This window comes from Hemiscyllium ocellatum, chromosome 19 (genome assembly GCF_020745735.1).
Source record: "Hemiscyllium ocellatum isolate sHemOce1 chromosome 19, sHemOce1.pat.X.cur, whole genome shotgun sequence".
Classification (NCBI taxonomy): Eukaryota; Metazoa; Chordata; class Chondrichthyes; order Orectolobiformes; family Hemiscylliidae; genus Hemiscyllium; species Hemiscyllium ocellatum.
In genome coordinates, this window is record NC_083419.1 from 43,666,996 (window position 1) to 43,800,958 (window position 133,963).

Consider the following 133,963-nt stretch of genomic DNA (forward strand, 5'->3'; position numbering starts at 1 on the left):
GGGAAATAAGGCAAGGCAGGTAACTGAGGTGTCAGTGGGGGAGCACTTTGGGGCCAGTGACCATAATTCTATTAGATTTAAAATAGTGATGGAAAAGGATAGACCAGATCAAAAAGTTGAAGTTCTAAATTGGAGAAAGGCCAATTTTGACGGTATTAGGCAAGAACTTTTGAAAGCTGATTGGGGGCAGATGTTCACAGGTAAAGGAACAGCTGGAAAATGGGAAGCCTTCAGAAATGAGATAACGAGAATCCAGAGAAAGTATCTTCCTGTCAGGGTGAAAGGAAAGGCTGGTAGGTATAGGGAATGCTGGATGACTAAAGAAATTGTGGGTTTGGTTAAGAAACTAAAGGAAGCATATGTCAGGTATAGACAGGATAGACCAAGTGAATCCTTAGAAGAGCATAAAGCCAGTAGGAGTATACTTAAGAGGGAAATCAGGAAGGAAAAAAGATGACATGAGATAACTTTGACAAATAGAATTAAGGAGAATACAAAGGGTTTTTACGAATACATTAAGGACAAAACGGTAACTAGGGAGAGAATAGGGCCCCTCAAACATCTGCAGACCTCACTTTCTCCCCTCAAAGATCAGCAAGGCGGCCTTTGTGTGGAGCCTCAGAAAATGGGGAGATACTAAACGAGTATTTTGCATCAGTGTTTACTGTGGAAAAGGACATAGAAGATATAAAATGTAGGGAAATAGATGGTGACACCTTGCAAAATGTCCACATTACAGAGGAGGAAGTGCTGGATGTCTTGAAATGCATAAAGGTGGATAAGTCCCCAGGACCTGATCAGGTATACCCGAGAACTCTGTGGGAAGTTAGAGAAGTGGTTGCTGGGCCTCTTGCTGAGATATTTGTATCATCAGTAGTCACAGGTGAGGTGCTGGAAGACTGGAGATTGGCTAACGTAGTGCCACTGTTTAAGAAGGGCAGTAAAGACAAGCCAGGGAACTATAGACCAGTGAGCCTGAAGTCGGTGGTGGGCAAATTGTTGGAGGGAATCCTGAGGGACAGGATGTACATGTATTTGGAAAGGCAAGGACTGATTCGGGATAGTCAACATGGCTTTGTGCATGGGAAATCATGTCTCACAAACTTGATTGAGTTTTTTGAAGAAGTAACAAAGGGGATTGATGAGGGCAGAGTGGTAGATGTGATCAATATGGACTTCAGTAAGGCGTTCGACAAGGTTCCCCATGGGAGACTGATTAGCAAGGTTACATCTCATGGAATACAGGGAGAACTAGCCATTTGGATACAGAACTAGCTCAAAGGTAAAAGACAGAGGGTGGTGGTGATGGAGGATTGTTTTTCAGACTGGAGACCAGTGGAGACCCACAAGGATCGGTGCTGGGTCCTCTACTTTTTGTCATTTACATAAATGATTTGGATGCGAGCATAAGAGGTACAGTTAGTAAGTTTGCAGATGACACCAAAATTGGAGGTGTAGTGGACAGCAAAGAAGGTTACCTCAGATTGCAATAGGATCTGGACCAGATGGGTCAATGGGCTGAGAAGTGGCAGATGGAATTTAATTCAGACAAATGCGAGGTGCTGCATTTTGGGAAAGCAAATCTTAGCAGGACTTATACACTTAATGATAAGGTTTTAGGGAATGTTGCTGAACAAAAAGAACTTGGAGTGCAGGTTCATGGCTCCTTGAAAGTGGAGTTGCAGGTAGATAGGAGAGTGAAGAAGGCGTTTGGTATGCTTTCTTTTATTAGTCAGAGTATTGAGTACAGGAGTTGGGAGGTCACGTTGCAGCTGTACAGGACTTTGGTTAGGCCACTATTAAAATATTGTGTGCAATTCTGATCTCCTTCCTATCAGAAAGATGTCGTGAAACTTGAAAGGGTCCAGAAAAGATTTACAAGGATGTCGCCAGGGTTGGAGGATTTGAGCTATAGGGAGAGGCTGAACAGGCTGGGGCTGTTTTCCCTGGAGTGTCGGAGGCTGAGAGGTGACCTTATAGAGGTTTACAAAATGATGAGGTGCATGGATAGGATAAATGGGCAAAGTCTTTTCCCTGGGGTTGGAGAGTCCAGAACTAGAGGGCATAGGTTTAGGGTGAGAAGGGAAAGATATAAAAGAGACCTAAGGGGCAACCTTTTCATACAAAGGGTGATGCGCGTATGGAATGAGCTGCCAGAGGATATGGTGGAGGCTGGTACAATTGCAACATTTAAGAGGCATTTGGGGGACTCGGCAAGATGGCAGCGATTCTGTAGATCTGCTGTGGACAGTTCTGCCTAACAGCCAAGGCATACTGGTGTTTTTTGCTATCCCTGGCCAACTTATGTAGTGGAATTATTAGTTTAAAACCTTACAAACACATATTTGTTAATATTTGGGAGTGGGAAGGATGCCAAAGGGAAAAGGAGCAAGCAAATAACAGCAGGGAGGATACTCTCCTGCAGCACCTACAACACCAGAGACGGCAGCAGCAGCAGCCTCTCCTGAACCCCCCGGGGACCTGACAGACTCACAGGAATTGGCTGCGGCGATGGAGAGACTTACCTTAAAAGTTGCGGCTGCGATTGAGTTAAATCCGTGGGGAGATTTGTGCCCAGATCCAACCAATCGCATCTATGCTGCAGAAGCATGAGCAGGAGATCCAGGGCCTCAGGGAGAGGCTGGAGGAGGTGGATGGTCAAACTAAGGCCTCGGAAGCTGCGATGGAGTCATCCAGTCGGATCCAGGTGCTGGAGCGAGAGGCGCTGGCCTTGCGAGACCATATCGATGACCTCGAAAATTGAGGTTGGAAGATAAATCTCTGAATTGTCGGGCTCCCTGAAGGTGAGGAAGGTGAGCAGCCAGTCAGCTTCTTTGAAAGCTGCCTGCTGAAGTTTTTGGGCCTTCACGTTGAGTCCAGCAAGCTTCAGATTGAAAGGGCTTATCGGGTTACAGTGCATAGGTCAGGGCTGGTGCAGCGTCCTTGCTTGGTCCTAGTGCACTTCCACTCATATAAGGACAAACAATAAGTCATAGAAGCTTCCAGATTCCTTGGAAAAGATCTGCAGGCACTGCTATACAAGGGGTCAAAAATCATGTTTTTCCAGGATTTCTCTGCAGCTGTAATTTGAAAGAGGAAGTCCTTCGATGAAGTTAAAAAGAGGCTGAGGAACCTGGGCATCCAGTACTCCATGAGATATCCCGTAGTGCTCCATTTCAGCCACGAGGACTCGGTTTATACATTTGACTCAGCGGATAAAGCTAAAAACTTTGTGGACACTTTAAAATAGATGGATTGGCCTGAAGAATACGATTCATGTTTGTTCTCTTTTCTATCTTACCCCATCCCTTTTTTAAATTCCTTTCTTTCTCCCTAATAATTTCCTTTTTGGAAATGGGGGAAAAGACTTTGGAATAAATTGTTCCTTTTTTTTAATAACTGGATTTTCTGATGGGAAATTTTGTGGATGTTCTTTGTTGTCTCTCCCCCTTTTTTTTGTTTGTTCTGCTTCTCTTTTAGTCATAAGTTGGGTTGACATGAATATGTTCATCCTGACTTTGTCTTTTTTCTGTTGATTTAAGGATCATCTCCTTGTTTTTTTTTTCTGGCCTAAGGCTGGGGCACAGTCCAGGTTTGAAGGAGCTGTGAAGGAGGGGATGGGTTGGGTGACTGCCCCCTATGGGCAGGGGGAAGAGTCTTCCATTCAGGTTTTATAGTTGGTTTTCTCCGTAGTTTTTTGTAAGTAATAGTTATTTATAGTTATGATAGAATAGTTTTTGTACAAATAGTTTTTCAATTCGATGAGTCTTTATTTACTAAAGCTCAGCGCTTTGTAAGCAGGGTTCTCCCTCCGAGGGGTTCAAGGGTCTCTGAAAGGAGATATGGCTAAGTGTCTGATTAAATGGTGCACCTGGAACATTTCCTGTTAAAAGGAAAAAAGTGCTTTCTAGCCTTAAGAGGGAAAGGGTTGATATCGCTTTGTTGCAGGAAACCCATCTTGATGATGGGGAACACCTGAAATTACAACAGAGGGGTTATGACCAGGTATTCTTCTCATCCTTTACTACTAAAAGTAGGGGAGTGGCGGTACTTATCCAGAAAAATCTTCTGTTCACATTGTTAGAGCAGGTAAAAGATGAGCAGGGACAGTTTATGATACTTAAAGCCCTGATACATGGGGAGGAATATGGCATTTTAAACATCTACTGTCCTCCGGGGCATCCCCTCAGATTTTTGATGAGTGCTTTCTCTAAGTTGAGTGCTTTTGGAACACGGCACATTATTATAGAGGGGGGTATTTTAATTGTCTTTTGGATCCAACAGTGGACAGGATGCCTTGTGGTCCCACAACTATTTCTTCGCAGGCCAACCAGGTGGTTGAATTATGTGAGGAGTTGGGGCTGGTGCATATTTGGAGATGTCTTCACCCTACCGGCAGGGACTTCACCTTTTTTTCAAACCCACATAAATGTCACATGAGGATTGACCTCTTTCAGGCTCCCTCAGCCCTTCTGGGTTCGATGATGGGTTATAAAATTGGGAATATAGCTGTCTCTGATCATGCAGCAGTGTATTTGGAGGTTAAGGCCAAGAGTGAGAGGCTAGGTTTGCAGCACTGGCGTTTGGACCCTTTTCTCCTTAAGGATTCCAAATTTGTGGAATACTTTTTGAAAGAGTTTAAGGAATTCTTGACTATCAACTCAGGCATGGCTAGTAGTGGGAGACTGCTAAGGCCTATGCCAGGGGATTAGCTATTTCCTACTTGGCTAGCTGGAAATGACAGAAGAAGGCACAGCAGCATCTACTTGAGACGCAGTTGAAAGCCGCGGAGGTGGCACATTTTGCGCAGCCTTCGGTGACTAAGCTACAGTGGATCACGCCTTCAGGGCTGCCTTGAATTCAATACTGACACAAAACGCAAAGAGAGAACTTGCTTTTGCTAGACAGAGGCTGTTCGAATATGGGGATAGGCCAGGGAAGTATGTAGCGTACCTGACTAGGAAAAAGCGTGCTTCCCAATCCATTACTGCAATCAGAGACAGCGCCGGGCTCCTTACATACAATGTTAAAAAGATTAATGAGGCTTTTCGGAGTTTTACTCTGAATTGTATCGGTCTGAAGGTTTCGAGGACAGGAGGGCTAAAATGGAGACCTTTTTTCGGAACCTGGACCTCCCAGGGGTAACCTTGGAACAGGCCTCTCTCCTTAATGCCCCCTTGACAGTCTAGGAAATACATGAGGCAGCTAAGCAACTTCAGAGTGGGAAAGCGCCTGGCCCTGATGGTCTCCCGGGTGAGTTTTATAAGGAGTTTATAGGGATTCTGTCAGGGTCGATGTTGGAGATGTACAATCACTCCTATATGCATGAATGCCTTCCACCATCTTTGAGAGAAGCTAATATTTCCTTAATTCTTAAGAAGGGGAAGGTTCCTGAGGATTGTGCCTCATACAGACCCATCTCTCTATTAAATTCAGACTTCAAGATCCTAGCTCTGAGATTGGAAAGGGTGTTGCCCCATATTATTAAAGAGGACCGGCAGACTTTATAAGGGGCATTAGGTCCTCTAATAATATTAGAAAGTTGCTGAATATGGTCCAAGTTTGTCAGCAACAATAGATTCAGGGGTTGGTGATTTCCTAAGATACAGAGAAAGCATTTGACTGGGTGGAATGGCCGTATCTTTTTTATGTCTGAGAACAGTTCGGGTTGGGTGGGGTCTTTGCTAGGTGGGTGGAGGTTTTATATCGCCACCCTCTGGCTGCAGTCATCACCAACGGGGTGAAGTCTGGGAATTTTAGGATTGGTCAGGGTAGTCGGCAAGGCTACCCCCTCTCACCGTTGTTGTTTACGTAGGTGATAGAGCCACTGGCAGAGGCCATTCATCAGAACATCCACATAACCGCTCCGGAAGTGGGATCGAGGGCACACAAGATTACATTGTACCCGGACGATGTCCTTCTGTTTTTATTGAACCCGATGACCTCCGTACTCCATTTGATACAATGTATCAAATCATTTGGGGCTATTTCAGGATATAAGATTAACTTTGCAAAATCGGAGGCTATGCTTTGGATGTGCCAGAAGTTGAAGGTGGCTCTAAGTTCCCTTTTAAGTGGTCACCGGCAGGGTTCCGGTACCTAGGCATTTTTATTACCCCCAAGTTTGATCTGTTATTGCAGACTAACTTTGCTCACTTACTCGACAATATTGGGTGAGATCTCCAGAGATGGGGGGCTCTTCCAATTTCAGGGCTGGGCCGAATATCTCTCATTAAGATGAATGTTTGTCCTCGTTTGCTTTATCCCATGTATATGCATCTATAATGTTTCCCAGGTCAACGCTGCGGATGCTTATGGGGTGGTCTGGTTCCTTTGTCTGGCATCATGGGTGGTCCCTCATTAAACTTACTAAATTGCAGTTGCCTCATGGAGGGGGAGGAGTTCATTTCCCAGACATCAGGAGGTATCAATTGAGTTCCCTGCTGTCCTTTGTCTGCGATTGGGTAGGTAACGATCCAAACTCAATATGGCTGGATATTGAGGCCTCCCAAGCAAAGTGCCCTCTTATTAATCTGTTGTTCATGGATAAGATGAGGACAGTCATGGACCACTGCTGGAACCCCATTGTCATTAGTACAGTCAGGGCTTGGAGGGCGATGTGTCAGAGTGAGGGCTGTTTATCCAAGACTTTGCCACTTACACCCATAATTGGCATGCCAGGGTTCCGACCAGGGATGATGGACTCCGGGTTCAAACTATGGGCAGCGAAACGAGTTTCTAGTTTGGGAGATTTGCTTGAGGTGGAGGGTGTGATGTCTTTAGAGCAACTGAGCCGCAAATACGGGTTACCCAGCAGAGACCGTTTCCGTTTTTTTTCAGGTTAGGGATTTTGTCCAGAAGACTACGTTTCTCACTAAACCCTATAAACCCGATACAGAGAGGTTGTTGCTACGTTCCACGAAGACCCTTTCAGTTAGTGCCCTCTATTGCCTGCTGGGTGGCAGGACCTGGCAGGATATTAACCAGTTATGTGAGGTCTGGGAGCAAGGAGTGGAGCTAGGAGAGCCTGGGAGTGGAGATCTCTTCTGAAACATGGGAGAACATATGAGAGAATACTTGAAAAATCTCAATGTGTAATAGGATATATGCTATGCAGTTAAAAGTTCTGCACAGGGCTCATCTGGCGAAATTTAAAAAAGGGGCATTTTCACTGTGCCCCAAATGTAAAATAAGTGTAGGTACTCTTACCCATTACTTCTGGACATGCCACAGGCTCCATGTTTATTGGAGTGCAGTGGCGGGAGAGTTAGGGAGGGTATTGAAGACTGAAGTCAAAGTAGGCCCGATATCTCTCCTCTTAGGTATACAGAATGTACCATCTTTAGAAGGGCATGGGAAGAAACTATTTAATATTCTTGTATACTGTGCATGGAAGAATATTCTGATGAACTGGGTGTCTGAGAACCCACTGGGCTTGCTGGGATGGCAGAAATTAATTATGGAGCACATTCCCTTGGACTTTTTTACAAACATGGTGCACCACACAACGGACCATGTTTATAAGACATGGCAGCCCTACTTGAGTTATTTGGAAACATTTGTCAGTTGTCTTAACTAGGGCGTTTGTTTAACCAGGATGATTAGATTTGTCAAGCCCTGGGCCTTGGAGGGAGTCTCCTGAGTTAATATGGGTATATATACAATGCTCCCGTTCCTCTGTTTGGGAGCCTTGCGCCGAGCGTAGCTGTGCTGTATTTTATGTTTTTTTTTGGTTTTCTTTCTTTTTTTAGTGTTGCTTTGCACAGTGTTAGGGTTTGTTTTGTATTAGATGGTCGGTTAATTGTTAGGAGACAGTAGTTGTATTATAATGAGTTTTTTTTCTTTTTATTATACTGATATTTGTTATTGATTGTATTTTTCAATAATTTTATATGTTTGTAAAGTTAAAAAAATTTGCTAATAAATATATTTACAAAACAAAAGGCATTTGGATGGGTATATGAATAGAAAGGGTTTGGAGGGATATAGGCCGGGTGCTGGCAGGTAGGACTAGATTGGGTTGGGATATCTGGTCGGCATGGACGGGTTGGACCGAAGGGTCTGTTTCCGTGCTGCACATCTCTATGACTCTATGACATGGAATGGACTGAATTGTTTGAAGACAGACATCTGTACTGCTAGGGACCTGAGGGAAAGGTTGGGATGGATCATCCACTTGATGCTTCCTCTGGTTGAACATGTTAGCCAGTAGCAGTGGTGGACTCTCCCTCTTCATGGGCATTTAAACGGGCATTGGATAGGCATATGGAGGATAGTGGGCTAGTGTAGGTTAGGTGGGCTTGGATCGGCGCAACATCGAGGGTCGAAGGGCCTGTACTGTGCTGTATTTTTCTATGTTCTATGGATGCAAACTTACTTGTACTAATGTAATGGGCTCCCCCATCATTCAAAATGGGGACATTTTGTGGACCATCCTTCTCCAGTGAGTTGTTTAATTGTTCACCATCATTCATGGTTAGATATGCAGGACTGCAGAGCTTAGATTGGAGCTGTTGGTCGTGGGATCATTTCGGTTTGATGTATGTTGCTTGGTACCGAAGCAGTCCTGTGGCTTCAAACAGCTTCAGGTTGAGACGGGCATTTTTAGGTTGGCCTGGTGCTGCCCCTGGCAGCCGCCTGCCCGTTCTTCACTGAACAAGGGTTATCTCCCGATTTAATGTCGTGGTCAAATTTCAGGCCATGAGGTTATAGATTGTAGTTGAATAGAATTCTGCAGCTGATGGCCCACAGCATCTGATGAAAGCCCAGTCTTACTTTGCTAGATCTGTTCAAAGTCTATCCCAAACAGCAAAGTGGTAATGCCACATTGCACAATGGAGGCTTTCTTCAATGTGAAGACAAGACTCCATCTCTACAAGGACTGGGTGGTGGTCACTCCTACCACTGCTGTCAGGGACGGAGCTACATCCTTTAGGATTTGGTCAGCTTAGTAGTGGTGAGACCAAGCCATTTTTGGTGATGGATATTGAAGACTCCACCCAGAGACTATCCTGTGCTCTTACTACTCAGTGCATCCTCCCAATGAGGAGGAGAACTGGTTGATCAGTTGGGAGTAGGGTCCTGTGGTGACGGGTGATAAACACCAGGTGGTCTCCTGGCCCATGTTTGACCTCATGCTATGACTCTTCATGGGGGTCAGAGTTGATATTGAGGATTTCCACAATAATTTTCTCTCGAATGTATACCATTATGCTGCCACTTCTATTGGGTCTATCCCATTGGTGGGACAGGACGTATCCAGGAATGGTGATACCAGTGTATGGGACATAGTCATTCTCACAAACACAATGCTAGGCTGCTGCTTTAGGAGTCTGTGGCCTAGCTTTCTAATTTGGTGAAGACAAGGTCAAGTCTGACTCCTTCAGGACCAAGCCAGCTTAGTCAGTTTTGGTAATGGACAATTAAGTGTCATACCTTTCATCCACTCGGTGTCTTTGCTACCTTCAGATCAACCACAAATTCAAAAAATGATCATTACTCTACAGATAACAGCATGCCATCTTTGTTCAGTTCAAAAGGACTGTGAGAAAATAATTTTTAATTTTGTACGCAGGACTTTTGATCTTCAGAATTCTGTTTAGTCTGTCTGTATTCTTTTCCCAACTATCATATGTGTCAAGCCTTTTATCTTTTGTCTCTTAATCGTGATTACGCATTTGGGGGTTTGAAGGAATATAGTTTAAGTTATTTAGTTATAGATTAGAAATCCTTTCTTTTCTCTCCGCTTGTCAAAATTAAGTGTTACAATCAGTTATTTTAACTGTTACTGACAATACCTGGTGTGAACTGTTCTTAGTAGCAATCAGTCCAACAAAAATGATCATTTTAGTAGTCTCATTGGGATTTTATACATTTCATGATGGCTTGTGGAACAGTAGGTTACGAATGTCAATGCAAGCTTCTCAGTTAAGTCATGACATAGGCAATTTTGTAGCTACATTGGATAGGATTAAAACATCCTATGCTGGTCTATTACCCGCCCTTGACCTCTTTATTTCCAACTGCCACCAAGACATTGACCGCCTCAACCTGTCCACCCCCCTCCCCCACTCCAACCTTTCACCCTCACAATGCGCAGCCCTCGACTCCCTCTGCTCCAACCCCAACCTCACCATCAAACCAGTGGACAAAGGGGTACAGTGGTAGTTTGGCACATTGATCTCTATACCGCTGAAGCTAGGTGCCAACCCGAAGATACCTCTCCTACTGACCCTTCGACCATGACCTCATCTCCCATCATCTCACCTCAGGGGATTTCCCACCCACAGCTTCCAACCTCATAGTTTGGGAACCCCACTCCTCCCGATATTACCTCCTACGCAAGATCCACAAGCTTGACTACCCTGACCAACCCATCATCTCAGCCTGCTCCTGCCCCACTGAATTCATCTCCACCTACTGTCCTATCCCCCCCGGTCCAGGAACTCCTCATATACGTACGGGACATCGCCCATGCCCTCCCCACTTTCCCAAAGACTTCCGTTTCCCCGGCCCCCAAAGCCTCACCTTCACCATGGACATCCAATCCCTCTATCCCTCCATCCTTCCTGGACTTCTCAATCTCCACAGATGACCGACTTAACACTGACATTATTCACTCACCCACCGACTCCCACAGCTACCTGGATTACACCTCCTCCCACCCTATCTCCTGCAAAAATGCTATCCATTATTCCCAATTCCTCCGTCGCATCTGATTGCAGGAGTATCAGTTTCACCACAGAACATACCAGATGGCCTCCTTCTCTAAAGACTGCAATTTCCCCTCCAACACATCTCATCCATGTCCTGCATCTCTGCCTTCGAACCCCACCCCTTCAACTTAACAAGGACAGAATGCCTCATGTCCTCAGCTTCCATCCATCAACCTCCGTATATACATTGCAGAATCTGCTGACATTTCCATCACCTCCAAATGGACCCGACCATCAGGGATATATTTCCCTCCCCACCCCTACCCGCTTTCCGCAAAGACCGTTCCCTCCGCGATAACCTGATCAAGTCCACACCCTCCAACAACCCACCTCCCCTGCCACCACAGGAACTGCAAAACCTGCGCCCACACCTCCTCCCTCACCTCCGTCCAAAGGAGCCATCCACATCGATCAAAGTTTCACCAATGTAATTTATCGTATCCGTTGCTCCCGATGCCATCTCCTCTACACTGGGGAGACCAGATGCCTTCTCACAGAGCGCTTCAGAGAACATCTCTGGGATACCTACACTAATGAACCCCAACCCATGGCTCAACATTTTAACTCCCCCTCCCATTCTGCCAAAGACATGCAGTTCCTGGGCCTCTTCCATCGCCATTCCCTTACCACCCTACGCCTGGAGGACGAATGCCTCATCTTCTGTCTTGGGACTGTTCAACCCCATGGCATCAATGTGGATTTCACCAGTTTCCACATTTCCCCTCCCCCCACCTTATCTCAGCACCGTCCTCATGACCTGTCCCACCTGTCAATCTTCCTTCCCATCTCTCCACTCCACCCTCATCTCTGACCTATCACCTTCACCCCCACCTCCATCCACCTACTGCACTCTCAGCCTCTTCTCCCCAGCCCCACCCCGCTCCCACTTATCTATCCATCCCTGAGGCTTCCAGCTTCATTCCTGATGAAGGGCTTTTGCCTGAAACATCGATTTTTCCTGCTCCTTGGATGCTGCCTGACCTGCTGTGATTTTCCAGCACCACTCTAATCTCCAGTAACTGCTGTACTCTCCTGCCTAGGATTAAAACAGGGCAAGTGCAGTACCACCCAGCTGGATGAGAGTGGAGTGGAGCTATAGAAGGATTTTGTGATCAACTGTGCTAAAGCTATAAACTCTGTGACCCTGCATTGACAGGCTAAGTGAGTGTGACACTTCGTTGCCCAGGGTGAACTCATGACTTGAGTTAAAATCAGGGGTTCAGCAGAGTTTCAGAGTCAGAAGGGATTGTAATTGGTTGAGCATGTGATATAGAAATGTTTCATTTATATCTAAAATATTGGAAGTAATAACAATATTATTGATCCACAAAATTTTAAGGAAGGCAAAGATTTTGCTTTGTTTTTAAAGAACAAATTAAGATTGTATACATTTAGGTGTTGGAGTCTGGATGATAATTTGCATCAGTCAAAAATGGACAGGGTCAAATAATGGGATCTCTGAAGTGACAAAGTCAAAAACTGTAATTACAATCAAAATGTACAAATACAGAATCAACACGATGCTATAGAATATGACATTCCATGAAAATGGTGCTATCCAATGTAGAGCAATGTCAAAGAAGTACTGAATTATTGGGTTATTTGCCAGGGCTCGTAAATAATATTATTAACTATATCTCACTGGTGGGCTATAACCTTTTCCTTCTGTTAATCATAGTAATGCTCTTCCTTAATCACTAAACAAATTCAAGTGAGGTCAGGTAAAGCAGTTACACTGTGTCCTGAAATACATTTGTGTTCATCAATGTTACGGGTTTCAATATTGGGAAAGGGTACTCTTCCTGACATTGCTCTTTGTGTCAGCACTGTGTTTGTCCATCTGAGTTATGAGTTGAGATTGGTGTAAGATGACAACTCCAATTTGATTTTCAATCTATTAGTTTAAAGAGGACAAAAATCAAATACATTTTTAAATTAGACAAATAATTGCTCCATGCTGCCGAGCTTGAATATTGGCCTTTGGCCTCAATTACTGAGAGCAGTAGAACAGGGCTCCCTCCTGGACATCCCTCCATTCCTGATGTTAACATCGGTAGTAATTCATGCTCAATTACTGTTAAATTCTAGACAGTTTGATAGTGTATTTAGAATAATAATTTATTGGAGGATCCTTTGAACTAACTTTGCAAAGCTTTGATCCTAATTTCTGTTCAATTGTCAACCGTTTCCTCAATATTACATAATTTTTCTGAACAAATTTAAAATCCTGCTATTTTTAATCAATCCCAAAAGAATCAGGTCAGGTCTCTGCGAAGTTATTGTTCACTGTTGGTGGATGCTTTGTTCTCATAATGGTATGTTGGTTGCTGCCATACTCTGTCAATGACCTGCTGTGGATTCACACTGTCTGTGCTGATTTGTATGGAGATGGCTTCTTGAGACTTGAGTGAGTAGCTGGCAGCCAGTAAGCCCATCTGGATGCAAGTGTGAGTCTCCTGTTGTGTCAGAATGCCTGCTATAATTCCAGCAGCAAGGCTGTAAAGAGAAAAAAAATGATGTGATTCATAATAAAGTTCCAGAATATTCCCGAAAACCTTCTGAAACAATCTGAGCAGCTTGGTTGTAGGTTTGCCAATGGACTGTGACATTGCACTTTGTGGGTTATTGGCAGTTGGAGCACTTTACTCATCTGGTAAATGACCATCATTTTGTGAAACAGACAATGAAAGTTTTTCAAATATTAACTCCTTTAGTGTTTGTGTTTTAGAAATTAAATAATACAGCAGGCCAACTGTTAACAGGGAAACCTAGGTGACTCTAAAATGAAAGACAAAGGCTAATCTAGGACAGACGAAGCATGTGACAGATGAAGAGATATGTACAATACTGAACAGAGCCAAAATGGTCAGAAGCACTAAGGAATTGACAAAACGTGGGTGAGGGTGAAACCACAGAAAAGGTATAAACAAGGACATTAGTTTTGTTTGGTGTCTGTATGTCACTTACAAATACTTTACAAGAATCGTAACAAACACTACATTGGACAAACAGGCAGAAGACTAGCCACCAGGATACATGAATATCAACAAGCCACAAAACAACATGACCCTCTCTCACTAACATCCTTGCATACAGATGAGGAAGGACACCAGTTTGACTGGGACATCGATCCTAGGACAAGACAAACAGAGACACGTATGAAAAATCCTAGAAGCATGGCATTCTAACCAGAACGCTATCAATAAACACATTGACTTGGACTCCATTTATCAACCTTTGAGAAAAAAGAACAGGAAATGACATCACCAACCCAAGGAAACCTAAACACATAAATAGAAAGCAGGTCACTAACACCAGTGCTTCACCAGAGGCTCACTGATGACCTTACCGAATATGGTGATGAAACGTCTGAAAATGAACCTTCCAGCTTAGCAAGCAAACTTACATCATGAATGTGCTCATTACTGCTAATATCCTAAGATTCAGTTTTCTTCTGACAGATTAGGAGGGTAGTATCTTGATTTGGGAGGGAGAGAGGAGTCTCAAGACGAACAGAACAACAATCTGATGAGTCACACTTCCCTCATGTTTATTGCTTTGCATTAACTCTTTACAAGGGTCACTTGTACATTAAGAGCTAGCTGTTTGGTGTAAGGAAAGCTAATAGGAGAGAGAAGCAAACTCCGATTCCTCTTCTCCTATCCAGCCATTGCTTTTTTTTTAATGATTCAAAAAAGAATACTGCAGATGCTGGAGATCTGGGAAAAGTAAACACAATGTACTGGTGAAACAGTTGGTCTGGTCGAATCTTTATACAGACAATCAGAATTAATGTGTGAAAATGTATCGAGACCTGGATAATGTGGGAAATGGCAAGAAATGTGGTGGAACTGGTGAAGCTGATCTCAATCTTGATATCAGGAGCAACTCACTGCTACCTTTAACTAAGCTCCACGTGTGGAAGAAAGATTTTTGTGACACAGCAGCGAGTTGTTTACTAATGGGGATTATTACTTGTTCTTGCTTCATTAATATATAGCTTCCTTTCCTACCAGCTGCTGTGAACAAACCAGACACCAGGAATTCTCAATGTGTAAGTCAGAGCGGGTATCTGGCAACTTCAGTTCACCCACTGCCTGTTCCAAAGGACCTCCATATTGGGCACCAGGTAGCTCAGAGCATCGTCCACACACATCCAGCAATGACGGTCACTGGCACCCGACATGTGCCAGCCTCCAAACACCCTCATGCCACATCCTTGATCCACTTATAGGACACTTCAGCATTTTAGTGCTGTATCTCATGGCCTAATGACAACTATTATTGTAACGCTGCAGCAAAGATACTGCGTGTTCTGGGACCCCACCTGTTCTCTTAACAGGGAGCCAGCCTTTACTCAGGGGATCCTGCAGCAGGAAGTCAAGGGCAGCCCGATACCAGTCCAGAGGCTTGGACACAGAAGATAAGCTACTCAGGCAGTCAGAGTCAGACCCCGCGAGACATGAGCAGCTGAATGAGGCAGCACACCGCCAATCTTGACACTTTCTGCTCTGTTTCAGTCCTGAAATGAGAGGCAGGTTTTCAGAGGGTAGAGGTGGAGCTGGGGTGATCTGAGTGACTGAGTTGGCAGTGTTGAGGGCATGCAGATTTGGTGCTGAGGAGTGGGTTAGAACGAGTGAGGGAAGATGTTGCAGATCCCAGACGAAAGAGGACGCCCGATATCTGCACCACCTCATCCAGTAGGACCTCGAAGTCTAAGTCTGCAATGTGTGGTGCCAAGTTTCCTATCACTGCCATGTCTGGGGCAAATGTCAGGAAGTGTATAGGCCAGGTCCACGCAGGAAGTGTATGGCTAGATGTACACATTGGCCTTTTAAAGATGGCACAGATGTCCACGATCCCAGTCAACTGAGGGATATCCCAGCAGTCACTATTTTTTCCTGGGAATGGCACTTGGCAGGATAGGCCCAGAATCTGGTGACAGGGGTGCCAAAGAGGCAAGGCAGATCATTAATGATGAGAGTTTGGTAAGGTACAGTGAGAAATTTCTTTAGGCATTGCAGTGATAAACCCTCCAAAAATAACCTGACGAGACTGACACTTAGCTGAAACAAATCAGAAGATTCAGCCCAATGTTTCAAGACTAACATAAATCCTGAAGAGTCATATTGTACTTGGAAGCTTTTCATTTTCTCTCCATTGATACTGCCAGACCTGCTGAGTTTCTCCAGCACTTTGTTTTGATATTTGAAGATAGGCTGACCTAAAGGCAGCAATGAAAAACTACAACATTACCATCACTAAATTCCCCAACATTCTTGGGGTAACCATTAATCCAGAAACTTAACTGAACCAGCTACATGACCCATCTTCTGACTTCCTGAAGTTTGACCACCATTTACTAGGTATAGATTGGGATTGTGATAAAATATTTTCCTTTTGCCTGCATCTCAACAATCTCAATGACATCCAGGATAAAGCAGTCTGCTTGATCAGCCCCCATCATCATGCATTGAAGTAGCAGTGTGTACCATATACAAGATGTACTGTCATAACTCACTATGGTTTCTCCAACAGCACTATCTAAACCTGCAATCCAATCCAGCAGTCAATGCATAAGAACAGCACCACTTGCAAGTTCCTCTCAAAATTGCACAACGTCCTTACTTGAAATATAGAGTTAATCCTTCATCATAGCAAAGTTCAAATCTCAAACTTTTCTCTCTAATAGCACTGCGGCTTCGCTGCACAGTCTCTAAATGGGAGACAAATTGTTTTTTTTAGGGTGCAGTCAAGGGCAAGCGTGGGATTGAGTGTGAAATTGGAAAGAGAAAATTCAAAAAAACACTATCGTGGCATTGGCACAATTTGTTTATTGGAAATTCATATCCACTGAGAACTAATAGGTGCCTTAATTTCCAAATAAGAGAAAAATGTATCAACATATCTGAACACACAACTTCTATCACAACTAGATTTGATGCATAACCTAATAGGGTGGAGACACAAATAATTGTTGATACTGGTTCCAGTTTTCAGTTAAATGTGATTTCTATTAAATCTGTGACTCATTTTCTCTTTGATATCAAACTAAAAGGACAAGTACTTTGTTCTTAAAATGGCTACGACAATGGAAAATCCTAGCTGCGGGGCATTTCATAGTAATAGGAACAATTTCAGCTGGTGCCATAGGATTAATATCACATGGTGGAAATATGTACTTCTGAAGGTAAAGTACCTTCTGTTTATTCCCCACTGTATTTCTTTCCTTATCCCTTTGGGCCATGCAACTCTGGAGAGTATAAGTCTTTCTATCATTTTTCTCTCCAATACTCCATTTTTTTTAACCCCCAACAGTAATTATGGTAATCCATACTTTCCATTTTGAACCAGTCAGATAAAAATGATAAATCAAACACCATTTGCTATTGTTATTAATGTTGGAGCATGTGTTGTGGCTGCACATGAGAATCTTTGGTCGATCTCGGTTGGCCATTTCCCAGGACCCACGAAGCTGCTGATAGGTGGTGGGAGGACCTTGAACCTATGACCACAGAATAACGACAAGCAGTTAAGTAGCTCTTTTACACCACAGTCAGACAACTTTAGAGCTAATTAAGTACTTTTGGGATGTAGTCACTGTTATAGTGTGGAAGATACAGTAGCCAAAATACTCAGTAAGTTCCTACAAGCAGCAATGTATTAATGAATAGATAATAAGCAGTTAATGTGGGATAAAATATTAACCAGGACACTGGGCAGAATTCCCCTGTTCCTTTTTCAAGTAGAACGTTTACATCCACTTGAACAGGCAGATGGATTCTCTGTTTGAATTCACATCTGAAAGGCTGGACTTCGAGTATCATTCTTGATTTATCTGCTGAGGACTTAGTGTGAGTTGAACCAGGGAGTCCTGTGACTCAGGAGGCAGCAGTGTGATAGACTCAGACACAAAAAGGGCAGTCAGAGCATTGTGTTATTGGGCTGAGCTGAAACCTGAGGCCAGAAAGTAAGCTTATCTAATTGTAATTGCCTAAGTCACGCCAAGTCAAGTCACAATTTCCAAACTCTGTGCATTTAAGACTCCGATAGATTGTGACCTACTTGTTTTTAATTCCAGGGGAGAATGAAAACATTGAATGGAGCCATGTTTTTCTGATGTAAATCATTCCCACTTTCATTAGCTCAGTTATAAAACTGGCTGACATTCAGAGATAGCCCAGATGCTGACACTTGGTTTAGCCTGCAGTCCATTTTAGAGTTCTCTGCTCAAATTTAACCTTTTTGTTTACTGCTAAGTGAACTGAACAAACACTGCAGCTGCTGTGAATTCTAGGTATTCTACTCCTAACTGTAAGAAACGGGGAAACCACATTGAAAACATTGGCAGAAGTGAAAATGCTGATCGGGTGATATTTATTTATCCTGGGGAAACATGCAGAGATGCCTCACAGGAACATAAACAGATAAAAACTGACATCAAATCAAAGAAGGGGGTATTAAGACAGGTGACCAAATGCTGGATGAAAAAAGTCATTTTTACAGAGTGTCTTAAAAAAAGCAAAATAATGTGGTGAGGGAGAGGTTTGGGATGGAATGCTAGAGCTTGCAGCTCAGTCAGCTGTCGGCACAATTTACTGATACAGACTTGTGGATCACTGGATCGAAGCAACAGATAGAGCTGACTAGTTCCATCACAAAATGTTCATGCAGCTACCAAAGGGACACAAAGAATGTGATATAGTTTTCTAACTTGGTTGGCCTGAAGGCAATAGTAGTCATTCCAAGCTGCAGAAGAGGAAACCTGGTGGGGGGTTAGTACCACAACAAACTCTCACCCTGATTCCAAATCTGAGTCAAATCATATATCTTGTTTGCTAGACAGAATATTATTTCACCCAAGATTTAGACAAGATGTCCATGTACAGAAATATGGTGATTAACATCGATATCCAAGAGTCCAGAAAAGTATGAGAAGAAACATTTTGGCCTATACTGTATCAATTATGAACTGGAGAAATCCAGTTATTTTCACAAATTCACTTTTACTTAACCCCACACATCCAAATTGACAGGTGATCATCAAAACATATACACTCTGTGACACTTTTGAAGAACTGGATAGTACTGTAATTGCGTCAGGGATTTAATAGGGTATCTTGGATATTTAAAGTGCAAACATTTGTAAGGATCATTGATAATGGCACAGGAGTGAAACAAACTGATAATGTTTTCAAAGAACCAGCAAAGGTGAGACAACTTCACAGAGGGCACTATCCTGTCACCAAATCACTTTATTTATACTACTTATAATACTGCATATTACTTGATACTGATCTCGCTTCCTCGGAGGGAACAGAACCTCTGACACTCCTGCTCATATCTGTCAGCCAGGGCTCCCTGATCAGACCGGGTCAACAACCCCAGTCAGGGAACTCAAATTTTTTTTTATTCATTCATGGGATGAGGGCATCACTGGCTAGGCAGCATTTGTTGCCCATTCCTAATTGCCCAGAGGGCAGTTAAGAGTCAACCACATTGTTGTGGGTCTGGAGTCACATGTAGGCCAGGTAATGATGACAGTTTCCTTCCCTAAAGGACCTTAGTGAACCAGATGGGCTTTTCTGACAATTGACAATGGGTTCACAGTTATGATTAGATTCTTACTTCCAGATTTTACTGAGTTAAAATTACACCATCTGCTGTGACAGGAATTCGAACTTGGGTCCCCAGAACATTACCTAGGTCTCTGGATTAACAACTGAGCGATAATATCACTAGGCCATTGCCTCCCCTTGTGCGAGGTTCACCTGACTGACCTCAGTGCTATCACTACATTCCCCACTCCTCCCAACAATTCTGGGGATGTAGGCCTATTCTTTTTCTTGTAGCCATTTTTATTAGACTTATTAGATTCCCTACAGTGTGGAAACAGGCCCTTCGGCCCAATAAGTCCACACCGACCCTCTGAAGAGTAATCCACTCAGACCCATTTCCCTCTGACTATTGCATCCAACACTATAGTGCAATTTAGCATGGCCAATTCATCTGAGCTGCACATCTTTGGACTGTGGGAGGAAACCGGAGCACCTGGAGGAAACCCATGTAGGCACGGGGAGAATGTGTAAACTTCACACAGACAGTCACCTAAGGCTGGAATCGAACCTGGGTCCCTGGCGTTGTGAAGCAGCAGTACTAACCACTGAGTCACGGTGCCACCCCATTCCTGGGACATTTTCACACTGGTCCAGTTCCTCTGACTCAGTCTCGGATATGGGTAGTTTACCTGACCACAGACCACCTCCTGTGCCCAGAGCATCTTGGAAGAAGTTCATCCTCTTTTTCAGGAAGTGAATCTGTTGAAGCTGTAACAATTGTTATGTCCATCTCAGACTTCGAGGTCTCTTTGACTTTAGATGGAGAGGGTGAAGCCAGGGGTTCAGATGCCTTTCCGACTGTTCTGAGGGGCCAGGTATGTTTTGCTCCTGCCCTTTTTATGAGTTTGCAGCTTTCATGTGGTCCACGTATTTGTTCAGGACCACCTCACCGACCCAAACGTTGTACGTCACAGGACCTGACCTCATGTCAACCATGTGTCTGACCCATGCAGGGCCATCTCTGTGATTTCAGCACCAACCTTCATCCCCTGAAGAAATCTGTCTCTGTCCCTTACAGGAGTCTTGTGTCTGACACTGGCATTCTTGTTGCCATTTCACCCACCCTCCCAGGTCCAAGGTGGTCAGATTTAACCTGGTCCGGAGTCTTCTCCTCATTAGCAGCTCTTCTGGAGCAATCCCTGCAATAGCATGAGGGCTAGTCCGATAATCAAACAGGAACTGGGACAGGTTGGAATCTAGTGAAACTGTAGGCTGTTTCTTTCAGCTTGCCTTTGAAGTTGGGACTGCTCTTTCTGCCAGACCATGGGACAATGAATGGTATGGAGCTGTCCTTATATGCCAAAAGCTACTCAATTTTAGGAAATACTCAAATTCCCTGCTGGTAAATGATGGCCCGTTGTCTGTGACCAACACTACTGGTTGCCCATGTATTGCAAAAGATGCTCAAAGCTTTTTTATCACCATCCCTGTGTTTGATGAGTGAACTCTGTGCACATTTAACCACATTGAGTGAGCATCCAAAATGACTAATAACGTTGAGCCCATGAAAGGTTCGAATATCCATGTGTAACCAAATCCAGGGTTTAACCAGCCATTCCCACGATTGTGGGGGAGCTGCCGGCATTAAGTTTTGTCCTTGTTGGCACAGCAGGCACTGCCCCACCAGCAGGCTATGTCTGCATCCAATCCTGGCCACCGGGTATAACTTCCCGCCAATATCTTTACTTTGGAAACCCCTGAATGACACTGGTAGTTTTTAGCCAGTATCTGGTGGCAACCTTTACTCTGGACAATCACTCTTGCTCCCCATAATAACATGAGATCCTGTATGGTGATCTGGTCTCAACAGGTCCAGCAAGATTTCAATCCTGATAGTGCTGTCCCTGTTGTTTCCCCATCACCAGCAGCTGTTTCAGTTTTGTCAGGACCGGACTTTTTGTGTCCACGGTCTGATATTGTCAGACGCGGCTGGAAGGGTGGGCAGAAAGTTCAAAACCAAATGGATGCTTCAAGTGGCAGCACCATCGCTGGGATATCTGCTGATGGGAGGTGGGTCAAGGTATCCAAATTTGCTACTTCTTTTCTGGACAGTGTTCCAACTGGTAATTGTACGCACCAGAATGATAGCCCATTGCTGAATGCCATCTGAAGCTGTGGGTGGCATGGCCTTTTGAGTAGCCCTTGCAGGGTGTTGTGGTCTTTATTATTACAAGTCTATGTCTGTAAAGGTATTGATGAACATTCGCACACCAAAGATGGCCGCCAACCTTCCTTCTCTCTCTGAGCATTACGCTCTGCATCAGCCAATGTCCGGGAGGTATACCATATTGGGTATCCCTCTCCATGGGGCAATCCGTGAGCCAACACTACCCCAATACCATATGCGGCAGCATTGTATGTCAGCATGGGATCTCGCTTGGGATCATAGTGTTTTGCCAGGATGGTTTCCAACACCTTAGATGATGATAGCTGCTTCTTCACTTTCCTAAAGGCTATGGTTTGGCTACAATACTATTTCCAAAGCTGACCCTTTTTCTATAGGCGAGATAAGGGTGCCAGGTCCATAATAATTCACCAATCCAAGGAATACTTGGAAGAGGTATTTTTCCCTTCTAAGGTGCATGCCCCCACCCCACTCACCCTCTAGGGAAAAGGTCTATGTCCAAGTTCTCTAAGTGCCTCTTACTGGTCTTCCTTGTTATTACTATGTCATCTAGGTAACTGGTGATCTGGGGTAGACCTTATAAAATGTTCTGCATCATCCGCTGAAAAATGGCACAGACTGATGGTACTCCAAATGACAGTCTCATATATTGGTACAAAGCCTTATGGGAATTAATTGTAGCATACATCTGGGAATCCTCATCTAACCGCAAATGCAAGTACACATGGCTCATGTCCATCTTCATGATAGACTGTCCCTCCTGCCAGTTATGTGTACAAGTTCTCTATGTGAAGGATTGCATATTTATGCAGCTGTAAGGAATGGTTTAGTTTATTTAAAATCCACACAAATGTGTACCAACCCATTGAGTTTCACAATTGGTATGACGGATGCTGCCCATTCCACAAACTAGACCGGTTTGATGATTCCTTTGCTTTCCAGCCTTTGGATTTCTGCCTCTACTTTTGCCCGTCAGGCAAATGGCACCGAGCGGGCCTTGCAGAATCGTGGGATTGCTTCCTGGGCAACATGCACAGTGGCCTTGGCTCCTTTGATAGTCCCGTGACCTTGCTAAAAAATGCCCAGTATTTAATTATGACTCCCCTCAGGCAGTCAATTTCTTATCAAAAATATTGAGCCAATCAAGGCGAATCTTTTTGAACCAATTTCACACCATCAGGCTTGAGCCCAAACGTTTCATTACAATTGGCAAGTGAACCAGCTGCTTCTCATAAGAGACTAGAACCAAAGTTGTCACCTTAATCTGTAAAGGTTGCCTGGCATAAGACCTCGGCTAGACTGAGAACCTATGAAAATTTAAGGTCGGAGTCCAGACTGGTTCTGAAATCACTGATACAGCTGTACCAGTATCACCATTCATTAGAATCAGGTGGCCATTTAACCAGATTATTTTGTTTGGTTCTGATGTGGATGTTCCTAAGCAATTTCACTGTTCCAAGCCAGATGTAGGTGCATCCTACTGGATATCAGCCTACTGCTCAATTCAGGCCTTTTGCTGTCTCGAGTTTGCATACCAGCATTGCTTGCTGGCCGAGTTCCTGAAGAAAATGTTGACCTGTTTGGCTGAGGTTTTGGATTTGTTTTGGTGTTTTGCTGTGGGCTGACCTAGAGTCCCTAGGTCCTGAGTGAGGCTATACAATTGCCTTCACTCAAATGGTGCCCTCTAAGCTCAGTTAGCCTTGCAAGGGTGTTCACTTCCAACAGTATATCCTGAAATTCACATGCTCCACTTGCTGCATTTTCCAATGACAAAGCCAGTTGCAGTGCCTGCTTGAAGTCCATCTGTGCTTTAATCCCAAATACCAATTGGTTTCTCAGCATCTCATTAAGGGTTAAACTAAAAACACATGCCTCTGGCAGCTATCTTAACCTTGTCAAAAATCCCGACAGATTATCCAGGGTTTTGAACTGCTGAGTAAAACCAATAGCATCTCAGAATTAGAGGAAGCTTGGGGTTGTATCTTCCTTAACTAAATCCGTCAACTCTTGAAATGTTTTACTATCTGGTGCCTTAGGAAATGTTAGGCTCCTAATAACCAAAAAAGCTGCGGGTCTACAAGGTGTCAGGAGAGTTACTCGTTGCTTTTCTTCTGCCCCATTCATTGCCTGGAAAAAGTAACGCATTCTTTCTACATACTGGGCCCAGTCTTTGACAGCAGGATTGGATAAGTCAAGCTTAACAAATAACAGCATGATGCCAGAACTGCTTATCCCAACTGAAAGACAATTGTTGAGTGAATTTCTTCAGCAGCATTTTTTTTTTTGCTCATTGCTACTTAAATAACTCCACAGAGGACGGCATCCTGTCATTAAGTCATCTTTTATTTACACATGCATAGTACTTGACATTGTTCTGGCTTCCTCAGAGCCAGCTCTCCAAGTGAACAGAACCTCTGCCAGTCCTGTTTATATCTTTCAGTCAGGACTCCCTGACTGGACCAGATTAACAGCCCCTTTCTGTGAACTCCACCTGCTGACCTCATTGCAATCACTACACAGTACAATGGGCTGAATGGCCTCTTTCTGTGTTGCATCATTTTATGATTCAAGAATGTGTAAGCCTCCTTCTCCCACAAAAAAGTTGCTACTGAAAGGTGTATCTACAAATTGTAGATAATTGGCTATTTGAAATGTTCAAACTTCATTTTCTTTTCGTTTGTTATCCAGCTGATTTCTTGCAGACCCTGTGCAGGTTTTGAGACTGAAAACTATCAGTAACACCTATTGCCTTTCACAGTTATTGCAGTAAGATCCAATCCATCTCAAAGCCTTATCTGTAGATAAAATGTATGTTTTTGCCACTTTAAATGTTAACACGCCAATACAGTTTTTTTAAAAATGGTAAAAATTTCACAAATGGCCTTTGTTTATCTTTAGTAATTTTTCTGATCTTTGCATCACTTAAAGAAATTAGGATTTGTGTATTCATTCATTCATTCAACTAAATGGAAAGGCACAACAAACATACATTCTAAACCAGACAGTAAGAAGGGATTATGGATATCTGATGGTCTGACATGTTATAATATCAATGGTGTAGTACAGCAAGCTTTAATCTCACTTTGACCAAACTTTGAACATCTGGCCTAATGTGCTTCAGTGCAGATTATGGATGATAACACATATAAAGTGCTCATGGACATTCTTTATGCTGAAGCTTCTATAGAAGTCACTATACCTGAGTGGGTCGAGTGATCAAGGCAACACCCTGTGAGATCATATTGAATATAATGCATTGTGCAGCCCTGGAAAATATGGTATCTGACTTTCAAACTGCAGTGCTGTGCAGATGTTTTGAAGATGCTAACAGCTGATCCTTGGAAGGTTACACCAGCAAAGTTCAGGACCACAGTGACTTTGATGGATATTCACAGAGCATGATGAGCAAGGCTGCAAAGTGTGAGACCTGTGGCAATGAAGGCACAAATAGTAGCAACAATTTACCTGGAGAGCTGTAGTCTCCTGCAGTACTGGTTCTCAGCCATCGCCAAATGGCTTCATCACCTGTGGCAGATCCGATGTCGGGACATGGCCTCAGCACCCTTTCTGCCTGTCAATCCTCATCACTGGAACCAAAATTGCCGGTCACTGCCTTACATTGCCAAGGACAGTTGAGAGGCCATCTGGCCAATCTTGTTCCTAGTCTTGCACCCTCCCAATACAAGGAGGGTGCCAACCATCTGCATTTGCCAGTGTAGTTACTGCTCACTCCCTTTGTTAAATATACTCGGCCAAAGGTACTTGACTATCATTGGAGGCAGTCACCTTGGTCTTTGACTTTTATGGGGTACAGCTAAATCCTGGGGGTGCGCGTGACCAGCACCCACCTGCACCCCCATCTCTCCAACTGGTCTGTTCCTGTATGTGCATCCTCTGCTCTCCTGTGTAAATCCTGACATTTTCACATCAGCAAGTTCTTAATGAGCACTTTAATTAGTGTTAATTAGGGACTGGGCAGGATCAAAGGACTGCCCTCTCCCCACCCTCATGAACATGGTCAGCACTGGATAATGCATCAAAAACTATCATATCGAAAATACAATTGCCAATCTCCAGCCACAAATATCCAGGCCAAAGCCAAACATCCATCTCAATGTTTTTAATTTAACTATTCCCAAAGAAGCCGCTTAGGAAATCTGCTTCTTATCCTCTCCTCTCAATGAGGAATTGTAGCTTATTTCTACTTCACTAACTGCTCCTGTTGTTGAAACTAATACTGAGAGAAGCCCAGGTGGTTACTTTGTGAATGTAACCTGTATGCGATTTATGAGGGATAAAGAACACCAATCCTTGCATTCTGTGGCTGAGTATGGTATGGAGTTGAAAGCTTTTGCATCTTGATTCCACCTTCACACAACTGCATGAACAGGACTTTCTCCTTGGTGTCAGAGTTAGCAATAATTCTTCAGCAACTTCAGAGATTTCTGGAGCACCTTCCACCCTCCATTGTTGGAAACAGAAGCTTGGTAATAATTGACGAAATCATTGTGGTTATTATCTGTGGCTTTCAGAGTTCTCCGAAACGCTGACATAGTTTTTTCAACTTCTAGATAACGCATATACTATACAATTTTTAACTTTGATTTGAACAAGTGTTTAAATTATTTAAGACTGCATCCTTCTGTATTACTTAATCGTAAAAACACCCTTATTTCAAACAAAACAAAACATGCCTGAGAGTATAACTGAAGCAGTTATATCTATGTTGTTTCAAAATTATAAAATGGAAATTGCAAAATGAAAGCCAAGAAATGTATTTCTCCCCAGAAGTTTGTAATTTCTTGCTCTAATATTTGGGGGTACGGTGATCTTTGCAAGACTGTACACAGAGCACTAATCGAGCAGAAATTGTAGGAAAATATGACATCAGTGTTTGTACAATGATTATATCAGCTATTACACTGGTAGTTAAGGACATTGTGATGGGGTTTTTCATTTACTATTCTGTATCTAGGCGCTTACCAATACATAAAAGGATCCAATAATCACCAGTGGATGAATGCAGTCTGTTTCCTGAGGCCAGGCAGCATTTGCATCCACTTTGTTAACTTGTCTCCGACACAAAGCAACATCTTTATAGCAGTTAACATTTTAAAAAAATTCATTTCCTCACTGAACAGTATCGAAAGTGTATCCAATCTTATCAATATTTGTTACTCCAATCTCCTGTCATTGACATAGTCCTTGGACATATGATCCACCAGGCTCCTGGCAAGCATTCAATATCTTGCTGAAGGAGCTAATCTTCATGAATCAGGTTAGACAGCAGGAATTTACCGTCGATTTGGCCAGAAAGACAGGACAGGATGTGACAACAACACCTTGCATTTATATTGCACCTTTACAATAATAAAACATCACAACGCACTTCACAGGAATGTTATAAAGCAAAATTTGATGCCAAGCCACACATATTAGGGAAGGTAGCCAAAGCTTAGATCAAAGAGGCAGGTTGCAAGGAGCACCTAAAAGAAGAGAAAAGAGAAAAGAGGAGGCTTAATGAGGGGATTCCAGAACTTAGGCTCCAGGCAGATTAAGGCATGGTCATGAATGCAAAGGGATGCAAGTTGAGGGTGACCAAAAGGTCAGAGTCAAAAGTACAACAGTTGAAGATGATTGTACCTAGGATGCTATCTTGAGGAATTCCTGCAGAGTGGTGTCCTGGAGCTGAACGACTTACTTCTAACAAGCACAAGCATCTTCCTTTGTGCCAGGTATGACTCAAAGCCAGGCTCCTTTAACAGCACTTTCCAAACCCAAGGCCACAACTATCTGAAAGGGCAGAAGATACGTGGGACACCACCATCTGCAAGTTTCCCTCCAAGTCAACATGGTGACTTGGAAATATATCGCTGTTCCTTCATCGTTGCCGGATTAAACTCCTGCAGTTCCTCTGCCAACAGCATTCTGAGTTAATCTGCAGGTCTGCAGCATTTCAAGGAAGCAGCTCATCACCACTTTCTCAAGGGCAATTAGGGACAGGCAATAAATGCTGACCAGTGAAGCCCATGTACCATCACTTAATTTTTCAAACATCTGAGGACTTTCGGAATAGAGGAGGTTACAGAGACAGGAAGCAATAAAGCCAAGTAGAGATTTGAAAAGGAGGCTAATAGTTTTAAAATCAAGATGTTGCTTGATGGGTGAAGTAGACTTAGCGTAATTAAAGGCATAGTTTTTGATGGTCTCATGGTTCTCGATAGTAGATTGTGGGAATATGGCTGGGATGCATTAAATCAAGTCTATGGGGGAAGACCATAGAGATTCCATTTCAGCAAGGAATATTAGATAGCAATAACAATGGGACATTGACCTCGGGATGTTGAAATCAATCTAACATTCTCTCTGGTAGTTCTAATCAGCTACCACTCACACATATTCCTCTAAAAGTAAGTAGGTATGTTTGGAATCTTATTCAAAGGCAGACAGAGTAAATCCTTGGATGAGATAATAGGTGTAATCAAATATTAAAAGACATTTAAATAAGTACATGAATAAGAAATGTTTGGAGGGATATGGGCCAAGTGCAGGCAGGTGGAACTAGTTTAGTGTCAGCACAGACTAATTGAACCGAAGGGTCTGTTTCCATGCAGTATGACTAAATATATGATAGATCTTTTAGCTTCCTTAAATAGTTCTATGAACAGGTAAAACAATGTGACCCCCCTTTCAAAAAAAGGACTAAACTAATGGTTTAAAGGTTTCGTGTGCTCTCAGTTGTAATTTTTTAGCCACTGTGATGAAACTTTGAGATTTAGGTCTATGCATTTTAACACCATTTACTGCAAATTTCGATTTGAAATTCTAAGTTAAACATACAGAGTTGTTTTCACCTCGTTTATCTTCATTTCTGTTTTTAATAAACTCTTGTTTTATTATTATAAAACAAAGACTGCAGAAATCCATGTCTAATCTTTGGTAAAAGATCACTTCAGTAAAAAAACAAAAAATATCTACTTAGCCAGTTTCCTGTCATGGATCGGAATGATCCAGTAGTAATATCAACTCAGCCCATGAAAACTGGGACTGCTAAATCATAAGATTATCCTACTGACTGCTTTCCCTGAATAAATATGGTGGTTACAGCTTCTCCGATTCATAATTGTTGCCATTTATTTCAGATATTTCTTTGAAGAATTCTGGCAAAATAGAACTTTCTCTCAAAAGTGGATAGATGATACAAAAACCATTGGAAACACAAGATTTGATGTGGAGAGTGTTTAAAATATCACATAAAAGAATCAGATTGAAAATCAGAAACCACTTGATTTCTACAGATCAGAGAAAAATGGGACCTGGAAGGAGGGTAAATGCAATTTATGAAGAAAGAAAAAGAAGTGAGAGGTTTAGAAGAAATGCTGAACTTTTAGTGGCTGCTCAGTGGATGGAAGGTATGCCTGGGTTTTCTTCATTCGTGCTGTGAGAAGTGTTACAGGATAAATTAGTTTAATTCCTTTGCTCAAGTGAACATTTACAATAGTCAATTCCATAAGTGCTATATCAATCTGAGCTAGAGAACAGAAACTAGAGGTAATAATCTACCTTTTCATGCCCTAATTTGAACCCAGTGAGAAGTTTTGTATAAATCACTGTGGGCTTCTTCCTTTCTTCATAATCCAAAACGTGACACATGTTTTGTTGTCAAAGCAGCAAGTTGCTTAAATGCCTTTGGCCACAGGTTCACAGTACTTGGATAATTTCTTGCTTCATAACCCCTGCCTTCCTGCATTCTCCCTTATACAATTAGCTACTCCCCCTGAAATGCATCATCGCTAGCTGCCTCATCTATACCTTATGGTAGTGAGCTTATATTCTAACCACTCTGAATAAATATGTTTCTCCTGAATTCCCTATTTGATTTATAATCTACTTTGTATTTATGGCACCAAGTTCTAGTCCCCTCTGTAAGTAAAAATATCTCTATCTCCAGTCTATCAAACCATCACAGAATATTAAAACCTCTATATGATCACTCTTCAGTCTTGCCTTTCTATAGAAGCCCTGGCCAGTTCAACATATTAGTTTTGCTACTATTCTAGTACCTATTCCAATATCTCCATATTATTTTTTATAATATTCAGAACAGGATTTTGTTCACAATAGTACCCTAAGCACTTCAAGCATTTCTCAATGATTTAAAGAGGGAAAATGTGGCCAATTCATAGTGCAAAAATAAGAGAGCTTGCAAAGTGCGTGCACTATTTAGCTTGAGAGCTTTTCTTGCAAATTAGATGAGATTTTTTGGTTTAAGGTTCATTATTTTGTTAATATAACTGTAGGATGAAAGAAAGTCTGTATTTTAAAAATATCCATTATTAAAGAGAGGAGGAGCAGCTGTTCACAACAAGATGTTGTGGTTCACCACGCAGGCATACAAATCAAAAATACTGAATTCAAAAAGGCTGCAAGATTCACAGAGGTTTCACTTGAGGAAGAATATCTGGGGGTGAAGCCAGGGGCACAGACTGGACACAGCCTTGCTGTGAAAGATATTTCAGAGGTTATAAATTCCCAGGCTGAGAAAGGAGAAGAACAGAAGCAAACCTGATGAAGCTAAAAATTACTTTGGAGAAATGAATGTGTAGAAATTGTGTGAAGTACTTTTGAAGTTGTGCTTTAAAGTTTTTTGCCTCCAAAGAAAGTTTTTAGTCAATATTGCTTTTTGTTTTTTGTTACAGTAAAACGCTTTAAAATTTGTAATCTTGTTATGTGATCCGATTAGCTATGAATGGGAAGTTCAAATTTCTTTTTGTGATTCTCTACAAGAATTGTAACATAATTCGTTCAGTGCTTCTCCTAAAATATCTGCCATACTGATCTATTTAAAGCAGTTTAAATTAATATTTTAGGCAAGACTGTATATTCACCACATTTTGCTTAATTATATTAATATCTTCAAATAACTTGTCAAAATGCTAATTTTCACTCCAGTATGTATTTTCATCCAATTTTGCACCATGTAGCACATGGTTCAATTTACCGTGCCATGAAAACAGAAAACTGTGGAAACCCTAGCATTGCATTATATGAATGTGAGACATTAAACAGCATTATACAACCCTGCTTCATTGCCACACCACTTCAACATACTTAAATACATACTAGTTTTAACATTATCTGGATCATAAAATTTCATGCTACCCCCCACAGTTCAGTTAATTTAGTAACTATCTCCACCTGTTCATTTTATCAAAATAAGGTTTTTCTTTGTTTAGTGAGTTTTTTCCTACAAATTTTTTATTTGCAGTTTTTATTAAAATTTTTCTTTCCTTTTCTTTCTCCTTTTCCAAAGTCTTTTTTTAAACCATGAAAGCTCTGCTCTGCAACTGTGAACAATTTCCTGATTGAACTCTTGTTTGACCTCCCTGTTCAGATTTCATCAGCTTTTTCCCCAGAAGATTCAAATCAGAAACAGTTCCACTCTCATTCCAAGATAGACAGGATCAGGAAACTCTTCCTTAATCAGGGCAAATTTCAAGTTCAAACTGTGCCACAATATTGCTTCCTTTTATATTCTTAACTTAGCTATGACTTTTGTCCAAACAGCTTGCAACCTATCCTGAGAATATAAGGAACAAGGTGGCTCTCAAATATTAATATTCCACATAATGTTAGTCACTTTGATGCACACACTGAATTGGATTTACAGTTATTTATGTTAAAAGCCAGAATTCATCAAGAATGATAATTAAAAGGCTAGCTCATCCTCCCAGGTATTTTAGAGACTTGTAGGATGCAAGGCTGGCCAAGAATGAATTAGAATAGCAGTGTTTGGAGGGTGCAATGCATGCTTGAGGGTGAGGGTAGCATAAAGACTGAGGTGAAAACAATGACAGTTAATCTTAAGATAAACGTGGACAGTCTTTGCGAGACTGAACTTGGAGAAGACATAGGTGGTGGGAGGGAAACCTGAGGGACAAGGGAATTGAGGGCTGTGACTAGAGGAAAACCAGCTGGATATTTGGTTAAATCTGCAAGGAGATGGGGGAAGTGGTAGAGAAACGTGAATGTTGGTTTCAAAGAACAAAGAGGTCACGAGATCCTTGACTTGCAGGTGGTGAGGGTGGAACAGATAGGGTTTTATAAAAGCAGTTGGTTACACAGTTAACATTAACCCTCATTGGGCAGGAACATTAATTTATTTTTAAAAAGGAAAAATGAGCTCTCAAGAACAGAAGCTTTTGTTTCTAATTCTTAAAAATAAATCAGATTTGATTCTGCGGGGCTGGGAAGTGATGAAGCAAAACACCACAACCTGTTTTCACCGTAATTTTGTGAGAATTTCTTTAAGCTTTAAAATTATGGAAATTGCAGCTGAGCATCAATGCAAAGATCTGTTAAAAATTACAACATACAATTGTAGAAGCTGATTTGAGATTGTTGCCTCAGGATTTAACAAATGTGTAAGTCACATTTTTGAACCTGCAAAGCTATTAACATTCAATGAGTGTGCTTAGGTGGATATGAGCATTTCACAAAATCTGCAGGCTTAAACACAACATGATCCGTTGCTATTGCCACAATGATAAATAATAAAAAAAAACATTGACTGGCGAGTAAGGAGGAATCAAAACTAGTATGAGAGAGAATTGAGGATGACAAATATGACTGGGGTACAGAACAGGAAAGGCACGACCATGAACAAAATGTTTTACAGGAAATTACTAATATATTTAATAAGGAGAAACTACAATTACTTTCAAATACTTGATTCCATTTAATTTGAATTAAAACACAAAACTTGTCACTTATCAAGAATTCAGTTATCAATTAAATAAATTAAATGCACAATTTGTTTGCATTCCTCGGTTTAGAATGTGGGACAGCTCTTACAGGGTAATATGATTTTAATATGGCCGTAAGTTGATGAACTGTACATAACCAGGGGCTGTATATATGAAGAAATTTTACTGGGATGATTGATTAATTTTTGAGAATGCTTTATTTTGCACAATTATCTACAATTCAACCAACTGGGGGAGACCCTAATGATGCTGTTTTTGTGAGTTGGCTTAACTGTTCAGCTTCATTTAATCCAGAGTAAATTCGCTCTGAACTGCTGCCAAGTTTGAGCCTGTGGAGAAGGCTTGCAGAGGATACAGGAATATCCCACCTTCTCAGTAGACAGCTGAACAACACCAACCCTCCCGCTCATAAACAGAAACCATGGATTCGAAGCTCTCAGAGCTCTCGGCTTACACTGGACTAATCTAGAGACAGGAGTTAGGATGCTACAATCAGTGATAGTCTATCAATAGCAATGTAAACCTCCTCCCTTGAATTTGAATGCAATTATGATTTTTAAGGATTTAAGATGTTGATGGTTTTTTTTAATATAGGGTAATGCTGGTAAAGCACAGCAGGTTAGGCAGCATCCGAGGAGCAGGATGAAGGGCTTTTGCCCGAAACGTCGATTTTCCTGCTCCTTGGATGCTGCCTGACCTGCTGTGCTTTTCCAGCACCACTCTAATCTTGACTCTAATATCTAGCATCTGCAGTCCTCAGTTGTGCCTTTTTTTATATATCCAACTGCACTATCAAATACTTCCAAGCCATTTAGAGTTTCAGGTAGAGAATTAGTGAAGCTTCATTTACATTGCCCTGTTAGCCTCTCCCTGATTAAGTATCAGATGTCATAGTTATAGAGTGATTTGCATATCCCTGTTTGCACTTTAAAATACCATCAGCTTAAATGCAAATTTACTGCATTTGTATGGTGCACTCTCTGACCTTGACTTAGAAGACCAGAGCTCATACTGGAAATGGGTAGGACCGTGATCAATGTTAATCAGGACGTGATGAAGTTACAGCCTCCAACTGGCTCTATTCACTGGATTATTATCTCCCATTGATGTCCCACTGCACATCTGCAGTCCGAAGCAGGGCAGAGCCAGTTTGAACATATATTCAAGGGATGTTCAACACAAGTCAGGTAAAACTGGATGAAGGTGGGAATATAGTGTCTTTTTGAAAGCTACTGTGTTCAAAAGTGTATACATGTCTCCATTTAAGTGTCCCAGCTGTAACAGGTGCTATACACATTTTGCTGCTGCTCAAAACTGGGACTTCCTTTCACTTGTAAAGTTTTCTGAGTGTGTAGGCCAGCCAGATGAACACTGAAATAGTTAAGGGTCTCAAGCTCACTTAGGTTGAAATTTTTGCAAACAGTTTGATTTAACCTGAGTCAGTAGCTGGAAATCACTGGCAAGGGTTTGTGGACTGAACATGACGGAACAAAATGGTTGTGGGCTCTATTATGTTTCAACAGATTATTGAAGATTGCATGTTACAGAGGCAGTGCAGCATTTGTGGAGATGTTGTAGAGATGTAGAGCTGGGTCTTGTTAACGTACTTACAGGAGCCCATCCCAACAGAAGATATCCCTGAGGGACAGCGTGTCGAAGGTGTGGTGGAGGAAGAAAAGTGGGTCCTGGAAGGTGTGGGGGTGGTAGTTGAGACAGTGTGGAGAAATAATTGTATAACAGAAAGGAACCAAACCCAACAAAGAGGAAATTGGAGGAGTATCATGTGCTAGACTGTGGCAAAGGCTGCAGAATAGTGGTGAGGAGATGAGGATGAGAAGAGATAAGGAGTAAAGAAATGGAGCAAGCGAGGACATCATTCAATATGATCATGACTGATCATTGTTCTTCAGTTCCTCTCTTGCTTTCCATATCCCTAACCGTGAATGTAGGTTGTAAATAGCTGAAGCCCTGAATGCTGATGCTTTCACAAAAAATGCCCCTTTTGACTCTTAAGGTTTCCTGTCTGATATCCAGTCCTCTAGCATACTAATGTGACCTTAACTCCATGACCCCTTATCAGGCATATGACCTTTTGTATTATATTGCATCTTATCACATTTCACTTGGAAGTTCATAAGAGTAACACTACCGATGCACCTTTATCCATCCTATCCATCCTCAAAAAAGCTTACATTTTTCAAATATTATTTCCCTTTCATAAAATCACATTAGAAGATCATAGTATGATTCAAAAAATTCCTTGCTCAGACTTCCTTACAATGTGACTCTAGCATTCTTACAGTGACTGATGCTACATTAACTGTCCGTATCCTGTTTGATCTCTCCACCATTAATATACAATGGACAAAGCCAGCCAACGTCTGGGAAGGGATTGGACGTCTTACTGGTGAGACTTAAAAGTGGAGCTGCAAAATGAGTAGCAGCAATTTGGAGGGGAAGAGATTGTTGGCGATGGGGTGATAGTAATTCCCTCCATCCTTGCAGACTAAGAACTATTTTAAAAAGTATGTGGATCCTAGCAAGGATCTCTTTTGATATTTTCAAGTACGAGACTTCGTACAAAAAAAGACCACATTGATGACTAATCCTTATAAATCGGATATGGAAAGGAGAGTCCTTCGGCCGATGGGTGCACCCTCGGCCAGTACTCTCTATCACTCACAAGGTAATAATGTATTGAAGGACGTGGAACGGCTATATAAAACCTGGACTCTAAGGAAGGAAATCTCCTTAGAGATGTGGGAGGACATCTGGGAAAATGTCAGGAAGATCTCCATCTGTAATAGGACTCAAGCTATTCAATTGAAGATACTTCATACGGCCCATATAAAACCAGAGTGACTTGCAAAGTTTAAGGCAGGAACATCCCCAATGTGTCCTAAATGTAAAATAGAAGTTGGTGCTCTCACTCATTGTTTGTGGACATTCCATAAGATCCGCAGGTACTGGGACAGTGTAGTGAATGCCTTGGCAAAGATTTTGGGAACGGAGATTGGGTTAGACCCGGTGTCTCGCCTTTTCGGCTCTTCAAATCTTCCCTCTCTGGATGGATATGGGAAGAAATTATTTTCTATCCTCTCCTTTTGTGCAAGGAAAAACATATTAGCAAGCTGGGTATCCAAACGTCCTCCTGGACTTTCGAACTGGCATAGGATAGTTATGGAATATATCCCTCTAGACTTCCTTATGAATATGGAGCACCAAAAAACAAAACTGTTTTATAGAATGTGGAGATCCTTCCTGAGCAACACTGATGCAGATGCATCGGCCATATTGCCTAGCGCCTTTGTTTAGCCATGAAGATTATGTCTGTCGGTTCAGGGGCCCTTGGGAGGAAGAATCCCATATAAATATGCGTTTTGTTATGACTTGATGTAATTTTACTTTGAATGCTTATTTATTTACTTTTTCCCTCTCTCTTTTTGTTGTTAGTTATGTACTATACTGTAGAGTCATAGTCATAGAGATGTACAGCATGTCCAACCTGTCCATGCCGACCAGATATCCCAACCCAATCTAGTCCCACCTGCCAGTACCCGGCCCATTTCCCTCCAAACCCTTCCTATTCATATACCATCCAAATGCCTCTTAAATGTTGCAATTCTACCAGCCTCCACCACATCTTCTGGCAGCTCATTTCATACACGTACCACCCTCTGTATGAAAACATTGCCCCTTATGTTTATTTTATATCTTTCCCCTCTCACCCTAAACCTATGCCCTCTAGTTCTGGACTCCCCGACCCCAGGGAAAAGACTTTGTCTATTTATCCTATCCATGCCCCTCATGATTTTGTAAACCCTCTATAAGGTCACCCCTCAACTTCCGACGCTCCAGGGAAAACAGCCCCAGCCTGTTCAGCCTCTCCCTATAGCTCAAATCCTCCAATCCTGGCAACATCCTTGTAAATCTTTTCTGAACCCTTTCAAGTTTCACAACATCCTTTCGATAGGAAAGAGACCAGAATTGCATGCAATCTTCCAACAGTGGCCTAACCAATGTTAATATATAGATTTTTTTCTTCCTATATCTTATTTTGTGTTTTGGTAGTTTGTAGAGTAGATTAATAGCTAAATTTTTTTATATTGATAGTCATTATACTGTAAAGTGATTTCACTATTTTGTGTTAGTTTTGTAATTTTGTAAAAAATCTAAAAACGTTTTTTTCTGTTCAATAAAAATATTTATAAAAACGTATGTGGATAATATGTAAGAAGAAAAATATGATATGAGCTACTATGGGCACCAGGAAGGCAAGTAGGGCGATAAGCATTTCATAAAGATACAGTTAAGAGAGTAGATGGTAGATTTGAGAACAAATAAGCTTAGAAAGTTTGGCAAAAAATAAAAATGAGAAAGCTCACATCATGCTGTTGGCATCACACTGCATTGCAAACCAGCTGTCCAGCCAACTGAGCATAGAAAACTATGGCATTGGAAGCTCTTTGGTCTGTCGGGTATGTACCATCTCTACCAAAGGGCAATCTAGTTATTCTCTCTATTTAGCCTTTTGCCCATATCCTGCAATACTGCCTCATGCTTTAAGTATTTATTCAACTTCCTTTGGCTACTGAGTTTGAATTCACAAGCCTTTGGAGTGCTGCTCCTTTGACAGGTATAGGAGCGGCACTCCGACAGCTTCAGATTTCAAATAAAGCTGTTGGACTATAATCTGGTGTTGTGCGACTTCTGATTTTATTCCAAAACTAAACCAAGACCTTTTTCACCTTTTTTCACCTTGCTGCCTCGGCATTTTTTGTTGATCACTTTAATCCTCCAGGTAATGATGTATCTCTTTGACATCGTCAAAGCTCCAGGACACCCAGTAAGGCATCACTTGTGGATTGCATTTCATATTGAGCATCGAAAACTGGATTACTGAAAAACCATCAATTTATATACTGCAGCCGTAAATGTGCTCTTATCCACTTCAATTCTGTCTGGTAATGAATCAACTGTAGCTATATAGGCTGAATCATAGGTAGAGTCAGCAACTCATCCTGTCATTCATCCCTAAAAATGCAGTGTTTTGCTGGCATCATTATCTAGTTAAATTTGAGTAGAATGTTGTGAGAATAGATTTGCCACACAACAGTACAATTTACTTTCAAATTACAAGGTCGGAGGTTCACAGGATAATTCACCACTGAAAAGCCAAACAGCACATCATGGTTGTGCAGGTCCTTTCAAAGAGCTTTCAATTCATCTCATATCTCTGCCCTTTACCTATAAATCTACAAAATTTCCCCCATCAAGTACCCCAGAAACTCCATGAACGGAACAAGCCTTGGCAACATCAAAATGTCTATAATGTTGGACTATGCTTTGAAAATGGAGCAGACTTGGGTGCATGATTTGACAGTCACGTGTCAATTCAGAGTCCAACTGAAAGTAATTGATGAATAAACCTCTCCAGTTCTCACCCGGTATTCCTAAATGCCGAGGTGATTTAGTTGAACTCTTTTGCACAATTTTGAGCTGTCATACAAGTCTGTTTCAACATTGTAGTTCCACAAGTGGCTATTGCGTCTAAATCTTCAGGTAAATAACAAGAAAAGAGAAGCTCTCTGAATTAAAGCAGGACTATAGGATGTTAGGTGTAAACTTCCAACAAACAGAACTGATGATCATTCCAACACCGCAATCATAATCACCAGACCAAACAAGACTGGGGTTAAAGAAGTAAGAAAAGCACAGAGAAATTTTTTTTTAAGTAGAAGAATATATTTTCAGGGATTGGAATGGAGATCGGACCGAATACACCACAAAGAGGTTTTGTATGTAAGGTGGCCCCAACTAGATGGGCGGACACTCCCCAATAAATTGAGTAGGAGGAAGATTCCTTTCAAGGGCGGGTTGGCGGTCCACGATCAGAGTGGGTAGGACACTGCAATTTCCTTGCTGGTAGGAAGAACGCGACAAACATGAAAGAACAAGTTTGCAGAAAATAGTCACCATTTCACGCACGCGAGGTTGGCTACTTCGAATTGTTGTCTTTCTACCCGAAACGGCTATGGATTTCTTATTTGAAACAACTAATAGAGAAATATGGAAAAGGTAAAATCTGGGATTGACTTTTATTTAATATTTATGATAGTGGAGGTAAATAATCCATTTTAATGTTTGTCAGTTAGTTTATTTCTATTCAACATCACCCTTCACATGTTTTCTACGTTCACAAATTCTATGCTAATCTGTATAATCAAAGGAAATCCCTTGTTTCTTTGAACTAATCCTTTCCAACTCGTTACTTTAGTGTGGTTAGGGTGGGAAGATGATAGCTGTAACTACTGCAGAATGAAGTGAGATTAGAAGGCTGGTTGAGGGATTTGTCACCTTCTTTGAGGTGCATTATTTCCAATACTTCTGTACATGCTCCTACAAATGGCAAAAACTAGAACCTCGTCCTCACATAGTCTGGTTGCAACCAAGCTTCTTGGACACATTCTCTATCACGTGACTTGATAATACAGTTTCAAGTGTGCTGCTCGAATCAAAATGTTTACAGTAAGATAACTGAAAGATGTGCCACAGCCTGAAGTGTGATGATACATAATTCAGTAATGGCTTAAATTGCAACCCAATTAACATTTCCATTCTTCCAACGTAGCTAGTCCTTCAAAATGTTTTCATTCTAACTGTTTGTGGAGATTCCACACCCTCCAAGATGAAGTGGACTTCTTGCTGAAGTGTAGTTCCACAAGAAACATTCACCTGCCAGACCTCACCAATGTGCCCATTATTGGTAGAGGGACTTTACTGTTCAGAAAATGATCCCTCACTCACTGGGTTACAGGACCCAAATATATTCTCGCTGATGAACAAACTAATAAACTTTCATTAGGTGACCACTGGATAGCAACCCAGATCTCTGTTTACTGAGCACTCAGCTGTCAGCTCAACCCAAGGATTTCCCTGGGTCAGACTCTGCACATAGCTATCACAGATTGGAGCATATGTGTCACCATGTGAAGGTCCAAAAATCCCCCACTGTGTCTAAAATGTGAACTGCCAGTGTGGGTGGTCACTGTTTTGAAATGTGGAAGCTTATTTATATTTATATGGCATGGTTTGCTGAATGGATTAATCCCACAGAAATAGCTTTAGCCACAATCAAACAATTCAGAAATCTGTCAAAGTCACTGTCTTTGACCTCTGATGAAAAGAGTTCATGGAATTTATTCTGAGTGAATTTAGCTGGCTATGGCATCATCACAAATATCCCACTCTGGATCAGATGCGGTTCTTTCAGTTTCATAACTGTCCCTCCACCACAACTCATCTCCCTCTCAACTCACTGAATTGGATAGTCTGCATTTTCTGAACAATCTGGTGCCAATTTGTGCACTGTGATCCCATGATCAGCACATGGACACCCACATCAGGAAGTGGGTCAGCACACATATCTCCCTTTTTTATGCAGTTACTCGCGCTCAATCATTCACCTATCCTGTTGGGTGTGAAGATGATTTTTGAAAGACTTGTTGGAGGCACATACTGAAAGGTTGCTCTTCTTACATAACTGCATCTTAGCAAAATGTGGTCTTCTTATAGGCTGGGCTGATTTGCACATAATCTGTGATACTTGTCTCCTCTAATAGCTTGGTTGAGTTTGGAGGATAAAGGCAGAAACAGTGAATTTGTACCCAATATCCACACATTAACTTTCCAAAAGAATATTTCAGAGATTCACCTTGTTTAGAATCAGTGTCGACTGGAAAAATTCTTACTAGAATAACACATCTAAATGCAACTGGCCAAAATGAAAATATTTCTCTAACTGAGAAGATGCATTTCATTGTTCATTGACAGAATCTACACAGAGTTATCAGATGCACATCAAATGGTTAAGGTACCTTACCTGTCACCAGCTCCAGATACGTTCAGTATTTCTTTGGGTTCAACAGCAATTGCTGGGTAATGGATAGCACAAACTTTACCAAGTACAATCTGGAAAGAGTACAAAAACATTTAGATGCAGAGTCACCACCTATTGGAGCACAGGTAGATCATGGTGTGGGGTAATGGAATGCGAATGAAAATGTGCAGAAATGGAGTTACCAGTCTTAACCATGCTGTTAGAAGGAGGTGTCAATCAGAAGGTCAGTACTTGTCCCACTTGGAGAACAAGGGAGACTGGAGATTGGGTCGCCCCAGTCATTCTTGGTTTCAGGAATGAGTGTGTGCTTAAGGATTGTCACATTCTTTTTCCTACCTTTTGTAGGTCACTCACTGGCCAGGGGCTAATTTGACATGATGTTATGGGACAAACTCAAGAACAAAAAGCTGACAGTAAGAACACAATAGAAAATTACGGAGTGTGGTGATACAGCAGGGAACGTGGGTAACCATCACAGGGGTGAGAAATGGACAATAAAAACAAGATTGTCCAAGAAAATTTACATTTTTAAATAAATCTAAAACAAGGAAAATTAGGTGTCTAAGTAGGTTTTTCAAATATGGCATTAATACAGAGTCCCAGGTGGAGAGCTCAGCAATATGGGTACAAACATAGTAATGACAGAGGATTCAACTGTTGGAAAGGCTAAGTAAACAAGACCAATGTTTTAATGAATTCTAGCTGCTCGGCTCCAGTGTACCCGGGCTTTTAGAAGGTTGAAGGGAACAGAGTTGGTAGCATATCAAACTGAATTACAATTAATGTGTAGAAAACCAAATAGAAACTAAGGCAGTTCTCCCAGATGGTTTTTAAGTAGGAATAGGTTTTCTTGATGATTATGTTCTGAGAACATTTCTGTTCATTATATCTAACCAGAGTGTTCAGGATGTGTCATCATCGAAGGTTGACCTAGACAAACAGATTGATATGACGAATGGGCAGGAAAGCAGAGTGGAAGCCCTACAGGAACCTGATTGCTTTGAATAAACAAGCAAACTCAACAGGCTACTCGGTTTACTCCAGCTCCTGTTGCTTATATTCTGAACAATCATTTACAGAGAAGATGGGATTGGTTGATGCTGAAATTTGCAGATGATACCAAAATATGTACAGTCTAGGCTTTATCACCAAGTGTAGATAACAAGAATCCAACATGATTGATCTTAACAGGATTTTCATTCCTTGCTTGAGTATATTGCAGATTCAACAGAAAGGTGCCAGGTAAGAGAAATATGAAGAAAACCATGAACGATTGGATCATTTTTCAACAGACAAATGTAAATGATCGATGGTGAAATAGAGGAACTCATAATAATGAAAGGATGTGACGCAGAGTAGCTGAAGGGGCAAGATTGAAGGTTAATAATTATAGGAATAAATAAACATTATTTACATGACAAGAGAAACTTCTTCAAACAGAACTGAGACTATGAAATGATATTCTGGGATTAGTGTTCTAGTTAAAACCTGTGAATATTCAATATTAATAGATAGATGGAGCAACAGGGATTGAATATTTGGCAACATAGTGAATAAATTTAATTATTCATTTGTGTGAAATTAAATTTTAATGGAGTGTTTGCACTAGAAGTTTGCTTTTATATTTTATGTATTTGCAAGGCAACAACTCATTTCAGTTGTGCAGTGGTAGCCAATGATGCAACAAATATCGAGGAGCTACTCCATGGGGAATTATTGGCTTGTGACAACACACTAACGTTCTATATATGGATTAACTGAATTGTGTCCTAACTCAACAACCACTCTCACCTCAGACACCACTCAACAACTAGTAATCTTGGAGCAAGTTGCTGATCACCTTGTTGCCAAAGCAATGTGTGCAATGTTTGAGAAGGAACCAGAATTAATACCAACATTTTGTGAATGAATAAACAGAAGATGTAAATAGGTTTCAAGTCAGTGAATGAACATTTCAATTTAATTGCATACCTTAGAAGCTTTCTTTGGCTGAAGAAAAATAGTTCCTTCTTCACTTCTGCCACATAGCATTACGCCTTGGTGACCCAGAGTTACAATCACACATTGCAAGTGTTTCAACAGTGGCCGTGACATGTCCAGCGCAACACCAATGACATCATCTATCAAGGTGGGCAACTCTGCAATTGAGAAAAGAAGAATGATAACCTTACAGACACTGAAGGAAAGCCCAAATGATGAGTGGATGTTGAGTGCAGCAGTGCATTGATCTACCAAATGGCCAACAGCTATGCGCATTCATATTGACAGAACATCACATCTACACTGCTTGAATAAAATAATGCCACCAATTCTGATCGTTTTTCCTATTCAAATGCAAGTTATTTAGAAACAGAACAAATTAACAGATATATTAGATTGTCCAAATGTATAGGATTTAAATTCCTAAGAATGGGATTTACATTTCCAGTGCTCAGTGAGAGGCCTGATCCACCTCCCATGGATTGTACATTCACAATATAAACTCTCCAGTCATGGGCAAAGATGGAGATATACAAATATTTGTATAAAATATAAGCCAATTGATGTGCTTCACCAAAAAGTGATAAATGTCAACCATTGTTTATACTGAGTTGCCCTCATGTCATCCTCCTCCTTGTCTCACAAACTTCTAACTAAAATACTTCCAAAAATACAAGCCAACTCCCAGTGCAGTGACATATTGGTTTATAGAGCTGCTGTGTTACTGTAGTGTGTGTGTGTGTGTGTGTGTGTGTGTGTGTGTGTGTGTGTGTACACGCACAAACAGTTTTTGATTGTTGCTGTGCTGACGTAGCTCTAGTAAAAGCATAAAAGCACTCTCATAAAAGATGTATCTATTGGAGGTCAATTCCCACAGGAGGATTTGTATCAGAATGAACAATGGGCCTGTGAGGAAGAAAATATCTTTTTTTGAAGAAATAAAGTGGAGTCTCAGCACTAATCAAACATAGAATGCACAACACAAATATAGTAATGAAAGATTGAGTTTGTGACAATAAGGGGAGTAATGGGAAATACTTGCTCTACTAGTTGGGAAGTCTAGTTCCAAAAGGCTGCAGATGTCAACAGTGACTGTGCCTCTTGGAGATGCTGGTGCTCATACATGTTCAGAACATGATCCTCTGTTTGCAGGTGTCCCTTCCCCCTGCCTTTTGGAGCAGCATGTGGCTGAGGAGTAGGCAGATATTGCTGGTGCTGGTGTTGCTATTCCTCACTACAGCTGCAAGCTACAGCTGCATAAGCTGTTCCAATCACACAGTGAAGGTTGATAGCAGGAAACTGCAGGTGAAGTCTGAAATCACCTGTCAAGAAGTGAGAGCACACTCTCAGTACAAGTGCTGTGAGCACCAGACTCGCTCACAAGCAGGACTTGTAGTTATTTCGTTTCTATGCTTGAAGCCTTCCCAGTTTTATTGAAGAAACATTATCCTCTTTACATGCACTGGGTTGACTGCAGCTTGAGGGACCTGTACACCTGCTTTAAACACCAGATTGTTGGATTAAATTCACAGCTAACTGCAAATTTCAATACTTCAATTCTCTACCCAGCAGCCTCACAGTTTAATAGCAAACTGGTACAAATTAAACCTTGAAGTGGGTGGGATTGTGGTAGGTTTCTGCCCCTGCAACATTTTGTGAGGCTTTAAACTTGCTCACACCTGGAACCACCTGACAGTTTGAACTCTGCCTTTTACCTGTGTTAGCTCAAATTTGTTTGGAACGTGCTGCAAAATAAACACATTGGAAATGATCACCTGTTGGCACTGGTAGTCCAAGAGCCTCATTCATTGCCCGTAGTTCCTGCAGATTGGGTGATGTGAATGTCAGAGATTTCCAACTGTCTGACTCAAATGGTTTGCAAGCTGCGATAGAGTCTGTCGGTTCAAATAACACTGCAGAAAAGACAATGCATATAAAAGGTGGTGAAATTTCCTTTAACATCCCATGGTTTTAGCAACCACATTTAAATACTGTTTCTGTTGCCAAGAGAACGTCAGTTTTTCTGTGCAGAAGTGGCATAACTATCATTGCTGTTGCTGCTTTGATGGAACCAGTACTGGATAAATACTGTTGCCCTCAGCAGTTAGTTGTACTGCATAGTAAGACACCTAAGATTGCCTTCCAATGTATAAATGAATTATTTTTTTGTCACATATATTTAGGGAGATCTAGCGAAAAACATTTTGTTGTGCCATTTTAATCCAGCGCCATTTTAAGTTACAAAGAGAATAAAGTCCTTAAACAGAGTTCATCTTCATCAGTCAGTGTCCCAAACACAGGTCCAGGCCTTTTGCAAGGCCTCTACACAATTGGTGCCAAGGATTCCCTACTCCAGGTACAGCAATGATGATGCTGATGCCCAGGAGACCCTGACGCTGATGCCCCAGGAGACCCTGGCACCTCATGCTGCTGCTGTCCTGTTGACACTGTAAGAGACTCCACTTGGGGCCTGCTAACATCTGGAGGCCCCAGTGCAGCACTGACACTGTCGCGATTGACGAGGGGTGAGGTGCCCCTGGGCAAATTAACTTGGAATTGCAGTAATAACAACTAAATGACCAGTGGAACCATATTGTTGTGTAATCATTAACGAGTCTTTAGGTCCTACTTTGTTTGGTTTGAAATCCTAACACTTTCAGATATGTGCCTGGTGCAGTCCATTACCTGGTGTTCCATGTTCTTTTGCAATACTGCAGACATAATGGATAGTCGATGCAGGGATATTCCCATCTAGACACACTAATGAGGCTGATTGGAGTTGCTCCTTGAATTTAGAAACCTAGCAAATAACAAGCAGTCCAGAAACACAGAGATCAGAATTGTGGGAGCCAGGGGAACAAACTCTGTGGAAAAGTGAGCTGGTAGAGTCGTTCTCTCGCAGAAATTCTATCAATTCTTTCTAATGTCAGTTTCTGTGTATGTGCCGATTAGTGCTAGGGATAGTAATTCTATCTACTAATGTCAGTGTTAACTTTAATTAAATGGCAGGAACAAGGGTTGGTTTGGATCAGGCTCCCATTTTACACCTAGTCCAATTCAACAGGCCATTGATTTACAGGCCAACTGCTGCTGCGACATTAACCGCCTCAATCTGTCCACCCCTCTCACCCACTCCAACCTCTCACCCTCGGAACGTGCAGCCCTCCACTCCCTCCGCTCCAACCCCAACCTCACCATCAAACCGGCAGACAAGAGAGGCGCGGTAGTAGTTTGGCGCACCGACCTTTACACTGCTGAGGCTAAACGCCAGCTCGCGGACGCCTCCTCCTATTGCCCCCTTGACCACGATCCCACCTCCCACCACCAAACCATCATCTCCCAGACCATCCATAACCTCATCACCTCAGGGGATCTCCCATCCACCGCCTCCAACCTCATAGTCCCACAACCCCGCACTGCCCGTTTCTACCTCCTGCCCAAAATCCACAAACCTGACTGCCCTGGCCGACCCATTGTCTCAGCCTGCTCCTGCCCAATCGAACTCATCTCCACATACCTCGACACAGTCCTGTCCCCCTTAGTCCAAGAACTCCCCACTTACGTTTGGGACACCACCCACACCCTCCACCACCTCCATGATTTTCGCTTCCCCAGTCCCCAACGCCTTATCTTCACCATAGACATCCAGTCCCTGTACACCTCCATCCCCTATCACGAAGGACTCAAAGCCCTCCGCTTCTTCCTTTCCCGCCGCACCAACCAGTACCCTTCCACTGAAACCCTCCTTCGACTGACTGAACTGGTCCTCATCCTCAACAACTTCTCTTTCCAATCCTCCCACTTCCTCCAAACCAAAGGAGTTGCCATGGGCACCCGCATGGACCCCAGCTATGCCTGCCTCTTCGTAGGATATGTGGAACAGTCCATCTTCCACAACTACACTGGCACCACCCCCCACCTTTTCCTCCACTACATCGATGACTGTATCAGCGCTGCCTCATGCTCCCACGAGGAGGTTGAACAGTTCATCCACTTTACCAACACCTTCCATGCCGACCTCAAATTCACCTCGACTGCCTCAGACTCCTCCCTCCCCTTCCTAGACCTTTCTATTTCTATCTCGGGCGACCGAATCAACACGGACATCTACTATAAACCGACTGACTCCCACAGCTACCTAGACTACACTTCCTCCCACCCTGCCCCCTGTAAAAATGCCATCTCATATTCCCAATTCCTTCGCCTCCGCTGTATCTGCTCCCAGGAGGACCAGTTCCAATACCGTACAGCCCAGATGGCCTCCTTCTTCCAAGGACCGCAGATTCCCCCCAGACGTGATCGACGATGCCCTCCACTGCATGTCCTCCACTTCCCGCTTCTCTGCCCTTGAGCCCCGCCCCTCTAACCGCCAACAGGACAGAACCCCACTGGTTCTCACCTACCACCCCACCAACTTCCATATACAGCGTATCATCCGCCGTCATTTCCGCCACCTCCAAACGGACCCCACCACCAGGGATATATTTCCCTCCCCGCCCCTATCAGCGTTCCGAAAAGACCACTCCCTCTGTGACTCCCTAGTCAGGTCCACACCCCCCACCAACCCAACCTCCACTCCCGGCACCTTCCCCTGAAACCGCAAGAAATGCAAAACTTGCACCCACACCTCCTCCCTTACTTCTCTCCAAGGCCCCAAGGGATCCTTCCATATCCACACAAATTCACCTGCACCTTCACACACATCATCTATTGCATCCGCTGCACCCGATGTGGCCTCCTCTATATTGGGGAGACAGGCCGCCTACTTGCGGAACGTTTCAGAGAACACCTCTGGGACACCCGGACCAACCAACCCAACCACCCCATGGCTCAACACTTTAACTCCCCCTCCCACTCCACCAAGGACATGCAGGTCCTTGGACTCCTCCATCGCCAGACCATACCAACACAACTGTTGGAGGAAGAGCGCCTCAACTTCCGCCAAGGAACCCTCCAACCACAAGGGATGAACTCAGATTTCTCCAGTTTCCTCATTTCCCCTCCCCCCACCTTGTCTCAGTCAAATCCCTCGAACTCAGCACCGCCCTCCTAACCTGCAGTCTTCTTCCTGACCTCTCCGCCTCCACCCCACTCCGGCCTATCACCCTCACCTTGACCTTCCACCTATCGCATCTCTATCACCCCTCCCCCAAGTCCCTCCTCCCTACCTTTTATCTTAGGCTGCTGGACACACTTTCCTCATTCCTGAAGAAGGGCTTATGCCCGAAACGTCGAATCTCCTATTCCTTGGATGCTGCCTGACCTGCTGCGCTTTTCCAGCAACACATTTTCAGCATTGATTTAAATGGAAAGCATATGTCATGGACCAAAGATGGGGCCATCAGTTTTGCATGATTCAAAACCGTGTCACACTGTTGCCAAGAAGGAATTTGAGAAAGAACCAAATTGGTTAATTCCTCTTTTGTTGTGTACAGTTTCTGAAATGTAAAGGTCACCACAGCTAGTTTGACAAGGGACAGAGGATTGTGGATGAGGAGTTGGGTTTCTCTTACATACTGCTCTGTTATTTGTCGGTGAATGTCCATGTCTCCAAGGCCCAGGCTTAGCTCTCCATTTGCTGCAATTACAGCACAGTACACTGCTGTGCTATGTCCTGGTAATACTGCCACACCACTAGTATCCTAGAAAACGGGAAGACAGTATCTTAATCTGACCACAGTCAAATAGCACCATATAAAACAGAATTGGTGATATGTGCTATGTACTGCAGTGGTACCATGGAGACCAACATCAACTTGCACTTATTTGTCACCTTTGATGCAAAATAGATCCTGGATTCTTTTAGGACATTCTCTCTCTCCAGCCTGTAATCTTCCCCTCCAGCATCTGCAGTCCCCACTTTTGCATTACCATGTATCCAGCACCCAGTCCTAACACTAGCCACTAGGATTGTAAATAGCGAAGAACCAGTAACCATTGGTTAACTATTAAACACATTGAATTATATTGTAAATGAAGAAGTGATTAATAATCAGTAGTTAATAAAGACTGTATATTTACAAACTTAAACTAATTATATTAACTGCCTGTATTTTTAAAAGGATTGTAGGTCATGTGGGAAAAAATGTGGTCGGTACAACATCGAAGACCTGTACTGCGCCAGAATGTTCTATGTTCGAAAACAAGGAACAAGACACCTCAACAATCTTACTGACAGCATTACCTTGGAGTTTTAAATCATAAACACACTCATGAATAAAGGGCTGTTTATTTTAAAGATGAAATCAACGCTCTAAACCACTGTAATGTCTCATTTTTAAGGCAATGAGCACACACAGACAGATTCAAACTGACCATTCCCACACTATGAACAAATTTGATTTCAACACCGATTTTTAATTAGTCTTTGGTGGTGGGAAGGGTAGGTAGCGTTCCATCCCACTGAGTATGAAAAGCTTGCAAGAACGATTATGTATAACTGCATGGTTTATCTTGAGACAGCAGGACAGTATATTCCTGCCTCAGGACAGGATTAGATTGATCTGAACTTACCTCGTTTTCAGTGCCAGTTCTTGTCGGTTACTTTTATTGGTGAGTCAGATTCCTGTCGGTGCAAAAACTGGAGGAGGTTGGTGTCAGGGAAGGAAAGGTTTCCAGTCCTCAAACCGGGTTCTGGACTGGCCACCCAGTTCAAAGTCTGTCCTCTGTTTTCGATTTGGGATAACCACTTTTTGTATTCTTTGTTAGCCAGTTCAATAGTTCTTAGATATTAGATGTGTTATTATATTTAATAAAACTTGGTATTATTCATTGACTTCACATTCTTCTATTGCTTGATGGAAATCTAAAGCATTTGTATGAAGTGGTTAATTCAAGACTTTTAATTTGATGTCTACAACCAAACTGAGCTAATTTAAATTACTGAAAGAACAACTTTTCCACCTTGTAGAGGTGATATATTTACATTAAGATGGGACTGCCTAACAAATAGGCAACAGAGTCAAGATAAATTGGTCTGTTTCAAGTTGACAAATTGCAACTAGTGGAGTGCTTCAAGGATCAGAACTGGAACTTCAACTATTTAGAGTCTATAATAAGGACCGTGGCAAAGGAACCAACTGTACAGTAGCCAAATTGCTGACAGTACAAAGATGGAGTCAAGAGTGTGGTGCTGGAAAAGCACAGCTGGTCAGGCAGCATCCGAGAAGCAGGAGAATCGATGCTTTGGGTATCAGGATTGAGGCCTATGTGTCGGGGCTGAGAGATAAATGGGAGGGGGGGTGGGTAAGGTAACTGGGAAAGCAATAGATGGATGGAGGTGAGGGAGAAGGTGATAGGTCAGAGGGGGCAGTGCCGAGTTGGAGACTTGGGATTGGGATAATGTGGGGGGAGGGGAAATGAGGAAGCTGTTGAAATCCACATTTATCCCACGTGGTTGCAGGGTCCCTAGGTGGAATATGAGGCGTTCCTCCTCTAGGCGTCGGGTGGTAACAGTTTGGTGGCGGAGAAAGCTGAGGACCTTTATGTCCTTGATGGAGTGGGAAGGGGAGTTGAAGTGTTCAGCCACGGGGCAGTGGTGTTGGTAGGTGCGGGTGTCCCAGAGGTGTTCTCCGTCATGGAGGGAACACTGATAGGGGTGGGGAGGGAAATATATCTCTGGTGATGAGGTCTGTTTGGAGGTGGAAGTGGTACAGGATGATGCGTTGTACGTGGAGGTTGGCGGGGTGGAAGGGATGTAGTGGAGGACCAGGTTTTTTTGGGGGGGGGGGGGGGGTTGTGCCGGTGTAACTGCGCAAGATGGACTGTTCCACATATCTGACAAACAGGAAGGCATAGCTGGGTCCCATGTGGGTGCCCATGGCTACCCCTTTGGTTTGCAGGAAGTGGGAGGATTGGAAGGAGTTGATGAGGTGAGAAAGCAAGTTGCGAGGAGGAACAAAGCATTTGCAAAGGTATTCGTGGGCTAAGTGACTGCACAAAGGTTTAGTAAATGGAATACAATGTGAGAAAATATGAGGCTTTCCACTTTGGCAAGGAGCACTGAAGAGGAGAATTTATTCCATTATTTAAATGGATAGAAATGGCAGAATGCAGCAATGGAGGGCCTCGAGTTTCATACATGAATTATAACATGTCAGCACGCACAGTAATTGGAATAGCAAGGAATATTGGTCTTTTCACAAGGAGGACTGAATATAAAAATTTGGAGAGGACTCCAGTTTGATCAATTTATTTAGGAGAGGACAAACTCCCAAAGAAAGTAGTTCAGAGAAGATTCACTAGGGTGATTCCGGAGATATTTTTAAAATATTTGCTCAGATTATGTGGGTGTTGTGGACTAGCCAAAATTTACTGCCCTCTCTAATGATCCCTGAAAAGGTGTTGCTGAGTTCATGTCTTGGACTGTTGCAGTCTATAATGTGGGCGGCACGGTGGCACAGTGGCTAGCACTGCTACCTCACAGCGCCCGAGACCCGGGTTCAATTCCCGACTCAGGCGACTGACTGTGTGGAGTTTGCACGTTCTCCCCGTGTCTGCGTGGGTTTCCTCCGGGTGCTCCAGTTTCCTCCCACAGTCCAAAGATGTGCGGGTCAGGTGAATTGGCCATGCTAAATTGCCCGCAGTGTTAGGTAAGGGGTAAATGTAGGGGTATGGGTGGGTTGCGCTTCGGCGGGTCGGTGTGGACTTGTTGGCCCAAAGGGACAACTGTAAGTAATCTAATCTAATAATGAGTAGGTACAATGCTGTTAGGGAAGGAATGATAAGGCTTTGTAGCAGTTTGGTACAACTCAGTTTTTTGCTAAAAGCAAATTACTGCAGATGCTGGAATTTGAAATCAAAAAAGAGAAAATGCTGGAAAATCTCAGCAAGTCTGGCAGCATCTGTATGGAGAGAAAAAGCTGACATTTGACTTTGGGTCAGTTAGACTCGAAATGTCAGCTGTTTTCTCTCCTTACAGGTGCTGCCAGACTTGCTGAGATTTTCCAGCATTTTCTCTTTTTTGGCGAGTGGTTTGCTAGACTGTTACACAGGGCAGCCACACTGATGTAGATCTGGAGTCACATGTAGACCAGATAAAGTGAGGACAGCAGACTTCCTTCCCGAAAGGAGATGAGTCAATCAACAATAGTTTCAAGGTCTGTTTTAGACTCTTGTTTTAATTCCAAATTTATTAACAACCATAGTGAGATACAAACCCATGCTCCCAGAATCTTACAAAGGGACATGGATAGGTTCAATAGCAAAGGTCTTTCCCCGGGGTAGGGGTGTCCAAAACTACAGTGCATAGGTTTACAGTGAGGGGAAAGATTTAAAACAGACCAAGGAGCATCTTTTTTATGTAAAGGGTTGTGTGTGTATGGAATGAGCGGCCGGAGGGAATGGGGAGGCTGGTACAATGACAACATTTAAAAGGCATCTGGATGGGTATATGAAGAAGAAGGGTTCCGAAGGATATAGGCCAAATGCTCACAAATGGGACTAAACTAGATATGGGATTAGAATATCTGGGCGGCACGGATGAATTGGACAGAAGGGTTGTTTCTGTGCTGTACAACTTTATGACCTTACAATCTTTTCTAATTATAGCTGAGAAAAATGAGAGGTGATCGTATTGAAAAGTATGGGATTTTGAGAGTGGTTGACAAGGGAAGGTGCTGACAGGATGTTTCCCTTCAAGGGGAGCATTTAAGACCAGGGAACACAATTTTAAAATAAGGGCTCTTCAATTTAACTCAGGGCTGATGTGGAATTTCATCTCTCAATCTTTAGAATTCTCTTGCCCAGTCAACAGTCGTGGCTTGAGTGTAATTAAAGCTGAGCAGATTTTGATTGACGAGAGAGTAAGAGGTAACAATGGAGCAGGTGGGAAAGAGGTGTTAAGGCTACAATCAGATCAGCTATGAGCTTACTGAATCGTTGAGCAAGCTTGTGGAGCTGAATGTAATAAACTCACAGGATCGGACGAGGGTGCTTGAGATCTTCCTTGGTTCAGAGCAGAAACTACAGAGCAGCTTTTCTCAGCTGGATGAAACTGACCAAGATGTCAGTTAGTAATAAGACCATTATAGCCATAGGCCAACAAGCCCCTTTCAGCTGGCAGTAAGGCCATGGAATGCATATTGAGCTCAGAGGAACATAAGAACATAAGAACTTGGAGCAGGAGTAAGCCATTTGGTCCTTCGAGCCTGCTCCATCAGTCAATAAGATGATGGCTGATCTCTACATGGACTCAGCTCCACTTACTCTCAAAATATCCCTTAATTCCACTATTATTCAAAAAAACTCTATCTCGGTTTTAAAACATTGGCTGAAATAGCATCAACTACTTTCCTAGGCAAGGAATTCCATAGATGTACAATTCAATCCTAAATCTGCTCCCTCTAATCTTGAGGCTATGCCCTCTTGTCCTAGTGTTACCCGCCAGTGGAAACATCCTCTCTAGTTCTACCTTATCTATTCCCTTCATAATTTCATATGTTGTGATAAGATCCCTCCTCTTTCTTCTGAATTCCCTTGAATATAATCCCAGTGTACTCAATCTCTCCTCATAAGCCAACCCCCTCAAATCCAGAATCAACCTGGTGAATCTGCTCTGCACTCTCTCCAGTGCCAGCACATCCTTCCTCAAGGAGACCAAAACTGCATACAGTACTCCAGGTGTGGCCTCACCAGCACCCTGTACAGCTACAGCATAACCTCCCTGCTCTTAAACTCAATCCTTTTAGCAATGAAGGACAAAATTCAATTGACCTTCCTAATTACTTGTTGTACCTGCAGACCAACCTTCTGTGATTCATGTACAAGGACACCCAGGTCCCTCTGCACAGCAGCAAGCTGCAACGTTTTACCATTCAAGTAATAATCCTTTTTAATGTTACTGTTACTAAAATGGATGACTTCACATTTATTAACATTGTATTCCATCTGCCAGACCTTTGCCCATTCACTCAGTGTATCTATGTTCCTCTGCAAAGTTTCACAGTCCTCTGCATACTTTGCTCTGCCACTAATCTTAGTGTCATCTGTAAACTTTAACACACTACACGTAGTCCCCAACTCTAAATCATCGATACAAATTGTGAATAATTGCAATCCCAGCACCAATCCCAAAGGCACACCACTTGGTACTGACTGCCAGCCAGAATAACACTCTTTTATCCCTACTGTTTGCTTCCTGTTAGCCAACCAATCCTCTATCCATGCTGTTACCCATAATGCTATGCATCCTTATCTTACGCAGCAGCCTCTTCTGCGGTACCTTGTTGAAGGCCTTTTGGAAATCTAGGTACACCACATCAACTGGGTCCCCATTGTCCACCTTGCTTGTAACATCACCATAGAATTCCAAAAAATGTGTTAAGCATGACCTGCCCTTCATGAACCAGTTTTGCTTCTGCCCAACAGAACAACTTCTATCGAGATGCCTTGCTATTTCTTGCTCGATAACAGACGTAAGCATCTTCCCCAATATAGAGGTTAAGCTAACCGGTCCATCATCTCCATCTTTTGTCTAACTTCCTTTTTAAACAGTGGTGGCATATTTGCTATTTTCCAATCTGCTGGGTTTGCCTCAGAATCCATCAAATTTTGGAAAATTACCACAAGCGTACTTGCTAATTCTCTCACCATTTCTTTTAGTACCTGGAGATGTATTTCAGCAGGGCTAGGAGACTGATCTATCCTTAGCTCCATTCACTTGCCCAACACTACATCTCCCATAATAATGATTGTTTCCAGATCCTCAATTATCTTTGTCTCTTTGTTAATCAGTGCCCTCCACTACGAAGACCGAAACAAAATACCTGTTCAACGCTTCAGCCATTTCATCATATCCCATAACTAAAAGCCCCTTCTCACCCTCTAAAGGACCAAAATTTACTTTAGTCACTCATTTTTGTTTTGTATATTTACAGAAACTTTTGTTATTAGTCTTTATATTCTGTGCTAGTTTTTTCTCATGTTCTATCTTACTTTTCTATATAGCTCTTTTTGTGTTATTTCCCAATCTTCTACTTTCCTGCTGTACTTGGCCACTTTGTATGCCTTCTCTTTCACTTTGATAGCCTCCCTTACTTCCTTAGACACCCATGGCAGGAGCCCCTTTTCTTACAGTCCTTGCTTTTCGCTGGAATATATTTTTGCTGAGCACTTTCAAAAATTATCAACTGTCCCACCATAAAATCTTTGTTTCCAGTCTACTTTAGCCAAGGCCTCCCTGATTCTATTGTAGTCTCTCTTGTTTAAGCACAGGACCCTGATATTGAATTTTATCTTCACACTCTCCAACTGTGTTCTAAATTCAACCAGACTGTGATCACTCCTTCCAAGAGGATCCCTGACTATGAGGTCATTAATTATTCCTGTTTCATTACACAGGACCAAATCTAGGATAGCTCATTCCCTTTTCAGTTCCATTATATACTGTACAAGAAAACTATCACGGATACCCTCAACAAACTCCTCCTCAAGTCCACCCTGACCGAGCTAGATTAAAATCCCCCATGATAATAGCCACACCATTTTTACAGATATTAATTATTTCTTTGTTTATTGCCCGCCCCAATGTGATGTTGTTGTTTGGTGGCCTATAGATTACGCCTATCTGTGACGTTTTCTTCTCAGAATTTCTAATTTCCATCCAAATGGATTCAAGCTTATTCCCATAGAACCTACATCATCTCTCAGCACTGCCCTGGTGTCATCCTTGAGTATTAGAGCTACACCACCTCCCTTACCTTCCTGTCTGTCCTTCCGAATAGTCTAATACTCCTGGATATTTAACTCCCAGTCATGACCACCCTGTAACCATGTCTCCATAATGGCTACCAAATCATAATCATTCATGACGATTTGTGCCATTAACTCATCTACCTTGGTACAAATGCTATGAGCATTCGAGTAATGTGCTATATTTCTTACCCTCACAATTTCCAACATCTCTAATAATATCTCCTGAGTTATCCTTCCTTCTTACTTCTTCCATAGTCTGCCTTGAACTTAAACCCTCCTGCTTTTTATTTACCATCATACTCCCTGTTGCTTTCCCTTCCCCCCAACTCACTTGGTTAACGTCCCACTGACCGCCCTATTTATCCTTTTCGCTAGAACACTGGTTGCAGATTGGTTCAGGTGGAGACCGTCCCATCGGTACAGATCCCCCCGCCCCCCCGGTTCCAAAACCGATGCCAATGCCCCATGAAATGGAACCCCTCTTTTCCACACCACTCCCTTAGCCACATGTTTACCTCACTAATTTCCTTATCCCTAAGCCAATTTGCACGTGGCTCAGGCAGTAATTGGTAGATATGACCCTCAAGGACCTGTTCCTTAATTTTGTTCCTAGTGCTTGATAATACCCAAAAAGGTTCTCCATCCTAGCCTCACCTATGCGGTTTCTCCCAGCGTGGACCACAACAACTGAATCATCGCCTTCCATCTCCAATATCCTTTTAAGCCAGTCAGTGATGTCCTCGAGTCATAGGGCTGTTCAGCATGGAAACAGACCCTTCAGTCCAACTCATCCATGTCAACCAGACATCCAAAATTAATCTAATTCCATGTGTGAGCATGTGGCCCATATTCCCTCTAAACCCTTCCTATTCATATACCCATCCAGATGCCTTTTAAATGCTGCAATTGTACCAGTCTCTACCACTTCCTCTGGCAGCTCATTCCATGCAGCAGCATCCTTTGTGTGAAAAAGTTGCCCCTGAGGCCCCTTTTAAATCTTTCCACTCTCACCTTAAACCTATGCCCTCTAGTTCTGGCCACCCCCACACCAGTCAAAAGACCTTGTCTATTTACCCTATCCATGCTCCTCATGATTTTATACAATACAATAGACAATAGGTGCAGGAGTAGCCATTCTGCCCTTCGAGCCTGCATCACCATTCAATATGATCATGGCTGATCATCCTTAATTAGTATCCTGTTCCTGCCTTATCTCCATAACTCTTGATTCCACTACCATTGAGAGTTCTATCCAACTCTTTCTTAAATGAATCCAGAGACTGGGCCTCCACTGCCCTCTGGGGCAGAGCATTCCACACAGCCACCACTCTCTGGGTGAAGACGTTTCTCCTCATTTCTGTCCTAAATGGTCTACCCTGTATTTTTAAACTGTGTCCTCTGGTTCGGCACTCACCCATCAGCGGAAACATGTTTCCTGCCTCCAGAGTGTCCAATCCTTTAACAATCTTATATGTCTCAATCAGATCTCCTCTCAGTCTTCTAAACTCAAGGGTATACAAGCCCAGTCGCTTCAGTCTTTCAGTGTAAAGTAGTCCCACCATTCCAGGAATTGACCTCGTGAACCTAAGGTCATCCCTCTGCCTCTGACACTCCAGGGAAAACAGCCCAAGCCTATTCAGCCTCTCCCTATAGCTCAAATCCTCCAACCCTGACAACCCTTGTAAATCCTTTCTGAACCCTTTCAAATTTCACAAGATCTTTTCTTTAGGAGGGAGGCCAGAGTTAGACACAATATTCCAAAAGTGGCCGAACCAATGTCCTGTACAGTCGTAACATGACCTCCCAACATCTCTCCCATATCTTGCTGTATCCACCCTGAAGTGAGGAAGTTTTAAGCTAATGCCCAGTTGTTTGCAGCGTGGGTAAAGGTAGAATTCAAACCTCAGCTGCCTATGCATACATGCCATCTAGTGGAGAGCTTCAGAATGGCATCTCTGGAGTGGTTTACTCAACAGAGGCATGGTCCTAAGTAAAGGTATAGAGGTGCTGGTGTTGGACAAGTTCATAAGTCACATGACACCAGGTCATAGTCCAAACAGGTTTATTTGAAATCACAAGCTTTTTGACCGCTGCTCCTTCATCAGATGTCACCTGGCGAACGAGCATCGTTTCAAAAGCCTGTGATTTCAAATAACCCTGTTTGGATTATAACCTGATGTTGTGTGACTTGTGACCAGCTCCAAAGTAAAGGGGAGGTGCAGATAAAGGCCATTTTAAACGAAGCTTTGAAAAGCATCCTGGGTCAGTAATATATTTATTAAGTTGCATTTAGAAAAGAGTTACTGATCTGAACAAAACACATAAAAAGCCTACCATGTGACTGCAAAAGGAAAGAACAGCTTCTCCATTGTCATCCTTCCCAATGGCAGAGATGAACAGTGGATTCAACCCTAAGCGACTTAGACAGTCTGAAAAAGAGGAAGAAACACAAACCTTGGTAACTGTGCAATCAGCTCTCCCTTTACCCAAACTGTGGATGAAACAGGTCCATAAGAACACTTAAAGGGATTGATCAAGTTATCTTAGCAGTTGTTCATGTCTAACCCTGGGCTTCCTTTAACTGTTTACAAACTGTTCCCAAGGATTAAACCTGCAACGAGTAGAAAACTGTGTTGTCTGAGAAAAAAAAGAGTAAACAATGAACCTGACATAGAGAATGATTCCTGACTCACCAGCATTAAATAATCCCAATCAAAAAGCACTACTACGATGATTAAAGTTAAGAAAAACACAAATTTGTGTTAAAGAAAAATAATGTGATGTACACTTTCGTTATATCTTTTTTCTTGTCTTGCAGAGGGCGCACATATCAATGAACCAAACTGCCTGATCTACCAACCTTACCAAATGGTCTGTGCCATTTCTCAGTATAGCTAATTAGACTTAGCAATGGGAAAAGCAGTCATGAACTGAACTAAGCCATTCTGTATTTCTGTGGGGAGAGCCAGTAAGTGCTAGCTAAATTGAAACCCTTAAATCTGGCAATGGAGGGGTTAAATGTAGTTCACAAAGGAAATGCTCAAACTGCGATGACATGTTTTAAGTGGCAATACCACAAAAAGATGTGGAGCACTGGCAGGGAATTCCATCAGGAATTGGGTCAGCACGGTGGCTCAGAGATTAGCTCTGCTGCCTCACAGCACCAGGGACCCGGGATTGATTCCAGCCCTGGGTGGCTGGCTTTGTGGAATTTGCACATTCTCCCTGTTGTTATAACACGGGGTAAACCCTCCTGCTTAATTTAAACCAGCAACACAGAAAACATTTATCCCATAAAGTAACCTGTGAAAATTTGAGAGGCCAAGAACTATTTAAAATAAAAATTATCAACTTTATTTTTTAAAGTATAACAGTGAATAATTAACTCACAACTATTTACACCTCCTTTCTCTAACCTATCTTTACCTTCCCTTCTATAATACTAGTCCAATAAACTCCCAATTAAGATTTACAGGAAAATTCAAATTTTAAAACCAGCCAGCTCTTCTCTCTATCTTCGTCAGTAGATTGGCTCTCCAGGTCAGTTTTGAGGTTTCTCTCTGCGCAAATTCCTTCTTGAGACAGGTATCTCTTAGAGAGTTCTGACTGGCAGCTGTTGGCCTGGTGGTAGTTCTCCTCCCAACTGTTCAATTTTCCCCAGTCTTATACCACAAAGCGTTGGGTTGTGTATTGGCTTTTAAGATTGTCTATATACTCAATTTAAGCTTGATTGGAATGTGGTATTTTTTCAGGGTATAATTTAAACTGATTGGTCGAATTTAAACCTGTCTTGTTGTTTCCAGACAATAAGCTACCCCAGTAGCTATAGCACATGTTACATTGTGTCTTATTGAGAACACTTGGTGCTGTCACTGCTAGCTTTTACTTTCTTGAAGGTATAGTACACCCAAATCTTCAAAACACTGTCTGTGTGTGATTCCTCCGGATGCTCCAGTTTCCTCCCACAGATGTGCAGGTTAGATGGATTGGCCATGCTAAATTTCCCACAGTGTCCAGAGATGTGAAGGTTAGGTGGATTAGCCATGGGAAATGCAGGGTTACAAAGACACAGGGTGTAGGTGGGATGCTCCTCAAAAGGTCAGTGTGGACTCAATGGGCTGAATGGCCTGCTTCCACACTGTAGGGATTCTGTGATTCTTCTGTGAAATGACAGAAATCAGAAACACCAACATTCTTTTTGCCTCCTAGTGGATGATTCAGGTCGTGATGGAAGAACAATGGGTATAAATCCCGTAAAGATCATATTGAGTGTAGAGGTGCACAGCAGGACAATAGTGAAATGAAGAGATGGGGAGAAGGCTAGTTCTGTATAAAGCAAAAGGTTTACATCTAAACAGGACTGGAACAAACATCCTCACAAGTTTTAAACTGGATAGTCAGGGGATGGGATCCTGTGGGCTGATTCAAAGCACAAAACAGGTAACAGAAAATTAGCAAATGACCCAGAAAGATAAGAGGAACACAGGTTAAAAAAAATAAACAGCACAGGTGCTTGGCAGTGTTAAAAGATGCATATGTGAATACAAGGAATGTAGCTGACAGCACAGAATAGCTCATGACAGAATGATACCACTGCTATTTCAGAAATGTGGCTTCATGAGAGGCAGGGATGGCAGCTCCACATAACTGGATGTAGGATTTTCAGGCATAATGGTGAAGAGGATAAAAGAAATGAGTTCTGTAGCTCTAGTGGTTGGGTTTCCTTTATTAACATGTCCAAAAAATGGAAACCTATATAGAAATGACTGTGTACTAACTGAACCAAAAATCACTGGTTCAGTAATTTGAGTTTTTAAGGGTGAAATAACATTCAATAACTAGAAATAACAGCTTCTTAGACCACCAGACATTTGCATTACTGTACCTCACAAACTCTAGTCAAGAAGCTGGAGTCAACTGTCTAAAAAAATTAAGAGATAATCATCTTGCAGAAGTGTAAGTGAGCATCTTTTGATCTATTTATCAGACCCATCTAAAAAAAATCACATGTATTCAACTGGGCGGAGACCAAGCATTAGATCCAATCACTTCAGATGATGAACTCTAGCCAATAAAAGGAACTCATCCAGCCATAATCTAAAGTTAAAAATCACACAACACCAGGTTATAGTCCAACAGGTTTAATTGGAAGCACACCAGCTTTCGGAGCGACGCTCCTTCATCAGGTAATGAAGCTAGTGTGCTTCCAATTAAACTTGTTGGACTATAACCTGGTGTTGTGTGATTTTTAATTTGTACACCCTGGTCCACACCAGCATCTCCAAATCATGACAACCATAATCCAAATCATGTAAATCATGGACCTACAATCAACTAGCATTAACCATCTTTGTACAAGTGGTAAAGTGTGAGAATGGATCATGTCACTAACTCTCTTCTGTGTTTAAGAAATTGTTTTCCTCCAGGTCACAGGACAGAGCAGAAGAGATGCCAAAGAAGTTGGATCCCTAACATGAGGCACTCTCTCTTTCTCTATATCCTTCCTATAGGCAAGATTCCTGCTTGCCAACTGACAAATTGTGCACTGCAGTATCAACCTTCCAACTGTTGTCTCCATTAGAAAAGGTAAATTTTCTCTATGCCAAACCTGGGTGGAACACTGACCTCAGTCTGAAATCATCGAAATGCATTCAAACATATAGTATTGGTATAAACTGATGCACCATAAACTATTAGCTTTTACTGAACTTTAAAATACTGCTTAATCTATCCTTCCAACTTGTAACTTGTGTGTGTGCATGTTGTGTATACCTTTAAATGCGTGTGTTTGAGAATGCCAATGCATTTTTAAATCTTTTTTACTTAAGCTGAGTGTTAAGTACAACAAATATTATTTCCCTTTTTAAAAATCTTAAAGGAGACTGAGATATCTGCCATTTTTGGTTACAAAATGTTAATATTTAAACATCGACTAAATAGGCAAGCATATCCTTTTTAAAAGCATGGCTGTGTAGGTAAGCACTAACGGAAGCAAGGAATGAGAACGTAAGCCTACTACTCTTCACCTAACCATAACACAGCACAGAACATCGGTTCAGCCTCAATAGAGTATTGTGTCAATTTTGCACATCAGACCATAGGAAGGATGAGAAGGCATAGTAGTGCAGAAAAGATTCACAAACAATTCCAGTGATGAAGAACTTCAGTTACATAGACTGCAGAGGTTGGTATGCTATTCCTTGAAAGTAATGTTTGAGAGGATAATTGATGTAAGTATTCAAAACTATGAAAGGTGTAAGAATTGAGAACCATTTAAGGTAATTGGGAAAAGAAGCAAAGGCAACACGTGGGAAAACAATTTTATGCAGTGAGTGGTTATGACTATATTGTATCGCCCAAGATATAGTGGAGACAGGATACATTAAGATATCCAACTGGGAACTGAATGGTTATCTGAAAAGTAGAATAGTTAGGGACACTGGGAGAAGACACTCGAATAGTACAAGGGAAATTAGTCAGTATATAGAGGCAAAAGGCCTTTCTCTGTGCTATATTAATTCTGTGATTCTGTCATGTCATTATTTTCTAATGACCTCTCGATATTCCTTCCACGACCTTGAAGACAGATGACCTGTGTTCACTTTATTGGCGACAGTATCTGATGGACAACATCATCAAATAGTGGTAAAAGGCACTAAAATCTCTATAACATTACCACAGGAGCATAAAGAAACAATATCCAGTAGATTGTTTCAATTACTACCATCAATTATTCCTTCAACATTCAATCTATAAGGACCAAGAGATGACAAAACTGTACCTGCAAGGTTTCTGCCGACTCCCCCTATTGACTGGCGTACGGTACCACGATTTGTGGATCCAGCAAACTACAACACAATAAAGAAACAGACTGCATTGAAACAGCAGACGTCACATCAAAGCCTACACATTTTATTCAGGTGTCAGAGATGGCTTGGTGGTAGAAACTTCACCCCCAAGGAAGGCACGGATATTGCCGAGCTCTACTCTACAATTATAAACATTTGAATAAGGAGCAGAGTAGACCATTCAGCCCCGCGAACCTACTGTGCTACTTATTAACATCATTGGTGATCTGTTTGTGTTTCAAACTCTGCACTTCCACCTACTGTCAATAATCTTCGATTCCCTTACCCCAAACAAGAATCTATTGGCTCGTGCCAGAACAATATTCAGGGCACTTCAGTAAAGTCACCCCCTCAATTTTCAACACTCCACAGGAAACATGCCCAGTCAGTCCAATCTTCCTAATAAGTCAACCCTCTCATTTCAGGTAATAATTCAATAAACCTCCTCTGAACCACTTTCAAAATATTTACATCTTTCCATGAATACAGTGACCAAAACTGCACCCAGTTTTCAAGATGTGATCCCACAAATGTCCCATATCACTCAAGTATAACATTCTTACCTTTATAATCAATTCCTTTTGCAATAAGGGAGAGCATTTCATTCCACCTTAATTACCTAATGTATCTGTACATAACTTCTTGTGCCTCATACGTTAAAGCATCCAAATCTCTGATTCTCAGAACTCTGCAGCTGTTTTCCACTAAAGTCATATGTTGCTATTTTTATTCTTTCTGCTGATGTGAACTATTTTCCATTTCCCCACATTGTACCAGACCTGACAAACATTTGCCCACTGCCTTAACCTTTCTAAATCATCTGCCAACAAATTTCTTTTATGTCCTCCTCACAACGTGCTTTCTTACCCATATTGGTGACACCTGCACATTTAGCTATTATATCTTCACTCCCCTCATTTAAGTCATTGACTTGACTGAAATATACTGAGTGAGTCTACATGCACCGTCTCTCTCAGTCTGAGTCCTGTCAGCATACATTCGCCCCCTCCCTCAGTCTATACTGAGTCAGCCTACATTCACTCCCACCCTCAGTCCAAGTCCTGTCAGTCTACATTCACCACCCTCTCCCTCAGTCCAAGTCCTGTCAGTCTACATTCACCACCCTCTCCCTCAGTCCAAGTCCTGTCAGTCTCTATTCAAGTCCTGGGCCTCCTCCACTGCCAAATCCCAGCCACCCGACGGCTGGAGGAAGAACACCTCATCTTCCGTCTTGAGACCCTCCAGCCACACGGAATCAATGTCGATTTCACCAGTTTTCTCATCTCCCCTCTTCCCAGATCCAACCCTTCACTCAGCACCACCCTCTTGAACTTTCCCACCTGTCCATCTTCCTTCCCACTTATTTGCTCCAGCCTCCACTCGGACCTATCATCATCTACCCCTACCTTCATCTACCTATCACGTTCCTAGTTACCTTGCTCCAGCCCCACCCCCCCACAACTCCCACATTCTTGATGAAGAGCCTACATTCACCCCCTCCCTCAGCCCAAGTCCTGTCAGTCTACATTCACCCCCTCCCTCAGCCTGAAGTCCGAATGAGTCTCTCTTTAACTGGCCAAAGATTTCTGTATTTTTATTCTTCTTTATGGAGTAGTTCAGGAGCTCTCTGTGAGATGCCTGTGTTCTAAATTACTTACCTATTATAGGTCTTGGAACTGGTGAAGACAGTATCCTGCTCAATGCCACAACAAAAGTAAACTTCCATCCTAACAGGATGTCACTGTCTCATCATGTGAATGTATGGTTATTGTCAGGCAACAGGGCCACCAAGTGGCCAGAGTGATTAAAACAGCACTTTATTTGTAGTAATGAAGGAATTGCATTTTAGAAGGTGAGTAAGAATTAAAACTCTCCATCTCAGCTCAGGTCCTCCACTGAAAGCACTGGACCCGATAGAGAATCACAGTTTGGACTGCAACGGAGTTTTCACTTGCTGAGAACTGATTCTCAGTGACTCTTGTTTTGATTTTGAATGTGAATTCCTAATCAAAAAAGAACGCTATTGTCAAAACCATTAATGCCTTCTCCAAAACTTATTTTGGGGGTTGGAGTGCTCCATGATTAAAGTGCTGTTGAATCACTGTGGCCACTTGATAACACTGTTGCCTGACAATAAACACAAGTCCTTGCTGAAAATGTATTAGTCTTTGAGGAGGTAATGAACAGGGTAAATAAAGAGGAGACAGTGAATGATATATATCATTTATAATTTCCAAAAGGCATTGGTAAGGTACCAAACATACAACCCATGGTGTTAGGGGTCGTATATTAGCATTGACAGAAGTTTGGCTAACTAATTCAAGACCGAGTTAGAATTAAGGGGAGCATTTTCAGGATGGAAACTGTAAACTGTAGACTGCCACAGGGATCAGTGCTGGGGCCATAATTATTTATAAAGAATACTAATAATTTGGATGATGAAAGTAAATATATTATGACCAAGCTTGGGGATGACACAAAATAGGTGGAAGATAAGTTGTGAGAATAAACAAAGAGTGTATACAGGAATACTGACAGGTGAAGTGAGTGGGCAAAAACTTGGTAGATAGAATATAATGTAGGAAAATGTGAGGTTTGGCAGGAAGAATAGAGGAGTTAAATTTTAAACTGCAGAAAACTGCAGCAGAGAGGGATTTAGGTTCAGAGTGAATCACATAAAGCTAGAATCCAAGTTCAGCAGTTAACAGAGAAGGCAAATTAAATATTTGCCTTTATTTCAAAGGGAATGAAATGTAAAAATATGGGAGATATTGCCAGAACTTTACACGGCACTGGACACACTACAGATAGAATACTGCAAACAGTTTTGGTCCCCTGAAGGAGACATGTGCTGGCATTGGAGCCATTTAAGAGAAGGTTCATCCTGAGCAAGTCGTGATTGTCTTATGGGGAGAGGTTGGGCCTTTACTCATTGGAGTTTCTGAGAATGAGAGGTGACTTTTTGAAATACACGACATTCTTAGATGGTTTGATAATGTAGATGCAGAGTGGTGTTTCCCTTTGTGAAAGAGCTGGGACCAGAGGGCAGAATGTTGGCTGAGGGCTAATAGATTGACTGATAGTGCAAAGAAATATCCTGCTCGTCCTCGAATAGCACCATGTGATCGTTTCCATTTAGATGGTTCAGATTGATGTTGCTTCAAAAGGTAGACACTTCTGACAGCATCATATTCAAGCCCATTCATCCACCTGACTCCCTATCCCTTTCTACTTACAAGTTACAAAGAGGCAACAATGAGGTTACAAAAACCAGGAATAAAAATAGAAAAAGCTGAAAATACTCAACAGGTTGGATAGCATCTCTGAAAACAGAAATAGAGTTAATTCTCCAGGTCTGTGACCTTGTATCAAAACTGGGGAGGAGGGGAGGGGAAGGCATGAAAAAAAAAATGGGGGATGGATATGATAGCATGGAAGGCATGAAAGAATAAATGATAAGAAACAAAATATGCCGTGCTCACTTACCATCAGATCACCTCCTTTTGCCTTTGCAATGAAATCAACATTGCAGCCACCAATTACAACCTGTGGATGCAAAGCAACGAGGAACAGGCAGTCAGGGAGAAGCACAATCAAGTATAAAGTATACTTTGATAAGTATAAATGTTGTCAAGTTTCAGTTTAAAAAGAGCAGCATTTTCTCTTCCGTTGTTCCTGACGTTAAATTGACATCAGACTGACAGTATATAGCACTGTCTTAGCAGAACAGGCTGTCTAAGCAACTCAGCCTTTGAGGATTTTGTTTCTGAACCTTCCTTTATGAAACAGCAAAAATATCGAGCCTCCTTACCACCACAAACGCTTACTTAATTAATGAGATTGGACAATTTTTCTGCGTCACATCACAGGCAAAATTGAGAAATGGAAAAATGTTACTGGTCCACAGCAAATCTAAGGAATTTAAATATTCCAAGTCAGAAGATGAAACTGCTTCTTTGGATCCAAAATAATTTAGCATCTTAAAAAGCTTCAATATATATAATTTTTATAATTGTCATTACAAAGTCTTACAAGCTGTCTTTTCAAAGGGATTACAATCTACATGCATTCTCTACGACAATACCATCATTATTGACATTGCTGTTTTTCTGTGCCCTGCTGGAAGTGGAATCTAATTTTACAATGTGAATTATAATTAGATCTGCTGCAATATTTTTACAATTAACTGATTTACCATTGAACAACCCTTGTACATCAATAAATTATTTATTATATAGGGGTTTTATTACTCAGTACTATGGGAACTTTCTTTGATCTTCCTGTTGAAGTTGAGAGAGCTCGGACATGATCTGTTCCTAGACTTCTACGTCTGCAGGTCTGAACAGACAGAGAGGTGAACCCAACAGTAACAAAGAACAATTATACATAGAGTTTACTCTTTAGGCTCTGGGGAAATAGGATCGATTCTTTTTTCAACTTGACCTCCCTCCCTCCCTCCCCCTCAATGAGAACATGGATTATTCCATAAAGTGATACCTGGAGATCATTAGAATGAGCTTAACATCACAGGACATTCTGGACTCTGCCTGACCCCAGACGTCTGAGAAAGCTTGCTGTGCCTATTATTGAAGATATTGCCTTTCATAAGTCCAAGACAGAGAACAGATTCTGAACATTTCCTTCAATGTTGTGGGAGAAAATTAGACTGAAATCTCTTCAGCTTGCACATGCCTTTTCTGGAAGTATTTTCAATTGACACCAGTTTCTGGCCTGAGTGCTACAGGACAATCTATCAACTACTCATTCAGTAACTGCAACCAAAGTTTTTGACTTAAAGGACACTTAAAAAGGACGAGTGTGTCACACCGTACCACTTGATCCAGACTGTATGAAAGGGAAGGAGGTTTCATGCTTTCCTCTTTGTTACCAGAGGCAGACTCTGTGTTAAAAACTGGATTTCTCCATCCCTTATGGATCAGGACAACTGCAGACAATTTTAATGGCTATCAAGTGCTTCAAGGTAGTGACGTTTTTTGTGAAATTATCATGTTTGCTGTAGCATCACATAGTGTTAGGGGAAAACAACACAGTCTGAATGTAACTTACCAGCTGTGCAAAGGAATCCTTCTTTAACCTTGATGGCTGTGACAGAGTGCTGGACTTGTGGTGACACTGCCTGCTGAGGGCACACGCGATGCGACTACCCACTTTTGCATTGTTCTTGATGAGAGCAATGTCTTTTTCAGAGTTAAGGGTTGAAAATGTATCAAGTGCTATATGGCTCACCAAACCTAATCCTCCAAAGTTCTATCATAATTTAACATAAGCTACTTTCCACAGGCAGGTGAGGGAAGAGATGAAAAATCCCCTCACTCCATAGTCAACTCAAAGGTCATAAAGCAGTTCACAATCTTACAAGCCCATACTTACAGATCTGAGCATCTGCCCTCCACAGGAGGCTCACCCTCAGCTCTAGCAAATTGCCACGTTGTATAAATATAATTGTTTACAAATGGGAACTAAGATTATAAAAAGGAAGGACAGAAGAAGATCATCAATTTGTATTAAAGTTAATTAACGAAATGCAAACTGCAATTGCAGGAAATCTGTAGGGCACAGAGCAATCGCTCTGTGAAGGGAAAATAAAACTCTCCAGTCAGTTCTGCTATAACATAGTTAAAAATCACACAACACCAGGTTATAGTCCAACAGGTTTAATTGGAAGCACACTAGCTTTCGGAGCAACGCTCCTTCATCAGGTGGTAGTGGAGGGCTCGATCTTAACACAGAATTTATAGCAAAAATTTACAGCGTGATGTAACTGAAATTATACATTGAAAATTGATTGTCTGTAAGCCTTTCATCTGTTAGATTACAGTGATAGTTTCACTTCTTTCATGTGTAAATCACAAAACCTTTTTTTTAAAGTTGTATTCTCAGGTTAGCTGTTAACAATGGGTGATAGCTAGACAATATGCTGAAGTTGTTGGCCCCATGTGTTCTCTGTCTATGCCATGATGTTTAGATTGATTCTAATCTAAAATGTGAGATAACAGAGTTCTACATGAATGCATGCAGTTTTTGAGCAAAGTACAATGTAACTCTGCAAGTACAAATTCACACCACAAAATATGTGTGCATGTGAGTCTTTGTCTGTCTGTCTGGGGTGGGGATTGTGAGTGTGAGAAAGTGTGTGTGTGTGTGTGTGTGTGTGTGTGCGCGTGTAGGTGTCTGTGTGCGCGTCTGTGTGTACCTGTGTCCGTGTGTATGTGAGAGTGTGTGTGTGGCGGAATATCTGTGTGTGTATGTGTAGTGCAATGGTGGTCACCTGTAATGTGACATGAACCCAAGGTCCCGGTTGAGGCCCTCCCTATGGGTACCGAACTTAGCTATCAGCCTCTGCTCGGCCACTTTTCTCTGCTGCCTGTCCCGAAGTCCGCCTTGGAGGATGGTCACCCGAAGGTCCGAGGCTGAATGCCCTGGACCACTGAAGTGTTCCCCAACTGGGAGGGAACCCTCCTGTCTGTTGTTTGTGGTGCCCATTCATCCGTTGTTGTAGCCTTTGCTCGGTTTCCCCAATGTACCATGCCTCCGGGCATCCTTGCCCACACCTCCATTACTTGCCCTTAAACAACCGCCAAACCTCAAACAGATCATTGTTCGTAGCAAACTGCCCAGTTCTCAGGACAACTCCATACAACCCTGTCACAGTGGACGTTGCAAGATGTGTCAGATTGTGGACATAGATACTACTATTATGCGTGGGAACACCTCCCACCTTGTACATGGCAGGTATTCATGTGACTCAGCCAACGGTGTCCATCTTATACGTTGCAGGCAAGGATGCCCGGAGGCATGATACACTGGGGAAACCGAACAAAGGCTACAACAACGGATGAATGGGCACTGCACAACAATCAACAGACAGGAGGGTTCCCTCCCAGTTGGGGAACACTTCAGTGGTCCAGGACATTCAGCCTCGGACCTTCGGGTGAGCATCCTCCAAGGTGGACTTTGGAACAGGCAGCAGGGAAAAGTGGCCAAGCAGAGGCTGATAGTTAAGTTCGGTACCCATAGGGAGGGCCTCAACCAGGACCTTGGGTTCATGCCACAGTACAGGTGATCACCATTGCACTACACATACACACACAGATATTCCTACACACACACGCTCTCACATATACACGGACACAGGTACACGCAGACGCACACACAGACCCTTATAGACACACACACACTCCCACACGCACCCCCTCACAGACTTAAGACACTCTGCACTCACCACACACACACACACACACACACACTCACTCACAACCACCACCCCAGACAGACCCACACACACAGACAGACAAAGACCCACATGCACACACATTTTGTGGGGTGAATTTGTACTTGCAGAGTTACATTGTACTTTGCTCAAAAACTGCATGCATTCATGTAGAACTCTGTTATCTCACTTTTTAGATTAGAATCAATCTAAACATCATGGCATAGACAGAGAACACAGGGGGCCAACAACTTCAACATATTGTCTAGCTATCACCCATTAACAGCTAACCTGAGAATGCAATTTTAAAAAAAAGGTTTTGTGATTTACACATGAAAGAAGTGAAACTATCACTGTATTCTAACAGATGAAAGGCTTACAGACAATCAATTTTTCAATGTATAATTTCAGTTACATCACACCGTAAATTTTTGCTATAAATTCTGTGTTATGATCGAGCCCTCCACTATCACCTGATGAGGGAGCATCGCTCCGAAAGCTAGTGTGCTTCCAATTAAACCTGTTGGACTATAACCTGGTGTTGTGTGATTTTTAACTTTGTACACCCCAGTCCAACACTGGCATCTCCAAATCATGACTGCTATAACATGGTAGCTCCATTCTCATGCAATCCGTGTTCGATGAAAATGAAGTAATAGCAGCACCATTCAAACTAACGGGGCTGGAATCATGTTATAACCAATACATTTTATAAGTTCATGCTATAGAAACCCAAGCTACAAATCTTCTCAAAACTTGGTACCACTGTCCCCAATTTGTCAATCATGTTACAGTGAATTCAAACTAATGAAACATGCGTTAATGCAGAATGAATCTGTACTCTCAGTTACAACATAACTCAAATATTGTGACACAGAAGTAGACTGTTTGACCCACACATCCATGACAGGAAAAAACCTATTCAGCCTAAACACCAGCTCTACATCGGTAGTTTTGCGGGCTATAGCACCTAAGCGTACATTTTTTGAAGTTCCTGCATCTATTTGTACATTTAACATTCTCACTTTCTAGAGAGTTAACACTCCCTTTACTTATTCTTTTCCTTTCTAATATACTTGAGGAAATTCATGTTATCTTGACAACAATGTCATGAATTTCCTCTGCATTCTCTCTCTAGTGCAATCACATCCTTCCCTTAATGCAGTGACCAGACCCACATGCAATAACATGGAGATAACTTTCAATTTCTTTTTTAAAAAACAGCCACAGCATAACCTTCCTGTTCTCAAATGCTATGCGTCAGCTAATGAAGTTTGGAGCCAACTTGCTACTTGCTCTTGGCTTTCATGTGGAATCTTGTCAAAAGTTTTATTATAATCCAAGTGGACAATGTCTAACACTGGTGACCTCATTGACCTATATAAAAGCAAAATACTGCATTTGTAGGAGATAGAGTTACAAGGCATGGAAACAGACCCTTCGGTCCAACTTGATCATGCCGACCAGATGTCTGAAACTGATCTAGTCCCATTTGCCAGCATTTGGCCCTTCCAATTCATCTACACATGTTTAAATGTTATAATTACACCATCCTCTACAACTTCCTCTGGCAGCTTGTTCCATACGCGCACCACCCTCTGTGTGAAAACGTTGCCCCTCAGGTCCATTTTAAAATTTTCCCCTCTTACCTTAAATCTATATCCTCTAGTTTTGAACTTATCTACCCGGGGAAAGAGACCTTGACTATTCATCCTATCCATGCCCCTCATGATTTTATAAACTTCCAAAAGGTCACCCCTCAGTCTCCGATGCTCCATGGAAAATAGGCTCAGCCTCCACTATAGCTCAAACCCTCCAATCCTGGCAACATCCTTGGAAATCTTTTATGAACACTTTCAAGTTTAACAACATCTTTCCTACAGCAGGGAGACTAGAATTGAGCACAATATTTCAAAAGTGGCCTCACCAATATCCTGCACAGTCTCAACATGACATCCAAACTCCTATACTCAGTGCCTTGACCAATAAAGGGAAGCACACCAAATGCCTTCTTCATCAACCCGAAAAACCTGCAACTCCACTTTCAAGGAGCTATGAACCTGCATCCCAAGTCTCTTTGTTCAGCAACATTCCCCATTAAGTGTATACACCCTGCCCTGATTTGCTTTACCAAAATTCAACATCTCAAATTTATCAATATTAAATGCCATCAAGGTCCTGTCGTACTCTGAGGTAACCTTCTGTCCTGTCCACTACACCTCCAATTTTGGTGTCATCTGCAAACTTACTAACTATATCTCCAATATTCAAATGCAATACATTTATATAAATGTTGAAAAGCAGTGGACCCAGCACTGAACCTTGTAGCACACTATTGGTCACAGGCTCTTGTCCAAACAACCACCCTCCACCAACACCCTGTCTCCTACCTTCAAGCCAATTTTGTACCCAAATAGCCAGCCTCCCCCGAATGTTCCAAGTGATCTAACCTTGCTAACCAGTCTTCCACGCAAAACCTCGTTGAATGCCTTGCTGAAGTCCATGTACAGACAACGTCTACCACTTGTCTTTCGTTAATCTTTTTTGTCACTTCTTCAAACTACTTAATCAAATTAGTGAGATACAATTTCCCAGGCACAAAGCCATGCTGACTATCCCTAATCAGTCCTTGCCTTTCCAAATGCATGTAAATCATGTCCATCAGAATCTCCTCCAACAACCTACCCACCACTGACGCAGGCTCACCAGTCTATAGTTCCCTGGCTTTTCCTTACTGCCTTTCTTAAATAATGGCAACACTTTTGTCAACCTTCAGTCTTCTAGCACCTCACCCATGGCTATCGATGATACAAATATTTCAGCAAGAGGCCCAACAATCTCTTCCCACACAGTTCTGGGGTACACCTGATCAGGTCCTGGGGATTTATCCACCTTTACATGCTTTAAGATGTCAAACATCACCTTTTCTGCAATATAGACACTTCAAAATATCACTTTATTTCCCCAAGTTCTTTAGTTTGCAACTACTTTTCCACAGTAAATACTGAAGCTGAGTACTCATTCAGAATCTCACCCATCTCCTGTAGTTCAACACACAGACGGCCTTGTTGATCTTTAAGTGAACCTATTCTCTCTCTCTAGTTATCCTTTTGCCCTTAATGAATCTCTTTGGATTCTCCTTATCCGTACTTGCCAAAACTATCTCATGTCTCCTTTCTCCCCCTGTTGATTTCCCTCGCGTATACTCCTACTTCCCTTGAGTATACTCCTCCAGGAATCCACTCAATCCCAGCTTATCTGTACCTGTCATAAGCCTTTTCTTGACCAGAGCCTCAATTTCTCCAGTCATCCAGCATTCCCTACATCTCCCAGCCTTGCCCTTCCCACTAACAGGAATATACTGTCTTTGAACTCTAATTATCTCAATTTTGAAGGCCTCCCGCTTTCCAGCCATCCCTTTACCTGTGAGTAGCCTCTCTCAATCAACTTTTGAAAGTTCCTACCCAATACCATCAAAATTGGCCTTACACCAATTTATAACTTCAACTTTTAAATATGGCCCATCCTTTTCTATAACTGTTTCAAAACTAATAGAATTGTGATCCAAAGTGCTCTCCCACGGATGCCTCAGTCACCCGCTGCCTTATTTCCCAAGAGAAGATCAAGTTTGGTACCTTCTCTGGTGGGTACATCCACATACTGAATAAGAAAAGTTTCTTGAGCACACTTAACAAATTCCTCTCAATCCAAGCCCTTAACACTATGGCAGTTCTTGTCTATGTTTGGAAAGTTAAATCCCTTACCATGACCACCAAGTTATTCTTACAGATATGAGATTTACTGATATAGTTGCTTCTCAATTTCCTGCTGACTATTGGGAGCTTACAGCAGAATTCCAATAAGGTATTCATATCTTTCTTATCTCTCAGTTCCACCCATATAACTTTCCTGAGTGATCTCCCAGGAATATTCTCCCTAAATACAGATGTAATGTTATTCCTAACCAAAACTGCGACTCCCCCTCCTCACTATCCTGACCAGAGCATCTATACCCTGGAACATTAAGCTCTGAATAAATACAAAAGAAGTGTTGAAAAAACCCAGCAAATCTGGCAAGATCTGTGAAGACAGAAACAGAGCTAGTGTTTTAAGTTCAAAAATTACCGCTGTTTGGAATCCTCACTGACCTTCCTCGTGACCTCCTCAAAAATTCAATCAAATCAGTCAGACACAAGCTTCCATTTAAAAAAAAGATGAAAAAGCATAGCAGGTCAGGCAGCACCTGAGGAGCAGGAAAATCGACGTTTCCTGATGAAGGGCTTTTGCCCGAAACATCGATTTTCCTGCTCCTCGGATGCTGCCTGACCTGCTGTGCTTTTCCAGCACCACTCTGATCTTGACTCTGATCTCCAGCATCTGCAGTCCTCACTTTCGCCTTAATAAAATGATGCTGACTGTTCTTTGTAATCCCTGCATTTCTAAATGCAATTTATACTACTCTTCAGAACGGCTTCCAATAATCTGTCTGTCATCATAATTAGATTTAGCATCTGTAAGACTCTGTCTATTCATTTCTCCCTTTTTAAAGCAACACACCTGTAGCTATAAATGATTGGAAAATAATGCTGAGAGTTTCTATTATTTCCTCTTATGATTGGGATATGGCTCATCACAGCCTGGGGTGAAAGCTCAGACACCTGCTTAGCTTCAATCCTGAATGCTCACTACACACTGGCCTAAAGAAAAAGTTACATTGAATGTATTTTAAGAACATTGCAATCTCCTGCACTGATATTATCCGGTTATCCTTATTTTTACTGCTCTATTGATTATGAATTGCTCAGGAATTTGTCAACAATTTGCTCTTCATGTTGAGCTGCAGAGAACATTTATAAATACGCCATCACTAATAAGTTTATGGGGGATTAAAAATGTAAAACTTTCAGCTTCTGAAAATGGTACCAGTGTTTCTTTCGTGTAAAGGAAAAGGATTGAGGATACCACAAGCTTTTAGTCAGTGCGTAGTAAATCACACAACATTCCTTGTCTTTTTTGTTGATTTTGCTATAAAGGGCAGAAACTTGGAGCTGGATTTTTGGACCCTTTGCTGGACATTTTTCAGTAGGGGAGACAGTAGTAAAATAAGTAAGGTGGCTAGCCAATCCCAAGACTGACCCCGATATAATACACTAGGTGGACAGACATGACAATTGGCAGCCTGATGGAGTTATGCCCTGGAGCAAACCCTCTGAGAATATCTCCTCTAATCCCTCTCTACCCTTAAACTTGAAGACTCTGCTTTCCCTGGAAACCCACCCCCTTCCCAGCCCTCGGTGATGGCTCTGAGTGGGACTGGCTTTTTGAAAACAGTATCCACTTCATTGTGTATCCTCCTATCATAGTTTCTGTTCCAATGTTGATGGAGATCAAGTATCATGGAAAAGGTGTAGTAGCTCCCCTTATCAAGTGGACCTAGACTTATATCCAATCTATAAATGGAGGGATGAAATTCTCCCTCTGCTCGTTTCAATGAAACATGGATGGAATCCAATTCTGAACTGAATTTCAATGACAGGGATTTATTTTCTGTAGAGCTAATTTTGTAGTAGTTTCTTAATTCCCAGCAAAAGATAACGTACTTTGAGGGGATATGATTCGAAGCTAGCAACACTGACATGAGGCTGGTACAGCTGAACCAGGCAAATTGATCATTTAGGGAAATAATTAGACTATTAAATGTTGCAAGTTGATAAATTTGAACTTACTGACAAAAGATTAAACAGCTTGAGTCACTCATATAACCCCAGAGTCTCTATAACATTTATTTCACTAAACCTAAAACTTTATTCAGTTTAATACAAAGAGGTACCAGCCCAAGCTCTGTATTTGGTTACTCAGGAATTGTGAACATTAGATAATAGATATCTGTCCTTAAAACTTCCAATAAAGTAAACCCTTTAGTTCTACTATTGCTGCTGAAGCTAAAAATACATCCAGTATGCTGACACTAGTAAATCCATAAGGTATTTTTCATTTGAACTTTAACTATTGTGAGTTTCTAACATCACCCATGATCCTGCCAGGTGACTATCTAACAGGAATAACCATAAAAGCTCATCTAAAGGCTGAACTTAACTTTGCAAATCTTCAATTTGCATATCTGGACCCACTTAATTCTTGTGCGCTCGTGTTTTTTGTTCATTTGAATTAAATTTAAATCCAGTATAAGAACACTTACGGAAGAAAATTGATTCAAAATATGAAGGATACTTGTAGTTAAGGAAAGTCCTTTGGTGAGCTCGTGAATTCTGGTTAGAATGAAGGGTGTAACTTCCTTGCCCTGAATACCTTTATTCCTAATGGTGGAGAATCAAAAAAAAAGCTCACTGTCACAATCAGTCAATCCAAGATCAGAAATGTCCAAACTCTTTGTTTTCCTGGTCACAACAGGGATCACATGTAAATATGTTAGCATATTTCGCAAAGTCAAGATTAGAGTGGTGCTGGAAAAGCACAGCAGGTCAGGCAGCATCCTTTTGCCCAAAACATCGATTTTCCTGCTCCTCGGATGCTGCCTGACCTGCTGTGCTTTTCCAGCACCACTCTAATCTTGACTCTAATCTCCAGCATCTGCAGGACCCACCTCCACCTATATTTCTCAAGGAGCTGAGGTGGAGAGATATTGGGTTTCTGATGTAAGAATTATTCACTAATGAGTCAACAATGAGAAAAGGAATATTTTCTAAATCTGCAAATTGACAAAATTCAAAAAGAACAAGCAAATGAATAAGAAATATGAATATATTTAACACGTAGCTGCCTGGGATTTGAGGGTCAGAAGCCTTTTCTGGGGACCATGGGAATTTGTGTATTTACAATCAGCACACAGTAAGAAAACAAAACAGCCCCAGCCAGTGTGCACCCTTTCCTTGTCAAGTAGAAATTGTTGCGCTCACTTGAAATTTGGTACTCTTGCAATGGTCTTGATGAAAAACCTGAGCAACGTGTCTCTCTTTCAGTAATATGGTAATTACACCCAGGTGAGTTGTGTAACATGAGTTCTTCAAAGATGAAGATGTTACAAATAAAATGTGCTTGATGAAACAAAACAGATTAGGAAACCAGTTTTCAATAGATAGATGTACACCGGACCTATTGAATACTTCAACAGGATCGCTTTGTGTTAATTCCCTCAACTGGAGACTTTCCATAAGGCTGAATATGAAACTGGTTTTATTAATTTTATTGCTCATGATGGAAGATGCTAACAGAGAAATTCAGCCTGAGTTTTGTTAAGAATAGGTAGTCAAAACCGAAACAAATAAATCACCATCTCCCAGACAGATGTTTAATCATGATACCCTGCAGTAATGGCACCCAAGCATTTCTGCACTCGGATTATTGTTTGTTTGGGTCTGGTTAATCAAAGTTTTGTTTCTATTTGTTCATGGGATGTGGGCATTGCTGGCTAGGTCAGGCATTAGTGCCAATCCCCAATTGCCCAGAGGGCAGTTAAAAGTCAACCACATTTCTGTATGCTTGGAGTCACACATAAGTCAGACTCTGTAAGGATGTCAGATTTCCTCCATAAAAGGATACTAGCAGACCAGTTGGGTTTTTACAACAAGCAACAGTGATGACATGATTGTCATTAGAGAGCTTTTACTGAATTCAAATTTCACCATCTGCTATGGTGGGATTCAAACCCTCCTCCTCAACATTAGCCTGGGTTTCTGGAATACTGGTCAAGTGACATTAATACTACGCCATCACCTCCCAGTGGAGAAAAATAAAACTTAGCAGACAAACTTCCTCATTATTTGCTGTAAATGACAAATAGACAAAGCACTCATTACTCCTGTTTTCTGGTGTTTCCATGGTGCTTTTTAAACAGATTACATGGGAGGAATCCTTGTGCAATTCACCCTCAAAATAACACTATTCATTAGAGTTATTACTGACATGTTATTCTTGTGCTTCATACCTGGCTTCTCCCACAGCCTGCTGGATTGCATTGTCAATAACCAGGCTTGGTGCTGCCTGCTCCTCTGGAATAGGGACAGCGATTAGCACACCACTGTCATGGCCAAATCTACGGGCAGAAGCTATTAAAATTAAACAACAGATACTTACACTTTATTATCTCGTCACTTTTAGCCACCCCACCCCCATGGCAGTAAAGCTCTGATGGCTCTTGAAATTCAGTAAAGACCCTCTGAAGAGCATCCCGCCCATATCCACCCCACTACCTTATCCTTGTAACCCCACATTACCCATGGCTAGCCCACCTAATTTGCATATTCCAAAACATTATGGGCAATTTAGCATGGCCAATTTGCCTAACTTGCACATCTTTGGACTGTGGGAGGAAACCAGAGCACTTGTCAGAAACCCATGCAGACACGGGGAGAATGTGCAAATTCCACACAGACAGTCACCCAAGGGTGGAATCAAACAAGGATACCTGGTGCTGCAAGGCAGCAGTGCTAGCCACTGAGCCACCATGCAGCAGATGTGCAGGTTAGACGGACTGACTATGTTATATTTCCTATCATGTCCAGGCATGTGCAGGCGAGGTGAATTAACTTTGGGAAATGCCGGATTTATTGGGATAGCATAGTAGGGTTAGTCTGGGTGGGATGCTCTTCAGAGGGACAGTGTGACTCAATGGGTCAAATGGCTTACTTCCACACTGTAGGGATTCTATGAATTGCTTGATTTTACTAGCATCATCATCAGAAAGTATCAATGGATAAACTAAATTTACAGGAATTTTCACACAAATCTGAGTTCAGCTCAAGCTAAAATGGTGCATAAGTGTGGTCATTCCCCAACCCATGCACAGATAATTACTTATACTTTATTCTACCTGGGTCGAGCTAAAGCCTAGTCATCCTGCTTCCTACTAAACCATTTCCAATCACTTTACACCGATGATTTCTTAAAACAACTTAGCCTAAAGTCAGACATTACTCCAACAGTGGGCAGCAGAAGCAAATAAAAGATAAATTTTCCTTTAATATAGTTCATTGTGAGATTTGCACATACTTCAGAGATCAAACAACACTGCTGTGGGCGGCACGGTGGCGCAGTGGTTAGCACTGCTGCCTCACAGCGCCAGAGACCCGGGTTCAATTCCCGACTCAGGCGACTGACTGTGTGGAGTTTGCACTTTCTCCCCGTGTCTGCGTGGGTTTCCTCCGCAGGTTTCCTCCGGGTGCTCCAGTTTCCTCCCACAGTCCAAAGATGTGCGGCTCAGGTGAATTGGCCATGCTAAATTGCCCATAGTGTTAGGTAAAGGATAAATGGGTGGGTTGCGGTTCGGCGGGTCGGTGTGGGCTTGTTGGGCTGAAGGGCCTGTTTCCACACTGTAAGTAATCTAATCTGATCTAGAACAATAATTTGAAACTGGTGTAATCACTGCCACAATGACCTCCCCAATGCAGATCTCTGAAACCAGAGGATGCAGTGCAGATTTTCAAGCATTAGTTACAAGGTGCCATTTATAGTACGGTAATCTCAGGAAAAACAAAAGTTAGAACCAACCAATAAGCTGAGCTGCTTCCTCTTCATCAGTGACGTTCCAAGGAGACTGAAAACCACTTTTCGGAATAAAGAATGCTGGGAAGTCACGTGTCTTTCCAAACGCGGCCACACAAACCCCATGGGTCTCCTATACCAACCAAAAGAATGTTCACAGTTTATATTGAATAATAAAACACTGCTGAGACTTCATTTTCATCTTGTATCACTTATAGATCCATTTCAAATAGGATGGGCAGCATCCAATGCTGTTCTTATATTCGTACCAGGAGGTAAAGGAAGAAAGAGGTGAAAATGTGGATCAGAGGAATATTGATAAGGGGAAAAGAATGTGATAAAGGGAGAAAGGAATCGGAATAAAGCAAGAGGGACAAAAGAGAACCAAGTTGCCACTTGCTGCCCATCCACATGGTTTTAAAGGCAAGTTATTTGAGGAGGGAGTCACTGACCTTACAGCCCATGACACTTCAGACACGACAGCAATGTGTTTAGGGGGCTCTCACATATTTGGACAAGGCAGCTTGGAACAAATGAGGAATTGGTCCATTCATATTTCTATTTTGTATCAATGTTAGTGTGCTGGTATCATATAGCTTACTGAAAATAATAATTCAAGAAGTGCTGAACCTTGCTTTGTGTTCAATGTGATCGGATCAAAAGCCAGTAGTATGCTGCTGGCCAATTAGTGTTGAATATGCAATACAGTTCATCATTGTTTTGTTTCTAAACTATTTCCAGCATTATGTACTCCAAATCCAGTCCAAATTAAAGGCTTTTGTCTTTAGAAGATCCAACAACATGCTCCAACCCATATACTAGTGTAACATTTAGTTTCCAAAACCAGCGTTGATGGAGGCTGCTAGTAACGTAGTGTCAATGTGTGTTAAATCATTTGCTGTTTTCAATGTGGATTCATACTTTCTCGAAACAAATATGAGATAAATTGAAACTTATTTTACAAAGGATGAAAAAATAGATTAATCAATCAGACTAAGACAGCTATGACAGGATAATATGTCTGTATAATTGACAACCAATGAGCTACGATACCAAATATTCCAAAGTTCGCCCAATATCCAGAATGGATTTGACTCCTGCTGAAACCACTGTAACAGGAGTGCGACCCAGTTCAGTCAGATCTGTGCTTACGTCCATTGCTGTAAAAGTTAAAAATAAATCTGTTACACTAACAGCATTTACTCCAATAGTCTTGTTGCACATCTTATGGAACAATTTCTAATAACATGTACTAATCTTAAAAATATTTAACATACAATAACTGGTTCCTCACACACAAGTGCCACCTAAATGGTTGGTAAAACTATGCAGGTGTTTTAAACCGGAACTTCAGTAACATTTCTCAAAGTGTGATTGTATCTTGAGTGGTCAATTCGAGTATATTGCTCAGTTCCTTTCAACTTAATTCTACATCACATTGTTACACAAAACTACTACAGAACAAAATTTGTCTCAGTCAATTCATGTTGGTGCTTATTCTCGAAAAAAGAATGGCACGATCCCATTTCCCAAACCTATTTCCATATCCAAGATTCTCTTTTCCTTCCACTGTACTGTATCTGGATTGAGATTCTCTGTAATGTTTCGTTCTTCCAAATTGAGAGGATCCATAATGAAAACACCTTTTCCTAGATAGACTCTCCTCTCCTGGATAGACTGCGTCCCTAAATTCTAGTCTCTAGTGTAAATAAATAATCTGAAAATAAACTTAAGGCATAGCAGGACAGCTCAGTTTCATGGAATGCTAATGTTGTGCCATGTTGACACTTCACACGGCCAAGACAATCTCAGGAGTGGGAAGAGTTTCCTGGCAGAAATACTTGAGCCCAAGGTTTTAGAACTGGAGTTACTGTGGTGCGTTTGTGAAGCTGAGAACTACATAGATGGCACATTTAACAAAATGGCCTCACACCACTCTATGACCAGGCAGGCAAAGAGGGAATTGACAAACCATCTAGTAAGCTCAGGCATGTATCTTAAGTATCTCTCTCTCACTTACTAACTGATTTTCTATTTGGGCATTGTTAAGGACAATGGTTCATAAGAGAATGCAGCAGCAGCCAGAGGGCATTCAGCTAGAACAAAAACAAAGCAGGAGATGTAGAAAAGCTGTTCATGAAAGTGGAAAGCAGCAGAAACTATTCTTAGAATGAACCTCGGTCAAATTATAGAAGAGTGTTAAAAGATATATATCTGAATGCATGGTGTATTTGCAACATAGTAGGTGAATTGATAGTGCTGCAGGGTGAGCACCACTGGAAAATTAATATTAAAATGCCCCTTCAGCATTTAGGAGGGATAGGCAGAAAAGACAAGGTGGTGGGTCGGGCTGACTTTAAAGGATGGGAGCAATGTGTTTGTATGAGAAGATCTCTGATCAGAAGAACAAAATATAGAATATTTTTGGATACAGCTAAAAATCATTAGTGTGGTGTAAAAAAAACTCTGAACAGGCTGTTGTTGTAGACTATACTGTAAACCTGGAAACGAGAGGTGCATGCAACAAAAGGAATGCAGATATCATGGGTGACTTCAATCTACATAAAATCTAAATCTAGTTAGCAACTACGCTAGAATTAGAATTCCTGCAGTGTGGAAACAGGCCCCTCGGCCCAACAAGTCACACCGATCCTCCAAAGAGTAACCCACCCAAACCTATTCCCTGATCCTATATTTGCCCCTGACTAATGTAACTAACTCACACATCCTTATGGGCAATTTAGCATGGTCAATTGACCTAACCTGCACATCTTTGGATTGTGGGAGGAAACCAGAGCACCCGAAGGAAACCCACACAGACACGGGAAGAATGTGCAAACTCCACACAGGCTGGAATTAAACTCAGGACCCTGGCGCTGTGAGGCAGCAGTGCTAACCACTGAGCCAACGTGCTGCCCATGGTGGAGAATGAGAATTCGTGGAATATGTTTAATATAATTTTCTGGAGCAATATATTAGGCAATTAGAGCCCAGGCTATTTTAGATTTAATCTTATGCAAAGAGGAAGGGTTAGTGAGTGATCTTGTTCCATAGTCTGATAGAATTTCCATTAAGTTTGAAAAAGATGTAGATCAAACTGAAACTAAGATCCTCAATTCAAACAAAGGCAACAATCGTGGTACAAGGAAGAATGTGGTTTGGAAAATTACATGAAAAGATTTGATGATATTTGGCATGGCTATTATTTAAAGAATTAATTCTTGCTGTATTCCTTTAAGACAAAAATACCCTACAGGTAAAGCAAGAGAGCTATGGCTAACAAGGAAATTTAAACATATTACTATATCAAAAGAGGCAACTTAGAAAGCTGTCAGAAAAACAACATAAGCCTAAGGATTGGGAGAATTTTAGAATTCAGCAAAAGGACCAAGAAACGGTATTTTGATATTATGACCATGCTGAGTATGACTTTAGGATATTTGAAGCAGATCTACAAATTTCTTACAGTTTTGGCCATCATGATGCACTCCTCCAATCCCGCCAGTCACAAACAATGGAATTCCAACTCTGTGTGCTACCATCATAGTAGCTGAAACTGTGGTACCACCAGATAGGCCCTGATAGAAAACAAACAAAATCAACATTACTGTGCCTAAACACATTGTTACGTTTCTCAAAGCACATAAATAAGACACAAGACACCTTACTGGAGCAAAGCTTCAATATTGGCATCAATGCACCCAACATTCTGGAATGTACACTTAAATGAATCTTTTACTCATGTCTGAAACAAAAGCAAACTTGAATCAATTAATTATTGGCAGGATGTGCTGACCATGCCAAACTATCTTCGAATCATCTTTCATCAGCTTATTAAAAAGGTTTATCATTATCAATACTGATAATCAATATCAATAATTCTAGTTACAAGGTGAAGCAGTAGTTCTAGAGGTCCACTCAGTTCCAACTGACTTCACAAAATAGGAGCAGTGTTCATAGCAAGTTTCTAGAATAATTAACAGAATCCTTTTTAAAAAATTCTTTCAATGGATGTGGGTATCACCGGCCACATGTATTACTCATCTCTAACTGTATTATGTATCAATCGTATTGCTGTGGGTCTGGAGTCACTTGTATGCCAGACCAGGTAACGGTGGTAGTTCCTTCCCAAAAGGACATTTGTGAACCAGACGGGTTTTGGAACAAATCAACAACAACAAAAGAATCTAAGTCAAAGCAAATCAAAGCCAAAGTTTGCCAGCAGGAATATTTCACCAGGAAATGAAGGGAGTTTAGAGCTGCAGATTAACTGCTAATGCGGAATAATGTTCACATTGACAAATGGACAATAACTGGTCTAGAATTTAGACATCTTCATAATGAAATGAGAACATGAATGTTCAAGTATGGTGGAGAAAGATCTGTTGCTATTTTTAACAAATCATATCCATATTTAGGTTTATCTCTCGCCTGTGGGCAGAGTATGTTTTGTCCAAGATGCTTCAGCCACTAGACCAGTACACAGGAAAAGGACTGAATAAATGTGAAGTTGAGAAGGCTGCAAAAAAATCACAGTTTACAAGCAGTGAAGGAAAAAATCAGGAATGAGTTGAAGAACTGATAACTCAAAATTGTACAATTAATAAATACGAACAATTTTTGGTCAAAATTCTTTTTTGCTGGATTAATCTTAAAAATTGTGGTCACATATTTATAGCAGTAAAAGTAAATCAATAAAACCGAGCGATATTCAAGACAAAAGTTTCTGAAAGTGACAAGTAGCAGATGCAGCGGAGAATTTTGGAAACTAACAAAAAACAGCCAATACCCTGAATGATATCTCCTAGGTATGGCATTGTGCTGTGTGTTGTTTTATTTCAATCCACATTTATTGTACTAGGTCATCACAGAAAGCTAATGTTAAAAGTAGAGGCCAAACTGAGCAATTACAAAACTTAACCGATCAGCGATCAGGGATGAAGTACAGGGAATGAAACACTTAAAGCTTTAAGGGCTAATAAACATGAAAAAAAAGTGAATAACTGGATTCTTAAACTCCCATTATCAGATGAAGAAAGTGGACGTTTTGTTGACATTTCATGTCCTAACCTTGCTGATGGGTATTGTACGTATCTACCAGAAACTACCAGACACCCACGATGATTTAAACATTTACTGCTTGTGGCTAATTGGTGGTAGTGAGCTACCTTAGAATCATAGAAACAGCATGGAAACCGGCCCTTCAGTTCAAACCACTCATGCCAACCAGATATCCTAAATTAATCTAAATTAGTCTCATTTGCCAGCATTTGGCCCATATCCCTCTAAACCTTTCTTATACATATACCCATCAGATGCCTTTTAAATGTTGTAATTGTACCAGCCTCCATCACTTCCTTTGGCAGCTCATTCCATGCACACACCACACCCTGCATGCAACACTTTTCCTTTTAAGTCTTTCCCCATCACCCGTTTTCTCTCTTTCCCCCCCTTCACCCTAAATCTATACCCTCTAGTTCTGGACTCGCCCACCCCAGGGACAAGATCTTGCCTATTTTATAAACTTCTATAAGGTCATCCCTCAGCCTCCAATGTTCCAAGTAAAAACGCCTCAGTCTATTCAGCCTTTCTTATAGCTCAAACACTCTAAATCTGGCAACATCAAGTCCCAGTTCTGCAAAGATCAGCAATTTATTATTAGCTCCGAACGAATGGGATACTCTGCCCCAAGTGGGGCCCCTGCGTGCACTAAGCCCAAGCTACAAAAAAGTACAACCTTTGCACCTATCTCACAAATCCCTTTTTTAAAAAAAATCAGCTCCCCTTTTGCAGTGAAATTGTTTTATCTTTCCGATAAACTAACACAAGGCCAGCAGTTAATACTATTTGTTCACATTAAAATCAGAAGGCCTCGCACGCAATCTGTATGCTGTTAGTCCCACTCCTTTTCTACATTACATTTGTCAATTTACTCAGACAGCACTCAGCCTCTCGATCTTGCCGAGAGATTTACACATTTGGTCCTTTTGAAATTAGCTTGATAAACAAACCTCCTCACCAGCAGCTGTTCCATGTTCTCTTACCTACCCTTCCAATCCCTTGGGCAATGTGTCTATAAACGATGAACTGTGACCTGACAGGACTGAAACTTCCACACAAGCAAATCCCTGTGTTCCACTAGAACAATTCTGGGGATTTCTCCAACGTCACTGGCACAGAGGAGCTCTCCTGGGAGATGTGTGTCAGAGGCTCTCACAATTCCCAAGCAACTAAACTACCCAGTAATTAACCAGGACATGTACATTTTGAATAGACAACTCTTCAGGAACACTCGAGTTGACTGATTAGCTTCAGAGGGTTCTGACATTACGAGCCCAACTGTTAGCCAGGAAGGTTACAGTATTAAAATCTGTAGTAACTCCTGGACAACTGCCAAAAAAAACTTATCAAATCCAAAGATGCGCAGTTCATGTGAATTGGCCACATTAAATTGCCCATAATATTAGGTGCATTAGTCAGAGGGAAATGGGTCTGAGTGGGTTACTCTTTGTGGGAATCAGTGTGAACTTGTTGGGCCAAATGGCCTGTTTCCACACTGTTGGGAATCTAACCTAATCTAATAAAAAGAATCTTTTGGGTACACTGAACGATCCCCACCCCACATTCTTCCTCATTCCTGCCTCCATAGTCACACCACTGGCATCCCCAGTGCGAACAGCTGACTAATTTATCCCTGTCACCTCCCACACAGACACTCAACACCCCCACAGAAACCCAAATGCCCCCTTCCCTTACCCCTGCCATGGATACTTCACCAGCTGGCTACCCAACTGCCTATAATAAAGACAACACACATTTTTAACACATAGTATTGAACATGTATTTATTAACCAGGGAACACAAACCATATTCCAGCCTGTTCTCAATAACTTTAAGGTCTAATAAACATGAAAAAAAACACGTGAATAACTGTATTCTTAAATTCCCATTATCAGGTGAAGAAAGTAGACGTTTTATTGACATTTCATGTACTAATCTTACCTCTTTTATGAGATAAGTAAGGGAATACATATCTATAGACAAGACCTTTGGAACTGCCATAATTGGTTTCCTTATTTTATTGGAGGAAGGTAACTGTTGAAAGTAATTATTTTGTCATGTCTCTCTTGGAGTTAATTTTGAAAAATCTCCAATGGCCTGACTTTCTTTGGCACTAAATTGAAGAATTGTTTTTTAAAAGTTGTTCACAGGATGTGAGCATTGCTGGCTAGATCAGCATTTATTGTCTATCTCTAATTGCTCAACAAACAGTTAACAGTTAACAACATTGTTGTGGGTCTGGAGTTACATGTAGGCCAGACCAGGTAAGGATGGCACATTTCCTTCCCTAAAGGACCTCAGTTACAATTTTACATTAGTGATTACATGGTCACCATTGGCTAGCTGCTTATTTTATATTTTTGATTAATTCAAATTTCAACACCTACTTCTACCAACATGCTCCCACTGGACAAGGCTATCCCCACGTCATCTGTGTGCCTGACACAGCCATCCAAACCAAATTTCTTCTCTGAGCTTTGTTGTGGCAAACAGTTACCTACAACGAGGAAAAGGGCATTGTAGATCTTGGCAGAGACACTCTGGAGTTTCCATCCTACAATACCTACCCTGTTGCTTGGGTTGACTTAGCACTGCAATGCACTGACTTTGTGCTTGAGCATGCAATGCACCACCCAGTGATGGAATTGATGACAACTACAGCCAGGAATGTTTGTACTGGCACCACAGCTTTTCCTTCCATTAGCCACCATTGTGAGGTAGTTAAACATCTTGTGCCATCTTGTATTGATGGAAGTTGTAACGATTGAACCCATCTCCTTCCAGATAGCTTTCACCACCTCACTAAGGTGCATCCAGCTGAGCTGAAGTTTACATAGTGTAGAGGATGAAAGGGCTATACAGGATATTGGTTAGGCCACTTATGGAATATTGCATGCAATTCTGGTCTCCCTCCTATAGGAAGGATGTTGTGAAACTTGAAAGAGTTCAAAAAAGATTTACAAGGACGTTGCCAGGGTTGGAGGGTTTGAACTGTAGGGAGAGGCTGAATAGGCCGGGGCTGTTTAACTACTCACAATGGTGGAAAGTCTGAGGCTGAGGGGTGACCTTATGGAAGTTTATAAAATCATGAGGGGCATGGATAGGATAAATAGACAGAGTCTTTTCCCTGAGGTGGGAGATCCAGAACAAGAGGGCATGGGTTTAGGGGGAGGTTGGGGGAGATATAAAACATACCTAAGGGGCAATTTTTTCATGTCAATGTTGGTGCATTTTTAGAATGAGCTGCTAGAGGAAGTGGTGGAGGTTGGTACAATCACAACATTTAAAAGGCATCTGGATGGTTATATGACTAGGAAGGATTTAAAAGAATGGCCAACGGGACTAGATTACTTTATGATATCTGGTCGGAATGGACTAGGTGGACCAAAGGGTCAGTTTCTGTGCTGTACATCTCTATGACAGCTAGGAGATCTTTGAGAAATGTGCAGCTTGAAGGTTTGAAAAGTGAACAAGATGGAGTTGTATTCTGTTGTAAGTTCTGCTTGCAGATGATTCTCTGAGAATTTTCTTTGGGTAGATTTGCTGCCATCAACCTCTCTTACAATACTTGTCTACAGGGCCTACCAGTACTAAGTTGTGAAGGACTAAGTGCTAATAAATCTTTGATTGAAGAGGAACGTTCTTGAGTAACAAGAGGTAGTTTATTATATAATAGTAGATAACAGTAACAGGGTACATTAGCTTAAAATAGGTTGACTACATTAACATTTGCTATGAGACATTGTTATTCCTCAAGAGACAGTAACTAGGGCTGTTCTACAGGGCTGTAGGTTGTAGGACTGACTAACAACCAGCAAGAAAGCTAGAACAGGTCGCTAGCTCTGTCCAGAGACAGTAATTTGTATATAAGTGGGCAGCACTGTTACAAAGCTTCCAAGATACTCTTACAGACCAAATGCCTTATGAAACAAATACCAGCCTGACCTAAAGGGGAGAGGAAGGAGAGTATTAGTGTGTTCCAAAAAAAGAGCAAAGAGAAACTGAGTATTGTGCACTGGGCTAAGGTGATAAGTGGACCTGTGTAACACTGGGACACTAAATAGCCAGGATTTAACCACAGTGTTCCAAAAGTGGCCTAATCAATGTCCTGTATAGCCACAACATGACCTGCCAACTCCTACATTCAATACACTGTCCAAGAAAGGCAAGTGGACCGACTGCCTCCCTCACTATGTTATCTACCTGCGACTCCACTTTTAAGGAACAATGAAGCTGCACTCCAAGCTCTCTTTGTTCATTAAGACTCCCCTGGACCTTCCCATTAAGTGCGAGTCCTGCCCTGATTTGCCTTTCCAAAATGCAGCACCTCGTATTTACTTAAATTAAACGTCATCTGCCACTCCTCGGCCTATTATCCGTCTGATCAAGTTCCCATAGTACTTCGATGTAACCTTCTTGGCTGTCTACTACACCTCCAATTTTGCCTTCTTGAAGCACTGCATTTATTCTATGGAATAACTTTAAATCCTTGCTGACACTCATAAGTTTCTTCAAAATTTTGAGATTGTTTTAAAAATATGCCACAGGCGGCATGGTGGCTCAGTGGTTAGCACGGCTGCCTCCCAGCACCAGGGACCCAGGTTCGATTCCAGCCTCGGGCGACTGACTGTGTGGAGTTTGCACATTCTCCCAGTGTCTGCATGGGTTTCCTCCGCATAGTGATTCTAATCTTATGTGGCATAGGTAGACCCACATTGCTCTTAAGAGTGTTCCAGGATTTTGATCCTGTGCTTGTAAGGAATGGCGACATGGTTCCAGGTCAGGATGGTGTGGTCTTTGAAGGGAACCTGTAGGTGGTGGTGCTGTCAAGTACCTGCTGTCCTTGTGCTTTTAGGTGGATTGTTCTTCCTTCCTGGGATGTAGGGGGTCACTGGCTGGCTAGTATTTGTTGCCCATCCCTAATTGCTCCTGAGAAGGTAACAGTGAGTTGCCTTCTTGAACTGCTGCTGCCCCATGTGCTGTAGGTAGACCCACAATGTCCTACGGGAGGGAATTCCAGGATTTTGACCCAGTGACAGTGAAGGAATGGCAAAACATTTCCGAGTCAGGATGGAGAGTGGCTTGTCGGGGAACTAGCAGGTGATGGTGTTCCCATGTATCTGCTGGCCTTGTCCTTCTAGGTGGAAGTGGTTGGGGGTTCAGAAGGTGCTAAGGATCTGAGATCAGATTAGATTCCCTACAGGTGTGGGATCAGGCCCTTCAGCCCAAAAAGTCCATACCAACCCTCTGAACAGCAACCCATCCAAACCCATTTCCCGCTGACTAATGCACCTAACACTATGGACGTGACCTGCACATCTTTGGACTGTGGGAGGAAACCGGAGCACTTCGGAGGAAAGACATGCAGATACGGGGAGAATGTGCAAACTCCACAGATAGTTGCCCAAGGCTGGAACCTGGGACCTTGGTGCTGTGAGGCAGCATGCTAATCACTGAACCACCGTGCCGTCCCGATCTTTGGTGAATTTCTGCAGTGCATCTTGCCAAAGGTACACGCTGCTGCTACTGAGCATCCGTGATGGAGGGCGTGGATGCTGGTGGGGTGTGGTGCCAATCAAACAGGCTGCTTTGTTCTGGATAGTGTCAAGCTTCGTATTGGAATTGTATCCATTCAGGAAAGTGAAGAGTGTTCTATCACTTGTGCCTTGGAGATGGTGGATAGGCTTTGGGGAGTCAGCAGGTGAGTTCCTTGCCACAGTATTTCTAGCTTCTGACCTGGTCTTGCAGCAACTATGTTTATATGATGAGTCCAGTTGAGTTTGTGGTCAATGGTAACCTCCAGAATGTTAACAGTGAGGTATTCAGTGATGGTAATACCATTGAATGTAGAGCCAGTGGTTAGATTGTCTGTTATTGGAGATGTTCATGGACTGGCAATTGTGTAGGGTGAATGTTACTTGTTAATTGTCAACCTAAACCTGGATATTGCCCAGACTTTGTTGCATTTGGACATGGACTGCTTCAGTATCTGAGCATTCACAAATGGTGCAAAACTTTGTTTGTAAATGATTGCACATCCTCACTTCTGATGTTTGTGAAGAAAAGATCATTGATGAAGCAGCTGAAGATGGGTAGACCTTGGACACTACCATGAGGAACTCCTGCACAAATGTCCTGACACTGGGATAACTGACCTCCAACAACCATGACTTCTTCCTGTGTGCCACGTCAGACTCCAAGCAGTAGAAAGTTTACTCCCCAATTCCAGTTTTGCCAGCACTCCTTGATGCAACATTCCGTCAAACGTGGCCTTGACATCAAGGGCTATCCCTCTCACCTCACCTCTGGTATTCAGCTCTTGCTCTATATTTGAACCAAGAATATAATGAGTTCAGGAGCTGAGTGGCCCTGGTGGAACCCAACTGGGTGTCATAGAGCAGGTTATTGCTGAGCAGGTGCTGTTTGATAACACTGCTGATGACACCTTCCATCACTTTAGGTGATGAGTGAGAGTAGACTGGCGGGGCTGTAATTGGCCAGGATGGAATTCTCCTGTTTTGTACAGGACATACCGGGGCAATCTTCTACATCATCAGGTAGATGCCAGTTTTATAACTGCATTAGAGCTTGGCTAGAAAAGCAGCAAATTCTGGTGAGCAAGTCTTCATTACTATTGCAGGAATGTTGTCAGAGTCCACAGCCCTTGTAGTATCCTGTCTCCAACCATTTCTTGATGCCAGGTGAAGTGAATCAAATTGTCTAAAGACTGACATCTGATATGCTGGGGACTACAGGAGGAGGGGGAGATGGGTCATCCATTTGGCACGGTTGGCTGAAGATTCTTCAGCCTTATCTTTTGAAGAAACTTTAAGAATTAAGCACATACATTTCAGGTGCAAGATCTTTTGAATTTGTTTTTCGATCAAGTGACTACTGTATCCCAATGTAATTAACAAATAGTTTAATATATTTTTAAAATATTTTCACTCATTTAAAACAAAGGTTGCGCACACAGGTGGCGGATTAACAGTGATGTAAAATGCCCATTTCTGTCACAAACTCCTATTCCACAATATTAATCAAACTGCACCTAGCTCCAAAAAAACATCAAGCGCATAGCAAAGACGACACAGCCCAACTGAATTGTATTGTTGCAAATCGACAAATACAAAATCTACAAAATGGTAGAAACTCAAAAAAGGATGCAATTTTCATGCAGATCACTGAGCGGACAGTGGCTTTTTATTTTTTTTTTAACCGAACTTCTGACACTCCTGTTATTTTTTTCTTTCACCCCCACACTACCGCCTAACTGCGGTAGTGCTTATTTTATCCCCCGCACCCATGTTATGCAGGTGTGAGGCACAACCAATGAGAGGCACAGGGTGTACGAATCTTTATTCAATTTCCACCACTAGGAAGAAAGCAAAACACCCGAGTGGCCAGTGACAAGCAGTGCCCTTCACATCAAAGGGCAATGCTGTGTGATCAAACAGTGATGGGGAGGGCAGCGACTAAATCAAAATAGAGTTGGAGGGGGAAATAATGCACTCCACTCCCTGCGGCGCCCACCTCTCCCTGAACAACTCCAGGGTGTTGGTGGAGACCGCGTGCTCCTTCTCCAAGGACACCCAGGCTCTAACGTAACCGCGGAAGAGGGGCAGGCAGTTGGCCCTAATGACCCCCTCCACGGCCCGCTGCCTGGACCTGTTTATGGCCAGTTTGGCCAGGCCCAGGAGCAGATCCACGAGGAGGTCTTCAGACCTGCCCTCCCTCCTCCGTACCGGGTGCCCAAAGATCAGGAGCGTGGGACTGAAGTGCAACCAAAAGCAGAGCAGGAGGTTTGTAAGAAAATCAAAAAGGGAGTGCAAATGCCCACACCCAATATACACGTGGTACAGTGGCTTTTTGTTGTGTGGTTGCTGTGGCCTACCTAACTGATTCAGAGGATAACTACTCCATTTTAATCTGAACAAATAGTATTAACTGATGGCATTGCACACACTTATGAAAGGTTAAAAAACTATTCCATTGCAAAAAAGGGAGCTGATTAAAAAAAAAGCAATTTATGAAGGACAGTACAAATTTTGTATCTTTTGCTGCTGATTTACAGATCAGCTTATTTTTCCAGCCATACCATTGTTTTTTTCTGCGAAGAGTAAAAAACCTTTTCAGTTGTTGCTCTATAGCATCGTCATACCCTACCACTCAAGAGGTATCTGAAATCTACTGGCCTCCCGTAACTCTCACATGTCAAACTTCTGAGAGAATGAAGCATAGTAATAATTTAACTGATCAGATACAACGGGAAAATACAGAAGGATGCTGCATTGTAACCAAGTTCGGACCACAACAATCTAAAACGTAACAAAAGATGTTGTGAAACTGGAAAGAGTTCAGAAAAGATTTACAAGAATGTTGCCAGGGTTGGAGGATTTGATCTACAGGGAGAGGTTGAACAGGCTGGGGCTGTTTTCCTTGGAGCGTCGGAGGCTGAGGGGAGACCTGACAGAGGTTTACAAAATTATGAGGGGCATGGATAGGGTAAATAGGCAAATGCTTTTTCTTGGGGTCAGGGTGTCCAGAATTAGAGGGCATAGGTTTAGGGTGAGAAGGGAAAGATATAAAAGAGAACTAAGGGGCAACTTTTTCACACAGAGGGTGGTACGTGTATGGAATGAGCTGCCAGAGGAAGTGGTGGAGGCTGGTACAATTGCAACATTTAAGAGGCAGTTGGATGGGTATGGGCCGAGTGCTGGCAGGTGGGACTAGATTGGGTTGGGATATCTGGTCGGAATGGATGGGTTGGACCGAAGGGTCTGTTTCCATGCTGTACATCTCTATGACTCTATGAAAAGGGAAGAGAAAACTAAACAGGACATGCAAAGAACAAAACACTTTCATCAGTAAACTATAACCGAAGCTGAAATACATTTTAGAGTTATGGGATGATGTTGCTTTTGTTGCTTCAATCAGATATTTAAAAACTCATACCCATTGAGAACCCAGACGAATCTTACTGTTGGATACAAACTCTCCATTCTCTGATTTAAAAAAAAGCACAATCATAATGATTTGCAGTTTCTGGGGAAAAAAAATGTGGTGGCTGCAATAAATACAAAATGGCCTGTTAAACAGTAGCAAAAGGTGCAAAGGTTGTACTGTCCTTTGAAACTGGTGTTTTCTAGACTCCCTTTCATGCAGTGGAATTGTTTTACATCCCTGATAAGCTTGCACAACGCCAGCAATCAATACTCGTTGTTCACACGAAAAGGCCTCGCACGCATCTGCATGCTGTTAGTGCCACTCCTTTTTCACATCCAGCTGGTCAATTCACTCACTCAGACAGCACCTGGCCTCTGAAACTTGCCAAGAGATTTGCACATTTGGTTCTTCTCTAAATTAGCTTAATAAACAAATCTCCTCATCAGCAGTTCTTCCATGTTCTCTCACCTACCTTTCCAATACCTCGGGCAATGTGTCTATAAATGATAAACTGCGGCTCAGCAGAACTGTAAGCCAGGACGGTTACAGCACTAAAATCTGTATTAACATCTGGACAACTTCAGCACTCCCACCAACTCACCACTCACCCTCTCATGGGCATGTGACTTACTCTTTCTTAGTGAGTCCTAGACACCCTGACTATGAAAAATACAGAATCTCAATTGACTCCTACTACCATAAACAGCTATCAAACCTACCACCCATTGGCACTAGATACCCCTACAGAGACCCAACCACCCTCGCCACGACATAGATTCACATCTTCTTGTTATTCTGTGATAACACTGCACCAACTATAATTTGTTGCATTAACAGCCAGTTTAAAATGATTGAGCATTATCTGCTGTCAGTAAAGCTCATTACAGCTTTCAAGCTGTTTAAGGCACTCTGACACTTCTCTGTCCACTCAAATTTCTTGTATTTGTTTATGAACTTTTCAAGGGAATCAAAAGAATACTGAAGTATGGAGCAATTCTGAGTAATCCAAGATGGAGGACGGGTAAAACACTGTGGCTGTGAGAGCTGCTCCTTTTTTGAAGTATTTTCAGTGTTGGAGCGGATTTCCTTGAATTCTCAGAGCAGTAATTACTGGTTTATAAGCTGTTGTATTGTTTTGGAGCTTGGAAGAGAAGAGATCAAAACAACAACACTTCAACAAGGAGAAAGGGAGATAAAGGCAGTGACCACATGGGAAGGGATTCAAATGGAGCAGTGAACCTACACTGCTGTTTGATCCAGCAGTAACCTGCACAGTTGCTGCCTTTGCTGTTTGGTCTCAAGTATCTCTGGACATCAGAGCTCCTTCTATGAAAAGTAAAGAAACAGTGAAATTTACAGTTGACCTTGGAGAAAAGAGTGTGTGGGAGCTCACAACAGAGGGGGAGTTAAGTGGTTAGTTTTAAAATGTAACCTTACTGCTTCACTTTGGTAAATCTACAATAGCGAGTAGAGTAGGTTCTTTTTTGATTATATGCTTTTATTGAAATCTGTCTCATGATTAAACTGTAAAAATATAAAAGACATAGGTACGAAAGCTAGCCTGGAGCAGGGTTTTTACAGCAGTTAAGGCTGTGCTATTTTCTGAGTCTGTAAATTGTTAAGGTGCAAAGAAGGCCTTTAGTAAAGAGATGTACTCTTCCTGTTGGATATGGGAGATTAGGGAGAGTTTTGATGTTACTGATGATTATGTCCACAGGAAGCGTCTTCGGTTGTGCATCCTATCCAACCGCATGGATCAGTTGAAGCGACAGTGGAAATGAAGAATTTACAGGAACCAGGGGGTGTAATGGATGGCAGTTGCAGGAAGGCAAATAAATGGAAGGTACTGTCAGGTAGATGGGTGACCTCCAGGAAAGGTAGGAGAGGGAAGCAGTTAGTGCAGGAGTCTCCTGTAGCTATCCCCATCTCAAACAAATATGCTGTTTTGGAAAATGTAGGGATGATGGACTCTTTGGGGAATGTCATATCGACAACCAGGTTTCTGGTAGAGAGACTAGTTTGAATGTAACGAAGGGTGCGCCAGGTTGCAAGCAACTGATTGTGATAGGGGCTGCTCTAGTCAGAGGCACAGACAGACATTTCTGCAGCCGACAGCAAGACATCAGAATGGGGTATTGCCTCCCTGGAGCCAGGATCAAGGATATCTTGGAGACGGTGCCGAGTATTCTCAATGGGAAGAGGGACCAGAAGGAAATAACAATACAGGAAAAGGATGAAATTCTGAGGAGAGCATACAGGAAGTTAGGCAGGAATTTAAAAAGTAGGTCCTTGAGTATAGGAATATCTGGATTACTCTCAGTGTCATGGGCTAGTGAGGGTAGGAATAGGAGGAAAGAGCAGATGAATGCATAGTTGAGGAGCTGGTGCAAGGGAGAATAAATCAATTTTTGGATCACTGGAATCTCTTCTGGGTACAAGTGACCTGTATAAGAAGGATTGGATTAGATTAGATTCCCCTCAGTGTGGAAACTAATGCACCTAACACTATGGGCAATTTAGAATGGCCAATTCACCTGATATGCACATCTTCGGACTGTGGGAGGAAACCGGAGCACCCGGAGGACACCCACGCAGACACGGGGAGAATGTGCAAACTCCACACAGACAGTCACCCAAGGCTGGAATCGAACCTGGGACCCTAGCACTGTGAGGCAGCAGTGCTAACCACTGAGCTACCATGCTGCCCACGGATTATGATTATGCTAGATTACACATGATTTAGAAGAGGACTAGTATAATATAGCAGAGAGATTTGCTACAGCTGCTTGGGAGGATTTAAACCAGTAAGGGGGTGGGGGGGTGGTGGAGGGGATGGTGGAGATGGGACCCAGGGAGATAGTGAAGAAAGAAATCAATCGGAGACCAGTGCTGTTGGGAAAAGGAGTAAGTCAAGTAGTCAGGGCAGGCAAGAACAAAGCAGAGAATGAGGTAGAACTGATAAATTAAAACTACATTTATTTCAACGTAAGAGGCCTGACAGATAAGGCAGATGAACTCAGGACCTGGTTGGGAACATGGGACTGGGATATCAGAGCAATTACAGAGTCATGGATCAGGGATGGACAGGACTAGCAGCTTAATATTCCAGGGTATAGATGCTGCAGGAAGGATAGATTAGATTAGATTCCCTGAAGTGTGGAAACAGGCCGTTCGCCCCAACAAGTCCACACCGACCCTCTGAAGAGCAACGCACCCAGACCCAATCCCTGAACACTACGGCCAATTTAGCATGGCCAATTCACCTAACCTGCACATCTTTGGACTGTGGGAGGAAACTGGAGCACCCGAAGAAACCATGCAGACACGAGGAGAATGTGCAACCTCCACACAGACAGCTGCCCTAGGCGGGAATTGAACTTGGATCCCTGGTGCTGTGAGGCAACAGTGCTAACCACTGAACCACTCTACCGCCCCAAGGAAAGAGGACAAAAGAGAAGAGGGAGTGGCTTTTTTGATAAGAGATATCATTCCTCCCTAAATACAGCAGTATATTCCAAAGATTATGTCCAGGGAACTTATTTGGGTGGAACGATCACCTTATTAGGATTGTATTATAGACACACACCCCTACCCCCACCCCACCCTTCAATAGTCAGCAGCAAATTGAGAAACAATTTTTGAGGAGATCTCAGTCATCTGTAAGAATAATAGAGTGGATATTGGTAGGGGATTTTAACTTTCCAAACATAAACTGGGATTGCCATTGTTAAGGATTTGGATGAAAAGAATTTTTTATAAGTATGTACAAGAAAATTTTCTGAAGCAGTAAGGAGATGTACCCACTACAGAAGGTGCAAAACGTGACCTACTCTTGGGAAATAAGGCAGGGCAGATAACCGAGATGTCAGTGGGGGAGCACTTTGGGGCCAGCAATCATAATTCTATTAGATTTAAAATAGTCATGAAAAAGGATCGACTGGATCTAAAAGTTGAAGTTCTAAATTGGAGAAAGGCCAATTTTGACGATATTAGGTAAGAACTTTCAAAAGCTGATTGGGGGCAGATGTTTATAAGTAAAATTGGAAATGGGAAGCCTTCAAAAATGAGACAAGAGTCCAGAGATATATGTTCCTATTCGGGTGAATGACAAGGCTGGCAGATGTAGAGAATGTTGGATGACTAGAGAAATTAAGGTTTTGGTCAAGAATAAGAAGGAAGCCTAAGTCAGGTAAAGACAGCAGAAATCGAGTGCTTCCCTAGAAGAGTATAAAGGCAATAGTTAAGAGAGAAATCGGGAGGACAAAAAGGGGACAAGAGATAGCTTTGGCAAATTAAAGAGAATCTAAAGGGATTCTGCAAATACATTAAGGACAAAGGAGTAACTAGGGACAGAGGAGGACCCCTCAAAAGATCGGCAAGGCCGCCTACGTGTGGAACCGCAGGAGATGGGGGAGATACCAAACGAGTATTTTGCATCAGTGTTTACAGTGCAGAAGGATATGGAAGATATAAAATACGGGGAAACAAATAGCAAAACTTTGAAAAATACCCATTTGACAGAGATGGAGGTGCTGAATGCCTTAAAATGTATAAAAGTGGATAAATCCCCTGGAACTGATCAGGTATACTGTAGAATTCTGTGGGAAGCTAGGGAAGTGATTGCTAGGCCCCTTGCTGAGATATTTGTATCATCAATAGCCACAGGTGATGTACTGGAAGACTGGAGACTGGCTAACGAAGTGCCATTATTTAAGAAAGATGGTAAGGAAAAGCCAGGGAATTTTAGACCAGTAAGCCTGACATCAGTGGTGGGCAAGTTGTTGGAGGGAATCCTGAGGGAGAGGTTTCACACGTATTTGGAAAGGCAAGGACTGATTAGGAATAGTCAACTTGACTTTGTGCTTGGGAAGTCATGTTTCACTAACTTGATTGAGTTTTGTTTTGAAGTTGTAATGAAGAGGCTTGATAAGGGGAAAGCATGGATATCATCTATGGACTTCGGCGAGTCATTTGTCAAGGTTCATGGTAAACTTGTTACCAAGGTTAGATCCCATGGAATACAGTGAGCTATTTGGATATAGAATGGCTCGAAAGTAGAAGACAGAGTGGTGGTTGTTTTTCAGATTGGAGGCCTATGACCAGCAATATGCTGGGTCCATTGCTTTTCATCATTTATGTAAATTATTTTGTAGTGGTTCTGTTCGCTGAGCTGGAAGTTTTTGTTGCAAATGTTTCGTCCCCTGGCTAGGAGACATCATCAGTGCTCTGGAGCCTCCTGCGAAGCGCTTCTTTGATGTTTCTTCCGGTATTTATAGTGGTCTGTCCTTGCCACTTCCGGGTGTCAGTTTCAGCTGTCCGCTGTAGTGGTTGGTATATTGGGTCCAGGTCGATGTGTTTGTTGATGGAGTTTGTGGATGAATGCCATGCCTCTAGGAATTCCCTGGCTGTTCTCTGTCTGGCTTGCCCTATGATAGTAGTGTTTTCCCAGTCAAATTCATGTTGCTTGTTGTCTGAGTGTGTGACTACTAGGGATAGCTGGTCGTGTCGTTTCGTGGCTAGTTGGTGTTCATGTATGCGGATTGTTAGCTGTCTTCCTGTTTGTCCTATATAGTGTTTTGTGCAGTCCTTGCATGGTATTTTGTAAACTACATTAGTTTTGCTCATGTTGGGTATTGGCTCCTTTGTTCTAGTAAGTTGTTGTCTGAGCATGGCTGTTGGTTTGTGTGCCTTTAGGAGTCCTAAGGGTCGCAGTAGTCTGGCTGTCAGTTCTGAAACGCTCCTGATGTATGGTAGTGTGGCCAGTCCTTTTGGTTGTGGCATGTCCTCGTTCCGTGGTCTATCTCTTAGGCATCTGTTGATAAAGTTGCGCGGGTATCCGTTTTTGGCGAATACCTTGTATAGGTGTTCCTCTTCCTCTTTTCGCAGTTCTGGTGTACTGCAGTGTGTTGTAGCTCTTTTGAATAGTGTCCTGATGCAGCTTCGTTTGTGTGTGTTGGGGTGGTTACTTTCATAGTTTAGGACTTGGTCTGTGTGTGTTGTTTTCCTGTGTACCCTTGTGGTGAATTCTCCGTTCGGCGTTCTCCGGTGTTCGGAAACTGACACCTGGAAGCGGCAAGGACAGACCACTATAAATACCGGAAGAAACATCAAAGAAGCGCTTTGCAGGAGGCTCCAGACCACTGATGATGTCTCCTAGCCAGGGGACGAAATGTTTGCAACAAAAACTTCCAGCTCGGCGAACAGAACCACTACAACAAGCACCCGAGCTACAAATCTTCACACAAACTTTGAATGTAAATTATTTGATTGTGAACAAAGGAAGTATGGTTAGTAGTTTTGCAGATGACTTCAAAATTGGAGGTGTAGTGGACAGGGTACAAGGTTACCTCAGAATACAACAGGATCTTCATTGATGGGCTGAGGAGTGGCAGATGGAGTTTAATTTAGATACATGTGAGGTGCTGCATTTTGGAAAGGCAGATCAGCGCAGGACTTATACACTTAATAGTAAGGTCCTCAGGAATATTGCTGAAGAAAGAGACCTTGGAGTGCAAGTTCATAGTTCCTTGAAAGTGGAGTCATAGGTAGATAGGATAGTGAAGAAGGCATCTGGTATGCTAGCATTTATTGGTCAGTGTATTGAATATAACAGTTGGGGGGACATGTTGTGGCTGTACAGGACAATGGTTTGACCATTTTTGGAATGTTGTGAAACTTGGAAGAGTGCAGAAAAATTTACAAGGATGTTGCTGGGGTTGGAGGGTTTGAGCTATAGGGAGAGGCTAAATATGTTGGGGTTATTTTCTCTGGAGCATCAGAGGCTGAGGGGTGAACGTAGAGGTTTATAAGATCATGAGGGACGTGGATAGGGTAAATAAACAAGGTCATTTCTCAGAGGTTGGGGGGGGAAGTGCAAAAATAGAGAGCAGAGATTTAAGGTGAGTGGGGGACAATTTAAAAGGGACCGAAGAGCAACTTTTTCTACACAGAGGGTGGATGTGTGTATGAGCTGCCAGAGGCTGGTGCAATTACAACATTTAAAAGGAATTTGGATAGATATATGAAAATGAAGGGATTAAGAGGGAAATGGGCCAAATACTGGCAAATGGGTTTAGACTTATTTAGGATATCTGGTCGGCATGGACTAGTTGGACTGAAGGGTCTTTTTCTGTGCTGTATATGGCACAGTGGTTAGCACTGCTGCCTCACAGCGCCAGGGACCTGGGTTCAATTCCCGCCTCAGGCGACTGACTGTGTGGAGTTTGCACGTTCTCCCCGTGTCTGCGTGGGTTTCCTCCGGGTGCTCCGGTTTCCTCCCACAGTCCAAAGATGTGCGGGTCAGGTGAATTGGCCATGCTAAATTGCCCGTAGTGTTAGGTTAGGGGTATGGGTGGGTTGCGCTTCGGCGGGTCGGTGTGGACTTGTTGGGCCGAAGGGCCTGTTTCCACACTGTAAGTAATCTAATCACTTCAAAAGAATCACTGCTGACCAAATGCTGCAAACTCTCTTGTTTTGTCTTAGACACCAGAAAACCAAGATCACCCTTTGCTTTGCTTTTCAGGTGTTACTTGGCCTCGCTCCACAGTGTGACCCAAATTAGTTAAGTTTACTTTGTGCTGAGTTTCTAACCAAATCTACTCTTTGTAACTGATCAATTTGTTTAATGTTGTAATGGTTCTCCCATGTTTCGTTGAGCACAACCAAAATTAAAAAAAGCACAGTAGCATAATCCTTCAATGATTGCTTTGTCTTATCACTGAGAAATTGCTGGGCATTTTTTATTCCAAATGACACTTTATACTATTAAACTTTTTCCAAGGTCACAGATGTTCATCCTGAACACAGGCTAACTTTGCTGGTCAAGTGAATGTTCTTTTGTGGATGACACATCCCTTACATTAATAACATCTGTGGCTAAAGAAGTTTTCCTGGCCTACTTATACAAATTGCTTTATGAGTCTATAATTGCTTTCAGGAGTCACCTCAATACAGTAACTTTCTGAAAAACAGCATTAAATTACATCTAACTTTTTAAATACCTCCATATTATCCAATGGAGGGTCAACTAGAATTTCCAATTCTGAAAGATTCTGAAATCGCTCCAATATATTTAGATTAGATTACGTACAGTGTGGAAACAGGCCCTTCGGCCCAACAAGTCCACACCAACCCGCCGAAGCGCAACCCACCCATACCCCTTATTTAACTTCCTCATTTTTCCCACCACTGTAAACAGTTCTCTCCTGATTATCCTCCTACCATATTATTTTAACATAGAAACATGGTACACTCACTGATGTTTCTTCCTGCCTGTATACTCCTTTTATGATTTACATAATTGAGTTTCTTTGGTTCATTTGAAGCAGGTAGTGATTCTAACACACTGACTTCAGTGACAAAAGTTTGAGCTTTGACACTTCTTTCAACTGTAGCTTTCATTGGTCATTAAATGATTTTCAAATATCTTTTGGCCAATTTACCTGCTTTGGGTAATTGTTCCTGAAAACATAGAAGTCTCATGACACCAGGTTATAGTGATTTCAGATCAACATGTTGGACAAGTTTTCAGGGCACTGGTCCTTCATGAGGTGAAGGAGCAGTGCTCTGAAAGCTTGTGATTTCAAATAAACCTGTTGGACTATAACCTGGTGTTGCATGACTTCTGACTTTGTCCACCCCAGTCCAACAACAGCACCTCCACCTCCTGAAAACATGACACAGTAAGTGTGTCTCTGAGTTTTGGTTTATAAATTTCTATTTAAATTAATAAGAGGTCTTCTCATTTCATGCTCATTCATCAGTTCAAAAGGATTGGATCCTGTGGGCTCATGAGGTGTGTCCATAATGGCTGACAGTATCAAGAAGATTCCTTTATCCATCATTGGGATATACTTGACAATGAGCTCTAGTTATGGTCTTTAAAGCTTCACACCATCTTTCCAAAGCTCTTGTGGTTGCAGATAAGCTTTAAAAAAAATTGTTTTATTCCCAAATTATTCATAAATTCTTTCGGTAGCTGTGACATAAAATTGGATCTGATTATATTTTCCTGTGTAATCTAGATCTTGTGAAAAATCAAACCAACTTTTCCACTACCACTTTTGCTATAATCTTGCAAAGGCACTGCTTTGGGAAATGTGGTTCAAGTATCCAAAATTGATGCTGGTTTTAGGTAAGGATGTTGCAAAATCTATTTAAGCTTGCTAAATGGTTCTTCAAAAGCTGGAATTAGAATTAAATGTGCAGACTAATTAATGGTTTGGCTTTCCCCACCATTTGACATGTTGGCAAGTCTGACAAAATTTACTCACATTTTAATGAAATCTTGGTTAATAAAACTATTTTAGTACTTTTGCCTGTGTTTTCCTAATACCTAAGTGACCTACAATTGGTAATTGGTGAGCCACTCAGAATTCTATGAATGGATGCAAGTCATCAACTGTTTGCTTTATAGAAAGAAACAAAATCTAGAGGAGGTCATCTCCCAATGCAATTCTTTATTCTAGATGTAGTGACTTTTGATCGAATTTGTTCTGAAATTTCATTTGCATATATTAATGCTGATTGTATTGTAAAAGAATAAGGAATTTACTAAATGTACACTAATTCCAACGATTACTTCAGGCCCATTATTCTACATGTCACAACACAATAGAAAAATACTTTTTCCAGTTACCAATTAAATATCTTATCAACATCAGGATATAAATAAGATTTTATCAACCAGGTTGCTTAATAAATTAAATTATGAATGTCTTATCAAAACAAAACTTGTAATAAAGATACAATACTTAGTTAACGTAGACTGTCAGCAATATAGATGTACAAAACATAGGCGACTACATGCATAAACATACCCTCTCTCTCCCCATGGTCGGGGGGGGGGGGGGGGGGGAAAGAAAGGGAGTGATTTCTCCAGAGATTGGTTTACTGAAAACAAGAAACGTTTTGGCCAACCAGTCATTCTTAAAAACTAAAGGATAAAGCATTGAGGTTCCAGAACCTGTTGCTCTCATGTGCTAGCACGTGGTCAAATCAATCATCATGCAGAGTTGTATTTTCACAGCAAACCTTCAGAGTCAGAGTCGATGTTGAGGTGTGCCTTTCATCACTCAAAAGAAAGTAAAAGGTAAACCTCAAACTCAAAAAAAAGAGTTTCCTTTCGGACCGGTGGTAGATTGGCTGAGCAGCTTCTTCTCAGCAAACTCCCTTTCAATTCAGCTTGTTCTCAAATGAACCAGATAGTTATAGGGAAGAACAGCACAGAAACAAACCCTTCTGTCCACTTTCAAGGAACTAGGAACCTGCACTCCAAGGTCTCTTTGTTCAGCAACACTCCCCAGGACTTCACCATTAGGTGCCTAAGTCCTGCCCTGATTTGCCTTTCCAAGTTGATGGTGAAGGTGGTGGTCTTGGGTTACAGGAGGTGATAAAGAAAACCATCTAGCTAGATGGACGGATCAGCGGCGGACGGAATTGCATCCTGATAAGTGTGCAGTGATGCACTTTTGAAAAAGAAATGGCACAAGGGAGTACTCAATGGATGTCAGGATATTAGGAAACTCAGAGGGATCTTAGGCTGTTTGCCCACACATCACAGAAGGTGGCAAAACAGGTTAATAGGGTAGCTCAGAAGGTACATGGGACACTTCTTTTTAATCAGTAGAGGCAGGGAGGTTATGTTGGAGCTATATAGGACTTTGTTTAGGCTACAGCTGGAGTACTGTGTGTAGTCTGGCCACAGCACCATAGAAAGGATGTGATTACACTGGAGGGGGTGCAGGGGAGATTCAACAATATTACCTGGAATGGAGCAATTTAGCTATAAAAATAGGATGGAGAAGCTCAGGTTGGTTTTCTTTGGAGCAGACAATCATAGAATCCCAAAAGTGTGGAAAAAGGCCATTTGGCCCATTGAATCTGCACTGACATTTCAAAAAGCATCCCACTCAGACCCAGGCCCTCCATATCCCTGTAATCCAACATTTATCGAAGCCAATCCACCCAACCTGCACATCTTTAAACTGTAGGAGGAAACTGGAGTACCAGGCAGAAACCCACACAGACCTGGAAGATGCAGATTGGAATTGAACCAGTGCGAAACAGCTGAGCTACCATGCTGCCCAGGCTGAGGGAAACCTGATAGAGGTATATAAAGATTATGACGGGTATGGTCAGGAATGGGCATGAATAGAGCTATTCCCCTAAGTCAAGTGGTCAATAACAAGAGGGGCATAATGGTAAGGTGACAGGCAAGAGATTTAGAGGGGATATGAGAAGTACACTTTTCACCCAGAAGATAGTGAGAGTCTGGAATGCACTGCCTGGGAAGATAGTTATAGAGTCATAGAGATGCACAGCACAGAAACACACCCTTTGGTCCAACCTGTCCATGTCGACCAGATATCCCAACCCAATCTGCCAGCACATGGTCCATATCCCTCCAAACCCTTCCTAATGATATATCCATCCAGATGCCTTTTAAATGTTGCAATTGTACCAGCCTCCACCACTGCCCCTGGCAACTCATTCCACACATGTACCACCCTCTGCGTGAAAAGTTGTCTCTTAGGTCTCTTTTATATCTTTCCCCTCTCACCCTAAACGTATGCCCTCTAGTTCTGGATTCCCCCACCCCAGGGAAGAGACGTTGTCTACTTATCCTATCCGTACCCCTCATGATTTTATAAACCTCTATAAGGTCACCCCTCAGCCTCTGATGCTCCAGGGAAAACAGCCCCAGCTATTCAACCTCTTCCTATAGCTCAAATTCTCCAACCCTGGCAACATCCTTGTAAATCTTTTCTGAACCCTTTCAAGTTTCACAACACCTTTCCGATAAGAAAGAGACCAGAATTGCATGCCATATTCCAACAGTGGCCTAACCAATGTCCTGTAAAGCTGCAACATGACCTCCCAACTCCTGTACTTAATACTCTGACCAATAAGGGAAAGCATACTAAATGCCACCTTCACTATCCTATCCAGCTGCGACTCCACTTTCAAGGAGCTATGAACCTGCATTCCAAGGTCTCTTTGTTCAGCAACACCCCCTAGGACCTTACCATTAAGTGTATAAGTCCTGCTAAGAGTTGCTTTCCCAAAATGCAACACTTATCTAAATTGAACTCCATCTGCCACTTCTCAGCCCATTGGCTTGAATGAGCACTTGAAATGTTGTAACATTCAAGGCTAAGGACTAGTTTGATGGTACAGACTGGATAAGCTAAGGGCCTCTTTTGTTATACATGATTCTATGAACCAGATGAAACAAGAAGTCTTGTTAAAAAAAAATCCCATGTCCATAAGTGACTTCTTTTAAAGAAAATACTCCAGGTATGTCCACAAATCTTGAAGTAAATCCATTTTGCCACAATCCTTCAAAACCCAAGTCTTCCAAGCAATATTGTATGTCAAGTATTTTTGTAAATGATGTGGCTCATTGGCATTAAGTAGTGATTCACTTATGCCTCACAAAGGAACAGACTAAAACGGTGGGTGCTGGCAAAGTAAGTGTTCGTCATATATGTCTCGGTGAACTAATGCTTGAGAAAAGTGTGTGAAATTTGGCCCTAGTTCTATCCTTCAGATTTCTGGAGTATAAGAGAAAGGAATGGTATACTGGAGTGTTCAAAAGGAGAACTGAATTGGTTAAAGGAAAAAAAAAGCTACTCCACGGTTTGCTGTAAAACAAATAGGCCATTAGGCAATAAAATAGCAGAAGGGAGATAAAGGAACAGGGTTTTTCATAAAGATTCATAAAGTTAAACTTATAACACAGCAATTCCAATTATCCAACTGAGTAAACAACAATGCAAAGGAGGAGAAAAAGTCTCAAAATGTGTAGAAGAGTACCTCCTTGAACAATATGTTTTAGAAACTTGATTTAGTATCTTTAATCCAATAAAAAGACCCCAAGAAGCCTCAAAACTGGGCATCAAGTTATAGGAAGATGACCAAAGGTTTATTCAAACATATAGGCTTTAAGTAGCACTCAAAGGAAGAACGAGAGGCAGAAATTTGAAGAGGTTTAGGGAAGACATTCCAGAATTTATCAGCTAGTCAGCTGAAGTAATGGTCACAGCAATTGAACTAGGGAGATGCCCAAGAGGCTAGACTTAGACGATTGCGGGACTGACGAACATTATGGATAGGGAGGCTGATACCATGGAGGAATTTGAAATGAAAATTTTAAAATTAGGACCTTGGTAAATCAGGATTCAGATCAATGTGTACAGATGTGACAGGGAACGAGTCTCAGGTCAAATAAAGGACAATGGCAGAAATTTTGGATGGCCTCAAATTTTGAATGTCTGACACTGGCCAGGAATGCATTGAAATTTTCTAGATGTTACAATGACATGCATAAAGATTTCAGCAGGAAATTGGCAGAGATATGCACAGATGATGTTACAGAATACGTAGTTTTTGTAATGTGCAGGTATGTGATCAGGAGCTTATCTTAGAGACAATTATAGAACCAAGACGGAAAACAGTTTGGTTTCATCTCTACTTGCCAGGGAGAGGAATGTAGTTTGGTGCAAGGATCAAAGACAATGGCTTCAATGTTCTCAATATTTATTCAGAAAGTATTTGTGCTCATTCCTGTAAATGTCAGATAAGCAGACTGATCATTTTGCAACAATGGAGAAATGGAGAGAGGTTGCTAAGCCCATTAAGGATGGATCTGGCTCTGGGAAATAAACTGAAGGTGAATGGAGTATGTTTCAAAGGAGAACATCTGGGGAAAAAGTGATTATTTTACTATTAGGTTTAAAGCAGCTAACAAAAAAGACAAGGGAAAATCAATTTTGTCAAAAAAACTCAATAGGAAATGGAATCTGGCTCAGACAGATTGCAATCAAAGACCGGCAAATAAATGAATAATGGGAAATCTAAGAAGAGGAGGTGTTTTATGCACAGAATAATCACATTCCTTGCGGAAAGGAAGACCATCTGCAGCTAGAGTTCCCTGGGTGACCAACAGAAAAGGAAGAAAGTTCATTTCATAATTCAACACAAAACCAAGCTGCATTCAAAAGGAACAGAAAGAACTGGAAAACAGAGTAAAATGACCAAGTAAAATGAAACTCTGTCAAATGTTGAAATGAACTACTCCAAAAGCCACCTTTAGTGATTCATTCGAAGTTCAAATCATGTTGTGTGCAAATATTCTAATGTTTCCATTTGCAATGGAAGAACTGTCTTCGGTCTTCCAGTCCTTACCTTGCTGAGGATGTAGGGTAGATCTCTCCGAGATAATTTGAGGGTTTCCTTGCTTTCTGCCAGGTACTGCAGGTCACTGTCTGATAGTCCAACGTGAATCCTTCCTTTCACAATGCCGACTGTTGCAGGAACTGCCCCATGACTTTTTACAATCTGCTCAACTTCTTTAGCAGTACTGAAACAAATCAGAAAACCTTAAACAAAATGACATTTGCACTGGCCTTTAGAAATACCATTAGTTCAAAAAGGTGTCTCCTGACTGATTGGCAGAATTGTTAAGATCCACAGGGAGGTTCTTGGTGATGGGCCGACAGATGAGTCACACTTCTACCTGGAGCAAGACGGCTGGCTACAAGGGATCGAGTGAGTCAAATAATGAGGTGTGAGATTGTCCCTGTTGTTACCTTATGAGGTCATTAATAGGGCAGACAGGTATTCATTCCCTGAGCTCAGAGCATTACTTTGGCTCTCTCATTAGAAGCTGAAATAGCAGTCAGACCTTTGGACAAAGAATCCAGGCCCTCTTTGAGGAGGCGGGCTGATGGAGATCTAGAGCTGAAGAAAGGAAATTCTAGCAGAGTCCCTGTGCAGACCAGAGCCACAGTTGGAGGAGTCTGACCAAACTGTGTCTGCAGTGATGGCCCCCAACTTGTCATCCTGCATGGGAAGGAGGGTAACTGCCTTAGAGATCCAGATCCAACAGAACACATAATGGTTGTCAAATATGCACTTGAATTCTAACTCCATCATACTAGCCATAAATAAAGTAATGGTGAGGTGAGGCAGCTCAGAGCCATCCAAAGCGAGTCTGCTCAAGGGGTCAGGGAGGTGCCATCGGGTAATAACATGGAGGCAGTGTTCCAGAAACCTTCCGGCTGAATTCATCCCAGGATGCTTCATTGGGGCTCTGTCTTTCCAGCTCCTCTCCACGAGTGACCCAGTCACGTCCAGCCGTTCAGGCAGAGGAAACTGCACAAGCAACTGTGCAGGTGAAAAATTGCCAGGTCTTAAACCATGAGACCAAACTCATCACAGAGAATAGGCTTTAGCAGTCAGCAGGTTCCCTCCAAATTGCTCTGGATATTAGGGCTGCACTGAGGCAAACTGCTAGGAAAGAAAAACAAAGTAATTCTAAAAAGCACAAAGGTGGCATCGGTGTTTAATCACTGGACAAATTAAACACACACTAGAAATTCTACATTCAATTCCACTTCAAGTATGTTCATTGCAGTTTATTTTGCTGCTAATTCCTACAACGTTTGGATGCATTTAAGGCATAGCAACTCATTCCTGATCAGTTCAGTTCCCCACTGAGCACAATGACTATTAGAAGCATTGCATTGTCTTGGCACATCATCATATTTGTCGGAAGAGGTCTGTGAACAAACTGTAGGGAACAATCCTTCAGTATTTATTTGAAGCCCTCCCTTCAGTCTTGAGGTATTTCTGTCCAAGGGGAATCTCCGTATACAGCACTTAGGATTGGGGAAACCTTGGCCTCATCCACCCCATCATGCCACCCTGGAAGACCAATGCCAAGATCACCTCTTATTGATACAGCCATGGCTCTGCAGGCTAGCTCCTCCATTATGGAGTTTCCCACTCCCAGCCTTGGATCAACACCTTTATCTTGCCTTCAGATCATTTCCTCCACCCTCTTTTCAGACATAGAGTCAGAGTTATTGAGATGCACAGCACAGAAACAGACCATTCGGTCCAACTCATCCACGCCGACCAGATATCTCAACCCAATCTAGTCCCATTTGCCAGTACCTGGCCCATATCCTTCTAAACCCTTCCTATTCATATACCCAGTCAGATAACTCTTAAATGTTGCAATTGTACCAGCCTCCACCACTCCCTCTGGCAGCTCATTCCACACACGTACCACTCTCTGTGTGGAAAAAGGTTGCCCTTTAGATCCCTTTTAAATCTTTCACCCTAAACCTATGCTCTCTAGTTCTGGACTCCTATACCTCTGGGAAAAGACTTTATCTATTTACCCTATCCATACCACTCATGGTTTTATAAACCTCTATAAAGGTCACCCCTCAGCCTCTGACATTCCAGGGAAATCAGCCCCAGCCTATTCAGCCTCTCCCTATAGCTCAAACCCTCCAACCCTGGCAACATCCTTGTAAATCTTTTCTGAACCCTTTCAAGTTTCACAACATCTTCTGTTGGGAAGGAGACCAGAATTGCACGTAATATTCCAACAGTGGCCTAACCAATGTCCTGTACAGCCGCAACATGACCTCCCAACTCCTATAATCAGTACTCTGACCAATAAAGGAAAGCATACCAAACGCCGCCTTCACTATCCTATCCACCTGCGACTCCACTTTCAAGAAGCTATGAACCTGTACTCCAAGGTCTGTTTGTTCAGCAACACTCACCAGGACTTTACTATTAAGTGAATAAGTCCTGTTCTGATTTGCGTTTCCAAAATACAGCACCTCGCATATATCTAAATTAAATGCCATCTGCCACTCCTCAGACCATTGGCCCATCTGATCAAGATCCTGTTGTAATCTGAGGTAACCTTCTTCACTGTCCACTACATCTCCAATTTTGGTGTCATCTGTAACCCTATTAACCATACCTCCTATGTTCCCATCCAAATCATTCATATAAAATTACAAAAAAATATTGGACCCAGCACCGATTCTTGTGGCACTCCACTGATCACAGGCCTCCAGTCTGAAAAGCAACCCTCCACACCACCCTCTGTCTTCTACCTTGGAGCCAGTTCTCTATCCAAATGGCCAGTTCTCCCTGTAGTCCATGAAATCTGATCTTGCTAACCAGTCTCCCATGGGGAACCTTGTCAAACGGAGACATGACCACCTACCAGGGACATTCTAGGCATCCTAACACACTGTGCAGAGGTACATTATCCCACGTAAATCTCAATCTGCCAGTGATCATCCACAGCACTACGTCATGATCCTGAGCATCCCACAGTTCTCTCACATCTCAGGACTTCACAAGTAATCTTCCTCGTTTCGGCATTGGTCTCGCACAATCGTTTTGGTCTTCATGACCTAGTATCCTCCACCTTACCCCACAAGGTGATGGGAGGCCCTCCCTTGATCTGCAGCAGCTGTGTTTCGTTCAACCGTGTTTCTATATCAGGTGAGAGAGACCCATGTAGCACTGCCACTGTCTGGAAGTTGACTATACCGATCAGGATACACCTAATCAAGGCTCACAGTTACTTAGCTCTTGTTAAAATGGTATCCCTAAATCAACCAATTTTTCATTCACCCAAATTAATTGATAATAGATATAGGGGCAGAAGGCAGCTTAATCAGCATCACATCTGCTCAGTCATTCAATGAAATCATGACTGATCTGATCATCTTCGGCATCACTTTCTGGCCTTTTCCTGCCAACCCTTACTGGTTAAAAATATGTCTACCCCATCCTTGAATGATCTTAATAATTCAGTCTCAACAGAATTCTGCAGTAAAGAATTCCAGTGTTACGACTCTCTGAGAAGAAATTTCTCATTTCAGTTTTAATCGGGTGATGTCTTATATGCTCTGTGATCATAGAGTCTCCTACAGAGGGAAATAATCTTCCCACATCCACCCCTTCCTCCCCTTCCAACAAACAGTCTTGTATGTTTCAACAAGGTAATGTTTCATTCTTCTAAACTCCAAGGTGTATGAGCCCAACCTAATTAACCTCTCCTGTTTAGAAAATCCCTTCATACCTGGGATCTCCTGAATGAACCTTCTTTGTTCTGCTTCCAAATGTCAGTTTTTCGTTCTTTAAGTATTCCAGTTGTCCTCCCACTTTGAGGAATTGGGCTTTTGATATTTTTTGCATTGTCAGGGCCATCTCCTAGAAATGGTGTGAATCACATTGGAGACTTGTGCCACCACCTTCTCTCTTCTTTCAAATGACTCTCAAACAGCACCCCAACCAACTTCAACACAGGCCACAGGTTCCCTCTGAACCTGCCCTCTTTACCCCATGATCTCCACATACATTCATGAACAGGTTTCAGGTAGAGAAGCACGTCCCCCTTGATTAAGCCCTCATGTTAATTGCACCTCACAGTGACCTTCTCTGTAACCACCTCACCCCTGACCGCACAACTACACTTGCTTCCACAAGATCTACCAATATTTTGGATTTGTATTTTGTAGATTCCTTCAGGTTAAGTTTAACTGCCAGCGTTAGTGGACCAGCTGCCTGCTGCATGTTCCACTCCATTGTGAAAAAAATGTCAGGCAAGGCCCATAATGGATAGCTAATGTGCTCTCTCTGAAAACTAAATTCAGCCCCTTACATACAGAACCAAGCCTGGCAGTTTGTGGTGACTGGTTAAACGGGTTTCTAGATTTTTCCAAGGGCTTTAGTGTTGCTTTAGGGAGTACATCCTGCAGAACTATAGAGAAGCCCTTTTTTTTATGTAAGAGTAACTCTTCCTATTAATATTCCTGGCAGTCACAGCATCGCTGGAATATATTTCAAAAAGAATGATTGAATCCCTGGCAGTGGCTGATGATATCAAATCCAAAATTTCCTTCTGAAGAGGGGGCAGATCATGCTACAACTGTAAACTCCCAACTTCTCCCCACCCAATGTTCTGAAAGAGTCCACATACTTCAGGTTGTGAGGGTATGGCATGCCATGTGTGATGATCGTGCTCTCCAAAGCCACCACAGCCTTCTTCTTGGCTATTGCTTCAGAGACCTCTGGCTGAAGTTTAACCAATCCATCTGTATAAAGCAAAAAATGAGCTATTATTTCAATTCTTTTGACTGCACTTAATTTGTTTTTTTTTGCAAGGACTTAGTTACATTATTCTCTTCTCATACAGAAGGCTCCCTTTGTACCTAGAAGGAACACAGACCAGGGAGATGGGAAAGGGTGGCCCAGCATCCCTACTGATGTCCACATTCTAGGGCTGGTGGACATTCCTGGCGCACTGATGTGATCAATTCAGCTTTATTTGGTTGTTAACTTGACTCAGCCAGTGTAGCCATTTTATGATCCGAGCACACAATCTCAGTTGTACCTTTTCATGGAGTACTGTGTGATTCAAGATCACCATCTTTTCAACAGAGCCTTAAACTGCAGCTACATCTGCAGATATAAAAAAATCTCTTAGCACTGTGTAAAAAAAAATGAAGGAGTTCTCATCTGTCCTAATCAACATTCCTCATCAGCCAAGACTACCACATTGCTGGCCACTTGCTATTTGTGAACGTATGTAAAAGTTGGTTCCCATATTTGCTTACATAATAGAAACCGCACATCCAAAATCATTAATTGTATATGAAATATTTTTAAGATGTCCTGAAAGTGTGAAAAGATTCTATGTCAATGTAAGATTTTTCTTCAAGTCCAGTATAAAGCAGCTACAGTCTGATCAGTGCATTTTAAGTAGATAAATAAAAGGTAATTTGTTAATCTGCTAATCTGCCTAGGTAGTTATTGGATCATCTGGCCCGTACATGATAATCTGCTTTCTTCTTCTACAACCTATATTGGATAAATCTGAAACAGCATGGATTCAAGTCACAGCTATTTAAGACAAAAATGAACCAGCAAACTGATTTTTCAGATAATTGATGGAATAATGGAATCTGCACATGATGACAATTAGGGTGTTCTTCTAAAGTTGGAGCAGAGGTACAGTCACAGGAGTAGAGAGGAAGGAATTTAATTCTGCACCTAATCCATTTATATTGCAAGGCTTGATGCTGATTCCAAATGCCAAAATATAATGTTGGCCCAACTTTAACAGACTTTATAAAAAAAAATCAAAAAAGTGATATTTTTTCATTACAGCTAGAATTTAAAAAATTGAATAAAAGATACTAAATTACAAACTGCAAAACAAAACAAATCTATTGAAGACCGAAATAAATTCAGCAGCAAGGAAAGAATTGTGTAAAAAGGAGTGTTAACAAACCATACAGAAGTCTTCGAGCGATGATGAAACCCTGAGCAGCACAAGGTTGGGCCAAGAGATGAATACGTTTACACAGCATTCTCCAATGAGTACAGGCACTGAGGAGGGGAAAACAGAGTCAGATCAATCATCAATTTTTCTTTGTTCCTCCTGATCAATTTAAATAAGGTTCGTTACATTTGGAATTGGAGGGAGCATCTTTGGTGTCATGGCAGGAGATTTTTTTGTTTGAAAAGGCTTTTTTTTGTCCTAAAAAAGGCAATTTAATTTGGAGATTATGCATCAGCTTTCACCATGATAGACAATTTTAGCCAAAAGTCAATCCTGCTGTGGGGGCCCAAACATTTCAAATTCCATTCAACATCAGTCAAGAAAAATGTATACGTATACGTCTTAATAGAGTTTTCAATCCATCATGTCATCTTTCTCATCACATTTTAATTGGCTGGAACCAATAAGTTTCAACACTGGCTAATCTATGGGGATGTAGATTTGTGAATCTACAAAACGTGAATCAAAACAATCAAATCATTCAAACACTTCTAGAATCATTCTGGTTGCCAATCCAAGAGCTAAAGATGTTAAACTACATCATAAATAAATTATTATCTAATTTCACAATGAAAAGATGATTAACTAATCACACTGTCAAATTTGACATTGAGTATATTAAGTTCATTGAAGTCTTCAAAAAATTCCATTTGCCTCTTCAATTCCGAGCTCCAACACTTATTCAGTGCTCACAGCCACTTTAGTACAGAGATTGAGACCATCTATTTGTTTCCTCTGCCTGCCCACCTTTCTCTTTTTCACCAAAAAAAAGGTTATGCCAAACTGTTGCTTCCTTAGCTGACCCGAGGTTCTTCTCCAATATTTCTCCAGTTTGAGTGTGTTGGGTTCTCCAGTGTTATGGCAGGAGACAGTCATATTCTACAACATAGTACAGTTGAAGACACCACATTTGACAGCAAAACAGACACTTCTTCTGCACTGCTGTCCATCATTCAGCTCAATGGGGCTATCCTGACTGGTTTCCACCTTTACCCATGTAATCATAACCAGAACATCTCCAGCAATACTGCGTCCAGAATCCCCAAATAATCCACTCGGAGATTCCTTCTCATCTTATCCTTTGGGATTATAAACATAAATTGGGAGAGGGAAGCTGTTGACAGAAAGTTGTTTGTGTCTTCACAGGAATGCCAGATGTAGGTGCTCAGTCACCAACCTGAGACTGGCAATACGTTGTCACTCTTATCCTCTTCCAGAGCAGAGAGTCTTCCCTCACGTTCCACAGTCTCAGTGTTTGAATGTTTGAACATGGGAATATTCCTTCTGCATCAACATCTCCTGGAAGGAGATTGAGCAACAGGGCAAAGTTACTAGTTAAGGAATGTGTGCCACATGTCATGGGAAAGAAAGATTTGATTATTCAAATTCAAGTAGAGAAGGGGGTGTTTCATTCTCATAAGTAATTACGTTTTGAGAATTGGGCACACTCAGATTACAACTTGAAATCCTAAATTACTGATGTCAAAAGAACATTTAGACAGACAATAGTATTCTTGTTAAACACGCACAGAATCTGTATTACTAGCAAGGGACACAACCTTACAAAGGGATCTGTCTTTCCACGGTTACAATCATGTTGTCATACACAATTCCGTGTCAATCATATTTCAATTTCTTCTTATTGACCAAATACACAATTGACCAATCATATTCTGCTTTGGTTATGCCTCACTTAAGAGGTCTTTTGCCTTAGACTCCCGCCACAGAAGTTAAACATGGTTCACAGCTTCCTCTTTGCTTAATGTGGAGGAAGTTGTTTTGTCTTGAACCTATCTTGTTTAATTTGTCTTGGTTTTATTTTAACACCTTCCACTCTTCCCCATTTTGTCCTGAAAGGACAACCTTAGAAGTCAATCTGAGCCAGTTTTCAGGATTCAACATCTTTATCCTCTGATGTGGTCACCTGCTGGACCATGGCACTGGCTGTAGTCCTTTTTACACAACTGGTGCAAAGCGTTCTAATTCACCCGATCAGGACCGAGACCGTCATGATCAAGGCAGTACCCCAATACACCACTGAACAACTGAGCTTCCCCAATTTCCAAAAAGGCTGTGTAACCAACTAAAGGGTCCCCAGCCATTGCTGGGTTCTTTTAACTTGTTTATTTCCTTTCTGACATGGTCAGCCAAGTTAGTGATTTCTTCAGAGTTATCGGGGCTGTTGGTGCAACATTCCTGACCGGAGGGCACAAGTGCCATTTTTCTCAATTAAGGTCCAGTGCAGAGCAATGCGATTCTGCTCAGAGGTGACTCATTATCATCATACATCGACTCAAAATCCCCCATTTGAGGTATCTGTATGTCATTTTTGTTTTCTTCCTTTCACTACACTCACTATCATCATTTTAAAGTCAGTTTCTCTATGGATTATCTGTCAGTGTCTTATAATTTAAACTATGTTCTTGTACCTTCCAACCCACATGAATCCATTTGTCAAGTAGATGTACGTATCGAAGGCCCATTTGTCAGTGTAATTATTTTTCCCGCCAGCACCCACTCATGTTTGTTACTTTTGAGGTAACAATTACTATTGCACACTTACATTGGTGGCCTAAGACTGTCATGCATTCTTGACTCCCATATGATCTTATCAAAAGATCTATGAGATTTTACTTATCTCTCCACGTACTAGCCCAATGCTTCAGGAAGTGGCTTGATCACCAAGTTCACCAAGACAAGACAAGGACACAAACAAACATCACCAAGAGAAAGCCATTAGTTTAAGTACTATCACCTAAATTTCCTTTTCATTAAAATGCATTACAACTTTAAATGCCATTTCAATCCATTATCCTAATTTTTTTTTCCACTAATCCCCATCCCAATTGTTGTTTGTTCTTTCTCTAAGATTACCCATATATCTTAAATTTACTTTATAACCCATTCTAGGTATTGGATACATTTCTATGCAAATTTGTCTAAATTCAAAATTCTGCTTTGAGACCTCTTATAACGATAGCTCTTCCATAATTTTCTACATTTTTTACTTGACCTTTCCAGAAATTCCAAATAATAATCAGTACCCTCTGATCTCTCATCTTTCTGCAAAACCTTCTGAATCCTAACCACAATGTCCAGCCAACAGTCTGTTTGTCATAGATGCTGATCTGCTTCGAACCAGTTTCAACTGGAACTTCAACTCTGCTCTTCGCTCTGGCTTTTGCGACATAACAGCCTTTAGGTGTTCTTTGCCTTGTTTGGCCCTTCTGGTGTCAGAGTCGGTTTGTTGGGCGATGGGTGGATCCACGTGGGCCATTCTTCCATTCTCACTGCAGTGTGTGTCACCAACAGTACTCTGTACAATCCTTCCCACCTCAGTCCTGAACAGTCCTTTTGGAGAACGATTTCACGAACCCATAGTCTCCTGGCCGATAGACGTGGCAGCTTTCCTCTGTGGTTTCCTTTTGGGCTTCAACTGCCTGTGAAAGGAAGGCTTTCAGAGACTTAATGCCACACAATAGTTGAGCAGGGTTCATCCACGCTGTGGATGTTTATTTGCTTGGTGGTAAGAGGAGCATTTATTGGCAGTTTAATTGCTCTACCCATTATTATCTCATGGTGGGACAGTCCCTTTACCCTGTTAGGACTTGATCTCATTAACATAAGTGTGCTAGGTAATGGCCCTGGCCATTTCAAGCCGGTTTCCCCAAATAAGTCAGTTACATTTTTAAAAAATATTCTATTGTGCATTTCTACTGCTCCAGTTGACTGGGAATGATATGGCAATGACAGGTGATGCTTGCTCTGTCGTCCTTGAAGCAGTTCCTTAACTATTTGTCCTGTAAATGCGGTCCATTTCCGCTTGATATTTGTTCTGGCACTCCGAAATGGGGTGCAAAGTCTGGCAGCCAGATCTTGGCCACTACTATGATGTCATTCAGTCAGGTAAGGTAAGCTTCCATTCACCTGGAGAATGCATCCAAAATAACGAATACATAACTAAAACATACACACTTAGGCATTTAAATAAAGTCCATTAGAGCCTTGTGGTTGAGCTGTGAAGTAGGCTTAACACTGGGGTTTTTTTCCCACATTAAACATCTGACATACCAGACATCTGGCACTTATTTCTCTGCTATGGTCGCGAAGCTTGATGCTTACCAGGATTGTTGTACAATACTATTCAGCAGCCCCTCCCACCTTGCCCCTGTGTAAAATGATGGCACACACGGGCAAACCAGGGTAACAAGGCAAAGGTTGCTATCACGCAGCCATCATGGGAGATCCAGAAGCCATTCAGTTGTCAGTGATGTTCTGCAGCCTGCCAGCCAGATTGTTCTGCAGTGCTGGGTTCTGATTGAAAATTGATAATTTCCTCAAGGGATGGGGCAGAATTCTTAGGGGCAGTAAGGGCAACACATAAATGTACCATTGTCCTGGGCCATTCTGTGGTTGCTGCCTTGGCTGAAAGATCATCGTGACAGTTTCCTAAGTATACATCATTACAGGGATTAGTGGGAGCTGACCTTTATCTGGGATTGCCAATCCCACTCCTGCTATTGCGACTGATGCAAAAGGGGAAAAGGATTGGAGAGACTGAACTACACTACATTCTCCTGCAACTTATTTGGATACTCTTGGGACAATGGCCATATTGGCCACAATTAAAACAAGGTCTTGACTTGCCTCTTCCCCCAACCTGGCCACATCCCTTGCCTCTGTCCACATTGATCCAGTGCGGTCTGTGGGGTGATCTAGCTCCATCAGCCACAAAGATCCAATCAGATCTTTCCTTTTTTTTCTATCTTGAGCTGTAATTATTAATGTCAATGTTGTAGAATACTCAAGATTTAATGCAGACACTTAGTTTCCTGTCCTATAAAGATGGTATAGAACATTTCATACATGGTTGCAACCCGTTTACAACAGCACTTATAAGGGCGGGCATGCTCACATCTCCATCAATACCCAAATATCGTTCAACGTAACTTCCACATCCTCATCAGTTTCCTCAGATTTTAGAAAATTTCACTGGAATTTTGTTCAAACAGGGTTGCATTTCCAAAATTCCAATTTTCACAAAATACATTTTACAATGAGGAAATTGTAGCGCGACAAGAATATTTTTCATCAGTATTCACACTGGAAAATGACAATGTTGCCAGGGAGAATACTGAGATACAGGCTACTATACTAGATGGGATCGAGTTTCACAAGGAGGTGGTGTTAGCAATTCTGGAAAGTGTGAAAATATACAAGTCCCCTGGGCTGGACGACATTTATCCGAGGATTCTCTAGGAAGCTAGGGAGGAGATTGCAAAGCTTTTGGCTTTGATGTTTATGTTGTCATTGTCTGCAGGAATATTGCCAGAAGACTGGAGGATAACAAATGTTGTCCCCTTGTTCAAGAAGGGGAGTAGAGACAACCCTGGTAATTATAGACCAGTAAGCCTTGTTTTGGTTGTGGGTAAAGTGTTGGAAAAGGTTATAAGAGATAGGATTTATAATCATCTAGAAGGGAATAAGTTGATATGGGAGGATATTCCTGGAAATACATCCAGGGAAGTTATTTGGTTGGAACTGAGAAATAAGAAAGGGATGGTCACCTTACTGGGATTGTATTATAGACCCCCCAATAGTCAGAAGGAAACTAAGAAACAAATTTGTAAGGAGATCTCAGCTATCAGTAAGAATAATAGGGTGGTTATGGTAGGGGATTTTAACTTTCCAAACATAGACTGGGATTGCCATAGTGTTAAGGGTTTAGATAGAGAGGAATTTGTTAAGTGTGTATAAGAAAATTTTCTGATTCAATATGTGGATGTACCGACCAGAGAAGGTGCAAAACTTGACCTACTCTTGGGAAATAAGGCAGGGCAGGTGACTGAGATGTCAGTGGGGGAGCACTTTGGGGCCAGCGACCATAATTCTATTAGTTTTAAAACAGTGATGGAAAAGGATAGACAAGATCTAAAAGTTGAAATTCTAAATTGGAGAAAGGCTAATTTTGATGGTATTAGGCAAGAACTTTCAAAAGAACTGACTGGGGGCAGATATTCGCAGGTAAAGGGACGGCTGGAAAATGGGAAGCCTTCAGAAATGAGATAACAAGAATCCAGAGAAAGTATGTTCCTGTCAAGGTAAAAGAAAAGGTTGGTAGGTACAGGGAATGCTGGATGACTAAAGAAATTGTGGGTTTGGTTAAGAAAACGAAGGAAGCATATGTCAAGTATAGACAGGATAGATCGAGTGAATCCTTAGAAGAGTATAAAGGTAGTAGGAGTATACTCGAGAGAGAAATCAGGAGGGCAAAAAGATGACATGAGATAGCTTTGGCAAATAGAGTTAAGGACAATCCAAAGGGTTTTTACAAATACATTAAGGACAAAAGGATAACTAGGGAGAGAATAGGGCCCCTCAAAGATCAGCAAGCCAGTGTTTGTGTGGAGCTGTAGGAGATGGGGGAGATACTAAATGAGTATTTTGCATCAGTGTTTACTGTGGAAAAGGACATGGAAGATATAGAATTAAGGGAAATAGATGGCGACATCTTGAAAAATGTCCATATTACAGAGGAGGAAGTGCTGGATGTCTCGAAATGCATAAATGTGGATAAATTCCCAGTAGCTGAAAATGTGTTGCTGGAAAAGGGCAGCAGGTCAGGCAGCATCCAAGGAACAGGAAATTCGACGTTTCGGGCATCAGGAATCTGATGAAGGGCTTATGCCCGAAACGTCGAATTTCCTGTTCCTTGGATGCTGCCTGACCTGCTGCGCTTTTCCAGCAACACATTTTCAGCTCTGATCTCCAGCATCTGCAGTCCTCACTTTCTCCTCATAAATTCCCAGTACCTGATCAGGCGTACCCTAGAAGTCTGTGGGAAGCTAAGGAAGTAATCGCTGGGCCTCTCACGGAGATATTTGTATCATCGATAGTCACAGGTAAGGTGGTGGAAGACTGGAGGTTGGCAAATGTGCTGCCACTGTTAAGAAAGATGGCAAGGACAAGCCAGGGAACTATAGACCAGTGAGCCTGACTTCAGTGGTGGGCAAGTTGTTGGAGCGAATCCTGAGAGACAGGATGTACAGGTATTTGGAAAGACAAGGACTGATTAAGGATAGTCAACATGGCTTTGTATGTGAGAAATCATGTCTCACAAACTTGATTGAGTTTTTTGTAGAAGTAACAAAGAACATTGATGAGGGCAGAACAGTGGATGTGATCTATATGGACTTCAGTAAGGTATTGGACAAGGGAGTCTGATAAACAAGGTTAGATCTCATGGAATACAGGGAGAACGAGTCATTTGGATACAGAACTGGCTCAAAAGGCGACCAGAATGGAGGCCAGTGACCAGTGGAGTACCACAAGGTTCGGTGCTGGGTCCACTACTTTTTGTCACTTATATAAATGATTTGGATGTGAGCATAAGAGGTATAGTTAGTAGGTTTGCATATGACACCAAAATTGGAGGTGTAATGGCCAGCGAAGAAGGTTATCTCGGATTACAATGGGATCTTGATCAGATGGCCCAATGGGCTGAGAAGTGGCAGATAGAGTTTAACATAGATAAATAGGAGGTGCTGCATTTTGAGAAAGCAAATATTAGAAGGACTTATACACTTAATGTAAGGTCTTCGGGAGTCTTGCTGAACAAAGAGACGTTGGAATGCAGTTCGTAGCTTCTTGAAAGTGGAGTCGCAGGAAGATAGGATAGTGAAGGTGGTGTTTGGATGCTTTCCTTTATTGGTCAGTATTAAATATAGCAGTTGGGTGGTCATGTTATGGCTGTACAGGATATTGGTTGGCATATTGCATGCAAGTCTGGTCTCCTTCCTATCGGAAAGACGTTGTGAAACTTGAAAGGAGTCAGAAAAAGATTTACAAGGATGTTGCCAGGGTTGGAGGATTTGAGCTTTAGGGAGAGGTTGACTAGGCTAGAGTTGTTTTCTCTGGAGCGTTGGAGGCTGAGGGGTAACCTTATAGAGGTTTACAAAATCATGAGGGGCATGGAAAGGATAAATAGACAAAGTCTTTTCCCTGGGGTCGGGGAGTCCAGAACCAGAGGGCATAGGTTTAGGGTGAGAGGGGAAAGATATAAAAGAGACCTAAGGGGCAACTTTTTCACGCAGAGGGTGGTACGGGTATGGAATAAGCTGCCAAAGGAAGTAGTGGAGGCTAGTACAATTGCAACATTTAAAAGACATCTGGATGGGTATATGAATAGGAAGGGTTTGGAGGGATATGGGTCAGGTGGGACTAGATTGGGTTGGTATATCTGGTCGGCATGGATGGGTTGGACTAAAGGGTCTGTTTCCACGCTGTACATCTCTGTGACTCTATCACTCTAATTAACAACTGTACTCTTATGCAATTAACAAATGATTCTGTACATTTTTAAAAGCTATCTTCATTCATTTAAAACAAAGATTGCTTACAGGTGGTGAATTAACAGTGATGTAAAATGTTCATTTCTGTCACAGACTCCCTTTCCATTATACTAATCAAACTACATCTACCTATCAAACAGCAAGGAGAACACTGTCCAACTGCATTTTTTATGAGAAAATCAACAAACATAACATCTACAAAGTAGTGGAAAATCAAAAAAGGCAGCAATTTTCGTGAAGATCATATATTGCAACCAATGTGAAAACTCTGCCCATAGCAACTTACTGTGTGTGGGTGCTGTGGCCTACCTGATCGATTCAGAGGGTAGATTCAGACAGTTTGATAAGACTGGAATTATAGTAGAGCCAAAATCTTTTCAGTTGTTGCTATATGGCATCATCGTATCCTACCATTGCAAAGGTATGAAATTATTGGCCTCTCACAACCCTCTTTGCAGTCTCACATATCAAATCTCAAGGAGAATCATAAAATCTCTGCACTATGGAAACAGGCCATTCAGCCCATTGAGTCAACCTGGATCCTCTGAAAAGCATCTCATCCAGACTCACCCCACTACCCTAACCCTCTAACCTTGCATTTTCCATGGCTAACCTACCTAACCTGCACATCCCCAGACAGTTTAGGCAATTAGTGTGGCCAATCCACCTAATGTGAAAATCTTTGGACTGTGGAAGGAAACCGGAGCACCTGGAGGAAACCCACGCAGACATGGGGAGAATGTGCAAACTCCACACAGACAGCCACCCAAGGTTGGAATCGAATCCAGGTCCCTCGTGCTGTGAGGCAGCAGTGCTAAGCACTGAGTCACTGTGGCGCCCGTGAGAATGAAGAATAGTAATAATTTAACTGATCAGAAAAGATGGGAAAATACAGGATGGCACTGCATTTTAACCAAGTCTGAAGAGTCACAAAGCTGTACAAACTGGAAACAGACCCTTTGGTCCAACTCATCCATGCCAACCAGATACCTTACATTAATTGAATCCCACTTGCCAGCATTTGGCCCATATCCTTCTAAACTCTTCCAATTCATATAACCGTTCAGATGCCTTATAAATGTTGCAATTGTACCAGCCCCTAGCAGCTCATTCCAGACAAGCACCACCTTCTGTGTGAGGAAATTGTCCTTTACATCCTTTGAAATTTTTTCCCTTCTCACTGTAAACCTATACCCTCTAGGTTTGGACTTTCCAACCCCAGGGAAAAGAACTTGGCTATTCACCCTATCCATGCCCCTCATGATTTTATAAATCTCTACAAGATCACCCCTCAGACTTCAACGCTCCATGGAAAATAGCCCCCGTCTATTCAGCCTCTCCCTGTAGCTCAAACCCTCCAACTCTGGCAAAATCCTTGTCAATCCTTTCCGAACCATTTCAAGTTTCACAACTTCCTCCCTATTGCAGGGAGACCAGAATTGTGTGCAGTATTCTCAAAGTGGCCTAACCAATGTACTGTACAGTGGCAACATGACCTCCCAACTCCTATACTCAATATAGGTAAGCATATCAAACACCTTCTTCACTACCTCATCGACATGTGACTCTATTTTCAAGGAACAATGAACCTGCATGCCAAGGTCTCTTTGTTCAGCAACACACCCCAGGACCTTACCATTAACTGTATAAGTCCTGACTGATTTGCCTTTCCAAAATGCAACACCTCACATTTATCTAAATTAAACTCCATCCATCGGCCTACTGGCCCAAGGTCCCCTAGTACTTTGAGGTAACCTTCTGCCCTATCCACAGCACCAATTTTGGTGTCACCTGAAAACTTACTAACCATACCTCGTACTTTAAACACAACAATCCAAAATGTTATAAAAGGTAAGTGGAAAATAAACAGGACATGGAAAGGACAGGACATTTTAAACAGCAGATTACTGTAGTTTTTAGAGATAGCAGACAAAGTTATTTTTGCTGCTTCAAAATAAATGAGTTATTTAAAACACTTATGTCCATTGGGAACCCAGAGGAATTTCACTGCTAGATGCCAAGACCTCACTTTCCTATTTATATTTTTTTAAAAAATACTAACGATCAAGAACAGGTCTCCATGACCTCATCACAGAGAAACAACGGTGTGGCAGCAATGAGTACAAGTTGGCCTACAAAATCTGATTGTGTGTAATTGCAGTTCCAGCATTCGTCACCTAGTGTCTGTCCTGCAAGTTGTCGATTCGAACACAGTTCCGCACTAATCCTTTATACTCACGTTTCCAGTTGGACACGGACCTCACTGCAACACAGTTCTGCAAAGATCAGCAATTTATTATTAGCTCCTAATGACTGCAATACTCTGCCCTGAGTGGGGCCCCTGCGTGCACTATGCCCAAGCTGCACAAAAGTACGACCTTTGCACCTATCTCACAAATCGCTTTTTTTAATTGGCTCCCCTTTTTGCGGTGAAATTGTTTTATGTTTCTGATAAGCTAACACAAGGCCATCAGTTAATGCTGTTTTTTTTCACATTAAAGTCAGAAGGCCTTGCACGCAATCTGTTAGTCCCACTCCTTTCCGCTTTCAACTTCTCAGTCCGCTCGGCCCCTGGACCTTGCCGAGAGATTTACATTTGGTTCTTTTGAAATTAACTTGATAAACAAAACTTCTGACTAACAGTTGCCCATGTTCTCTTACCTACCTGTCCAATCCCTCGGGAAATGTATCCATAAACGATGAACTGTGACCTGACAGGATTGAAACTTCAGGCCAATCAAATCGCTCTGTTCCACTGTAACAATTGTGGGGATTTCACTGGGGTCGAGGAGCTCTGCTGGGAGATGTGTGTCAGAGGCTCTCACAAGCTCTGAGTAGCTAAAGTATTCGGTAATTACCGGCACATTTACATTTCTAATAGACAATTCTTGTCTGGGAACTCTCGAGTTAGATTCACTGGCTTCAGAGAGTTTTACTATCATGAGCCCAACTGTTAGCCAGGAAGGTCACTGTGTTAAAATCCTGGACAACTGTAAAGAAATGGAGAAAGTGAGGACTGCAGATGCTGGAGATCAGAGTCAAAAAGTATGGCGCTTGAGAAGCATAGCAGGTCAGGCAGCTTCCGAGGAGCAGGAGAATCGATGTTTTGGACATGCTTTTCAATAACTGTAAAGAAATAATTATCAAATCATCTGGGTACACCAAACAAGCCCCTCCCCACACCCTTCCTCATTCCTACTCCATAGTCACATCACTGACATCCCCAGTGTGAAGAGCTGACTGATTTATCTCTCCCACACAGACACTCAACACGTCCACAGAAACCCAAATACCCCCTACCCCTGCCATGGATACTTCACCAGCTGGCTGCCCAACTGCCTGTCCACCTGTGTATATTAAACACAACACACACTTTTAACATAGCAACACGACGGCTGGAGGAAGAGCGCCTCATCTTTCGCCTAGGAACCCTCCAACCACAAGGGATGAACTCAGATTTCTCCAGTTCCCTCATTTCCCCTCCCCCCACCTTGTCTCAGTCCCAACCCTCGAACTCAGCACCACCTTCCTAACCTGCAATCTTCTTCCTGACCTCTCCGCCCCCATCCCCACTCCGGCCTATCACCCTCACCTTAACCTCCTTCCACCTTTCGCATTTCCAACACCCCTCCCCCAAGTCCCTCCTCCCTACCTTTTATCTTGGCACACTCTCCTCATTCCTGAAGAAGGGCTCATGCCCGAAACGTCGATTCTCCTGCTCCTTGGATGCTGCCTGACCTGCTGCGCTTTTCCAGCAACACATTTTCAGCTCTGATCTCCAGCATCTGCAGTCCTCACTTTCTTCACACATTTTTAACACAAAAGTATGAAACATATTTATTAACCAGGAAACATAAACCATATTCCAGCCTTAGTGACTTGCTCTAGTTCTTCTCAATAGCTTTATTGGTTTGACTCTCTTATGAGATAAGTAAGGGAATACACATCTATAGACAAGACCTTTGGAACTGCTATAATTGGTTTCCTTATTTTATTGGAGGAAGGTAACTGTTGAAAGTTTTGTCATGTCTCCTTTTGAGATAATCTTTTAAAAATCTCCAATAGCTTGACTCTCTTTGGCACTAATTGAAGAATTGTCTTTTAAAAGTTGTTTTAAGGATGTGAGCGTTGCTGGCTAGATCAGCATTTATTGTCCATCTCTAATTGCTCAACAAACAATTAACAGTGAACGACATTGTTGTGGGTCTGGAGTTACATGTAGGCCAGACCAGGTAAGGATGGCACATTTCCTTCCCTCAAAGACCTCAATTGCACAATTTTACATTAGTGATTACATGGTCACCATTGGCTAGCTGCTTATTTCATATTTTTGATGAATTCAAATTTCAACATCTGCCTTTGCCAACATGCTCCCACTAGACAACGCTATCCCCTGGTTATCAAGATCCAAATTGAGACTCAAGACAACGTGGACCTTGGGAGGGTCCTTTCATGGAGGATAGGAATTAATGAGGAAATTGAACATTAATATGCTAGTGTGGCCTTTGGCCATTGAAGAGCTGAGTATTTGATGACACGAATCTCGAATCTAGCATAAAACTCATGGCTGAAGATATGGATATATAGCAGACATCTGAGGTTCCTGGAGAAATATCATCAGTATTACTTCTGCAAAAATTTACAAATCCTATGGCAGTATAAGTTGCTCCAGTTGCAAATGTGTTGCTGGTCAAAGCACAGCAGGCCAGGCAGCATCTCAGGAATAGAGAATTCGACGTTTCGAGCACAAGCCCTTCATCAAACAGACCCCACCACCAAGGATATATTTCCCTCCCCTCCCCTATCAGCGTTCCGCAAGGACCACTCCCTTCGTGACTCCCTCGTCAGATCCACACCCCCCACCAACCCAACCTCCACCCCCGGCACCTTCCCCTGCAACCGCAGGAAATGTAAAACTTGCGCCCACACCTCCACACTCACTTCCCTCCAAGGCCCCAAGGGATCCTTCCATATCCGCCACAAGTTCACCTGTACCTCCACACACATCATCTATTGCATCCGCTGCACCCGATGTGGCCTCCTCTATATTGGTGAAACAGGCCGCTTACTTGAAAGATTTCAGTAAGTTGCTCCAGTGTCAATGTTCTCTCTCAGGTCAACAGCAAGTCTCTAGTTCTGATCAGTCAGCTGTGTTGGGTGGGCCACATCATCTGTGTGCCTGACACAGCCATCCAAAACAAACTTTCTTTTCTGAGCTTTGTTGTAGCAAACAGTTACCAGAAGTGCAGAGGAAATGCTTCAAAGGTGACCTCAGAGTTTCCATAAGAATTGCAAATCAACATCAACAAATAGAATCGCTTGCCTAAAGACACCTGAACTGGAGGAAAAGCATCTGTTGAAGGTGCCATCCAGCTCAAATATCTCCAATAGCCAAGTACAAAGAGCATGCAAAGACTTGTGCATTCCATGTACTTGCCTCTTCAAATGTCACCTTTCTCACTTGTGGCAGGGTGTGCACTTCCACCACTGGACTGTTTAGTCATCTCGAGACTCAGAACTCTGGAGTGGAATAAAGTCCTACAAAGAGGAAAAGGGCATTGTAGATGTTGGCAGAGACACTCTGAAGTTTCCATCCAACAATAACTACCCTATTGCTTGGGTTGACCTAGCACTGCAATGCATTGACTTTGTGCTTGAGCACGTAGTGCACCACCCACTGATGTAATTGGTGATAACTACAGCCAGGAATGTGTGTACTCACACTACAGCTTTTCCTTCCATTGGCCACCATTGTGAAGTAGTTAAACATCTTATGGTTCTTGGTATTTAGAAATGATGAAGGTTGTAATGATTGCATCCATGTCCTCCCAGCCAGCTTTCACCATCGTAGTAAATGGCATCCAGCTGAGTTGTTGTTTACAGAGAGTGGAGAGGGAAAGAACAGTTAGGAGAGCATTTGAGAAATGTGCGGCTTGAAGGTTTGAAAAATGAACAAGGTGGAATTGTGTTTTATTGTAAGTTCTTGCAGCTGGCCGACGGTTCTTCTGGGATCTTCTTTGGGTAGATTTGCTGTCAGCAACTCGTCTTATAAGCCTAGTCTACAGGGCCTACCAGTATTAAGTTGTGAAGGACTAAGCACTAATAAATTTTTGGTACAAGAGAAATGTGCTTGAGTAACAAGAGGTAGTTTATTATATAATAGTAAGATAACAGGGTACATTAACTTAGGATGGGTTAACTACATTAACACTAGATAGGAAACATTGTTATCTCTTAAAAGGTAGTAACCAGGTCTGTTCTACATGGCTATAGATTGTAGAATTGACTAACCAACCAGCAAAAAAGCTAGAACAACTGGTTGGGCCGAAGGGCCTGTTTCCGCACTGTAGGGAATTTAATCTAATCTAATCTAAAAAAAACTGACTAGCTCTGTCCAGAGACAGTAATTCGTATATCAGTGGACAGAGCTATTCCAAAGCTTCCAAGATACCCTTACCTGTCAAATGCTTTATGAAACAAACACCAGCCGGACCTCAAGGGGAGAGGAAGGAGAATATTAGTGAGAAATTGAGAAAAGAGAAAATGAGTATTGGGCACTGAGGTAAGTTGAGAAGTCAACCTGTCTCATATTGTGATACTAAATAGCCAGCATTTAACAACACTAAATCCCAATTCATAACTAAAGCAAAAATGAAGAAGCATTCCATAAATTCTGCTGCAACATTCTGCTCTGTCAGTAATAGTGAACAAAATTGTAATTTGGCCTCTGAATTCTCAATGCTGCTATTGGCCATAAGTCTACATCGCAGTTTGTTTCGGAGTTGTCATCATTTTGAGGATGCACACAATTTTGAAGTTGTGGTATTCCCATATTGAAATGAATGAGTCCCTCTTCCTGTCAATTCGAAGCTCCTCCATCACCAGCATGAACACAAGCACATTTATGTGTTTCTGAATTACATGTATACAACTATTGGAAGTGTTTTAATTTTGAAGTGGTTCATAAGGTCAGGTTTATTTGATGAACACTTTTGTATCCCAAAATATCCTGGGAATTACTTGTACATACCAGTCTTGAATTGACGCAAAGATACGAGGAAACATCTTAGTAATATACAGTTTTATTTTGTGAAAATGCAAAATTAACATTCCAGTTTGCCTGTATGAATCTTTATTGACCACTTTGTTGGCACTTTCTAGCTTGTGACAACAAACTTAAGTAGTTATTCTAACATTTGATGATATCTGCCATACATATCAAGCTTAAACATGTACAGTAAGGTCTATTTCAAACAAAATAAGACACTTTAAAAATGGTTTACCAGATTTAGAGATTTGTAAATACTTCCAGTACCACTTGCAAGCGAGTTTTGAAATATGACACAGCGAATCAATAAGGGGTTGGAGAGTTTGTAGAGGTGAGAGAACTTTAGATGCCTGGGACACTAGGACATGTTTTGGATGTGACTTGAAGAGGCATGATGTAATTTGCTATTGCTATTGGAGTAAGTTTAAACTAACTCAGAGGTGTATGAACAGGAGGTCACATTCTCGAGGAATACCACTACACGATTCATAGAGACAGATAGTATTGGATTAAGAAATAGTAACTTATTAGATTGGGTCAGGGTAAGACTGAATACCATAAGATCTAAGTTAGGATTATTATGTATGTATGTGAAAGAATGGAATATTTTAAGTCAGAGTGGTGAGGCTTACATCTGCAGTTGAAGATAGCTATGTGGAAATAGAGACAAGGCACAAAGAGCACAGAACTGAGAATGAAATGGCCTAGATATAAGATGTTCAGGAAATAGGGAAATAAAGAAAGCTGGAAAGGTAGCAGTATTAAGATGACAGTGCTGTGGAGGGAAGATATCTTTGAGTGGTCATAGACAGAATATATTTCATTAGAGCAAAGAAACAATGTAGGTACCTTATATTAATGTAAGTATTCTACTATCTGCCAAATATGAGAAAAGTATAGTTGTACAAATTTGGGACGACATTACAAAAGTGTAATAGTTATAGAGTAATTGTAGTGGGAAACATTAGCTGTGCTATTGTAGACTGGGCCGGTGTTTATGTAACTGGCAGAGAGGAGCATGAGTTTAATAAATCCATTCAGGAAAATTTCTACATTGGTATATTTCTGATCAAATCATCAGCCGGGGAACATTTAGGGGCAGTGATCACAGCTTCGTAAGGTTCCGATTGGCTTTGAAAAGAGCAAGAAGCAATTCAGAGTAAAATTAATTAATTGGGGGAGGACCAACTTCAAAGAAGTAAGAATGGATCCCGTCTAGGTTAATGAGAATTAAAGAGAAGCTGATAAAATTGTAACTAAACAATTTTTTTAAACAGAAGATAATTCAGGTACATTTGAGGTATATTTTCCTGAGGAGTGAATATTGGACAAAAGATTCGGAGTTCCTTGAATGATTAAAACGATGTAGAGTAAGGTGAATTAGATTATGGTGCATATAACATATCTCGGGTGGATTATGCAATTGGGAACCAGGCTGCATATATTCAAAATTCTGATAGGAAATAAAAAATAGAGAAGCAAAAAGTCGATTATAGGAAAAGTCTTAAAATGAAAATTGCACAAAAAAGCTTTCTATAGACATTTAAATGGCAAAAGGCAGAATGGGGTCAGAATGTGTTTGCATGCAGAAGTTGAGAACTCCATTATCCAGCAAGCCTAGTTGTCCAATGTTGACTCCGCCCACTGAATTTTTTAAACAATTAAAAGACCATCCAGGTCATTGCAAGTGTGAGGTAAACTGGGACTCATGGGAGTCTATGGGCCTATAAAATGAGAGTCTAATACAACTTTGAGGGGTGTTCCATTGGTTCCAAATCTGGTTAGCAATGATTTTGGAGAAAAATAACAGAAGTTAGAAATAATTAAGAAAACAGAAGAAGTTATATAAACCAGGAGACTTTGCCTGAGAGACTAAGCAATTGAAGACAGTTGGTCAAGAAATCAAAGGAACTGCTGCAGGCCATGAGGAATGGTAATCAATTTCTGAGAATTTTGTGGAGTTGAAAAGCACCTGGAGGTTAGCCATTTGATTAGTTAACAGCAGGCCATTCTGCCCACATTGTGGCAGCTGTTCCACCTCAAGACAAGTAATAGCTCTGAGTCGTGTAGTGAGCCACTGAAGTGGGAATGAATTCACCCTTGACACTTTCACCAGGAGGGTTTGGTGTGGAAATTCTAACATCTCGTTAAATCTGACCCATGGACATGAAAGAACAGCATTTTTATTGCCAAAAGAAGATACAATTTTGTCAAGGCCTTTCATCTTACACTCATCAGGATAATTTACAAGGATTTCAGTTCAAGGGGAGGGCCAATGTTTACACTGAATGAGATTGTTGACCATTTGGCAAGTGAACTCCTGACTGGTAGAGGTGATGCTATGGAGAATGCACTGGTTAAATGTGATTGACAGTTAATTGTAAGGCTTTGATTATTTTTTTTTAATTGATTGTCAATGTAATTAAATATTATCCACCAAATATTTGCCAATTGTACTATCATATACAATGTTGGATAATGTGTTACAGGATTCCATATCCAGGCTGTTTTGTGTACAGTCATTTCCTTGCTTGTTGTGAACAATCAAAGGGGTAAGCTGTTTAATATGATGTATTAGTGTTTGAGATGCATTACCTATGTACCTGGCCTAGCACTGGTACCAAAATTTATATCACATTACTCATTTGTGTAATAGGCAGAATGTCTGATTAACTTGACATCAGCATCTTGTTTGTGGCAAATGCCGATTGTCTTAAATCTACTGTAGCAGCTCAGTCTAGGTTCTGTCAGAGCCATTCAGCTCCTGAACCTTATTGTAATCTTGGTTCAAACATGAATAGAAGTGTTGAATTCCAGAGGTGAGGTGTGATTGACTGACCTTGGTATCATGGCTGCATTTGATTGACACCAGTTTTAGCAAAGCTCTTTGATGAGACAGTTAATGGGTACTGGGGGAAAGCTCTCCACTGATTGGAGTTGTTCCTGGCACAAAGGAAGATGGTTGCAATTATTGGAGATGGTTCATCTCGGCTCCAGGACAATTCTATAGGTGTTTCTCAGGATAGTGTGCTAGGCCCAACCATCATCAGCTGCTTCATCAATGACCTTCCCTTCATTATAAAAAGTCAGAAGTGGGGATGGTCACCAATCATTGCACAATGTTCAGCACCATTTGTGACTCCTCAGCTACTGAAGCAGCCCATGCTAAAATGCAACAAGATCTGGACAATACCCAGGCCTGGGGTGACACTTAAGTCTTAATAAACATAGAACACACATTAGAAATATCTATCTTGTTATAGGGCTGCAGCAAGAAAAAGGCCCTTCCCCCCATCGTGAGTGTTCATTATCAACGCCTATCTTCTTTAGAGTCTGTTTTCCAAAAGTTGGCCTGTTGCCTTTTATGCCATAGCATAGCAAGTAATCTTTCAAACACTGAAATGTTGTGATGATCCCTGCCTCTATCACACTTTCAGGCAGTAATTTCCAGATATCCATCACCCATCTGGTGCAAAAATCCCTTCTTAACCTATTACCCTTGACTTTAAATCAATGCCCCTTAGTTATGGACCCTCTAATAGATAGGCAGGAACATCATCATTTCCAATAAAAGAGAACTGAAGAATCATCCCTTAATATTCAGTGGCATAACCATCTCTGGAATCTCTGCTATCAACATCCTGCGAGTTAGCATTGACCAAAAAACTGAACTGGGCAAAAGTGAGGACTGCAGATGCTGGAAATCCGAGTCAAGATGAGAGTTCTGCTGGAAAAGCAGAACCTGTCAGGCAGCATTCGAGGAGCAGGAAAATCGCCGTTTCTGGTAAAAGCACTTCATCAGGACTGAAGGCAGGGAGCCTCCAGGGTAGAGAGATAAATGGGAGGGGGGGGAGGGGTGGGGCTGAGGGCTTTTGCCCAAAACGTTGATTTTCCTGCTCCTCGGATGCTGCCTGACAAGTTGTACTTTTCCAGCAGCACTCTAACCTTGACTCTGATTTCCAGCATCTGCAGTCCTCACTTTTGCCTAATTGATTTTAACCTTATTTCGAATCCTCTTGTAAGGATGCCTACCTTGAAGGAGTTCTCCTCCTTTCTCCATAAGAATGTGAGAGTGTCTTTCTCTTCACCCCCAGGTCATTATCTCTGACTCTTTGCTACCTTTTCTCCAGCCCCACTCCTCTCCCATTTATCTCTCCACCTTGGAGGCTCCCCGCCTTCGGTCCTGATGAAAGGCTTTTGCCCGAAACATCAAATTTCCTTCTCCTCGGATGCTGCCTGACCTTCTGTGCTTTCCAGCAGCACTCTAATCTTGACAAAAAATTGAACTGGTCTAGCCAGATATGTACAATGATTACAAGAACAGGTCAAATGCTAGGAATTCTGCAGTGAATAATTCACCTTCCAACTTCCCAAAACCTGTCCATCCTTTACAAGGCACAAGTCAGGATTTTGTTGGAATACTCACCATTTTTTTTGGATTAGTGCAGTTCTGAAGAAAGTTAACACCATCAGGTGTCAAGATTGGCACCACATCCACAGACATTCAGTCCCTCTAAGATTTGTAGCTCAGGTTGAGGTTCTGGATGTAGGTTTGCTCGCTGAGCTGGAAAGGTCATGTTCAGATGTTTCATCACCATACTAGGTAACATCTCCGGATAAAGCATTGCTGATGATTCCTGCTTTGTATTTATACATTTGAGTTTTTTGGGTTGGTGATGTCATTTCCTGTGGTGACTGCCACACTACTCCGACCCCTTGGCATCATGGTAGCCCACAAATCCACCAACACATTAAAACAGCAACTAATGAACTTGAAAGATCCTATACAGACAACAAGCAAAACTAATGTCATTTACAAAATACCGTGCAAGGACTGTAACAAACACTACATTGGACAAACAGGAAAAAGACTAGCTACCAGAATACATGAACATCAACTACCCACAAAACGGCATGAACCTCTTTCACTAATATCCTTACATACAGATGAGGAAAGACACCACTTCGACTAGGACAACACATCCATCCTAGGACAAGCCAACAGAGACACCCACAAGAATTCCTAGAAGTACGGCATTCCAACCGGAACTGTATCAACAAACACGTTGACTTGGACCTGATTTACCACTCCCTGAGATAAAGAATAGGAAATGACATCACAATAGGAAATGACATCACCAACCCAAACACATAAATATAAAGCAGGAATCATCAACAGTACCCGTGTGGGTGGCATGGTGGCACAGTGGTGAGCACTGCTGCCTCACAGCACCAGAGACCCAGGTTCAATTCCCGCCTCAGGCGACTGACTGTGTGGACTTTGCACGTTCTCCCCATGTCTGCATGGGTTTCCTCCGGGTGCTCTGGTTTCCTCCCACAGTCTAAACATGTGCAGGTTAGGTGAATTGGCCATGCTAAATTGCCCGTAGTGTTAGGTGAAGAGGTAAATGTAGGGGAATGGGTCTGGGTGGGTTGCGCTTTGGCGGGACGGTGTGGACTCGTTGGGCCAAAGGGCCTGTTTCCACACTGTAAGTAATCTAATTTTAAAAAAAACAATACTTCATCCGGAGGCTCACTGAAGATGGTACCTAGTATGGTGACGAAACATTTGAACATGAACCTTCCAGCTCAGCGAGCAAACCTACATGCAGATTCAGTCCCTCCACTACAACTCCTCAGCAGCAATGTCCACCATCAACAAGAGACACTGTAGAAATTCACCAAGACACCTTAGAGATCAACTTGCAAAACTATAACTACTTCAATGCAAAAGGACAAGAGCAGCAAATACAAAATAGTACCGCTGCAATTTTCCTGTCAAGCCACCCGCCATCCTGACTTGTAAATATACTGCTCTTCCTTCAGTATTGCTAAGTTGAAATCCTGGAATTCCCTCTGTAACATCATGGCACTTGTACATGTATCAAATGAACTGCAGGAGTTCAAGAAAGCAGCTTGCTATTTATTACCTTCTCAAGAACAACTAGGTGGGCAATAAATACTGGCCCAGTCAATGAAGCCCACATCCCATTAATGAATAAAAACAAGT

At 42.0% G+C, this 133,963-nt stretch overlaps 1 protein-coding gene across 1 annotated transcript; it reads right to left on the reverse strand.

Annotated features, from left to right (window-relative positions):
- Positions 1 to 12,951: 12,951 nt before the first annotated feature.
- On the reverse strand, positions 12,952 to 115,831 carry zgc:136858 (uncharacterized protein LOC678543 homolog). The gene is made up of 19 exons (XM_060840076.1): positions 115,659 to 115,831; positions 112,504 to 112,601; positions 111,190 to 111,304; positions 106,572 to 106,746; positions 81,844 to 81,955; positions 79,431 to 79,537; positions 78,384 to 78,510; positions 76,822 to 76,942; positions 75,108 to 75,193; positions 66,713 to 66,843; positions 65,132 to 65,191; positions 61,579 to 61,645; positions 57,132 to 57,226; positions 47,618 to 47,746; positions 44,790 to 44,904; positions 43,880 to 44,017; positions 42,096 to 42,262; positions 40,107 to 40,195; positions 12,952 to 13,211 (listed from the first exon to the last, which is right to left on the reverse strand). The coding sequence occupies exons 1-19, from the start codon at positions 115,829 to 115,831 to the stop codon at positions 12,992 to 12,994; spliced, it is 2,325 nt and encodes a 774-aa protein (XP_060696059.1). The 3' UTR covers positions 12,952 to 12,991.
- Positions 115,832 to 133,963: the final 18,132 nt, after the last annotated feature.

Excerpts from the sequence above, each read along its gene's own strand:
- zgc:136858 (XM_060840076.1), bottom strand. The coding sequence starts at position 115,831 with ATGGCCCACGTGGATCCACCCATCGCCCAACAAACCGACTCTGACACC. Across the intron at positions 81,956-106,571 it reads TACCCTACATCCTCAGCAAG|GGCCTATCTGGTGGTACCAC; the intron begins GTAAGGACTGGA and ends GTTTTCTATCAG. Across the intron at positions 75,194-76,821 it reads CAGGCTGTGGGAGAAGCCAG|GAATAAAGGTATTCAGGGCA; the intron begins GTATGAAGCACA and ends CTCCACCATTAG.